We start from the raw sequence: 144,179 nt of genomic DNA on the forward strand, positions 1-144,179 counted from the left end.
GACTGGCTAAGTAGCGGGACCAAAACCGCCACCAGCTGCCGCCACCTGTCCTCAGACTGCACTGACTCCCCCTGTCGCTGTGCCGGCAGAGCTGTAGCCCTTGACACCGGCATGTTCAGGACACCACCCCCCTTTCTGCTCCTGGGCAATAGCCTGGACCTCCATGGCCACTGACGCCTAGCTGCCTGTAGGGGGGGGGGCGCACCCACACTAGCCATGGGGTATGGGGGGGGGGTCACCACCGCCCCCATAGCCCCTGTAACCCTTGGGGCCTCACTAGGCCTAATCCCATTCCCCATCAAACGACTGGCAAGACGAGGCAATTGTGAGGGGTGGCCAGCAGGTGGAGCAGCGATCTCTGCTGCAGATCTAAATCTAAACATCCTGCTAGCAAGCAGGGGGATGCCAGAGGGGCGCCCTGCCGAGAGCCTTGGGCCCCTTCGAGGTGTACTGACCCCCAGATGCAGCCCCCCCTCAGCCCTGGCTCCTGGGCATCATTGGTCCCAAACACTAAATGCGGGGCTGACTGCGCAGGCGCCGGAGCGGGCCTAACGCCCGTAGCGGCGCCTCTTCTATCCCTAGCTGATGACCTGCCCCACGCAGCACCGCTGCGAGCCCCCCTGCCGCCTCTTCCCCGCTGCCGTGACGCCGCCGCCGGGCGTCTGACTGCCGTATTCGCGTCAGAACGCCCGGCCGCGTCATCAGCCGGGGACGCTCGCCCTCGCCCGGCACCCGCGCCTCCACGCCGGGCACCCACCGGACCCCTCCACACACCTCGCCGGGAGCCCTGAGAGGCCCCGGCGGCAGTCACAGCTGGCGGTGAGTCCCGGCCCTCGGCCAGGCGGGCGGGCGGGCGCACTGAGCGGGGGACGGGGACATATTCTTCCCTACAAACTGTACAGGGGCCAGGTACTCGCTCAGCAGCTCAGGGACAGACAAAAGAGAGAGAGAGGGACAGAGTAGAAATAGATAGAGTAACAGAAAAAGATGAATACCAGAGAAACTAGCAGCAAATCTAAAAACGCAGGAGCCTCCAGAAATGTGTCCTACCAGTAGCAGAAAAAACTTCCAGAGGAAGCCACTTCCTAATCACAAGACCCTTCTCCCCTTCCCAACTCCTCCCCTTGCACCCATTGGCTGCCAGATGCAGCATACTGTCTAACTAAACAAAACTGTTAACTTGCTTCAGCCTGATCCCCCTTCGGTGATTTATGTCACCTCCGGCTTAATCATCCATCGGTGTTCCTTTATATTACAGTAATATGGAATGATAATAAAACAAGTATTTTGGTAAAATATGCAGCTGTTTAACAATAAAAATTTTGACTGTAAAATAATAATAATATTAACAAAAGATATATAATATAAATATATGGTATACAGTAATTGGAGCTGGTGATAGATGCCAGTCAGACCTGGATGCGAGGGTCATGCTGAGGGTTGTTTGATGTGACAATAGAAGTAGAATTTGTTCGCTGTGACAATATACAATGTATTTTTCAAACCATATTGAATTTGTTACAAACACAGAATTCTTTCAGCACGATATCAAAGGTGCCAGCGTATTATATACTGTAGCTGTTATTTTTTATTTCATACTTTAACTCTTTGATATTTTGCACATCTCTGTGAGAGACGTGCAAACTATCCACTAAAATTGCCAGCGTCGCTCACATTTGTTATATAAATTCAAACAAAAAATGTGTAGAAAAAGATTATGGGTGAAATTTAATAGGATGAGAGATTCAGAAAGTGAGAGATTTGGTAAGAAATCTCCAGTTTTTTTTAAAGCGGCAATCATTTACACGGCAACACCAGTTTGATTTTGAAGTGGAAATGATTGTCGCTTTAAAAAAACTGGAAATGTCTTACCAAATCTCTCGCTTTCTGAATCTCTCATCCTATTACCTTTCACTCTATGGGTGAGATTTAATAGGATGAGATATTCAGAAAGTGAGAGATTTTGGAAGAAACCTCCAGTTTTTTTAAAGCGGCAATCAACTACACTTCAAAATCAAACTGGTTTTGCAGTGTAAATGATTGCCGCTTTAAAAAAACTGGAGGTTTCTTCCAAAATCTCTCTTTCTGAATATCTCATCCTATTAAATCTCACCCTATATTTCCTATATAAGGTAACATTACAGGTCATTATGATGAAGAAAAATGTTTGCTTGCCAATTTTCACACCTATTTTAACAAATTCACTTGGCACGCAAAGGATTATAAAAATACAAGGGCCTCTTCCACAGTTGATCGCTGGTCGATTATTGAATGAGTGCGCTTGTGTACAGATCATTGCGCACATGGGATAGGCCGTATAGTGAAACAATTGCGTATCAATCTATTCCCAATACCCTCGTAATTGTGACTCACAGGAAGTCAGCATTTGGGGGTGGTAACAGGCCGTTTTCTACATGTCATGGAAAATGCAGACGTGCCCAGGCGGTTTAATGGAGGTTCTGAAATGTCAGCTCCAATCCCGATCAGCCGGTCTCTGACGCAGAGTTGTGGGAGGGTCAGAGTTACACTCATTTGCACAGACATGGGGAAACATGGGATGTGAGGAAATTGTCTATGGATTTGCAGCAAATTTTAAATAAGTGCAGATTGTGATTTCAAGTAAAAAAAATTGCTCTGCCCCAGCCCCATTCATGCCCTTAACCACTTGCTTGGTACTGCCCCAGATGTGACCACAGCAGTCTGTGCTTTCCTTGACACCGTCGCATCTGATGCAACCAGTCAGAAAGCTCACATTGGTGGCCAATCTAAGAGGCCCCTCTGCTTCCTGGCTTCCTACCCTATTGTCTGCCATGCAGCTCATCTCTGGTGATCGGGAAGCCAGTCACATCCCCTACCCAGCAGCTGCAGGGATTAGAAGCCACAAACAAATGTAATACAGTACATGCGGCCCCTCACTTCGTATGGTGCACACAGACCTTTGGGGTCCATGGCAACCCACACTGCCCACCCTGCAACCTTTTTTTCCCCATTGCTTACCTACCTGAGTCCTGTGTCTGCAGACGCAGTTCTGCAGAAATCACCAAGAAAATGGCACGTTGGGCATTCACCCCCCACCATTTTGTGCATGAGTTTTAAGAAAATCACTGGGAAAATGTCCGCCTTGACATTCTCCTGGACACCTGCACATGCACTGTAGACTCTGGAAACCAGTTTTGTTGTGTCAAAAAGACACTTATCCTTCTGGCGCTAAGGAAAATGAGTTGTATTTAATTATTTGTGTCAATGTGAATTTTTTTGTATGAGAGTTTCTAATTAGTTTATATAGAATCCTCTTAATAACCCGCTGGAAGTGCTTAGTGGGATTGGCCGTCCCAATATTGATACAAGAAAAAACAAACAGCAGAAGGGCACTGCGCCTAGGGATTAATTGATTCATTGTAATTAATTGCCAACAATTTATTAAACTAATATATAAGGACAATTGCTCGCTTTTATACACAAATCGAGCTCGTGTGATCCTTAAATAGGTTTTAATGAAAAGCCAGATACAGTATACATAAAATGCATGCATTTTAAAATAAATAGATAACACAATAATATATTAAAATGACACGTCCCACAACAGGGATAATAGATAAATTCCTATATTTTTTGTTACCGATATCTCAGCTGGTGGGAAATATAATACATCACTGGTATCCTAAATAGATACAGTTCTTCTCAATAGTCCAAATAGTTCCATAGTTTGTAACAAGGATAGTATCACTCACTGCACTGACAATTGATTAATTAATCAATTAATCCCTAGACGCAGTGCTCTTCTGCTGTTTGTAGACTCTATAAACCCCCCCCACCCCCATACATTTTTATAATTTTTTATTATCTTAATGCTCTTTGCAATGGGCTTCATGGTCATAGACAGAAGTAACATGCTCATTGCCAGGGGTTTCATGTTCGTTGCCAGGGGTTGCATGCTCATTACCTGGGGTTTCATGTTCATTGCCAGGGGTTGCATGCTCATTGCCAGGGGTTTCATGTTCGTTGCCAGGAGTTACATGCTCATTGCTAGGGGTTTCATGGGGGTTACATGCTTGTACCCATGGGGTTTCCTGCTCATTTACAAGGGTTTCTTATTCATTGCCAGTATTTTTTTGCTTGTTACCAGTGGGTTACATGCTCATTGTCAATACATATATATCGCTATCTGGAATCTGTAACTTTTGGGTAGTTTTATACGCTACCCAATAGAACCTCTAGCATCTATTCATCTGTCCAGGAGGACCTCTAGCATCTGTCTCCTCCAAGGTGGCACACATTTTTGGAGGGACATTTTCAGCAGATTCCATTGAAATCTGCAAGCACCATGTGTCCACACAACATCAGGTCCCCCAAACCACCACATGGGCTGCAATGCCAATGTTAAGCCACTGCTAGTAAGTATTCCTTGCTGCCATCTAGAGAGGAAGGGGCCCAGGCATTTCAAATATGAAAACTATGATCTGACACCGAGATAGGTTATAACAGCTGACACGTTTCAAAGGGCAAGGACATATTCTATGATAGCCGGGCTGCAATCTCTCCTGTGAACATAAATATGTTTGCAGCTCATGGAGATCTAGTGGACTAACTTTGCAGACCTGCCATATCTGTAATGTATTACTAAAAGAACTGTTTGGAACATCTATTCTTAAATTGGGCAACATTTTGCTGCGTAATTGGTTTAAAAAAATAAACTGTTAGAAATAAAATTGTAAGATAGATCATTACACGATAAACTCTTTGAGTGCCAAGTGAATTTGTCAAAATTGGTGTGAAAATTGGCAAGCAAACATTTGTATTCATCATAATGACCGGTAATGTTACCTGATAGAGGAAATATTACCTTTTTTTATTTGAACTTGTATAACAAATGTGAGCGACGCCGGCATCTTTAGCGGATATCTTGCACATCCCTCACAGAGATGTTGGCACTCAAAAGGTTAAATTATCCAGGAGTTATTACAGTGGCAATTTTTTATATTGAGTGGAATTTTTTTTTAAACTCTTTATCCCCTTTTGCGCCCTGAATATGATACTGATGAATCTTGATGGGTGCCTCATCCAATTATAAAGCTTTTTAGTTACGCTTGAAGTGGAGGAAGCCCTTGCTTCAGTAGAAAACCTAACTCCTGCCCTTGTTCCACTCCAACACTGTAACCAGAGGTGGAATAAGACCCCTGTCATCAGTTTTCTGCTGAGGAAACAGCCACCTTGCTCCTGCCTTCATCCAGTATCATGTTGGCATTGAAGCGAACCAATCAGATTTCACCCACTGCTGTTCAAATCTTGCTGCATCAACCTTTGTATAAAGCTGTCAGGAATGGAGTGACAACAGGTCCAGCAGTACAATTAGACTGCTTCAGGCAGCTGCATAGGGCGCTGGGATCTAGGGGGACGGGCGGTGTTTTATGCCACCTAGTCTATCTATCACAAAAATAAGTATGTCTAAGACACTCTTGTTTTACTTGAGGGCATGGAAAGTGTGTACTGGGCCAGAGTGGGATTCAGGGGCACGGGGTGGGGGTAGTAGGTTAAAGTTTTGCCTTATGTGTCAAGAGTCCTTACACTGGTCCTGAGTGGCAATCATACCACAGTCAACAGCGGAGAGTGTGGATGTCTTGAATCAAGCTCGAAAAAGTAAGAGATGCCCTGAGGCTAGAGAAGATCAATGGCTAGCAGAAGGGGTTGCAGAAGATTGCAGTTTTAAGAATGAAGACCCAAAGACAATTCCAGTTAAGCAGAGAATCCAGTACAAGGCATTGCAGAGGATTGTGATGTAGCAGTAGGAAACAGAAGATAGCTCCCTACTGCTACCTCTTCCGAACAATCCTTCCTTTCTCCCATGTCGCTGGGTCACTTACCGTTCCTGCCATGCTAAGGCGTGATCTGGTGGCTATCAGCATCCTATGCTCATGATAACTATACAAGTGTCAATACTTCCCAGACCTAATAGGCCACATTTCACTTCCAGCCAGAACCAGTGTACTGCCTTCCCGATCACCTGACCAGACTAGCCAATCGTTAGACAACCTGAGCATTCCTAACCACCTGACACTGCTTAGCCATTCCTTGCTAAGCGCTGGGTATTTATTCCATCAGCTGTGTGTAGAAATATTCATTGGCACTAGACCTCTTGCTCCAGTATGTAGGATTATGATGTTCTCATGCTGCATGTCGAGATGATGACCATGTTGGCAGGATGAGTGTGTAGACATCATACCACACTCATGACATACCTACCGCTCTCTTGATGTAAGAATATCCTCATTGGGTCTTATTATTGCTAATTTTTCTGAGTATTTGTTTCAAATATGAAATGATCAACTATTTGATGGTTTATCCATATGTTAGAGGGGTGTCACGCTAAGGGGGGCTTATTCAGATCTGATCGCTGTTGTCTGAATTTGCAATCCTATTGCTTATCGAACAACTGTGCATGCATGCAGATCATAGCGTTCTTGTGTAAGGTCAAACAGCGGCAAAAAATAGCGATGAATCTGTTGCAACCCCCTCGAAATTTGATGGCCGGGAAGCTGGTGTTTGTGGGTGGAAAGCGGAACGTTTTCTGTGAGCGTTAGAGAAATTGCGGACATGCCCGAGCTTTTACAGGGAAGGTCTGAGACATCAGCATCGGCCTGTCTCTGAGTTACGCACACTTGCACACCTGGGGCATAATTCAGACCTGCTCACAGGCGCCCACACAGAGGAAAAATTATTTGATGGTTACTCACTTTTGAACGATTTTTCCTCACTTTGCAGATAAAAGTAAGCATGGACTTACTTTTATGCTGCAAATTGGGGGTGGGTGCTGAGGTTATGTGATGTCATCCACCCACCCCGAGTTCGCAGGGGTCCGCTTAGTTATTCTATAGGCACTCGCCTATGAAACTCTGGGTGGACCCCACCATCCGCCCCCTGCCTGTCACTCAAAGGTGTTCCCTCCAGGGGTTTTCGCACGCACATGAGCGACTATGTACATGCGCACACCCCCATCATCAGAGTCGGGGCCAAATTTGGACCTGTACGAACAGGTATGAATCAGCCCCCTGGCCCGAAGCTTGCCGAGAATAAGAGTGCGATGTGAGGGGACACAGTATGCTAATTGAGGGGGGTCTACATTCTTAGGTCTCGTCATTGACACCAACAAAAATGTAAAAAACTCATGTCAACTTTTTGCTTGTTCCGGCCATTTTCCTGTGTCCTTTTTGACCATGTTGACCTTATTGGGTCGACGCAGAGATTGTTGAGTTTACTAGACATTGTTAACCTAATATAACGCATAGGGCAATATTACAGCGGAGGATCTGCGTGAGGTTACAGAGATGCCGAGGCCACCCAGCACAGGAGCTATGCGATGCATTGACAGATGACAGTCGGGCGAGCACGCTATGATCTCTGATCTCTGTCTCATGAAACAGATGCGTCCTGGAATTTGTGAGCTGAAGTAGAGCACAGATCTGTACCACGTGTGGACGGAGGAGAAGTGAGAACGGACCTCACCACAGCCAGATGGGTATTGTAAATTCATTTTTGAAACCATATCACAAGCTGCAACATATTCCCTGCTGTTGTGGTTTAGGATTTACAGTAGGAGGAAATACAATTTACTATACAGATAGAGCCATCCTCATCTAGCCCTTTAATAGGATTACTTGAGCCAGAGCTGTGGGACTTAAGGTGGCCATATACCTGCAGATTTATCTTCAGATCTGGCTGGTTGGAACAAAAACCTGGTAATATCAGAGTGACAGTTTGGCAATTTTCCTGCATTTCCAAGAAAATGGTCAACTGTCATTTGCTCTCATACATAACCATGTTTTTGTTCCAACCAGCCAGATCTGAAGATAAATATGTAGGTGTATGGCCAGCTTTAATCCTCTGCTAATCCCCTACTGTATTGTTGTATGTATTGTATTGCAGCATGGCTCTCCAGAGAAGGCAGGTTGATGAAGGCTCCATCTGTATGTGTAATAAAACTGTTCCTCTGTATTAGAAGATGTACTTTGTTCAAGGGTGTCACTGGCCTTGGTGACACCAAGGGCCGGGATGTAATGACAGCCGATTTTTATAGCTCCGAAATTAAGCCAATGTAATCCTGTCTTCCTTCTACGCTCATTGTGCAAATCGGATGTGACTTAGACCAGGAATGCGTCATTTAGTGTAACAGCTGCACAGTATGAGAGCAAGTCGCCCAATGGCATATATAAACAACAATGGGCCTTATTCAGACCAGTTTTACTAGGCTGCGGGTAATCGCAGCCCAACGAACAGGTAAACATGGCCAGACTGAACGCACCCCCCTCACATGTGGCCGAACAGGAGAGGAATCATGCCATGGTGTTATGTCTGTTTGCCTTTTCATGTGTACTACCACTAGGGGGCACCAGGCACCTGTTGGACTTGTCTCTCTTGACTCTGTGGGATCAGGTGCCTGGTGTTAGAGACAATTGCTCATGTGAGACACCTGTTATTGGCCTATATATTCTCTCTGAGACCAGTACTCAGGGCTGGTCATTCCCTATCTGCCTTGTCTGAGTATTGGAAGGAGTTTACAGCTGTTACCTCGTGTCCTGTGCTTTGTATCCTGTACCTCGTGTCTTGTGCCTCAGCCTTCTACAGCCGTTTCCTCGTGTCCTGTGCCTCAGTCTCCTTCAGCCATTGTCTCGTGTCCTGCGCCTCAGCCTCAGCCTCCTTCAGCCATTTCCTCGTGTCCTGTGCCTCGTGTATTGTGCCACAGCTTTCTACAGCCATTGCCTCGTGTCCTGTGCCTCGTGCCTCAGCCTAAGCCTCAGCCTACTGCCAGACCACCTGCACCTGCACCTGTACCCGGTACCTCTGTGTTTATTCTGCTATCCAGCCACTTCATATTTTGTTTCATAAAGTTTGTTCCTGTTTTCTGCATCAGTTCCTGTGTTATTTGGTTTTTCAATAAAACACCCCGCATTCCCCTGCATCAGTTTGTTCGTTGGTTTTGTTTTTCCTGGAGCACCAAGGGTTAACCTAACATAATGACCAGCCAAAACAGACAAGAGAATACTAAGGATCATGTCAGTCTGGATTCTCTAATTAAAACCTTGTGTGCAGAGCTCCCAGGTGTTTGCAGGGTTGCTGATGACTCCTGTGAAAAAACTGCAATTAACCCTTTGCACTCAGACATCATTTTATTGCGTATTCAATTGGCTCAAGTCTGTGTCTTTTTTCCTGACTTTCTGAAGAAAATATCTGCATTGCTACAAGTTTATTCTGCTTCTGGTATTCCTGGACATGTGACAGCTAAACAATCCTCCATACCGCAAGAGGGGCCTACCATTTATTCCTGTCCTCAAGATACTCATTTACCATCTGTCGATGTGGCTACTAATATAGTCCATACACTAACTGGTGGTCCTCGTGCTCCGCTATCGGTTACAGAACGTGCCTTTCGCAGGAATAACTTTTTGTGTTTATATTGTGCCAGCCCTGAACACTTCTTGAACTCCTGTCCCAATCGCAGGCCTAAAATTGGGGAACTTCGGGCCAAGTCCCAGCCGGAGTCTCTACCCAGAGCTGCCCAGCCGGAGTCTCTACCCAGAGCTGCCCAGCCGGAGTCTCTACCCAGAGCTGCCCAGCCGGAGTCTCTACCCAGAGCTGCCCAGCCGGAGTTTCTACCCAGAGCTGCCCAGCCGGAGTCTCTACCCAGAGCTGCCCAGCCGGAGTCTCTACCCAGAGCTGCCCAGCCGGAGTCTCTACCCAGAGCTGCCCAGCCAGAGTCTCTACCCAGAGCTGCCCAGCCAGAGTCTCTACCCAGAGCTGCCCAGCCAGAGTCTCTACCCAGAGCTGCCCAGCCAGAGTCTCTACCCAGAGCTGCCCAGCCAGAGTCTCTACCCAGAGCTGCCCAGCCAGAGTCTCTACCCAGAGCTGCCCAGCCAGAGTCTGTACCCAGAGCTGCCCAGCCAGAGTCTCTACCCAGAGCTGCCCAGCCAGAGTCTCTACCCAGAGCTGCCCAGCCAGAGTCTCTACCCAGAGCTGCCCAGCCAGAGTCTCTACCCAGAGCTGCCCAGCCAGAGTCTCTACCGTCTGAGGAATTTCTTGGGGGGAGGCCAACGTCCGATGTCCCGGTCTCCACCAGAGGGTCCGATGTCCCGGTCTCCGCCAGAGGGTCCGATGTCCCGGTCTCCGCCAGAGGGTCCGATGTCCCGGTCTCCGCCAGAGGGTCCGATGTCCCGGTCTCCGCCAGAGAGTCCGATGTCCCGGTCTCCGCCAGAGGGTCCGATGTCCCGGTCTCCGCCAGAGGGTCCGATGTCCCGGTCTCCGCCAGAGGGTCCGATGTCCCGGTCTCCGCCAGAGGGTCCGATGTCCCGGTCCCCGCCAAGGAGCCCGATGATCCGGTCCCCGCCAAGGAGCCCGATGATCCGGTCCCCGCCAAGGAGCCCGATGATCCGGTCCCCGCCAAGGAGCCCGATGATCCGGTCCCCGCCAAGGAGCCCGATGATCCGGTCCCCGCCAAGGAGCCCGATGATCCGGTCCCCGCCAAGGAGCCCGATGATCCGGTCCCAGAAGGGGGTTCCGTCTGTCTAGCCCCAGGAGGGGGTTCCGTCTGTCTAGCCCCAGGAGGGGGTTCTGTCTGTCTAGCCCCAGGAGGGGGTTCCGTCTGTCTAGCCCCAGGAGGGGGTTCCGTCTGTCTAGCCCCAGGAGGGGGTTCCGTCTGTCTAGCCCCAGGAGGGGGTTCCGTCTGTCTAGCCCCAGGAGGGGGTCCTATCCAGCCCCAGGAGGGGATTGCTATTGCCCTGGCCTCCGGGTCAGAGGACGCTATTGCCCTGGCCTCCGGGCCTGAGGACGCTATTGCCCTGGCCTCCGGGCCTGAGGACGCTATTGCCCTGGCCTCCGGGCCTGAGGACGCTATTGCCCTGGCCTCCGGGCCTGAGGACGCTATTGCCCTGGCCTCCGGGCCTGAGGACGCTATTGCCCTGGCCTCCGGGCCTGAGGACGCTATTGCCCTGGCCTCCGGGCCTGAGGACGCTATTGCCCTGGCCTCCGGGCCTGAGGACGCTTTTGCCCTGGCCTCCGGGCCTGAGGACGCTTTTGCCCTGGCCTCCGGGCCTGAGGACGCTTTTGCCCTGGCCTCCGGGCCTGAGGACGCTTTTGCCCTGGCCTCCGGGTCTGAGGACGCTTCTGCCCTGGTCTCCGGGTCTGAGGACGCTTCTGCCCTGGCCTCCGGGCCTGAGGACGCTTCTGCCCTGGCCTCCGGGCCTGAGGACGCTTCTGCCCTGGCCTCCGGGCCTGAGGACGCTTCTGCCCTGGCCTCCGGGCCTGAGGACGCTTCTGCCCTGGCCTCCGGGCCTGAGGACGCTTCTGCCCTGGCCTCCGGGCCTGAGGACGCTTCTGCCCTGGCCTCCGGGCCTGAGGACGCTTCTGACCTGGCCTCCGGGCCTGAGGACGCTTCTGACCTGGCCTCCGGGCCTGTTGCCTCTGTGACTCCTGCGCCCCCCTGTCTTGAGTCCGCTCCTGCTGATTCCATTGGGCATAAATTGAGGGCCGCCGTGTCGGCCGTCAGTTGCAATGTTTTTTCTTTCAGAGCATTTCCACCTGCCATGCCAGAAGTCCGTAAGGGTCCACCCGATGTGCCAGAGGTCCGTGAGGGTCCACCCGATGTGCCAGAGGTCCGTGAGGGTCCACCCGATGTGCCAGAGGTCCGAGAGGTTCCGCCTGACGTGCCAGAGGTCCGAGAGGTTCCGCCTGACGTGCCAGAGGTCCGAGAGGTTCCGCCTGACGTGCCAGAGGTCCGAGGGGTTCCGCCTGACGTGCCAGAGGTCCGAGGGGTTCCGCCTGACGTGCCAGAGGTCCGAGAGGTTCTGCCTGACGTGCCAGAGTTCCAAGAGGTTCCGCCTGACGTGCCAGGGGTCCGAGAAGGGGACACCAGTACCACAACCCCAGGCATAGTCTTCGATGACACGGGGTATATTCCCGGAACTATCTTTTTTGACGGGAATATTTCCACGCTTAATGCCTTTTTCTGCCAGCCTTGGGAAGGTACAAATATGGAGGAATTGATTTGCCATATGTTGATGAGGTTTAGAGGGGAGGCACTGGCATGGGCGAATTTTTTGGTGGACTCTAAAGATCCAGCATTGCACGATTTGGCTGCCTTCACGGAAGCAATTACCAAAAGGTTCGGTCCACCAGAGGTTTGGGATATTTTAAAGGACTCCCTCCAGGCCTCTGGGCTCTGTAAGGCTACCTCATCTGGTACTAAGAGAAACAAGAAGAACAGGAGGAGAAGATAACTCTTAAGGCGTCTGGAATCCGCCTTCTTCAGGGGGGCATAATGTTATGTCTGTTTGCCTTTTCATGTGTACTACCACTAGGGGGCACCAGGCACCTGTTGGACTTGTCTCTCTTGACTCTGTGGGATCAGGTGCCTGGTGTTAGAGACAATTGCTCATGTGAGACACCTGTTATTGGCCTATATATTCTCTCTGAGACCAGTACTCAGGGCTGGTCATTCCCTATCTGCCTTGTCTGAGTATTGGAAGGAGTTTACAGCTGTTACCTCGTGTCCTGTGCTTTGTATCCTGTACCTCGTGTCTTGTGCCTCAGCCTTCTACAGCCGTTTCCTCGTGTCCTGTGCCTCAGTCTCCTTCAGCCATTGTCTCGTGTCCTGTGCCTCAGCCTCAGCCTCCTTCAGCCATTTCCTCGTGTCCTGTGCCTCGTGTATTGTGCCACAGCTTTCTACAGCCATTGCCTCGTGTCCTGTGCCTCGTGCCTCAGCCTAAGCCTCAGCCTACTGCCAGACCACCTGCACCTGCACCTGTACCCGGTACCTCTGTGTTTATTCTGCTATCCAGCCACTTCATATTTTGTTTCATAAAGTTTGTTCCTGTTTTCTGCATCAGTTCCTGTGTTATTTGGTTTTTCAATAAAACACCCCGCATTCCCCTGCATCAGTTTGTTCGTTGGTTTTGTTTTTCCTGGAGCACCAAGGGTTAACCTAACACATGGTTGCTGACCATTGAATGACTTTTCCTCTTTTCCATCCACCTGCCCCGAGTTCCCTGAGTGTTTCTATGGAAACGGCAACCATTATTGTGGGAATGCCCATGAAATGCCAGGGGTCCACCCCAGAATGCACCCTGCCTGTCAATCCCCCAGCGAATTAACATTTTGGGAGAGAGAGCGATAGAGAGAGTTTGGTGGGTACATTGGAGAGGTGTAGGAGAGATTTGGAGCAGGCATGTCATCCAGGAGAGAGTAGGAGGCTGGTTTTTGAGGTGGAAGCCATGTCCTAGGAGCAGCCTGTGTCTGACACAGGGGCAGAGGAGGGTGAGGAGAAGGAGGTACATGAGAGTGGTGTGGATGGCACTGATGAGGAGGCTGCTGCATCTGCACCAGGCAAGACCAGGACAAGCCGCAATGTGCAATTTTCATTTGAAGAAAAATGCTCCCTTATCCATGCCAACAACATATACGTGTGCAAAAACAAAAGAATAAAACCACCTGTGGTTGTGCCGACTATGTAGTTACTTGCATCAAATATACATACTGTACAATTTCAGAATCCAAAACTGATGATCTTATAACGACGTTATGCAGTTTTCTCGTACAATTGTACATAAAAAGTTCTTAAAAGTAGAATCCCCTATGGACTATGGATCCGTGATGTGAAGCTTCTATGTTAGTGGTCGCCAACCTGTTGCGGTAGCTTTCCCGGTGGCTTGACCACTCGACAACTGTCTGCCCATCCGTCCACCCACCTGTCCACCCACCCACCTATCCCTCCCTCCCTCCCTCCATTGCCCGCCACCGCTTATCTTCTGAGGGGAGGAGAGTGCATTGCACGTCTCTCCTTCCCCTCACTGTATCCCTGTGACTGGGCCATCGGCCAATCAAAGCTCACAGGGCGGCAGTCAATCAGGAGCCGGCCCGCGAGCTTTGATTGGCTGAGGGTCCAGTCACAGGGAAGTGAGGGGAAGGAGAGACGCGCGATATGCTCTGCTCTCCTCCTCTCAGAAGGGAAGCGGCGGAGGAGGAGACAAACAGACAACTAGCAAGGGGACACCGGACTCTCCTCTCCCCAGCAGCAGCAGGAGCAACAACAACGGTGAGTTGTGTGGCTTCTGGGAAATTGGGGGCATATGTGTTTCTGTCACTGGGGGGGCATACCTGGCACAGTGGGGGCATACCTGGCACCACAGGGGCATACCTGGCACAGTGGGATCATATGTGTATCTGGCACTATTGAGGGCATATGTGAATCTGTCATTATTGGGGCATATGTATATCTGGCACTGCACTATTGGGGGCATATGTGTATCACACCCCCATTTTCATTGGCCGCACCCCATGTGGCTACAACCATTTTAGTAGTATCGCCATAGTATGTATTTAGAAAGGCACCACAATTGGGTGGGCATTGTTTATCTGGCATTGCTAGGGCGCATTGTGTAACTGTCATTACTGGGGGTATTGGGGGCATTGTGTAACTGGCACTGCTGGTGGCATGTGTATATATGGCACAGTGTCTATTCAGAGAGGCTAGGGGCATGGCCAGCAGCTCTCAGAGTGCTGGCCATGCCCCGACAGTGGAAAAAATGGGGGATGTGGCCTTGCAGGAGTACCATGATAATAGGTCATGCCCCCTAATTTTGGATGTCCCTTCTCCTCTGCCTCCAGTGTTGGGTGGTATGTATGCAGCATATTGGACATTACAGTGTGTGGCATATTGTGTCTGGTGCATTGTGATATGTGGCATAATGTGTCTGGGGCATTACAGTGTGTGGCATAATGTGTAAAGGGCATTTTCCAATTATTATTCCGATTTTTTTTTTTTTTTACTTCAGTAGCTCTTTATTTTGTCTCAACTAGCTCCCCCCCTAAAAAATGTTGGAGACCACTGTTCTATGGCTTTTAGCATGAAGCTTACTTTAAGAGAATGCTGGCTATACATATAATGGTATCTTTCAAATATATTTTAAGATACCTTTATATGTATATCTATTTATGTATCCCCATAAAAAGGGATTTCACTTTTAAGAACTTTTTATGTACAATTGGACCCTACGTTGAATATTAGACCTACTACACTATAAGGTCCTTTTGTTTATTTTTATCTTTTATGTATGAGAAAACTGCATTACGTCATTATAAGATCGTCCGTTTTGGATTCTGAAATTTGCTTGTATGTATATTTGATGGAAGTAACTATATAGTCGGTGCAACCACAGTTGGTTTTAATCTTTTGTTTTTTTGTATTCATCTGATGTGTTTAGCGACATATCTTGTATTTTCATTACAGTTGCTGCCCATGACGCAGTGTTTACTGTTCTATTTGTATTGACAGATACTTGTGCGTCTAGTTAGCATCATGATTTGCATTTAATGAAAAACAATTGGAAAATGCCATATACATTACATGTGCTACTTTGACAAATCAAACTGTTTTGCAATTTAAGGTTTGAAATAATTTTGAAAAGGTTTAATTATTACACATGTGCTCTAATTTTGTACTTGTAAGTTAATTAAAACATTGCTGATTCTAACTCACCTGAACGAACCAGCTTTAATTATGTCCGACTTTATTGACCTGTTTTGTGTCCAAGTTACCAAGTCGTCTCCCGTTACATAGGCCAAGTTTCTATCCGTCTTTTTAACAGCAGTTCGTATGTGGAGCTGAAACCTCCAAGTTTGAGTGAATTTTGATGCTATTTCATTGGCCGACTTTGGGAAATGTCAGTTTTATGAGTCTGTGTGTATAGATACACGGTACATATGAATTTGGAATTTGTTAGTCAACTGATCAGTGGCGTAGTAGGCTGTTGTTACAAGGCTGTTGGGACCTGCAGATACTTGTCTGCAGTCCCATCGCGCCTGTCCCCATTACAAATGTACCTCCCAAAATGGCTGCCACCTAACAGAAGCCACTTATCAATGGCCATTTTGAGAGGAACATTTTTAAATTTTGCGGAAGTGCCAAACTTGACATTTATGGTGGGGAATCCCCAGGCAATGAGCAGAACCCTTTTGGGCAGACCTAGGACAGTAAGACTGACATCAAGCATGGAACCTTGAGATGAGGGGGGGGGGGGGGCTGTCTAAACATTTCTGGTGGGGGCACTGTGTGTCTAGTTGGTCCACTGCAACTAATATATTACACACATATCAAGAGTATAAAGAACGGTTCTGCAAAACTGAACAAAGACCGGCTTCATCAGAGAGGGCACGATATGTTCACTTTAAAAGCAACACTGATGAGGGAAAGTAATTCCAAGTTATTTTGATAAGATCAAGATGTTCCTGAAGGATAATTGTTAGAGTAGGGGGTCTTCAGTGAAGAATGTCCCTGTGTGATGAAACATAAGGATTTGGTTGACTAAGACCGAGTTAAGGATCAGATGGGTTAGGTTACAACATGCTTAAAAGAGATCAGCTGATGCTTACAAACAGGTATATGAGATATAATAAAGTATCTTAGCCATAAAAAGACTCACTAAAGACACAAACCATGTATATAATAATACTGTACTGTATATTAAGTTATTATTGGCTTTACAGTTCCTGGAGTGCATGGGTTGGAAAATCAGCTTTGGCACTCAAGGAGAACGGTATTTATCAAAATGTGCCATCTTACTATCACTGTCTGAGAATACATATGGATAGCAGTTGTGATAATAATAATATTTTTATTTATATAATTATATATATGTATATAGCGCTCTTTCTTCAATTAGGGCCTGATTCTAATCCGTTTGCTCCCCTGCACAGGCGAGCATTGTTTTTCTAATGCGCATTTCTGCACATGTGCATACACTGAGTGCGAGCAGGTATGGCAAACTGCTAGTTCAATGTCCCGTTCGCACCCACAATGCGGGCATGGGGTGGTGGGGAGTGGACCCGCCCATGGGAACACCCATGGGAATGTCAATTGTCCGCCCTGTTTCCGTACAGGGTGCACGGAAAACTAAGGTACCTGAGAGTGTCCTAGTTTTTTGCGTGTACGCACCAAATCATTAGATGGTCAGCATTCCTCAAATGATTTGGTCCCCGCACCTAAGGCTGTGATTAGCATGTTGTGTGTGTGTGTGTGAGGGGGGGGGGGGGGAACAGCTGTATGAGGGGCGGGCAGCGTTAAAACCATAACAAAATTTGCAGCGATAATTATTTTTCGAATGTTTACATTTGTTTTCTAAGTTTTTTTTTTTTTAAACTGCAATAATGAAGGGTTAGCATCTTTGCAGGATCTGATGGTTTTAAGGATTCGTTTTTAATGTTTTAATGAACAATTTACTTTGGTTTGTGGTTTTTATTTTTTGTTTTATCTTTCTAAATACATTTTGTGCCTCTATTTCCAGAGCCTTGGACAGAAGCAGCAGGCAGTAATAGCGCTTTGTTTCCAGAAATGAGTTCTCCGAATCCAAGTTGCCTGATGAGTATCCCACGCCACAGGTTCAATACTTACAGAAATAAATAAAAGAAACCAACCAACCATTTGATGCGTTCTATAAACAGGGAAAATAAAAACATGTTCTGCTGATATCAAGGGATAAAATTATATCGACCCAGAGAAGAAGACTTTAAACAATTCTCCATGAATATAATCAACAGCCTCGTGCGCTCCCAGCAGCCGCTCAAACCGCACTCGTACTCTAAATCCACAAAGTATCTTAAAAATTGTATCTCTTTTTTTATATATTCAATAAAATAAACCATTGAAAATATAGCTAGTTAAATGTTTAGGGCAGTCCCAATTTGAACCAGACACAAGAGTCTACAAACAGATTGGAAAGGTCGACATACGTTTTCACGGTTCTTTGTGTCAATGTCGACACCTGAGCATATATCAACACTATATGGATTTGCATGACTTGATTTGATTGCCAGACTTCAGGCCACATTACTGTTTCCAGTCGGAGTCGACTTGCATGGTAAAGTCCAAAAATTAAAAAAAATCCCCAAACTAATGTCAAACGTTTCATGTGATGACCATTGTCATATCAACCCTTTTGTTTGTGTCAACCTTTTGTTTATGTCGACTTTGTACTTGTCTACCTTGTCTATATACACAGATTTGAACAATACAAGCATCAAGGTGCAAACATATAAATCCAAAAAAGGAGCATTGTACATCCCTTTGATTAAATTTTTTTCTTTTCAAATAGTGATATCTGACCAGACTTTCGGAGTACCGTCGTTCTTTTATGTAGACTCGTTCAGACCATGTGGAAAAATAAAACAGAAAGACAACAATATGACATTAAGACTACAAATATGTTGTTTGGTAAACAACAATGGCTGCTATAGCGTACCAAACTCACATACCGGGCCACGTCTGTCGGGAAGTCCTGACAGTTGTGGTCCTGGCCCGTTCTCGGCCCGCTCGCCTGTTATTATAACGATGAAAAGGGTAATTGGCCGTGGATCGTCTAGATACGGCCGTGATCTTGACAATCCATGGCCGTTCTCTGCAAAACGGGACTGACTGCTTTTATAGTTGGGTCCGTTCTGCCAAGATTCCTTTTCAATGCTGTTGGGAAAGACAACATGAATAAGCCCCTGCTGCTATTTCCCTCGTCGGAAATAGCGGAGAGAGATTGAATGCCCCCCAAAATGTGGAATAGAGATACCTATCACGGTTTCTTTTATACTCACCTAGTGGAGAGGGTATAACAATAAACTCAATAGCATACTGAACTTATGGTTTTGTGTGGTGAAAATAAACCCATAAAGGCTTCTTTAGCCCAACTGTTCATCATTGTCGACCCAGACACATACCATTTTGCCTGGCACAGACATACTATACATGTATACAGTGCTTTGCAGAGAGTTTCTGGGCCCAGGTAAAATTTGGGGAGGTGGCTAATACAGGGAGGCATGATCTCGTCTCCTTAAAAAAAAAGATAAAAAAGTGCAACAAGTGCAACATTGAGGTTCTCAGTCAGGGGCTAATCTAGGAAGGGGGGGGGGGGTGGTAGTGTCATGATCATTGTGACAACTCCACCCCTACCCACATAGGCAGATACATGCACCTACTCAGCTGCTGCAGCAGCATCTATGTCTTCTCTGAGCCCCACACACAGCATCTGGGCTGGTGGGAGAGAGGCTGCTTCTATCAGATAAGAGACAGTGGACCTGGGTAATTAGCATCTGTTCCTGGTACAATGGAGGGGGCATGGCCACCGGAGGGGCGTGGTCTCTGGTCTCCACCCGCTTGAAAATGAAAAAACGCGTAATTTGTGATGGATCCTCATCACAAAAACAGAGGGTGAGAGATGACAGGTGGTCATTGCAGCTGTCTCTCCAGCTCAGCACATGACACTGAGGAGCGTGTGCTGAGCTGGGAAGAGAGGCTGTGCAGCAGCATATGTCCTCTCTCTCCCCACTGCCCTGGTCCCTGCAACGGGGGAGGGGGGAGCACGACCCGGGACCTCCAGAAGACCTGGGCCCAGATAAAAAGTTCCCGTTCCCCCCCCCCTCTCCATGCCACTGGCCCTGGCACCTTTATGGGTTTATGGATTACACATGAAGGGAGAACAGCAAATGTGCCTTTTTAACATAGCCCTTAAGGTGGGCTGATTCTGAAATAGGGCATTTTAGGATGCTGACAATCCACGTAACTATCCTAACTTGTGTCAGTGCCATGGTTGTGCCATAGGCGGGTATCACTAGCTTCCTGCTATTGATACAAGATGTGCATACAGGGAAGGCACTCCTGTTTCTCTGCCACATAGCACAGTGCTGATGTAGTTTATGTGCAGAAACTATTGATGACAATTGCGATGTCCTGTGTAAAAAAAGATTCTACAGGGCAGACTTTCAACAAGAAAAAGAGCAGCACTATGTATCAGTGGTAGTTTGTCAGCACAAGGCTTTGTTAGTTTTATTTACATTTATTTATACACAGTATAGGGAATGGAACTCCAAGATTGTGCATCACTGGGATTGCCCTTGTTTTTTAAAGCGGCAATAATTGGTTGGTTTTTCCTTGAAAATTATTGCCACTTTAAAAAATGGTGGTTTGCTGTAGACCACAAGGTTAGTTGAGACAACCACAAGATTGACTTAAATGAACCATGTGGTCTTGCTTATATTGCCATTTGGGGATTCTAACGTGTGTCTCTTTCTCAATTTCCTTTTGATTTAAACCCATGAATGGCTACAGGGAATGAAGAGGACCGATCTACATTGGATTAGGTAAATATTTTAAGTTTTTTTTTGTATAGGTTAACTATGGATTTCTACTGAAGAAGATTATGTGAATGGCTATGGGGGATGTAGATACTGTAAGTATGTACAGTAGCTGAGTTTGAGTGGAATGTGTAATGAAGCTATACTGTATACAGTGTGTGTGTTCTGTCTTTATTATAATATTTGTTTTACTGGTGGGACTACAGGAACAAGTAGGCCGTTCAAAGCCCCGCATGCTGGTTTTTGTGGTTCTCCAAGTAGGTGGGATCTGTAGTTCCATCTGTAAAACACAATAATAATGCTATATTTCACACATGAATGCAATGAACTCACCACCCTCAGCCCAAGGGTGACGGGCATAACTCCGGGCGTCATCCTGGCCTTTTGTGTCCTGAAAAGGAGGACCCTTTTATTGAGGGGGTTCCCACTCCCCAGGGAACCCTGGTCAGTGCTGACTAGTGTGTGTGTGAATGTGTGTGGGGGGTGAAGGTGTGTAAGGGTTAATGCTATGGCCACAGGGACCAGTATAAATATGTCCTCTGGCTTTGGCATTCCTCCCTGGTTAGTGGACCCTGGCGCTGGTTTTGAAAATAGGGGGAACCCTATGTCCTTTTTCTCCCATATTTTTGGAACCAGGTCCAAGAGCACGGTTCTACTGTACTTCTATTAATCCCGGTATTTATAGACCCATGACCATGGTTCAAAGAGCCCAGGGCTAGCTATACTTAGGAGAGGGGACCACAGGAAGTTTTTTTAAAATGAAACCCTTTCATTAACTTTTACACAACATTGCATGGATATTAGTGTTCTACCATGGTTTCCAGGTCTATTTGTGCAAACTCTGTTGTGTTTTGAGTTTTGGATAGTAAAATTCCATTTTAATTTATCAGAAAATAGTACATTATGAATTATTTTTTCAATTTTATCAATGTAAGTCAATTCTCAGCACGGTGAAAAGGCAGGGAGGTAGCTCCCGGAGCTATTTATATCTGTGATCTTCTAAGTCATGGGTCCTCAAACTGCGGCCCTCCAGATGTTGTGAAACTACAAATCCCAGCATGCCTTGCCACAGTTTTGCTATAAGGGAGTGTTAAAACTGTGGCAAGGCATGCTGGGATTTGTAGTTTCACAACATCTGGAGGGCCGCAGTTTGAGGACCCATGTTCTAAGTCGTAGAATGACAGTTCTTGCGGGTGTTCCGTTATGAGAATCTGCATTTTCTGACCTAAATTCCCCCATCATGCTGTTTGCTGCATGCTAGGGCACAATACGGAATCTCTGCCCTAGTCTTGGGCTATGATCAGAAATCTACTAGTCAGACGTCAGACTGATTTAAATAGCTCAGAGAAATCTCTTCCATTGCTATTCACAGCACACTGTATTGAATAACCCCATTTAGCTACTTGTACTAAATAATAATAAAAAAATAATAATAATAATGTTAGGAGAATCTGAGTGCAGGGACCCGATTGCAGTGGATCGATGGTCCTGCTGGCTTCCTGCAAGCTAAGACTTCACCAATAACAAACACATTTGTGGGGTCGAATTAGGTCCGGCCCCAGACCAGTGTCGCCTGGTCTTGAGTTGGACAAGGTGGTTCGCATGAGATTGAATACATTGCAAGAATAGGTGAGATGACGTATACACACAGCCTCCCAGAACGTGAGGGTAAGAACTCCTTTTCCATTCATTTTTTTATTTCATCATTTTTCACAATACAAACAGTGAATTTATATATTACAATCATGCACCATCTTGGTGTATCTATCTTGTATCACACTGATTATCTTTGTACAAATTCACACAGGTCAACAATACCAAAACTTAAAAAGACATACAATTTACTTACATAAACACAAAAAAACACAAAAAAATACACCTGGATTGAATACCCACACATTCCCCACCCCTCTCCTATCTTTCTGTACAGCCCCTTGCTCTTATCTATAAGGCCTACTTGGTAACATGATCTTAATATTTTCCCATGTATTATCCCTCTTGATTATTTTGATATCATATGACTGCCCCCCTCAATGCCCGTATGTATACAGTGGAGGGAGGCCGTTATATTCTAGCCATGGGGCCCAAATTTTACTAAACATTGCAGGTTTATCTTCAACCACACTAGCTAAATATTCCAGGTGATATGTATCCCATATTGCTGCTGTTATCGCTTGCTTAGATGGTATCTTTGATGATTTCCAGTGAAAGGCAATCTTTATCTTTACTGCCCCACACATGAACCATATTAGTTTTTGCTGGTGGTTTAATATCCCTGGAATATTTTGAGGCAATAAATAGTAATTGGGTCCCACTGGTATTTGGATTCTTAAGACCTTTTTAATGAAATCTTGTAAAAATAACCATATCCCTCTAATTTTAGGACAGTCCCAAAAAATATGGGTCATAGTGCCCCTTCTCCCACAATCCCTCCAACAATTTCCGGACATATTTGGGTACATTTGTGCCAGTCTTGTAGGTGTCCTATACCACCGTGTGTACATCTTATATGCACTTTCCCTATATCTAATTGATGGGGATACTGATACTATATTTTGTTTAATTTTTTCCCAACAGTTGTCTTCTATCCGAATTCCCAACTCTTGTTCCCAGGCCAGTTCATGTGCTACTCTTCTCGGGTTATCATAATTAAGTAGTAGTTTATACACTATTGAGATAAGGCCTTTTGAAGTGGATCTTTTATAACAAAGGGTCTCTACCGCCGTTTTCTTCCCCTGGTTATATCCACCCACTATCAATCCATGGAAGCTCCGTAGTTGCAAGAATTGGTAAAAACAGTGTGAGGGTAGCCCGTATTTCTCTTGTAACTCTCGATGGGAACACATGTGATTCTACAATTTCATTAAAAAATAAGAAATCTTTCTCTGACCAGTCCTTAAAGTATAGTTTATCCTTTACTGCTGGGAATCCAGGATTATCCCTTATGGGTATTAATTTTGGGGGGTTGGTAATTAATTCATATCGTTTTGTAATTCTGTCCCAAATATTCAATGTAAATGCTACCGTAGGGAAGTTACTTATCATGACGGGTCTAAGTTTACGTGGTATCCATAACAATGTTGATATTGACTGCATTTGGAGTAATTCAGACTCCACCTGTACCCATCTTCGAGACGTTGGGCTAGAGTGCTACAATATTGCCTGTGCCAAATGCGTAGCTAAGTAGTACATTTGAATATTTGGGACCCCTAATCCACCATTTTTACCACCCTTTTGTAGGATTTTCAATCTTAACTTCGTTTTTTTCCCCGCCCACAAAAATCGAGTAAACATTTTGTGCAGGTTCTTTATCATGCTGATGGGGAGTATTACTGGAAGGGCCTGGATCAAGTATAATAATCTCGGAAGTACATTCATTTTCAGAGCGTTAGCCCTCCCCGACCACGATATATACATCTCTGACCATCTAGTTATATCCTTTTGTATATCATTAATCAATCTGGGATAATTTGATTGAGATAACTTGTTATAATGTTTTGTTAGAAATATTCCCAAATATTTCAAATGGTGTTTTTTCCAAACAAATTGGTACATCCCAGCTATCCTATTTTTAATTTCTTGAGAAAGATGTATATCTAATACTTCTGTCTTGGATCTATTTATTTTGAAATTCGAGATATCTCTAAATTCCTGCAGGATCTGGAACAGGGCAGGAAGAGAACCCATTGGATTTGTCAATGTCATCAAAATGGAGGGTAAGAACTCCCAGGTGCAACAATGCACAAATGGTAACTAGGTGAATGTCCATAAGTATACAATGGGTGCAACAATGCACAGATTTGCAGGTAACTGCAACAATGCAGAGATGGGAACAAAAAGAAAATGCAAAGATAAGAATGCAGGGGACCCCTGACTTATCTGAAATGAAGGGAAGGTTTGTGTCAGCGCCTGCTGTTTAAATAATTGTTTACACGGTTCTCTTAAAAAATGTAGAAATTTAATTAGAATAAAAAATATATAAATATAACAAAATACAATTCATACATATAATAAAAATAATAAACACTATATCTCGTAATGTGAATCAATTAGCAGCAAAAAGAAGAAAACTTTTCAGCAGCAATAAACTTTTTCCTTTTTTCTTAAAAGGAGGTATAATTGGCGACAGTCCTGAATTAGGGTAAAAGAATGCTGATAATATTATTTACCATCCCTTGGCGCAGATTGTTGTGTTGGCCAGTATTGGTAACTTGTGACGCTTTAGGTTCTGTTTGCCTTATAATTTCAAAGGCTCAAGAGTCCTGAACCGACAGTCCTGTTATCCTTCTCCTTGGAACAATTAGGGACAATTGGAAACCCAGATTAATTTGCAGTGTCCAGGAAAAATTATTTGAAGGTGGACGTCTCAGGAATGAATGGATGAACCAGGTCACTTGGATGATGCAGGATGGATCAGCAATAGATAGGTCGCTCAACGCGTTTCTCCGGAACCTCCGGCTTCCTCAGGAGCAAGTATAATGTATATTCATTATAATTATAATTCATTATACTTGCTCCTGAGGAAGCCGGAGGTTCCGGAGAAACGCGTTGAGCGACCTATCTATTGCTGATCCATCCTGCATCATCCAAGTGACCTGGTTCATCCATTCATTCCTGAGACGTCCACCTTCAAATAATTTTTCCTGGACACTGCAAATTAATCTGGGTTTCCAATTGTCCCTAATTGTTCCAAGGAGAAGGATAACAGGACTGTCGGTTCAGGACTCTTGAGCCTTTGAAATTATAAGGCAAACAGAACCTAAAGCGTCACAAGTTACCAATACTGGCCAACACAACAATCTGCGCCAAGGGATGGTAAATAATATTATCAGCATTCTTTTACCCTAATTCAGGACTGTCGCCAATTATACCTCCTTTTAAGAAAAAAGGAAAAAGTTTATTGCTGCTGAAAAGTTTTCTTCTTTTTGCTGCTAATTGATTCACATTACGAGATATAGTGTTTATTATTTTTATTATATGTATGAATTGTATTTCGTTATATTTATATATTTTTTATTCTAATTAAATTTCTACATTTTTTAAGAGAACCGTGTAAACAATTATTTAAACAGCAGGCGCTGACACAAACCTTCCCTTTTTTTTCTATATATAAATTTTTCTTGGGTTTGTGACTAAACCCTGTGTCAGCTGCCTTTAATTGCGCAGCACACACCACAAATTTTTCTTCCTTATCTGAAATGAAGACTGACAGCAGGCTCTGGCAAGGACACTGCAGGCAACCAGGGACCAGGAACACGCTGACTGAGGCACAAACAAAGCTGGCACACAGGACACTGGATACAAGGTGCTGGGACCGGGAACACTCTGGAGCAGGAACCCTGACAAACAGAACTGCACTAAAAACTATAACCGGCAGCGTCTGCATGCTGAGAACCTAACTATATAACTTTGCATGCAGCCACACCCAAGAAGCAGGGTATGCATGAAACCCAGGAAGATGGATCAGAAAAACCCAGAGTACTGATCCAGGGGAAAACATACAAACTGCAAACAGAATATATGATAGCAGCTAAACACAGATCCGCTGGAGGCCGATCGTAACAAATAATCAGCATTGCAATTGAGCAGATCTATGTAGTGTACAGCCACACATTCAGTCCTATGCAGCCACACACTACATAGATCTGCTCACCTAATTAAAACTGAGATTATTGACAAGTGCTGCCCCCTAGCCTGCAACACTGTGTGTAGTGGCACACTAAACACCACCCTGCTTACAGTCCTACAAAATTCCTTCCATTAATTTAGCTGGAGAGGGAAGTGCTGATTCTGCAGCTTCTCTGTTGTTCATCCAGCATACAATTACACAGAAAGGAAATCAAAGAGAATTAAGAAGACCTGACGGGGCACCAGCAGCCGGAGCAGGAAGCTCCCCACTCATATAAGCAGTATTGAGCCATCCCTGCTAATTACTGGAGATCACTAGCTGGAATTAGCTGCAAATCACCAGGGATTGCCGGATAATGGAAGGAACTCTAATCATTTGATGAGTGCTATTTTAATCTATATAACTGATATTGTTACACTATGTAACTGGTAATTGCACTACATATACAGGGGAATTTCTCTCAGCATTAAAGAGGTGTTAAGTGATGAAAGTACAATATATCCCCTGTATTACAGTATCTGTACCAGTCACATAGATATGAATATAAAACTGAAATGGGAGTACACAGGATTGGTGATATCTATGCTCTCTATGTAAACAAAAGCAAAATGTTAAAATGCAGATGTAATAGAAAGTGACAAAAAAAGTGTACTGTTCTAGATAGCTGCTCCTTGTTCTCTAAATTGTATATAATTAACAAATGAATGATTCATATTTGTATTACTGTATATCGGATGTATTCAGTGTCGGCTCTTACCTCTGCAGAGGAGGGGGCTGCCACAATGCGCCCCCCCCCTCCGCTGCTGCTGTGCTCCCCGCTGCTGCCGCCGCAAGTGAATCCCAGTCCCAGCCGCTGGTCCCCTCCATGGGGCAAGCACCTGCGCAGTAGCATCTTACATACGCATGCACTGGCCCCAGCCTCTCTGGGCTGCTTTTGGAGGCATATTCAGTGTCCAGCTCATGCGCAGTATCACCCGCGGTGCTGTGCATGTGCAGAACCCATTTTTGGGTTGCCCCGCAGCTGCGTGTAAAGAGGCATCCTGGAGGGAGGAACACCTCCCAATGGGACTGCCTTTAGTGACTGGCAGGTCAGACTTCCAATAGCAAGTCACTGGCTTCAGTTAGGCAGAGAACAGTGGCAGATTTTGCCTGGGGGGGCTTCAGCCCTAAAGCCCATAGGTAAAAACCGCCATTGGATGTATTGTTACCAGTGGTGGATACAGAGGAGCTGCTTCAGCACCGTTCACAACTCAAATAATGGAGTCACACCTATTAACAGTGAGCCAGTTTGGAATGGCAGTTGGTGGCAGTGGGTGTGGCTCCCCTATTTGAATTTTGAACTGTAGTGCAGCTCCACCTCTGGAGCCTCAACTGATTGTTATTGTGCATGGGCCTGATTCAGATGTGGTTGGAGGTACTATCACTGGGGCTTACTTGGAAACAGCAGCGACCACAGATATGGTGATGCAGCAGGTGGCATCTGATATAAGTAGATGCCTCCATCATGCATTTGTGGTATCGGCTGGATGCGTGATCCATGGGACCACAAAGCTTGAGGACATAAAATATCCACCTACAGACAGAGATCTTAGCCTCTGCACTTCTTCAAAACCTTCCTGCTCCCAAATGGTTGAAGACTTCCAATCTCTTCATGTCTGCAGCTGTAGTGCTTCTGAAGATGTAGGTTCTGCAGCTTTTGACACTGTTGACCACTCTCTTCTCATACACACTCTACAGGTTCTCATCCTACCTATCTGATAGCTCTTTCAGCATCAGCGTCTCTGAAACCACCTCCTCTTCACTATATCTATCAGCTGGAATACCCCTGGGCTCAGTCTTAGGTACTTTGCTTTTCTCAATCTATACCAAATCTCTTGGCAAAGTAATCATCTCTATCGGATTCCAGCATCATCTGTACGCGGATGATACTCAAATCTATCTTTCAACCTAGAGTTGTCACCAGTGTTTTTTGGCCGAGTCTCTGAATGCCTCTCTGCCATCTCATCCTGGATGTCTTCTCGCTATCTTAAACTTAACATTTCCAAAACAGAATTAATTATATTCCCACCAGCCAGGAGCAGTTACCATCCTGATATCTCTATCACTGTCGACAACTCGACAATCTACACTACCCATCAAAGCCTAGACTCTGAAATGTCCTTTGTTTCCCACATTCAGTCCGTCTCAAAATCATGTTACATGCATCTAAAAAACATATCCAAGATATGACCGTATCTTACACACAACACTGCTAAAACACTAATCCATGCACTCATTATCTCTCGCATTGATTATTGCAATAGACTCCTCGTTGTTCTACCCAAGAACAGACTCTCACCTTTGAAATCTATTTTGAACGCTGCTGCTAGGATGATCTTACTAACAAGACATTCTACTGATCCGCAAGTACCTCCATTGGTTGCCCATATTCTACCGTATTCAATATAACATACTTCTACTCACATATAAAGCTATAAATAAAACTACACCAGCCTATATCTCTTCACTTACAATATCTCAAAATATCTCCCAACTCTCTCTCTCCACTCTGCACTAGATCTGTGTCTCTCTTCTGCATGGATCACTGGCTCCCATTCACTTTTACAGGACTTTCATGCACCCACCCTATGGAATGCCCTTCCACGCACAATAATACTCTCCTCAAGCCTCCAAACTTTCAAGCGTTCCCTAAAAACTCACCTCTTCAGGCAAGCCTATATTATTTATATACCGCACACATAACCCTCTGAGGCACTTATGTATTATATAGCTTCCCTTCTGGATTTGCAACTTTGTGGGACTGCTATGCTCTTACTGGTGCCTGTCCTTGTGTTTCCCTCCTATGTCCCTATAGATTGTAATCTTGCAGCAGGGCCCTCCTACCTCCAAGTCTGTCTGTTGTTACCCAGTTTGTTTATCTCTGTCTACTATTGTAAAGCGCAACGGAATCTGCTGCGCTATATAAGAAACTGCAAATAAATAAAATAAATAAATAAAATGACAGCTGATACGGAGCCTGTGACACGGAGGCTGAGAGGGCCCATCCTAGTAAGGAGCCTGGAGGCAATGACAGATGAGAAGTATGTGTGTGCTGTGAGTTGATTGAAGAAGGGGGGGGGGGTGTTCTTTGAGGTCATAATTGAAAGGAGGGGGTGTCTGCTAGGGGATTACTGAAGAGGGGGGGGAGTGGTGTGACCTGTAGACATTTGGACCTTGTTGGATGTTGCTGGTTGTGAAGTGGCCCCCACAACAGTTCAAGATTCAGGGTCCTAAATATGTAGGTCCACCAGTGATGTTCTGTGACACACAAAAGTGTTCCCCTAATAGGGGGTACATATGCTCAGGTGTCAACATTGACACCCCAAAAAATGGAAAAACCCATATGAACTTTTTCATGTGTTGACTTGTGTTTCTACCATTGTCAACCTTGTGTATGTCGCCCTACATATTTTCGACCTACGGTACCACAACCTTTGCCTACTCTTGTTAATAAGCCTCATTGCCAATACCCTGCACCAAAAACATATACTGTAAATTCTAAATATAAAATGTACTGTATGTAAAAAGTAAAAAATGACAAAAAAAATCAAAATAAAATATACCAAAAAGATACTGTAGCAAGCAAAAAGCTGAACAATCTAGAAATATGTGATTAAAGTTATATACACTTCAAACCCAAGGATTTTTGGGGTTGACTAGAAAAATAATGTTTATGAAGATGTTCTAATTCTGTTAAGGCTTTGTCAATTTATAATATACAGTACATTAATATAAGTATTGCTCATATTGTGTGTATAGACAAATATTAGATTACAGTACGTGGGCTTATAGAAAGCATTTATAGTTATTGACTTCATTTAGGGCTTATGAAGATATTGGGGGAAATTTACTAAGATGAGAGTTCTATTTCACATAGGATGTTGCTATCGGAAACCAATTAGAAGCTACTTCTTATTTACTTAGCACCTTCTAGAAGATAATATAGAATTTGATTGGTTGCCCATACCAACATTCCATTTGAAATTGAACTCCCATTTTAGTAAATGGCCCCCATTGTCTTTCATTTAAAGATCCCCCTGGACTATTATTATTATTATTATTATCATTATCATTATATTATTATTAGGACTATTTATAATAAGAATCATCATCATCATCATCATCGTAAGAATATTAAAAATGTATACTAATACTAATAATATTAATAATAATAATAATAATAAATCGTAATATAAATAATCATAATGTTTTATTATTATTATTAATAATAATAATAATAATAATAATAATAAATCGTAATATAAATAATCATAATATTTTATTATTATTATTAATAATAATAATAATAATAATAATAATAATAATAATAATAATAACAGTAGTACAAAAGACTCAATAAAATAACATAAAAAATAAATTCCCTAAGGCAACAAGGCTAATAAAGTATTATCTTTCGCTAAACTAAATGAAAAGAAAGTACAAAACATAATTCTTATTTATTCTGTTAGTAAAGAACAATGTCTAGAATTATGGGCATTTTTATGTGGTGGAACTTTTCAACTACAAATTGTGCCAAGTTGCACAATTCAGTGTTGGCAGAGTGTAGTTATATTGAAGCATAACATTTTCTTTTCCTGAAGTTTGTTGTTGAACGACATTTTTTAGTGTTTCATGTCTTTTCTACTGCATAAGAATTACTTTAACAAAATTAAAAAGAAAACTTAAAATGTACTTATAAAGGAGCCTCTATTTTTTTTTTTTTTTAAAGAATTTATTGCTTAAGTAAAAGACGTCTGGCAAACATCACTGAGTGTATTAAAACTTGGCAGAATCCTAACATTAAATGGGGACATCAAAAGAAACATGTTTTTGGTGTTTTTCCCATGTGTCCCCCATCATAACAAAAATATTTTATGTATAAAGAACTAAACCATATGCAGCTGGACTAGAGACAAACAATGACTTACATTATCTACGGAGAAGCAAAGAGCAGAAATCAGTTAAATTGTTTTTGTCATTTGGTTAAATAGCTAAGTATAAAAAAAACAAAAAAAAAAACTCGGCAGTGTTTTCTGGAGCAATGGAATAAAAAAAAAACCAGGTAGGTGTTGCCACATGGAGTCAACGAGAGCACAAAATTGCACAGTTTTTCCATCCCATAAAAACTATTAGAAGTTTTTTCAGACAAGTTAAGTCTTTGTGGTTGAAAAGATTGTTTACAACATTAATTCTACTTTACATAAGCTAAAAAGTTAAGTATTTGCTTAATGGAAGTAACGCTGAACTTTGTTTTTAAGAGCTAGGTTTATTTGACTCATGTACCCCAGTGTTACAACAAGTGTACTCGGTGTGCTCTAGTTTTGTATTTTTGTTATTCTTTAAGGTTTCATTAAGTTAGATTTGTAAGGATATACTGTGTTTCAGCTTCCATTAACACGGCAATACTGTACGTAGAGATTTGCTACCTAGAACCAAGCGAAAATTGAGTAATGAAAGACTCACAGACTCAGTGGTGTCACTAGTGGCTATGCGGATGGAGGGGGGGTTGCGGATGGCTGAGGGGTTGGGTTTGCAACTGCTAATGGGTGACACCTAAATGTTACACACTGCAACATTACTTGCTCATATGGTTCTCATTATGGTCAGGTTTAGCCACACATTTACGCATTTCAGCTCACCACCCCTGGGGATAGCGAGCTGAAATTATGAAAAAACAATTGAATTAATCCCTATGTATCTGTTTTACGTTGTTTTCTCGCTACAAATCACGACTATGCGCAGCAACATTGTAGAGGAACACATCAGTATTACCCACAGATCAATACTTATTTCTTTGAAAAAAAAGGAAAAAAAGTCTCCTTAACCCAACAATATAGTCATCATGAATCGGTGTGGGAGAGAGCAACTGGACCCCATCCGTATGGAGAAAGTGAAAAATGCCATCTGTATAAGGCAAGGAAAGGTCCTACAAAATATATTATCATTGGTATTACACTGCTGACATAGAATGTTCTCTGGTGCCTCCCACTGTTGCTGGAAAGATTACAGTCACAGGAGTAAGTTCCTCCACATCTTGTGATAGAAACATAGAAACATAGAATTTGACGGCAGATAAGAACCACTTGGCCCATCTAGTCTGCCCCTTTTTTTAAACATCAAACCATATTTGATCCTTATTTTTTTGTAAGGATATCAATATGCTTATCCCAAGCATGTTTAAATTCTACTACTGTATTTGCGTCTACCACCTCTGATGGGAGGCTATTCCACTTATCTACTACTCTTTCTGTGAAAAAATTCTTCCTCGCATTTCCCCTGAATCTTCCTCCCTCTAGTTTCAGTGCATGTCCTCGTGTTCTGTTGCTCCTCTTCCTGTGAAGAATGTCTCCCACCTGTACCTTGTTAAAGCCCTTGATATATTTGAAAGTTTCTAACATGTCCCCCCTTTCCCTTCTCTGCTCTAAAGTATACATATTAAGATCTTTTAGTCTTTCCTGGTACGTTTTGTGATGTAGGCCATGCACCATTTTAGTTGCTCTTCTTTGTACAGTCTCTAATGTATTTATATCCTTCTGGAGATATGGCCTCTAGAACTGAACACAATACTCTAGGTGAGGTCGTACCAATGATCTATACAGTGGTATTATTACTTCTTTCTTTCTACTGCTGATACCTCTCCCTATGCAACCAAGCATCTGACTTGCCTTCTTCATTGCTTTGTTACATTGCCTACCTGCTTTTAAGTCCCCTGAAATAGTGACACCTAGATCCCTCTCTTCCTCAGTAGTTTCCATTATAGTGCCATTTATACTATATTGAGTTTTTGGATTTCTGAGACCCAAGTGCATGATTTTGCATTTTTTGGCATTAAACTGTAGTTGCCATTCTCTTGACCATTTCTCTAATCTGCCTAGATCCTCAATCATTTGTTTTACCCCTCCTGGTGTGTCTACCCTGTTGCATACCTTTGTGTCATCTGCAAAAAAGGCACATTTTACCCTCAATTCCATTTGCAATATCACCAATAAAGATATTAAAAAGCACCGGTCCAAGTACAGATCCCTGGGGTACTCCACTTGTAACCTTTCCCTCCTTTGACTGTACTCCGTTTACTACAACTCTCTGTTTTCTGTCCTGCAACCACGCTCTTATCCATTCAACTATCTTAGAATCCAATCCCAAGCTTTCAAGTTTATTTAACAGTCTGCGATGTGGGACAGTGTCAAAAGCTTTACTAAAGTCTAGATAAGCTACATCTACAGCCCCACCTTGATCTATTACTTTAGTCACCCAGTCAAAAAATTCAATAAGGTTTGTTTGACATGATCTTCCCCCAGTAAACCCATGCTGTTTTGGATCCTGTAAATTGCTGGTTTTGAGATATTCTACAACTCTTTGTTTTAAGAGTGTTTCCATCAATTTCCCTACTACTGATGTAAGGCTCACTGGTCGATAGTTGCTTACCTCTTCCTTGCTTCCACTTTTGTGCAGTGGGACTACATTCGCTGTTTTCCAGTCCTCTGGGATTACTCCAGTAGCTAGTGACTGGTTGAATAATTCTGTTATTGGTTTTACCAGCTCCCCTTTAAGCTCTTTTAGTATCCTTGGATGTATCCCATCTGGCCCCATTGATTTATCCACTTTCAGTTTTGAGAGTTCTGTGAGGACTTTCTCCTCTGTAAATGTACTTGTCTCTCCCTCAGTTTTCTGACTATACTTGCAACTTAACTGTGGCCCCTTCCCCTCTCTTTCAGCAGTGAATACTGAGCAGAAATAATTATTAATATTATCTGCTATTACATTGTCCCCCTCAAGAAAACTTCCACTCTCTGTCTTCAGTCTAATTATTCCACTTTTTGTTTTTCTCCTTTCACTTATATACCTAAAAAAAGTTTTCCCCCCTTTACCCACTGACTGGGCCATTTTCTCTTCAGCCTGTGCTTTTGCACATCTGATTACCTTCTTAGCCTCCTTCTGTCTAACAAGATACACCTCTTTGTCCTCATTCTTCTGCTTAAATTTCTTAAAGGCCAACTTTTTTGCTTTCACAATACTTGCTACTTCTTTTGCAAACCACAATGGCTTTCTTTTTCTTGTGTTTTTCCTAACTCTTTTGACACAAAGTTCTGTTGCTTTTAGAATTGAACTTTTTTAATTTTTCCCACTTATCCTGCACTCCTTCCAAGTTCTTCCACTCTGCCAAATAATCCCTTACAGAGTTTCCCATCTCTACAAAATCAGCCTTCCTAAAATCTAACACCTTTGTTTTTGTGTGCGATGAGTCAGTCTCTGTCTTTATTTTGAACCATACTGCTTGATGGTCACTGGATCCCAGATTTTCACCCACATTTATGTCAGATATTCTGTCCCCATTTGTAAGTATTAAGTCTAATATTGCGTCCTTACGAGTGGGCTCCCTCACCAATTGCTGGAGGGATGCTCCTTGCAAGGAATTTAGCATGTCCCCCAGCATGTGATCTTAGCTTTTGTATAGTGCTGAGACATTGACTTTTAAGAGACATGTAGAAGACCCCAATTTATATGATTCCAAGAGCTTCCTGCTATGCTACCACTCTAGCCTTAAGTAAACCTTCTAAGAAATTGATGCCTACATTCTTAGACTTCAATGCGTCTATGGAGGAAAGTACCCACTATCTTCATGACAAGAGCCACCTCTTTAACCTGGTTTGGGTCTGTGGTGTCTAAGGAAATTCCTTGCCACTCTTGGCTCCTTACTTAATATGCTGATATGACCCAAACCTTTATGGAGATTGTGCAATGTAATAATCATCTGGCACCTTTTATGGACCAAACCACTGCACAAACTTCACTTGTCTCTTTGCCACTTTACAGTTATGTTGACTTACAGTTCCTTCCCCTCACCCCTAGCTTCCTGCATACTGCGACTGCTGTAATGGACAGGTTACACTTTTTACTTCCTATGTCAGTTTTTACTTTGTTTATTGTGATATATTTACTGCATCACAGACAGTGTAAGGGTTAGCATTACTGCCTCACAGCGCTGAGGTCATGGGTTCGATCCCCACCATGGCAATAACTGTGCAGAGTTTGTATATTCCTCCCACAATCCAAAAATATACTGGTAGGTCAATTGGCTTCCAACAAAATTAACCCTAGAATGTCTGTGTATGCGTAGGGAATATAGATTGTAAGCTCTACTGGGGCAGGGACTGATGTGAATGTTCAACTATACTCTGTAAAGCGCTGCGGAATATGTATGCGCTATATAAGAAACTGTTAATAAATAAATATATTTATAAAGAATGTGATTGTTATTATAATATCCAAGGTCTATTGTGCTCTTTCTTTAAGTTGTTTTGTTTATTATACAAACCTGACGAAATCGAGATTTGAAAAAAAAAAAATATTTCAATTGATCTACAGCTACATCTTTCATCAGATCAGGCACCATGTTCCCATTACACACTGCTTGATCCGTTGTGACTGGTGTCACAACTGGGCAGACCCATTTAAATGCATTTAATCACTTTCTCTGTTGGACTGAAAACAAATCTGAAACATTATTATTATTGTTATTATTTTGGACTGTAAGACCTGTGAGCACCGCTAGCTGTTCCCTCCATGGAGCTAGCCACCCCAATTGTGCAGTCCACACCCACACATCACTGGTCATGCCCCACATCACTTGTCACACTATTGTGGTGGAACATTGTAGGCCCGTCATAGGTTTCAGCTTCAGGTACATGTGGACTTTAACCCCTTGAGAGGTGAATTTTCCTGGGGCCGGACAAACCTACCAGGGCAGGTTTGTCCTGACCCAGAAATACTCACCACTCAAGCTGCAGTTGCTGGTCTTTTGCAGCAGCCCGGCTCCCCTGAGGCTGCTGCTGCCAGCTTCAGCTGTTTCCGACCTTTGGTGCTCAGGGATGTTCAGAGTGGCTGAGGGGCCCGGGCACGCCCAGGCGTTCAAACATTCATTTGTTCAGGTGCCCAAACACGCTTATGCGTGAGGGCTCACAAGCGTGCCCGAACTTACCCGAGCGGGGCCTGGTGGCGGGGGGGTGGGGGGTGTTCGACGACAGGGGAGCCCCGTATGAGGCGAGTGATGGGGGGAGCCATCCTGGGAGGTGTGTGTGCTCTCAGATGGTGGTGCACCAGTGGTGCACAGCTGGAGGCACCACTGGTGCACACCTACCTATCAGTGGCATGCCTGGAAAATTTCCGGGCATGCCACTCCTGCAGTGCAGCTCAAAATGTCCGGGCATACCACCAGAGTGGTTAATCTGGCACTGACATTGACGTGTTGTGATTTTATTTAGGAAATTGCATAATCTTGTAGAAATCGGCTCTTCATGGTGTGGCCTATTGTTGGAAAGCACCCAGCAAGGTGGTCAGCAGCCTTTGTTCCCTAGGCGCTCTCCCCGAGGGGAACAATATTGACATGACAAATAAGAAGTAACTTCAGTTGAGATGAGCAGTTTCGTTTTGTTGGAAACACTGAACACACCCAAACTTTTGAGTTTACCGAGTCCACAGTTGGGTCTTCACTATAGTTCAGAACTTGGATTTAATATACTACTTTATATAGGAATCTGTGGTTTTGGATTGCATGTAGGTTCCTCCCTTGTGATTTCAGGTGCCATTTCACTATGGTGAGGTTGCCAAAATTTACCGGAAATTACTGGAAAATAATATTATTGATGTGAATATTAATCTATATACAAAATCAGGTCCAAAATTATTTAATAAATCTATACCAGTGACACACTATGCCATATCCATTCCTCATCAGTTTATTTTAATGCCACATCATTCTATAGTCATATAACATCAGTCCTTACCCATGCCATTTTAGTATATACTCATGGCAGATCATGCCATCGCCATGACACATCATAGAAGGTAAGGCTGAAAAAAGACTTGCGTCCATCTAGTTCAACCTGGTATAGATATCCATTGCTGATTTGGTAGGTTCTGGTATTTTACAGACAAATTATATTTCTTATTTGTATCCATGGATGTTTTTCTCCAGTAAATATTTGTCCAACTTTGCCTTGAATGCATTTAATGAGCCAGCCGTTACCACCTCTCTGGGACGAGAGTTCCAGAGTTTGACTGTTCTGATCGTAAAGAAATTCTTTCTACTAGCTGAATGAAATCTTTTTTCTTCTAATCTATACTCATGCCCTCGTGTCCTAGATTCCTTTGTAGTAGAAAAGAGGGTGTGTGACAGTTCCTTATATTGGCCCTTGATATACTTGTACATGTTGAGCATGTCCCCCCTTAAACGTCTCTTTTCTAATGTAAATAGTCCCAAATTGCTTAATCTCTCTCCGTAGCTTAAATTCTCCATTCCCCTAATAAGCTTTGTTGCTCGCCTTTGGACTTTTTCTAATTCTATGATGTCCTTTTTATAGTGTGGGGCCCAGAACTGCACTCCGTACTCGAGGTGAGGTCTCAACAAAGCTTTATACAGTGGCATAATTACCCTTGAGTCCCTAGTTTCCATTCCCCTCTTAATACATGCCAGAATTTTGTTGGCCTTTTTTGTAGCTACATTACAATGGGTACTACATCCCAGTTTGCTGTCTATTTGGACTCCTAGATCCTTTTCAAGTATGGAATTACCCAGTTCCTCTCCGCTAAGGTTGTAACTTGCACACTGGTTGTGTCTCCCAAGGTGCATAACCTTACATTTATCTACATTGAACCTCATCTTCCATTTTTTTGCCCACTCATCTAGAATTGCAAGATCATTTTGAAGCATCTTCTGATGATTTGATGACTTTGCTAAGTTTTGTATCGTCCGCAAAGATGGATACATTGCTGAGTAACCCTATCCCAATATCGTTAATAAAAATGTTAAACAAAATGGGCCCCAAAACTGAACCCTGGGGCACTCCACTAAGTACCGGTATCATATCTGATACGGCACCATTCACAACCACTCTTTGTTCTCTATTACATAGCCAATTCCCTACCAAACTGCAGTTATTTTCACCCAATCCTAGGTTCTCCATTTTATTAATCAATCTCTTGTGTGGGACAGTATCAAATGCTTTAGCGAAATCTAGGAAAATCACATCTACAGCATTTCCATTATCAAGGTTTTTGCTGACCTCTTCATAGAACCCTAGTAGATTAGTTTGGCATGAACGATTTTTCACAAACTCATGTTGGTTAATACTGAGTAGACGGTGATGATCTAAATATTCCTGGATACCATCCCTTAAAAATCCTTCAAATAGTTTACCCACAATTGATGTTAAACTAACGGGTCTGTAATTAGCGGGATCTTCCTTTTTTCCTTTTTTGAATATTGGCACTACCTCTGCTATTCTCCAATCTTTTGGTACTATACCTGATGATAGTGACTTGCTAAAGATATAATGTAGGGGGTTAGCTAGTTCATCCCTTAATTCCATTAATACCCTCGGATGAATCCCATCTGGCCCTGGTGATTTATTTGTTTTGAGTTTGCTTAGCCTCAGTATTATTTCCTTCGGCGTGAAATCCACAATGAGATCTGGCTTATTTGTCCCTTTTGTGGCAAATGTTCGTTCCATAGTCTGCTCTCCCTTAGTAAATACTGATGAGAAGAACTCATTTAACAGTTTTGCTTTTCCCTTGTCCTCAGTAACACTTTTTCCACTAGTATCAGTTAGTGGGCCTATGTTTTCCTTAATTAAATGTTTACTATTTATGTATTTAAAAAACTTCTTTGGGTTGGTTTTGCTTTCAGTGGCTATGCACTCTTCATATAATATTTTAGCTTCTTTGATTACCCCTTTACAAGTTTTGTAAACAGTCTATAAAATGTTGCATCAATGTCACCTCAATCTATACCCATTCCAAATGATTCCATATTCATGCGAGATCACTCTATACTAATGCAACCTCATTCCATAGTCATGCCACATTATGCCATACCCATGCCACATCATGCCATACCCATGCCACATCATTTCCTAGTCATGGAATATCATTCCATACCCATGCCACATACAGTGCATTCAGAAAGTATTCACCGCGCTTCTCTTTTTTCCACATTTTGTAATGTTACAGCCTTATTCCACAATGGAATAAATATTTTTTTCCATCAAAATTCCACACACAATGCTCCATAATGACATCATGAAAAATGTTTTTGGGAGATTTTTGCAAATTCATTAAAAATTAAAAAACAAAATCACATGAATATAAGCAGTGGCAGCTGGTACCTTTTTGCAGGAGGGAGGCTGCCACTGGTCACGATGCTGGAACTCCCTGCCCGACCCCTGCCACATTGCCGCTGCTCCTCCTGGCCCCTTCACATTCCTTTTGCCTGTACTAGGATCACAGGCGCTGGGACTGGCGCATGGGCAGTACCGACCTCTGTACTGCGCAAGCAGCCAGCATCTGTGGGCTGTTTCGGCAACATAGGGACGAATTCAGATCTGTTTGTTGGGCTGCATATGATCACAGCCTAGCAAAAAAGGTAAACACCGCCCGCCACCTGGGCCGACTGTACGCTTACATATCTCCTCGCATGTGGCCGCACAAGTTAAAAATCATTCGACGGTTGCCGACCATTGAATTCTTTTTTCCCCCTGTTTGTAAATCAAAATCAGTCTAGACTGACCTTTATTTCTGATGGAGATGGCCAAAAGGGCCATGCGCTGACAACATGTGACATCAGCCATCTGTCCCAAGTAAGCATGGCCCTGCCTGCGTTCCCAGGGGAACAAATGCACATGTGCAGATCCTTGCTTGCGCATACCCCCCACCATAGGTAAAGGACCCGGCCTCATCCGATCAAACCTGAATCAGACCATTCATACATTGGTCATTCTGATCATAACAGGCCACTATGCAGTAAGGCTCCCGTGTGAGTAATTAGGGACACCGCTATGATATGAGATTTGAGTTTATCCATTCTTCATATTGAGATACAACTGCAGTAGAACAACTCTTGGTTGACTTCGGATTATTGTGTTATCTGGTATTTCCGCCGTACAAATGTCGGGACACTATTGGTACTGTTGTGCAGATGTGCAATAGTGAACACACAGGCGTAATGTCCACTCTCTTCTGAGTTTTAGAACCACAGCAATTGTCTGCAAGTAACAGGTTGTATTTGTCACATCGTTCATTGACAGTAACAGAGAAGCCCCCTCATTGTAAACTGGAGGGGGTACAATTACCTTTTCTACGGAACGTAATACTAACCCTTGAAAATTATGAGTGGCAAAAATTGGTATTCAGTTAGACCCCGGTACGATAATTATGATTAATTCATGCAAATTTCAATTACTGTTTTTTTTTGCCCTCATTACTCCCTTTTTAGAATATGCTATACTGTAATTTGAAAGATGAGTTTTAAAAGAAGCAAGAAAGGACAAACGCTAATTATTAATAACTCCCTGCCGTAATCTCATTTTTATCTTGAATAAATACTGTAACTCAATTTGTCTTTTGAGCTTTGAAAGTGAAATGCAATATTAGTAAACATTAGTTAATGGCCTTGTTTAATGTCAGTACATAATTCTGTCTTTGTTAATAACCAAGCAAGATGATATTAATTGACAAGGTTAATAGAAAGTACACTGTGAAATAAGATGGAAATTTAGCATGACTGAGCTTCATCGTGTTCTGTGATCTTCTCGGAAATGGTTTAAGAAATTGTTTGATGTGCCTCTTGGGATCAACAATTCACAGTTAAGGGTGAGGTAGGTTAAAAGACTCCTCATTGACTTCCATTATAAATATTGCAGTAAAAGGCTTCTTAATACACAACTTTGTTTTCAACAGCTAAAGTTCTGCAGGCATGGGTGGCCATGATTTGGGCATTCTGGAAGCACAGTTGGCCAATGAGATGACTTAGGAACGTGCTTTTGGAACCATCCACAGGTTCTACAAATTCATGGGGGAAAATGTGTAAGGGTCCCTCATATTTTTAGGACCAGCACCAGGCTCCACCAGCCAGGGATGTAATGCCACAGCCAGGGGTCACACTTCAAGGATCCCATGGCCAAAGCATTTATCAAACCTGCTAGTCAACCCAGGACTAGGATTCTTGGGGAGATGGGACGCCCCAGGCATGGGCTGAAGCACCAAACCCATGGGCAATGGGCGGAGGTTGATAGCTCAAATAATATTATGCTTTACAGTGAGACTACAGGTCCTGGTAAGGCTGCCCCACTTGCTGGTACAGTACATGGAGTACCACAGGTAACATAGAAACATAGAATTTGACGGCAGATAAGAACCACTTGGCCCATCTAGTCTGCCCCTTTTTTTAAACATGTTACCTCAAACCATATTTGATCCTTATTTTTTTGTAAGGATATCAATATGCTTATCCCAAGCATGTTTAACTTGTACTGCTGTATTTGCGTCTACCACCTCTGTTGGGAGGCTATTCCACTTATCTACTACTCTTTCTGTGAAAAAATACTTCCTCACATTTCCCCTGAATCTTCCTCCCTCTAGTGTCAGTGCATGTCCTCGTGTTCTGTTGCTCCTCTTCCTGTGAAGAATGTCTCCCACCTGTACCTTGTTAAAGCCCTTGATATATTTAAAAATTTCTATCATGTCCCCCCTTTCCCTTCTCTGCTCTAAAGTATACATATTAAGATCTTTTAGTCTTTCCTGGTACGTTTTGTGATGTAGGCCATGCACCATTTTAGTTGCTCTTCTTTGTACAGTCTCTAATGTATTTATATCCTTCTGGAGATATGGCCTCCAGAACTGAACACAATACTCTAGGTGAGGTCGTACCAATGACCTATACAGTGGCATTATTACTTATTTCTTTCTACTGCTGATACCTCTCCCTATGCAACCAAGCATCTGACTTGCCAGCTTGTACCAGCATTAAAGGGCAGGTACCAGCTTGTGGGGCATTAAAGGGCGCTGGCACTTTTAGTTCTTCTGTATATAAATATTAAAATAAAAATACTGGCTTTTGAAATATTTTATTTATCTGCTTCTTCCTCCAATGGGGCCGACACCAACCTTGTGGCTTCCTCAGCATCTTTGCCATATTTAGTAAACTGTATAGAGCGCTTGTCAAGGCTTTTCACTCAAACTGAGCTGCTGCAGAGGGGATTAGTCAGATCCCTTTAGAAAATATAACAAGAAGGGGGTATGCAGCGCTCTTTCAATGATCACAATAGTATGTTGTACAATACATATTTATTTGTAATAATAAAAATAAAGATGAAAACGACAGTAAAAACACTTAATGACAATTAGTTTGAATATAAAAACAATATATAGACCTGCCAATAGAGAAATGGAATATGTAACCTGCTCTGGTCACTTGAGAGTCCCAGCACAAATGGAGAGAGATATAGTAGGAGTCCAAGGTAAGTTGCTTTGAGTGCTGCTGGAGGTGTCCCGGTCCTTTAAAATGATAGAATGGGCTTGTAGGGATCCTCTCTAAAGTGCGGCTGTGCTTGTTTAGGAATAGTTGCTCCAATCTGCAATCTCCATATAGTTATTTGGAGGTGTCCCGGTCCATCAGGATTTGTTTGTGAGGGGGATCCTCTCTAAAGTGCGTCTGTGCTTAGGATGGATGCTGATCCCAATTGGGAGAATAAAGTGCAAGTCCAGATGATAAAGCAGGATAAAATTGTCAGGTCTAGATGGGCTCCTGGAGAAACACCAACGCGTTTCACTGTACCAGGACAGCTTTTTCAAGGTGACTGCCATACATTCAGGCCCAGGTATATATACCCCCCTTGATTAATATTGGTTCACCTCATTGGTGGAGGGGAAATTCACTCAAATGAACAGTAAACAATAAAAAATTCTAAAAAAGAACTCGGAGACAGACACTTATATTAATAATTCAGAAAATATATAGATTTTAGTCATAAAATAATTGTGGGAAACAGTGTTTATGATATTGTGAAAAACGTAAACATGACCTCCAGACTCGGAAATAGTAATCACTTCCGGGTCACGGAGTTAATAGAATGAATACACATTATATACAGTCATGAAAAACAATATAAGACCCAGCAATAATTTTAGGGGTCAGCTTGGTGTTATATTTATAGTGTTATATTAAAGATTTGTTCTAAATTACATATATATGAGATGAAATGAACAATCCGGAATGAGGCACTGGAGCGCAAGTTATGAAGTGCGCCAATCAGAGAGTCCGAAATACGTCATTTCCGCCAGTTGACACGCATAATGCGGAAGTATATTACCTATACACAAAGGCCCAAGTGATCCGAGGCATCGGACAAAGAATGCATCTATGGGCGCTTCCAGGGGTGTAGCAGCCTCCCCCGCTGGACCGCGGATCGAGGCTGAGACTTTCCCCTATTGCGCCGGAGGCGTTACAATCATAGTTGCCGGGAGAAGGGGCGGATATGATGTCATTACACTGTGTATGAGCCGCATTACCAGCTTTCGGCTCATACTCTAGGTCCGTCCACTTTATTAGTCCCCAGGATGAGCTCCCATGGATTATGGTTCCCAGTTTACCGGGATGAGTGTATGTATTTAGCCCACATATTTAGTAAAGTCAATAGTGGAAAAAATACATAAAATATAATATAATATAATATAGATAGGGAATCTATAAATGTGAAAATAGATATGACCACAGGAAAGAAGATTATTTAATGATATTAAATATAAATACATAATATAACTATAAAAATTATTATTTATATAATTATAAATTAATATTAAGGGGAGGGGAATTCCAAATGGTACACCCACTATGGGAATTAGATGGATATATGACTTTCATTTAATAAGTAAATAAAAACGAAAGAAGAACAGAAGAAAAAGAAGATATATAATAATAACCATTTTGAACCAAAAAGCGAGAATAAATATAATACTGCATTCAATTCAAGAGATTCATTGAGACCTTTAGGAAAAAGGCAATCCAATTTAAAAATCCAATAAATCTCTTGTCGACATAGCATCCTGAATCTGTCACCTCCCCGTTTGGTGACCCCAATGTGTTCCAATCCTACTACTGTTAGGTCTCTGGGATTGCTAGCATGGCATTCCATATGGTGACGTGAGACACTGTGGAGGGGATTTTTCTTGATGATATTTCTTCTGTGTTCGAGAAAACGAACTCGTGGGGGTCTTGTGGTTCTCCCCACGTATTTTAGGCCGCACCCACAGACCAATAAATAGATTACATAATTAGTGTCGCAGTTAATAAAACCTTTTATTGGTTTAGAAGAAGCATCTATTGAGATTTCTAAGGTCCTATTTTTAATGTATCCACAGGTAATACAGGAGCCCCGGCCACACCTGAAACAACCTTGGGTTTTCTGGGGGAGCCAGGTCAGGGTGGTACTAGGTTCACTGTCACGTGTTACTTCTCTGAGGGCACTAGGTGCTAGTAATGTTTTAAGGCTGCTACACCCCTGGAAGCGCCCATAGATGCATTCTTTGTCCGATGCCTCGGATCACTTGGGCCTTTGTGTATAGGTAATATACTTCCGCATTATGCGTGTCAACTGGCGGAAATGACGTATTTCGGACTCTCTGATTGGCGCACTTCATAACTTGCGCTCCAGTGCCTCATTCCGGATTGTTCATTTCATCTCATATATATGTAATTTAGAACAAATCTTTAATATAACACTATAAATATAACACCAAGCTGACCCCTAAAATTATTGCTGGGTCTTATATTGTTTTTCATGACTGTATATAATGTGTATTCATTCTATTAACTCCGTGACCCGGAAGTGATTACTATTTCCGAGTCTGGAGGTCATGTTTACATTTTTCAAAATATCATAAACACTGTTCCCCACAATTATTTTATGACTAAAATCTATATATTTTATGAATTATTAATATAAGTGTCTGTCTCCGAGTTTTTTTTTAGAATTTTTTATTGTTTACTGTTCATTTGAGTGAATTTCCCCTCCACCAATGAGGTGAACCAATATTAATCAAGGGGGGTATATATACCTGGGCCTGAATGTATGGCAGTCACCTTGAAAAAGCTGTCCTGGTACAGTGAAACGCGTTGGTGTTTCTCCAGGAGCCCATCTAGACCTGCCAATTTTATCCTGCTTTATCATCTGGACTTGCACTTTATTCTCCCAATTGGGATCAACATCCATCCTAAGCACAGACGCACTTTAGATAGGATCCCCCTAACAAACAAATCCTGACGGATCGGGACACCTCCAAAAAACTTTATGGAGATTGCAGATTGGAGCAACTATTCCTAAACAAGCACAGCCGCACTTTAGAGAGGATCCCTACAAGCCCATTCTATCCTTTTAAAGGACCGGGACACCTCCAGCAGCACTCAAAGCAACTTACCTTGGACTCCTACTATATCTCTCTCCATTTGTGCTGGGACTCTCAAGTGACCAGAGCAGGTTATATATTCCATTTCTCTATTGGCAGGTCTATATATTGTTTTTATATTCAAACTCAATTGTCATTAAGTGTTTTTACTGTCGTTTTCATCTTTATTTTTATTATTACAAATAAATATGTATTGTACAACATACTATTGTGATCATTGAAAGAGCGCTGCATACCCCCTTCTTGTTATATCTTTGCCATATTTGTCTGGTGAGCGGTGGGCTTCTCTTTTGCATGGCCGCTGCCTCCCCTAGGGCTTCTATTGCATCTACACCCGGTACTCACAAGCCAAGGCCCCCAGCACAATCGCATTGTGATTGTGTGTGCCCTTCGCTATACAATGAAGCGCTCGCACCAAAAGGGTAACCCCCTTGCTGCACAGCCTAGCTGTACATCTTTTGGGTCACAGGGGCTGTGTGTGACATCACGCAGCCGTCGCGGCCTGCCCCTCAAATTAACTGGATATGATTGCATAGTCCAAACTATGCCCTGGCGATGCTCCTACCCCATCGTCCCTAAGACTGCTGATGCATTTTTCTCAAAGCAACCACAGTTTAACTGGACATGCACTAGCATTTTCCCATGCCCGCAATAGCAGTATTCAGCAAATCGGGTGCAGTATAGGAGCCTGACAGTCGGGTTCTCTACAGTAATTAGCCCGAAGTCAGGATCCCGACCGCCCAGACTCAAACAGCGTGGGGAGTGTAATGAAGCCCCTTGCGGGCACAGTGATGCTCGCCACCTATTCTATTCTACATCTATGGGGGTCGTGGATCCCTACGAGGGAGAATAGCCAGTGGCCGCCGGGACCCAGAGTGTCGGGATTTTAACAGTCAGAAACCCAACGTCGGGCTAATGACTGTCGGGATCCCAACTGTCGGGCACCCATCCGGCACCCATTGCATCTTGCAATATGTTGTTGGCTTTGCACCTAGTTGTCAGGAAAAAAACTGTAACAATGACTTTCTCTTCATCTTACTGTTGGGTGTAGTTGGGGTGAACCTGGGAGCACTTAAATTCAAATGTTGCCGGTGAAACACACGCTTGTGACTAGAATGATGGGTATTACTAAATTGTTCTCATCTCTATTTACGGTAGATTTTTTAATGTATGTTTTGGCAAAGTTTAATGTATATGCTAATGATTAACAGGAAATGAACATTGCTCACATATTAAATTATCATATCATTTTGCAATTTACTGTTAGATTTCGGTAAGAAAACCCAGACTGCACCGCGGGTGGCCCCTCCGCATAACACGCAGCGGTTTGCTGTCTCTCTAAGCCACATACTGTATTCCGTAGGGTTACCACCTAGTCCCTCTAATTCCGGACACATATTAATTACACAGGTTCTGTGGCTGGCTGACTTCAAGACTCCACTTCACCTGATTTTAAACTGCCACAGAACCTGTGTAATTAACATGTGTCCGGAATTAAAGGGACTAGGTGGTAACCCTAGTATTCCGTGATGAAACCACCGGCAGATTTTTTCCCCAATGTCTTATGAAACATATCGTTTATGAATTTCTGAACATATATTATTAATTGTTTTTCTCTAATACCTTTATTTTCTAGGGTGTTACTGAGTAGGAGCTTTGCCTTCATTCACACATCTGGACAGACGGAGAACACCACACCCAAGTATTTTAACATTTTTTCCCTGTGTTATTATTGTCTTAATTAGTTTGCAGAGATAATTTGCAGCCCAGCGCAGACCTAGGGCGTTTCTTGTTGCTGTGGGACAGATCCAATGAGTAAAAGTCACAAGCATATGGAATAAGACACTTTAATAAATCCTGTCTATATTAGGCTAGATTCAAAGACAGATTCTCTTCCAACCCTGCAATCACTGTCTAGCTACAGCACAATCTTCTCTAGTGGAACGTATCTATCCCAGTTGATCTTATGTACACATTTGTTAAAGCTCCATACACACTAGCAACACTAGACAGTTTTTTTTAAAGATATTGCTCAATTTGGCCCTTCTCAGTGATATCTTTTTTTTAAATTGCTTATACCCCTGTCACACCGGCACGCCGGCAATTACCCGGCATTTTTGAGTGCTGGGTTATTTTACCGGGTGCAGCCTGACCCCAATTCACACCACCCACAAATTACTGGGTTAAAGCTTTTCAACACGGGAATTTTCTGTGGTGTGAAAGGGTCAACACGGGTCATAAGGTGCCCATACATTATGTGATTTTGGGCCTATTTTACGTGATTTCTGCACTTGGGCCGATAAATCACGTGAAATCGCATTTGTGTGACATTTGATCCGATCCGATGAGCGGTCCCGTGAGCGTCGGACCGGATCAGGAGGTCGGACATCCAGCATGTACGATTACGTCCGACCTCCGGCAGCGGGTGGGCAATGGCGGCTATTGGAATATAATGTGAGTGGCCAACCTGGCGGGTGCAGCGAGGGGGTGCCGGTGAGGACAGAGCAGCGCAGCGCTGATTGGCTTAGAGTGCACTATCTCATACCCCTTTCACACTTGCAAAAATATCCTGGGTTTTCGCTCAGTGTGAAAGGGTCTTGAAAGAATATCCCGGGATGAACATCCCGGTATTTCTACCCAGGTCCCGAATGGTCCCGTACCCGGGATTGGGTACACGGGACTTTAAAAAAGCTGCTGATTGGAGCTTTCTTGGGCTCACAAATGCTTATGTCATCTTTCAAAACCCTGGAGTCCATTTCTAATGACATGCATATGTATTTGCAAGGATTTCCCAGGATCAGTGTGAATGGGGCTGTCCCGGGTCGATCCCAGGTCTGAGTGCAGTGTGAAAGGGTACATTCCCGGTTAGAGTCCCGGGAAGCATCCGGGAACACATTCCCGGGTATGACCCGGCTCTGCGAGTGTGAAAGGGGTAAGCTGGACAGTCATGGCACATTATTTTAAAATTCTAATAGCCGCCACTGCCAGCTGCCCACCTGCTGCCCTTCTTATAAAAGCTAACTTTGCAATGGAATGTATGACCTCTACTGAGCTGATACAACGTCCTTTGCCGCTTTATCTAAATGTACCATTTCCATCTCAAAATAGAGGAAATCTATTATTTTCAAGCCAAGTTGTTTTTTTGTTCACTTTTATTCTCTTTCTCTTTTCCGTCAGCATTAATTTAATACAGTGTATATATGTCTTTGTACTTAGTGTGTACAGATGTAGTGTTAATTTATTCTCAACATAAATTCCTTTTCTCATGTTATTTGCTCTACATACATTAAGCCCCGATATGTATTTCACACATTCAGTATTTATTCCAGTAAAGCATTAACACAAAGGAAAGACCTTGCTTTGTGCATAGCTACTTCTCGGTAATTGGTTCAAGGATTAGATTGTACAACATCTTTTCAAATGACTGTATAATGTGATTCCTTCATATACAATGGACTAGATGAGGAATTCAGCTGTTTGCATCATCTGACAGTTACAAAGAATCTATAAAAAATGGAAATTATTTGGAGAGATCGCACAGTTTGGGCAATGGAGCATTTTAAAAAGGAAATGTTGGATAAGGTAACAATATATTCTTTTAAATTGAATTGTTTGATTGTTTGGTTGAAATGTACATTTATATATATATATATATATATTTATAGAGAGCTGGCGGGATCTGCACTCCTTGAGACAGGTAATAGCTGCGCCGGTGCCTTTACAATATCAAGAATTTTATGTCCAACATGGGTGCGGCACTCATAGCTTCAAATAAAGAACACTTCACACTGTGATAGTGATCAACATTTCAAATTTATAAAAAATTTGTCATCAGGATCCTGATGACAAATTCTTTATAAATTTGAAACGTTGATCACTACCACAGTGTGAGGTGTTCTTTATTTGAAGCTATGAGTGCCGCACCCATGTTGGACATATATATATATAAATATATATATACAGTCAATATACCGGCACTCCTCCGTGGCTTTTTCAATATACTTGCTTAGGTGCCATTCTTCTGATCTGGTCCTGTGCAGGCCATCCCCCAATACAAGTATACATAAGGAGGCACTCTGAGTCGGTTTAAAAAGCGTGAAAAAAAATCTTTAGGTGTTTATTCGGTGGGCAACGTTTCGGGGCAGCACCCCTTTCTCAAGCCTAAACAAGTGAACATGTCTGTGTACAAAAACGTGTATAAATACATTTACTTACTGATTACGCCTCTTCCTCTCCCCCTCCATGGCGCGCTCGGCGTGCTGTCGGCGTCTCCCTGCTGCATCTCCGTCCGTGTTCCCGGCGCGTGTGACGTCACAGGTCTGCGCCGCACTGTCACGCCGTGCTCAGCCATGCCCGGCGGTCAGGGCGTCTGGTTGCCTTGACAACCAGTGCTCTGTAACAGAAGACGGCAACATACAAACAAGATCACTAACACTTCTATCATAAATACTTCTAATAAAAACATGCGCATATATGCCATTACAATAGGTGCTCGTACTGATACATTCTTATGACCCCGCTTATTCTTCAGGGATTGTGGTGAATCATGAATTGCTTCAAGTGGTGAATGAAAAACTGTGCCTATTGCTTATGCTGACTGTGTTTGATAAAAATCTTGTGGGTTAACCCTCTCCTGGCCAAAGTGCCTATTGTGCTGGGGTGAATACCATGTGTTATATATACATATATATATATATATACACACACCATTTATCCACTCAGTTCCTGGTTAGGTCCTTTGTAGAAACAAGAGGCGGCACTCGTCGGGCTTGTATTCAAAAAACAATTATATTGTATATAATAAGTACAGCTACATGTGACCTGTAGCTGTACTTATTATCTCACATGTAGCTGTACTTATGGTACTTGTTTCCTAGCACGGCGCCCATCGCATACCGTACTTAGTGGTGTGCGATGCGTGCGATGCAATGCTATGTGATATTCCCGTTAAATTAACAGGAGTGTTTGTACAATGAAATATCGCATAGCATTGCATGCAACCAAATGGCATGCAATGAGATTTTTAATTGTACAAGTACCCTGATGGGTGCTTACAATGTTAAATGCATCCCCATTGTCAACGCTACCCACACTATCAACGCCAACCCAAAGCATGGCGAGCGCAGCGAGCCCACGAGGTGAGACGGTATGCGTCCTCCGACCTTTTCATACCCCCACTATCCACGTCGGCGTGGAGTTGATTTTAGATAGTGTGGCGAGCGCAGCGAGCCACTGAGCCCGAAGCATGTTAAGCACAGCGAGCCCCGCGAGGGGGCGCGGAATACAAGCCCGAAGCGTGGTGAGCGCAGCGAGCCCCGCGTGGGGACGGGGAATATATGTAAAGTAATCTGTGTCCACTAGCTACGCTTCAGGCTCGGTGGCTCGCTGCGCTCGCCACACTATCTGAATTCAACTCCTTAAGGATGTGTATAGTGGGGGTATGAAAAATTTGGAGGACGCGTACCGCTGCCCCTCGGGGGCTCGCTGCGCTCGCCAAGCTTCGGGTTGGAGTTGATAGTGGGGGTGGCGTTGACAATAGGGGTGCATTTAACATTGTAAGCACCCATCAGGGTGCTTGTACAATTAAAAATCGCATTGCAGGCATCGCATGCCGCTATATTGCATGCGATTGTATATGATCAAAATTGGGGGCACCATGCTAGGAAACAAGTACTGTACTTATTATATACAATATAATTGTTTTTTGAATACTAGCCCGACGAGTGCCGCCTCTTTTTTCTACAAAGGACCTAACCAGGAACTGAGTGGATAAATGCTTTATATCTTCCATATGGAAGGCACCACGGCATAGTGAAGCTTTGCCAAACAAATCTGCAAATATATATATATATATATATACAGTATATGGAAAAGGACAGACTGTTGTTTGCGCTATGTGAATCAGCTGCACTCTATAAAGAATATTCAATTAGATATACATCAGACACGATAACTGCTGTTCAATCGCAGCGTTCAGACACTGGAGACTGACAAACTGTTCGGCCTACGGTGTGCTTTGCAAAAGTGGACTTCCCAAACATAGAGGCTTTTTCCCATTTTGCATTACCCTGTTTGACGTCATTTGAACGTCGATGTGCCAATAAGGTCTGCAGAAGGTTTCCATTTTTATGATTTTCAGGATTGTGTAGTATAGTGGGACGATTGGAAAGTCTGGAATCGGTGCTGACATCCATTCCTCACTATGAGGTCAGTCTCAATGGCTTCTTTAGGCAGATCTAGAAGTTGTTTTTTATACTGTGCTGTGGGATCTAATGGTAGCGGCAGGTAAACTTCTTTATCCAATAATTGTCTTTCCGCTTCTGCCCTGTAGTCTTGAACATTTTGCAAGACAATGCACCCGCCCTTGTCCGCGGGACAGATAACTAGACTCTTGTATTCTGAAAGTGATTTTAAAGCAGCTCTCTCCATTGGAGATACTGTACATTGTGGTTTAGTTGAATTGATTTTTGGGGTAGTTCATAAACCTCCTGATCCAGCATCCTCACATAAGTTTTGATGTTGGCATTGTTGGACAAAGGGTCGAAGGATGACTGTGGTGCATATTGCTTACATTTTTCAAGTAGTTTCTTATCTGAGAACCTAGAGGAGGGTTTGAGGTATTGCTGTCTTTTGGACGTGCATGAAAACATTCCTCCAATTTTAGCTTGCGGTGAAGAGAGTGTTTCTCAATATTCCATTGAAATTGGTCAAAGCTTAGTCGATGGAAAAAATGATAACCCCTTCGAAAGCAATATATATATAAATATTTGCAATGGTCCGGCACTCCAAACAACGCTTATATCAGCACCCGGTGCCCCTGCAAAATTAGAAGAGGTATTTATGCAGCAATACAGTGTGGCACTTGCAGTGATAAAAAACAACCGACTCAAATGATTGTCATCAACGTTTCATTCTTCTGAATGAAATTCTTACAAAGAATGAAACATTGATGACAATCATTTGAGTCCGCTGTTTTATATCACTGCAAGTGCCACGCTGTATTGCTGCATATATATATATATATATATATATATATATATATATATATATATATATATATATATACACATAGAGTTGGAGCAGCACTACCACATAAAGACAATATACTGTATGGGTGCTCCCGCCTGGTTCCAGATACTCCCGGTTCCCATATACTGTACATGCGTTTTCAGCGGCACTCCAAATAATTCAGCAGTAGTCAGGAATACAACAACGTTTCGAGGAGTTTATTTCCTCGTCATCAGGTCAAATACACACAGATAAAACAAGCATTTAAATACATACATACCAGTGCGTGTCCCGCCTCCCATCGGTCCGGACGCCGTTCTTTCACTTCCGCACACATCATCAACGTGCGCCATATGACGTATCCGCGCACGGACGTATGTGCGTCATGCCGTCCAAACGGCCTCCGTTGTCAGGGGGATGGGAATCTAAACATAGAAAAAACTTTATTACCACCAGAGAAAAACATGTGAACAAAACCGACATAACAGAAAAAAGAGAAAAGTTAAAATACTGTCATAATTCAGCAGACACAAATAATGAACTATAATGCAAGAATTTCATAATTAGCTATTAATAATTATATGTCAAATGAATATAAGGAAAAAAAATATAGAAAAAATATAGAAAAAATATATATAGAAAAAATATATATAGAGAAATTACTGCGGCACTGCTGAGGACGATTTGATGACAAAATATCAAAAAAGCATATATCAAAAAAGCATATATTATAAGAAGCGTTTATTATAAGAGGCATTTAAGACCCAAGTACTCGTTAAGGCCCTTAGGAGCTAAAGTTTGAAGGCGGTAAATCCATGAGGTTTCGCACTGTAAAAGTTTCAATGATCTATCACCTCTTCTAATTGAAAAAGGGATATGATCAATAAGGATGAATCTTATTGAAGGAATGTTGTGACCGGCCTACAAAAAATGGCGTGCCACCGGTTGATCGCTAGAGCCGGACTCTAAGGCTTTTTTAATAGAGGAGCGATGGAGAGCCATACGTTCCTTTATCATCCTGTCAGTCTTACCTACGTAGCTCTTGCCACATGGACAGGTAAGAAGATAAACAACAAACCTGGTGGTACATGTCAATTTATGTTTAATGTAATACTTTTTCCCAGTAAGGGGATGGCAAAAAAATGAAGAAGCGGTCATAGAGCTGCATGTCCGGCATCCCAGGCATCTGTAACAACCATTCTTCCTAGAAAGGAAGCCGTCACTACACACCTGGCTGCCCATCATGCCCGTGACATCAGTATGGACCACCCAATCAAAAATATTACGGCCTCGTTGGTAACAAGGCATAAGGCGGCTATCACTAAGTCCAATCTTAGGGTCTGAAGTAATTATGGGCCACCACTGTTTTGATGTCTTGTTAATGGCGGTACTAAAGGTGTTAAAGTGGTTGACCCATGGAAGTCTACCCACATTAGTTTTTTTGGGTTTAACACGCAGTAAATCACTGCGTTGCATTTTTAGAGCCCTTTCTCTGGCTTCCAGTAATAACTTAGTATCATAACCACGGTTAGAAAATTTAATCACCATCAAATCCATTTGTCTAGCAGCTGCCACATCAGAGCTGCATACCCTTCTGGCCCTAAGAAATTGTGAGTATGGCAGACCATACTTAAGGGGTTTGGGGTGGCAGCTATTAGCATGCAAAATGGTATTCCTGTCTGTGTCCTTGGAGAAAAGATCATTACTCACCATCCCCTCATTCAAAGACACAGACACATCAAGAAAGCTCACACAAGTGGGATGTATAACAGATGTAAATTTAACCGGACTCTCTGTCCCATTGTGTGCCACTAGGTAAGCCTCAAGTACCTCAACAGGTCCTGACCAAATGAAAAATAAATCGTCGATAAACCTAGCATACGATATAATATACTCTTTGATGCCCGGTTTATCCAAAAATATCTCACGTTCCACCTGCAGCATGTAGGCATTGGCGTACGATGGGGTTTTGTTCACATGTTTCTCTCTGGTGGTAATAAAGTTTTTTCTATGTTTAGATTCCCATCCCCCTGACAACGGAGGCCGTTTGGACGGCATGACGCACATACGTCCGTGCGCGGATACGTCATACGGCGCACGTTGATGACGTGTGCGGAAGTGAAAGAACGGCGTCCGGACCGATGGGAGGCGGGACACGCACTGGTATGTATGTATTTAAATGCTTGTTTTATCTGTGTGTATTTGACCTGATGACGAGGAAATAAACTCCTCGAAACGTTGTTGTATTCCTGACTACTGCTGAATTATTTGGAGTGCCGCCGAAAACGCATGTACAGTATATATATATATATATATATATATATATATATATATATACTTTATATATTTTCCTAAGAAGGTTTTAAAAAGGGATAATTCCTCCAACCATGTATATATGTTTTGATATCTTTGATATTGTAGTTAATGAAATGACATATTATATATACAGTAACAACTTTTTGTTATACTAAGTGTGTATGTAGTATGGAGTACAAAGTGCTTTTTAAAATGGCAGCCAGGACATGAGGGGGCTCTAGATAGGAGCTCTTGACCCAGGCAAAATGGCTCCAGCCGTATATATAGAAAATAAGGACTCCCAAAAGATTGCTGGCGCAAAACTGCATTTATTTTAACACAATATAAAATTAAAGTTAAATAGGATTACTCCTATGAGATGCACACTAGGGTATCCCGGTGTGTTTAAGAACATAGGGGCAGATGTATTAAGCTTTAACAAGAGATAAATGCAAGGGTGATAAGGAGAGATAAACGTCCAGCCAATCACCTGCTAACTGTCATGTTACAGGCTGTGTTTGAAAAAAGTCAGTAAGGAGCTGATTGGCTGGACATTTATCTCTCCTTATCACCCTTGCATTTATCTCTTGTTAAGGCTTAATACATCTGCCCCATTGGCCCTTATTCAGATCTGATCGCAGTCAGGGCCGGTGCTAGGTTTCCTGGCACCCTAGGCAAAACATCTGACTACTCCCCCCCCCCTTTTCTAGCAGTCACACAGTCCCATAAATACAATATCCACAATTGGTGGCACTCTGGACCAATTACTCTCAAAAAAAGCATCATTAAGTCAATGATTCAGTGCTTTATTGCACTTTTCTCAGCTGAACTTGAAAAAAAAGCACGATAAAATGCTGATACATTGAATTAATTACACTTTTTTTATTAGTCCAGAGTGTCGCTAGTTATGGACAATATGTATGTATGTATGTACCCTACCCTATATATATATATATATATATATATATATATATATATATATACACTGAACAAACATGTACTGTATAATTATATAAGCCAGAGTGGGTTACTTATCTTCCCAGGGGACATGGTGGGCCAGGCCTTTAGAGTGTCAGCAGCCTGCCCAGTGACATCTGCTGAGGGGGCACAGGGTCAGCAGAAAGCCTCCTCTGCTGCCCCGAATAAGGTACCCAAGGGCAAGGGGTTAAGTGCAAAGAGCAGCCTAGATCCCAGGATGACAGCCTCCTTCCAGCATGCCTTGCTCCCACACAGCTCTAAGTTTCTGCTTCCTGGATACTATGTGACCCAGAATGTAACCTTATATCCAAGAATGTAACCATATGCTCATTGTTACATAGAGATAAAGTGTTGTATGATTTTGTTGGCCATGTAATGTAATATGTAACGTGCTTATGGGCGAGATGATAGACATTGGAGCTAGTTGCACAGTATTAATGCACGAGTCAGGGATGATGCTGATACTGGCTGAGAGGATGCCGTTAAGGTCGCACGGGAAGATACTGGACACAGTGGAGAAGGGTTGGTGGTTGGTCAGACCTCACCGGGTTTTTGGAGCAGCGACAGCGGACAGCGGGGTAGCGGTGATAGCAGGAGTGACGAGAGGCAACGCAGCGGTGGCACGGAGAGAGTGACCTGCAGCAGCGGCAGCGGCGATAGCAGCCAGGTCTCTAGCGGAACTTCCCTATAGGCGAGGGACTGGGAGCCGCTTAGACCTGAGGCTGGTAGCTTACCCTCCCATCGTGGGGGAAGCGGAGTCCAGCTTCGCCGCCACCTCACGTGCCCCAGAGCCAGATAAAGACCCGACAGCGCACCCGTAAGCTAGAAGCCAGAGTGTGGTCCCAGAGCCCAAGCCGCCGAAAGTAACTCAGACGCTGCTCTGCCACTGTAAAGACCCGACAGCGCATCTGTAAGCTAGAAGCCAGAGTGTGGTCCCTGAGCCCAAGCCGCGAGAAAAGTAACTCAGACGCTGCTCTGCCACTGTGACTGCTACTAGCGGACATGAGTGTACCAATCACGAGGCAGCATTGAGGAAACCCTGCTGGATAGCATAGCTAACCGTTAACCCCTCACAGCCCGGATAGAGACAGCCCGGATAGAGACTGGACAACTAACCGGTGAGAGCTAATGTAGTGCATAACTTTACATCCTACTATTTTATACGCCCACACGGATAGACTCCTATACACCATTTACTGTAGAGGCGATCACTCTGGGACTATTCAAGCTATCTATATTGACAATTTAACTGGATCAGAGTAATCGCTCACTATAAATACTGGATACGGGCCCCAACGCGCGCCAACATATGAGCTCACACTTAAGACTGTGTATCAGAATGATATATGTATCAGAGTGTTATATATCTGGCCAGATATAAGGTATAGAGAATAAGATATTAGCTTACTTGAATAAGGCTATGTTATGGGGAATTGGGTATTATAGTTATAATGACTAGGAAGGGAAGGGGACTTTAGGTGTCTACAATAGGAAGGTGAATAGTTAGGGTATAATTAGAGTGTAAGAAGGTGATTGTATTGTATATGAAACTAATGTTATCAGAATCCTTGAAATGCTATTAATGTGTTTGTAGAATATATGATGTTGTGTATAGGAAATATAGAATATGTGTATATGAATTTAAATGATTAAACCTTGTTAGCATACTTACTTTCACACTGCATCCGTATCCGTGGAATCTAAGTCCTATAAAGCTGTAAAAGAAGAGAGAGGTAGGGTAGTCAGTCTGATTACTAAAATAAGTTAACAGTGATTTCCTAAGCTACACTATAAACAAGTTTAGGTGGAGGCACTTCGCTACTAGTATATAATTACCCATTACTGAGGGTTACAAGTGGAGGCACTGCCGAGATGGAGCATAGGGGTATTTTGTCGGAAAAGGATATATATGAATGGTGCATCAGGAAGGGGAGGAGCGTGAAGAGGTGTTTAGCTGTAGGGGGAAACTTCACAGAATTTTCAGATCGAGATGTCATCACGTGCATCGATAAGTTGTATGGGATAGTGCGACCTAAGATTATAGATAGATGGAGAGGAGACATGGGGAAGGTGGTCGCTTTCCTCATTGAGAATGAAAAAGACCTTGATAGCTGTTTGCTCCCGTCCATGGTGGTAGCTGATGAGGAGACAGGGAGACGATGGCAGGTCATATGGCCGATAAATGACGGAGAGACGGCAAGTTTCCCTGTATTTACAGAAGACAGTAATGATAAGGGAGATAGAGACGGTGATGCCGCTGAAGACGCTGAAGCTAGTACAAAGGGAGCTCAGTTCGAGACCATCATAGATAGAGTAGTTTCCCAGTTGGAGAGATGGCATTATGAGGGGAGTTATAGGAGACTGAGGTTATTCTCTGGTATAAGCCCTGTTCCTATTGGGGAAGAAACATACGAGGCTTGGAAGGAGGCCGCAGTACAGCAGGCAGAAGAATGGCAGTGCCCCGATAAGATTAAACGGCAGAGAATAGTCGAAAGTCTAAGGGGGCCAGCGATGGGGGTGGTACAAGCCGCTAGGAGAAGCAACCCACAAGCCACACTTGAGACATATTTAGAGGCTCTAGATTACGCATATGGGACACTAGAAGACGTGGGGGAACTACTGGCTAGGTTCCAACATACCTTTCAAGAAGTGGGGGAAAAACTCAGTACTTATGTAATACGGTTAGATAAGCTGTTATATAAGATAGTTGAAAAGAGTGGGATGGAGAGAGGAGACGTAGATAAGAGCAGAATAAGACAACTGCTTCGAGGGGCTCAGACAACTGACTTTGTAGCACAGAAATTAAGGTGTTCAGTATTGAGAGATACTCCACCCACGTTCAACGAATTGCTCAAAGAAATTAAACAGGAAGAAGTATTGATAGAAATGAGAGACAGGACGGTTAAGAAGGTGAAAGTGGTAAAGCCCATCATTGAGAAAGATGCTTTTGAGGATAAAGTATTGAAGTTAATAGAAGAGCAAAACAAAAAGATAGAACAAGTATTGACTGTACAAAATAACCATGCTAAGCGGGACTCTGAATTGACCGTCCGAGGCATGGGGAGAGGTTATAGAGGTGTGAATAGGAGATGTTTTGAATGTGGCAGACTAGGGCATCGGGCATTTGAGTGTATCAATGGTCAGTTTAACAGGAACAGGAATAATCTTCCAACTCCCACAGACTACGATAATGGCGGCCAGGCCAGCCCTGAATCTGATCAGGGAAACGAGTAGGGGAGAACTGTGAGCCCCTCTCAGTTCCCCCCAGGAATGAAGTAGAGGTAATGGGGAAAATTTGGTGGAATGGAAATGGTTCGATCCCGGAAGGACTTTTAGGACCCATACCATCGGTAACCGCAGAAATAAATGGAGTGAGATGTATGGTACTGTTGGATAGTGGATCGCAGGTATCCATTATATTTGAGCCATGGTATCAGAAGTACATACCCGAGGTTCCTATAAGACCCTTAAATGGATTAGTTATATGGGGACTAAGTGTAGAAAAATACCCATACTTAGGATATGTGGAGGTGGAGATAAGGCTGGGAGGAGACGGAGAGAGTGGTTTAACAGTCCCTGTTGTCGCCCTTATATGTCCCGAGATGGGAAGAGATGCCAACGAACTGCCTATTATTATAGGTACCAATACCAGATTGTATAGGGAATTGTCTAAGTGGTGTTTAGCAGAGGAGGGTAATGAGACACAGACACAGACTTGTAGAGACGATAGTTATGAATATGGTAGGTCACTCAATGTGACTGTAGGGCAAAGCCAATTCGAGTCGTGCTTCACCGGAAGTGACATTACTGGGGAAGAAAAGAAAGAACTCATAGAAGCATTAAAAGAAAAGGAGTCTGGTTTCTCAAAAGGGGAGTGGGACCTGGGGGTAGCCGTAGGGGTGGAGCATCAAATAAATCTCACCAACGATAGTCCATTTAGGGAACGCTCTCGCAGAATAGCCCCTGCCGATTTCGAAGACGTTAGGTTACACCTTAAAGGGTTATTAGAAAATCAAATGATTGTTGAGTCCAGAAGTCCGTACGCCTCTCCCATAGTGGTAGCCAGAAAAAAGACGGGAAAGATAAGGATGTGCGTAGATTATAGAACCTTAAATTCTCGCACCGTACCTGACCAATACACCGTGCCTCGGATTGATGAAGCCTTAGACTGTTTACAAGGGAGTGGTTGGTTTTCTGTTCTAGATTTAAGGAATGGGTTTTATCAGATCCCTATGAGGAAGGAGGATCAAGAAAAAACAGCGTTCATATGTCCTTTGGGTTTTTTCGAATTTTTGAAGATGCCTCAGGGGATTAAAGGGGCACCAGCCACGTTCCAAAGGACTATGGAGAAGGCTATAGGCGACATGAACTATCGGGAGGTACTAGTGTATCTTGACGATATAATTGTTTTTGGGAAAACATTAACAGAGCACAATGACCGTCTTTTGAAAGTGATTGACCGGCTTATTGAGGGGGGCCTGAAATTATCAATAGATAAATGTATTCTGTGTCAAGCATCGGTAAAATACCTAGGTCATGTGGTGAGTCGGGAAGGGATAGCTACCGATCCGGAAAAGGTGGAGGCTGTTAGAGCCTGGCCAAGACCCACTAAGCTCAAAGAGCTGAGGTCTTTTCTGGGGTTTTGCGGATACTACCGGCGATTCGTCCCAAATTATTCGCAAATAGCGAAGCCCCTTACTGAATTAACTAAGGGATATCCACCTCCTAACAAAAAAAAGAACCCTAATCGGAACAATAACAATAAAGAACAGAAGTTGTATAGGCCTGAGGAGTTATTTGGGGAAAGGTGGACCCCGCCGTGCGAGGTATCCTTTATTCGGCTGAAAGAGGAACTCACCCACACCCCTGTGCTCGCTTATGCGAACCCTAATGACCCATATATACTTCATGTTGATGCTTCTCAAGAAGGAATAGGGGGAGTATTATACCAGGCTTGCCCAACCAGTAAAAAGAATAGACCTGTTTCTTTCGCCAGTAGGGGGTTAACCAGCAGTGAAAAGAATTACCCAACCCACAAATTGGAATTTCTAGCTTTAAAATGGTGTGTGGTAGAGAAGTTCCATGAGTATTTATATGGGGTGCAATTTGAAATTCACACTGACAACAACCCCCTAACATATATCCTCACCACTGCAAAGTTAGATGCGACCGGACATAGGTGGCTGGCAGCCTTAGCACTGTACAACTTTTCTATTAAATACAGACCGGGAGTGAGTAATATTGATGCCGATGCACTGTCTAGAATACCAGGGCGTCCAGAGCCGACAAGTGAGGATGAAGACTGGGTGGAGATTCCAATGGGAGATATAAAAGGAATGTGTCGGCAAATAAGAAATCAAAAGGATACATTACTCGTGAGTGAGTATTTGAGTGGTACTGGTGCTATAGGCTCCCTAGGTGCCACCCCAAAGGCTTTACCCCTGTCTTATTGTTGGTTGGGACGGTTAGAGATGGAGGGGTTGCCCATGATTCGGCCAGTGCAAATGAAGAGGGCGCAACTGGCTGACCGTAACATTAGAGACGTATATTATCTAATACTAGAAAAAAAACGCTCACCTGGAAGAACAACCTCGCTATCACTCTCAGAAAAGGCCAAACTATTGAAGAGACAAGAGAAGTGGCTAGAGATAAGAGACGGGGTACTTTATAAAAAGATAGAGAGGACCAATGGAGAAACTAGCTACCAATTGGTCTTACCAGAAAGATTTAGACCCATAGCACTGCAGACTCTACATGACGATCATGGGCATCTGGGTGTCGAAAAGACTGTAGGACTGATGTCCCAGAGATTTTACTGGCCGAGAATGAGAAGGGATGTAGAAGATTACTGCCGCAACTGTGGAAGTTGTGTAGTAAGAAAAACAGTGGCTACCCAACATGCCCCCATGGTGTCTTTCAAAAGTAGTGGACCCATGGATATTGTGTGTATGGATTTCTTGACACTAGATGTAGGAGATGGGAAGAAATGTCACATATTAGTGGTGACTGACCACTTTACTCGTTACGCTCAGGCATACGTGACCCCTAATCAAAAAGCAATGACCGTAGCCAATACTTTATGGAATAAGTTTTTTGTCCATTATGGTCTACCCAATAGACTACATTCAGACCGAGGTAGGGAATTCGAAAGCCGACTGATTAGAGAAATCTGTTTATTGTGTGGGATTGTGAAATCCAAGACTACCCCATATCACCCTCAAGGGGACCCACAACCAGAACGGTTTAATAGGACTTTGTTGAATATGCTGGGGACACTCAACCCGCTAGATAAGAAACATTGGAAGAGACATGTAGAGCGATTAGTACATGCTTACAATTGCACTGTGAATAAATCGACTAGATATTCCCCCTACTTTCTCATGTTTGGAAGGGAAGCTAAGCTCCCTATAGATGTTAGCCTGAATGTAAAACCAGAAAGTAAGAATAGCTCAGCGTTACCACACAGCAAGTATATAGAGAGGTTAAGGGAAGAATTGCAGGAGGCGTACCAATTGGCCTCAGAAACTGCAAGAAAATTGGGGTTAAAAAATAAGAGGATGTATGATAGTAAAGTAAGGGAACAGGAGCTTAGCCCTGGAGACAGGGTGTTGCTGAGGAAATTTGGGACCCCCAGAGGTGTGAAAATCTCCAATAGATGGAGAGAAGATCCGTTTATAATAGTCGAAAAGTTATATGATCTGCCAGTATATAAGATAAAACCTGAGGAGGGGGGAGAAAAAATGTTAACTTACCATAGACAGCACCTGTTACCTATTGGTAAAGAAGTTAGAATGGAAGGGCTTCACCTGGGGAGGAATACCCAGGAAAAGCAAGACAGACATCTAACTGATTATAATAATTCGACTCATGCTGTTGATGGGGAAAGAGAGGAAGAAATGTTTGATGAATGTTGTCCTGGACATTATTATAAAGACGAGGTTAGTTCTGATGCTGACAGTAACGTCAACAAGTCCTGGGAGAATACCTCGGGATATGCAGATTTGGAAGAGGGTGGTAGCGATGTGGTCAGAGAACAACGATTTAGAGATGATATGGGTGAACAAGGTAGTCCTGCTAGTGCCACCATAAATATGAGACCACAGAGGATGCGCATGCCGCCCTCAATTCTAACATATGATAAATTGGGAGAACCTAGTGTGATACCCGCCGTAATATACCCTTTGGCCATTTATGCATGGCCTTATTTCCTATCTGCATAGAATAAATAAATGAAGATGGTGATTTGGAAGCAAGCTCTTTCCTAATCACCAGGGGAAGAGAATGTAACCTTATATCCAAGAATGTAACCATATGCTCATTGTTACATAGAGATAAAGTGTTGTATGATTTTGTTGGCCATGTAATGTAATATGTAACGTGCTTATGGGCGAGATGATAGACATTGGAGCTAGTTGCACAGTATTAATGCACGAGTCAGGGATGATGCTGATACTGGCTGAGAGGATGCCGTTAAGGTCGCACGGGAAGATACTGGACACAGTGGAGAAGGGTTGGTGGTTGGTCAGACCTCACCGGGTTTTTGGAGCAGCGACAGCGGACAGCGGGGTAGCGGTGATAGCAGGAGTGACGAGAGGCAACGCAGCGGTGGCACGGAGAGAGTGACCTGCAGCAGCGGCAGCGGCGATAGCAGCCAGGTCTCTAGCGGAACTTCCCTATAGGCGAGGGACTGGGAGCCGCTTAGACCTGAGGCTGGTAGCTTACCCTCCCATCGTGGGGGAAGCGGAGTCCAGCTTCGCCGCCACCTCACGTGCCCCAGAGCCAGATAAAGACCCGACAGCGCACCCGTAAGCTAGAAGCCAGAGTGTGGTCCCAGAGCCCAAGCCGCCGAAAGTAACTCAGACGCTGCTCTGCCACTGTAAAGACCCGACAGCGCATCTGTAAGCTAGAAGCCAGAGTGTGGTCCCTGAGCCCAAGCCGCGAGAAAAGTAACTCAGACGCTGCTCTGCCACTGTGACTGCTACTAGCGGACATGAGTGTACCAATCACGAGGCAGCATTGAGGAAACCCTGCTGGATAGCATAGCTAACCGTTAACCCCTCACAGCCCGGATAGAGACAGCCCGGATAGAGACTGGACAACTAACCGGTGAGAGCTAATGTAGTGCATAACTTTACATCCTACTATTTTATACGCCCACACGGATAGACTCCTATACACCATTTACTGTAGAGGCGATCACTCTGGGACTATTCAAGCTATCTATATTGACAATTTAACTGGATCAGAGTAATCGCTCACTATAAATACTGGATACGGGCCCCAACGCGCGCCAACATATGAGCTCACACTTAAGACTGTGTATCAGAATGATATATGTATCAGAGTGTTATATATCTGGCCAGATATAAGGTATAGAGAATAAGATATTAGCTTACTTGAATAAGGCTATGTTATGGGGAATTGGGTATTATAGTTATAATGACTAGGAAGGGAAGGGGACTTTAGGTGTCTACAATAGGAAGGTGAATAGTTAGGGTATAATTAGAGTGTAAGAAGGTGATTGTATTGTATATGAAACTAATGTTATCAGAATCCTTGAAATGCTATTAATGTGTTTGTAGAATATATGATGTTGTGTATAGGAAATATAGAATATGTGTATATGAATTTAAATGATTAAACCTTGTTAGCATACTTACTTTCACACTGCATCCGTATCCGTGGAATCTAAGTCCTATAAAGCTGTAAAAGAAGAGAGAGGTAGGGTAGTCAGTCTGATTACTAAAATAAGTTAACAGTGATTTCCTAAGCTACACTATAAACAAGTTTAGGTGGAGGCACTTCGCTACTAGTATATAATTACCCATTACTGAGGGTTACATGGAGACTACAACTCCCATAACCCCCCGCGCTGCGCCCCCTGGTGGCTGCAATTTTCACTGTGCCGACTGGACTGTGCTGACAGGACCCCGTTGGGGCTGATTGACAGGCATGGGGGCGGGTTGGAGTGGTGCGATCGGCGGGTGTCCCTGTAACGTCATCCGTACAGGGAAACCCTTGTCAGTGCTGAGCAGCTTCACTACAGAACGCGCCGGGCAGGCAAGACACAGTGTGCAGGAAGTGTGATGAGAGGGATGACAGCGTGTGAGTGTTTGGCGCTGTGTGGGTGCGCTCCTGGATAAGTGCTGGACATCACTTGTTCTCCTCACTATGGGGAGAGAGGGACAATTAGCATGCAAAGTGGGAGTGCTGTTTGTGGTGACGGGCACAGTGCGGGAGGAAACTGCACCATAAATTGGGACCCACACTGAAGGAAGAGCGCCCTCTAGCGGCCGGCGCCCTAGGCAGCTGCCTAAGGCTGCCTAATGGTAGCTCCGGCCCTGATCGCAGTACAAATTTGTTCTCAAAATGGGCAAAACCATGTGCACTGCAGGTGGGGCAGATGTAACCTGTGCAGAGAGAGTTAGATTTGTGTTAGTTATTTTGTTTCTGTGCAGAATAAATACTGGCTGCATTATTTTTACACTGCAATTTAGATTTCAGTTTCAACACACCCCACCCACATTTCTCTCTCTCTCTGCACATGTTACATATCCCCCACCTGCAGTGCACATGGTTTTGCCCATTTTGAGAACAAATTTGTACTGCGATCAGATCTGAATAAGGGCCATATTGTGAGAACAGCAATGCAAGGTGGGTGTGCAATAATGGCACTATAGTTGAAGCATTGACATACCTGATGCAGATCATCATTATCCATAGAAAAATACTGTAAACATACAGTATCGATAGTTTTTTGTTAGAGGGTTAAGTTTTGAATTTTTAGAATTGGTTGTGGTAACTGGAAGACATCAGTGAAATCATTTGAGAATAATCATCTGAAGATGGCTGGAAATCAGAAGCTGCTATCAACCTTGTATCGATTTTAGTGACTTTCTGTGAGTATTGGAAACTGAGTTTTGATGCAACTTAGTTTGCAAGCAATTCCTGACTGGAAGCTTCACACCTGACACTTATTTACCACTAGAGATGAGTGATGTTTTGTAAAATATTCACCTCATTTAGCACTTTCCTGCAGCATGTAGTATGTGTTCACGGAGGAATGCGGCCTTGAGTATTTCCATCTCACCTCCAGCAGAAAAGGTTGTTTACTCACAAAAAGAAAAATAAAAAAACTAACACAACCAAAGCACTAAGAAAAAAATATATAAATATAAGCAAGGAAGTAGCAGAAGCCAAAAAAGACTGTGTGGTCTTCTAAATACAAAGTTGGGCTTAGAAAAATATAGGAAAATCTGAGGATATGGAAGACACTCCTAAGAGATCTCCAAAAGACCCGCAGAACCCGGCGCTTTAAATAGTAGAAATATAAATTGAAAAAATTAATATTAAATATATATATCAGGTTATGGCTGCAGCAGGGGCAGGTGAGTCTACTTGTGACTCACTGGGAGGCTAGACAAAAGGAGATTTTTTGCACCTGCGCTGCCAGAAACTGATTTATAATTTACCTGCGATCCACACTGAACAGAAGGACACCAGGGCACAGAATGATGTAACAAAATTTTATATAAGAAAAAGACATAAATTACACAAATATACATATACTAAAATTAATTATAAAAATATATAATATATAAGCAGATACCATATATTCAAAAATCAAGGGTTACTCATATGCAAATGAGGTCTCAAGAGGCAAAAACGGGTTAAAAATAGCCAGCAACACCAATGGGGTAGTATAGTCCGCAAATAAGCAAAGCAGCACAGTTAGCATGTAGTAATATCAGCCAGATAGTAAGTAGCAGGGATGAATGGGTTAATGACAGAATGGAGCAGGATTTTAGTAAGCCAGAAATATTTGAAGCAGTTTTTAGGATGGAAGCTCGATGCGGTATGCCTGATTTAGCGCTTATAACGCCAGGTGGTATAAAGTCAGGGAGCGCAGAGACTTTCCTTAAGGTATGCTCACCCTCCTTGATGTTTTGGAGATGGAGGGGCGGGGAGCCCAGATGGCGGTGGGCTCTACCTGCTGTAGGTAGCGACTGGCGTCCTTTGCTCTCCAAAAGTATGTCTGTCGGGCCGTAAGCCGGTTTGTTGGCAGTAGTGGCTGAGTGTACCAAGCGGGAGTCTGTCGCTGGAAGCCGGAATATGCACAGCGAGACGAACAGTGAGACGCTGGATCAGTGATGCTGTAACGTGACCTCTCACGTAACTTGGTGTGCTGGCGGATGACGTCGACGCGTTTCGTTCCCTAGCAACGGGAACTTTTTCAAGACGAATTGTAGTGGAACCCAGTATACGGTATTTATAGGCATCTGTCAACTGTTTTTAATTAGCACTTAAATAACTAATTTATCTAATAAATTAACACTCACAAATGTGCCCGGTGTCATGGTCATACAATATACGCAAAATATATGCATTTAAATAAAGCAGTGTTACAAAAACTATATATATATATATTTCATTGGTAGTTAATTAAACGGCATTTTATATATATACAGAGAGTTTAAACAAATACATAGATAGATTATACTTAATGATACAATACTAGAACTATATATTTTTAGAGAGATAGAATGCAATCAAATTTACGAATATTTTCCATATGAGAGAGAGACTTATTTTTAACATTTATCTATAACAAGTTAGTATTCTGAAAATGTATTTACATTAATTAGCATACTTCAATCAACTTCAAATTATATCTGTGATTTTAACGTACTTTTTTATATATATATATATCAAAACAAATATATTAGTTGAAATATAATCACATATGTACGTGTACCCACAATCCATTTGTACATAGATAGAATTATATTTAAGAGACTCAATATCAATTTCAATTATATTGTTTATTTAATTGTTTATTTAATTGTTTATTTATTTATTTATTTATTGGGAGATATATTATCTAGACCCAAATGGAAAGATTCTTCCAATATATAAGAGTAAGAAAGGAGAGGGGGAAGGGAGGGGGGAGAGAGGGGGAAGACAGAAAACGAATAATTGGAGTCAGATGGATGTATAGAATAACCAATGTACATATTTTTCATATATTGATAGGCTTATATGTTTTACCAGTAATGATTTGTTCTCACTAATCTATATAAATCGAAATATAGCGATCAGTGTGTTGGGAATGCGGGGAGTATCGTCGTTAACCCAACATGAACTGACCACGGCCCAAAAATCTTTACTTTGCAAGGGTTTAAACTTTGCACCGCAACAAGACCCTAACATATTTGACCTTTTTGTTGATCTCAACAAATATACAAGAGATCTGTGCAGAAAGCGTTTTTTTGCTGCAAAACAACTTAAGAAAGCGTTTCCTGGCGATATTTGTGAACCTGTGGTTTTGGATGAAAGTGACCAATCATCATTACAGGATCTCGAATCCCTCTTAAATGAAAATATTGGCTCGGAGGTAGAACTATTTAATACGAACACTATTTCTGATTGTAAACCTAATCACCCTGTCTTTAAAAAGAAATCCAACTTTTTTCTGTTAGAACACAAAAGCCCAGCTATTAATATTTTCTATAATAAAACCTTAGAAGACTTCAAAAAGGTTTGTGCCAAACCGAATTCTAAATCTCATTATAAAAAAGATAACCTTAACAAAATGGAACGTCAAGCATTAAATGCTTTGAAAAAAGATCTGTCAGTAGTGGTCAAACAGGCTGACAAGGGGGGTGGGGTAGTTTTGATGGACAGGACGGCCTATCTTCATGAGGCGTTCAAACAATTGAACAACTCGTGTTATTATGGGCGCCTGCCATCCAACCCCACCTCCCTTTACCAATCCGAATTCAAAACTCTACTGGACAAAGCTGTGCATGAGAAGGCGATATCTAGGGAAGAATCACAGTTTTTATTTCCTTTTCACCCCATCACTCCCACTTTTTATTTTTTACCAAAAATTCACAAAGATCTCACTACACCCCCTGGGAGACCAATTATTTCTGGTGTAGGGTCCCTCACTTCTAATTTATCACATTTTGTTGATTTTCACCTCCAAAATCACGTCACTTCCCTTCCGTCTCACATCAAGGATACCTTGCATATTCTGAATAAAACTCATGAGTTGCCCTGGACGGACGGGTGGGCCTTCCTAACCCTGGACGTCCAGGCACTCTATTCAAATATACCACATGATCTTGGTATAAGAGCAACTAACCATTTTCTTGATCGTGATGAGACCATCACTCAAGTCAGAAAGCAATTTATCCTTGATTCTATTCATTTTATCCTCTCACAATTATTTTATTTTTGATGACACTTATTTTTTACAGCGCCTTGGAACGGCCATGGGGACCAGATTTGCGCCTAGTTTCGCCAACCTCTATATGGGCCGCCTCGAAGAACAACTTATATGGGGCGGTCCATATAGAGAGAATCTGGTCCTCTATGGCCGTTTCATTGACGATTTGTTTATTATTTGGAAGGGGGGGGGGCACGATTTGGCACTTGATTTTGTTAATTATTTAAATTCAAACACTTTTAATCTCACATTCACACACCAGTTCAGTTTCACAACTATGAATTTCCTAGATATCACCTTCTCTATCCATAACCAAATGATTATTTCTAACAATTATATTAAGTCGGTTGGCACAAACAACTATCTACATTACAACAGTAGTCATTATAAACCTTGGGTGACTAACATCCCCAAAAACCAACTGTTAAGGGCCCGCAGAAATTGCACATTAGACAGTGATTACAAACTCCAATCTGAGTCTATGCTTGGACATTTTAAAAGATGAAGATACCCCGAACCTCTACTTCAAGAGGCCTCCAGTTTAGCAGAATCCACTGCAAGAATTGATCTATTAAAATCAAAAGAATCCACCAGTGAAGTTGTAAATTCGAATCAAACTCCCCCTCTCTTTATATCTAAATTTAATAACAAATCAACGGAAATAAAGAAAATTATTTTGAGGAATTCAGAACTCCTTAAATATGACAAGATTCTCCCCACCACTTGCTCAAAACCTAGAATAATTTTCAAAAGAAACAAAAATATCAAAGATTACATTTTCCCTAGCCTCTTACCCCCCCCCTTCCAAAAATATCCCAGTCCTCCTGGCTACCCAATAGACCTTTGGGAAATTATAGATGCAATTAGAATGTATGTCTCACATGTAAACACATGTGCAATAAAACGAACAAAATAACATCTTTCCACAATAGAAAGGTGTTTGACATCAAACACTTTATTAATTGTGATACGGAGTACTGCATCTATCTACTTGAGTGTCCATGTCAGTTACAATATGTTGGGCAAACGACCCGTAGTATAAAAACTCGATTCAGGGAACATCGCAATAATATTCTGAAGAAAACAGTCAATCATAGCATTCCCCGTCATTTCTCCGAATTCCATAATGGAGACATTGATCATGTTGGGAACACTAAAAGAGGAGGTGACAGGTTTAGAAGGCTGTGTATCATCGAATCTTTCTGGATTTTTAAACTTGATACCTTGAGTCCCTCAGGTTTAAACGAAGCTCTAGACCTCACCTGTATGGATTGACCTCTCGGGTGATCCCGGGGTCAGTCCATGTTAGTCCCCCTCTTCTTCAGCTATCCCCTCCTTCCTCCCCCCCCTTTTCTCCTTTTCCCCTATTCCTCTCCTTTGTTTATATCCCAGTACTATAGGGTAAGATTCAAATAATTTTAATATCAAATAGAGACGCTGTGTTGCGACTGCGGAGACTTAAGTCTACCCAGGGCACTTGGGTTTCCATGATGCTCTGGGTCTGTAGACGATACTCCCCGCATTCCCAACACACTGATCGCTATATTTCGATTTATATAGATTAGTGAGAACAAATCATTACTGGTAAAACATATAAGCCTATCAATATATGAAAAATATGTACATTGGTTATTCTATACATCCATCTGACTCCAATTATTCGTTTTCTGTCTTCCCCCTCTCTCCCCCCTCCCTTCCCCCTCTCCTTTCTTACTCTTATATATTGGAAGAATCTTTCCATTTGGGTCTAGATAATATATCTCCCAAGAAATAAATAAATAAATAAATTAATAATTAAATAAACAATTAAATAAACAATTAAATAAACAATATAATTGAAATTGATATTGAGTCTCTTAAATATAATTCTATCTATGTACAAATGGATTGTGGGTACACGTACATATGTGATTATATTTCAACTAATATATTTGTTTTGATATATATATATATAAAAAAAGTACGTTAAAATCACAGATATAATTTGAAGTTGATTGAAGTATGCTAATTAATGTAAATAAATTTTCAGAATACTAACTTGTTATAGATTAATGTTGAAAATAAGTCTCTCTCTCATATGGAAAATATTCGTAAATTTGATTGCATTCTATCTCTCTAAAAATATATAGTTCTAGTATTGTATCATTAAGTATAATCTATCTATGTATTTGTTTAAACTCTCTGTATATATATAAAATGCCGTTTAATTAACTACCAATGAAATATATATATAGTTTTTGTAACACTGCTTTATTTAAATGCATATATTTTGCGTATATTGTATGACCATGACACCGGGCACATTTGTGAGTGTTAATTTATTAGATAAATTAGTTATTTAAGTGCTAATTAAAAACAGTTGACAGATGCCTATAAATACCGTATACTGGGTTCCACTACAATTCGTCTTGAAAAAGTTCCCGTTGCTAGGGAACGAAACGCGTCGACGTCATCCGCCAGCACACCAAGTTAAGTGAGAGGTCACGTTACAGCATCACTGATCCAGCGTCTCGCTGTGCATATTCCGGCTTCCAGCGACAGACTCCCGCTTGGTACACTCAGCCACTACTGCCAACAAACCGGCTTACGGCCCGACAGACATACTTTTGGAGAGCAAAGGACGCCAGTCACTACCTACAGCGGGTAGAGCCCACCGCCATCTGGGCTCCCCGCCCCTCCGTCTCCAAAACATCAAGGAGGGTGAGCATACCTTAAGGAAAGTCTCTGCGCTCCCTGACTTTATACCACCTAGCGTTATAAGCGCTAAATCAGGCATACCGCATCGAGCTTCCATCCTAACAAACTGCTTCAAATATTTCTGGCTTACTAAAATCCTGCTCCATTCTGTCATTAACCCATTCATCCCTGCTACTTACTATCTGGCTGATATTACTACATGCTAACTGTGCTGCTTTGCTTATTTGCGGACTATACTACCCCATTGGTGTTGCTGGCTATTTTTAACCCATTTTTGCCTCTTGAGACCTCATTTGCATATGAGTAACCCTTGATTTTTGAATATATGGTATCTGCTTATATATTATATATTTTTATAATTAATTTTAGTATATGTATATTTGTGTAATTTATGTCTTTTTCTTATATAAAATTTTGTTACATCATTCTGTGCCCTGGTGTCCTTCTGTTCAGTGTGGATCGCAGGTAAATTATAAATCAGTTTCTGGCAGCGCAGGTGCAAAAAATCTCCTTTTGCTTAGAAAAATATAATAAAAAAAAAAAAAAAAATGGCACATACTGTACTAACTTAAACTTATGATTAGTAAATTAAATGGTGTGTTGCAGAAAAGTATAATACGACAGTGTAAGCCCCAGGAAAGAAGGGGTTAATGGAAGCCCGGCAAGTACACTCCTGCGCATGCGGACTGTCCTGCGTGAGTGGCAGGGAAGGAGACTCACCGAATTGGAGGGGACGAGGAGGAAGAGGCAGGCTGGAGAAGAGGAGGGGTTCCTGGAGAAGGACAGGAGGAAGGAGCAGGGTGGGAGAAGCCGGCGTGGGAGACCGGCAGCACGAGCAGCGTGAAGACGCGAGCTGGAGGGGAGCCGCAGAGAGAGTGAGACAGGTGACGTCGCGGTGACCCCCACCGACCCCGGGAAGGAGACGAGACGCGGCGTGCTTAGAGTGCCGCAGGCAGCCGGGCTACACAGTGCTGCAAGGAGCTGTGACCCCCGCTGACCCCACAGTAATAGCCGCACACACCGCGCGGCCAGCCCCGTGACCCCCGCTGACCTCCCCCACAGTGAATAGCCGCACACACCGCGCGGCCAGCCCCGTGACCCCCGCTGACCTCCAGCAGCGTGAGGAGGAGATGCGGCGCCGGAGACTGCCGCAGCCAGGCAAAGGAGGGAGTGCGGAGAGGTCTGTGACCCCCGCTGACCTCCCCGACCATTAGCAGCGCCAGAGACACACCGGGAGCAGCCTGGAGGCGCCCGACCCCTGCACCCCAGACGTCCACCAGAGAACAGAACAGCACACAGGAGTGTGCTGCCCCAACAGCAGAGAGGCCGCACAGAAGGCGCTGACCCCACTGCCGCAGCCAGCCAGAGGAGTGGGAGAGCAGTGACCCCCGCTGACCCCATACCAGCCAGCGTGACCCCATACCAGCCGCAACGAGGGTGCCTCAGTCCGGTGAATCGTTTGGATGAACCTACCCACCAGCAGCGCCCAAAGGAGAGAGAGGGGGCTAACTGCCCCGAGTAACCCACGTCAGCTACAGCCGTGACCACTAATCGTGTCTGCCTTGAGGCTGTAACCGTGTGATCCATGTACCGAGAGGTTTCCCGCATAACCCTGTCCCTGTAACCTGTTAGACTGCCCAGCCCGTTAACTGATCTACGTGGGATCTGTCATGCCACTTTGGCTGGTCTTAACCCCCATTGAAGTATTCCCTATGCTTTTGTCCAGGCAAGGAATCAAGCCACTATAAGGGCCACGGAGGCCTCCTTGCCATATTGCTAACTAACTTTCTCAGCGAAGGAGAGGGACTTTGCTTATAATAATACTGCTGCACCCTCCTATAGAATATACAGGAACAGAAATTGATTACTTAAAGTCCTATGCATAGGCCCTTCATCTGGACTGACCGGTCTTGGTGGTAGAAAATGTACCCGGGTACTCAGGTTAGATGGTGTATTTATTTGATGGTGATTTGCCGATGTAATTTGTGAGTATACAGTGTGTCGTAAGGTTCACTCGCATTCGGCGCTATCACTGCAGTCAAATGTAAGTAGTGTACCCACTCGCAGTTCAGTGGAGGTTAGTACTGGCTCCCCGAGTCACAGTGATAGGCCGGGTATGGAGTGACTTAGAGTTACCGGTAGCTCCATAGGCCCTGTACGGTGTCGAATGCAATACTGTTGTTTATGCCTTATCTAATTTATATTGCATTTATTGTATGTTTATATCGTGAAACTACTGTTATCTTATTCCGCAAAAGAGGTTGATGCCTTAACTGACCGTTTTAGAATAAAAGGTCAAACCATTCTTGTTGTCAAGTGTTCTATGTCCATTCCTGCATCAAGAGAAGACTCCAGACTGAGATCCGTGAGTTCAGGAAGCACGACCCCCACCGCATCCATAAGGTAACCCCTCTTCAGGTGTTTACAACAGCAAATACGAATTGTTTAATATATAGGCATTTTTGGGGGTGCCGGACAGTTTCCCGAAGTCAGGATCCCGACAGTCAGGATCCCGACAGTCATTAACCCGACATCGGGATCCCGACAGTCAAAACCCCGACACTCGGGGTCCTGACGGCCAATGGCTATTCTCTCTCGTGGGGGTCCACGACCCCCAGAGAGGGAGAATAGAATAGGTGTTGAGCGTAGCGAACCAACGTGCCCGCTAAGGGCTTTGTTGTGCTCGTCCCACTGTCTGAGTCCGGCCAGTCAAGATCCTGACGTTGGGCTTATGACTGTCGGGATCCCGACTGTGGGGACCATATACCACACCCATTTTTGGAGGGAGAGAAAAAACTGTACCATCAAAGGATCATACAATATATATCACATCATTATTACTAAGCAAAGAGAATAGTCTAATTAAAAATACAGACTTTTTTTAAGTTCAAGGAGATTAAAGGAACTATCATTTTCATCTTATTTAAGTTCATCAACTATTATCATGCCACTGAGTTTATTTTACCAAAAAATTTGAAATTGTTAAAAAAATAAGATAAAATACTTGAAGGAAAAAAAATGACTCCAAATTCCAAAACATCGCACCAAATTCCAGAGAAAATATAAGATGGCTAAAAATAAAATGTAAATAAAAGGACATTTTGGTTTTTCTAGTGGATATAATAAATTTACAAAAAATTCATATATTGAAACCACAATCCTTTCTTATTAATTATTTTTTAACTTACTTAACATAACAACTATGACAGATGCGAGCAGCACTGTAAATCAATAATATTACAATATACATTGTATCATTGTATCAACGGAAAAATAAATTTCATGAAATGTTATAGAATTATTTATTCAAATTATATTTCAAAAAGTCAAATTTATAACATATAAAACAAATAGGAAAATGAAAGGTAGGGGGGGGGGGGCATGGGATGTCACGGTTGACCAGAAACCCTCCTCCTCTTGGCAAGTGGCTCAAATTATTACAATAGCAAAGGTATAAAATATGATTACTAGAGCTTCCGCCACATCATGCAGTCTAAGGAATAGAGTAGATCTGCTGCATATGGCCAGTGGTAGCAGCTCCTCTTACCAAGTTTACAGTGGATCTGAGTTCTCAATCAGTGCCCTGGACCAGAGAGCAGCTGCCAGGAAGAAGAGACAGGAGCCTCACCATGTGAGCTTAAAGTGCAGTACTGGTTTTATTATGTTTGTGTGTTTGTTACGGTCAGGGCCGTTACTAGACAATTTAGCTCCCAGGGTAAAGAAATAAAAATGCGCGCCCCCCCCCCCCCCCCCCAATACATAACATGGCACAGAAGAAATAGGGTCAGTGGTTTATTTCAAAAAGGGGCATGGTCTAGCAGAAAAAAAATTACCTTACATCTCACTTTTGCAACCTGCATGTCCAGACATTGGTTACGGCAGGAATTGTCATTGTACTCCCGCACTTTAGTTGGCGGGCTGAAGGCCACACAGTGACATAAAAATATAAAGGCCCACACAGTGACCTAGTACGCCTCACAGTTCAAGGCCAAACAATGACAGGCTACTTAAATCATTCTACACTATTTATCCGTGATGCCAATAACACATTACGCCACACACTGTGATGACAATTACACATTACGCCGCACACTGTGATGACAATTACATATTACGCCGCACACCATGATGACAATTACACATTATGTCGCATACCATGATGCCCATTAGACCCCACACTGTGATGCCTATTACACCCCACACTGCGATGGCAATTACACAATACTCCCCACACACATTATGCCCCACGTGCCGCTGCCGCACAACTCATGCCATTTACTAATATGCCCCCACAGTACCAGATATGCCCCCACAGTGCCACACATATATGCCCCCAGTGACAGCTATACCCCCACAGTGCCACACATATATGCCCCCAAAGTGCCACACATATGCCCCCAAAGTGCCAGAAGCAGCACAACTCACTGTCTCTGGCCCTGGGTCTCCCCCTCAGCTGCCATCGCTGATGGTTCCCGGTGCTACTGCTGCTCCCTGGGGAGGGGAGCGCATCGTGTGTCTCCTACAGTATCTAGTGTATAAAAAGAGAAAGGTTTACATTAATGTCCAGGGTCGTTACTAGGATCTTCTATCGCTCCCCAAGACTCCCGCACATGCTCCAATGTTCTGCAGAGTGGGAGACTGTGGACTGCATTTGTAGCCCCCCTCAAAAAAATCCTGCATTTGACACTCATTAAGAAATGTCACATGATAAATATTTAAATTTGGTGAAAATGTATCTCTGTATAGCAAAGTTTCAATCAGGCTTTCAAATCATTAGTGACTGTTCCATTTAACTGATTATAGATCATGCCAGTTAGTGTAGGTTATTTTAAGAGTCAACAGTCATTTATCATACTGTCCTGTAGTTCATGGTACCAGTAAATGTTCTAGTTCTCTCACACGGATATATAACTGCACATCTAACAATCTTCGTATCAGATGCCACCTTCTGTGTTCTTTGTAGGGAATTATCAGTGTTCATTAGCTCTAGCAGTTTGTTTATGATGGGTAATTGTCAATACCGGTATTTCCCAGCATGCAGTGATCTTGCTCTATCACATTGTATGCCCTAATTGCATGTTATAGCTGGCTATACCAGCGAATGCCAATGAAAAATGCCTGGTGGCAGTTCATTGTCAACAAACTATAATGCAAAGAGCACTTCAGCTAAAGAAGGTCAGATGAGCCAGTATTTGGAAATCTCACCTGTATGCAGCATTTTTAGTCATTTCCTCTTCCCGGCTGTAAATTAGTAACATTCCCAATTGCTTTTATTTATTGTTCAAATAGTTTTATTTGTTCATCAGTTTCACCTTTAACTCTCGCTATACAACAATCGCTTTTGGGTTAGTCTTTCATGATGCTGCCTTTGCCAACCCATTGACCATGCATGGTCCCTCCATACCCGTACACTTTTAACTAAGATAATTGGCTGGATGTGGTGCGTCTCTGATAGCTAAACTGGCCAAATCATTCTCTACTTTGAGCACCCAAAACCATGGCCGGATGCCACAACTTGCTAAGTCTGAAGGTTACAGGTTTCCCTGAATGCTAAATTACATTTCCTCTTAAATCATTGGTACAAAGATAATAAGCGTCCATGATATGTTTTGTAAATTAAATAATATAAAATATATATATATTATAAAATATAAAATATACTATTGGAAGATGTACTCTACTGTATGAAACCTTCAAGAAAGATAAAGTAGAGAAGTTGCCCAATCATCCAATCTTCTTCTAACTGCCATCTTATAGAATGTGCTAAATGATAGCTAGAATCTTAGGTACATCTGGTTAGGTACATCTCCCCAATTGATGAAGGTTTGGTACATCTATTATATAAATATATAACATATAACCTGGGCGGCTATTCCACCATCAGGAACATTGACCTTCTGCACTGGAAACTCTTATATCAGGAGAGCACAGGGGCTGCTAATTAGCCCGACCCTGATCACATAAAACCTGGACCGGATCCTCCACATTACCTTCATGTGGAAGTATACTGTTCCTGCCACAATACATCTATATAAATATAAAATGAGATTTAACAGTGCAGTTAGATGTTGAAGGGAAAATTCAGAAGACAGCAAGATTGAGAGTGCTACAATAGTTCGTATAAGAAAAGACAAAGGCGTGAATAATGGATTTAGTAGGCTGAAAGTGGTGAATTTTAGAGATATTGCGGAGTATGAAGACATGGAAAAGTGACAGATGGTGACAAGTAAGAGAGAGTATAAGGGGAGAGGTCAGGGGAGATACCGTATTTATCGGCGTATAACACGCACTTTTTTCCCCCTGAAAATAGGGGGAAAAGATGGGTGCGTGTTATACGCCGATATGCGTGCTATACTCCGATATACCGGTAATGCAGGAAGTACTGTGCGGTAATTTCAGCCGGCGGGGTACGGTACCTGTAATGCGCAGTCACCCGGCGCGTGTTGTACCTGTTATGCGCGCAGTCACCCGGCGCCTGTAATGCGCGCAGTCATCCAAGGCGGCGCCTACCAAGCGCGTGTTCTCTGCTGCTGCTGCTGGGGGGGAATGATGAGTGAATCTCTCTGGCTTCTGCTGTGCTTTATCTGTATACAGATATTTATTAACAGCTGTCAGCACCTGATATATATATATAGCACAGCAGATTCCAGTACAGTGTCTTATATAGTGCAGCAGGTTCCAACCCTTATTTTGCTTCAAAGTTTTTATTTAGAAATCCCCTCTTAAAATGAAGGTGCGTGTTATACGCCTGTGCGTGTTATACGCCGATAAATACGGATTTAAGTATCATCAGCAAAAAGGTGGTGTGGTAAACTAAAAGAACTGGGTCCATGCAAGGTGGAGCAACAAAGATTGACAAACAGTTGCAGCTAGAGGAAGAGAGGGGATGTGGTCAATTTCCCGGCGATCGGTATCCCGCCGGTCAAAATCCCGACGCCGGAATCCCGACCGCTGAAATCCTGAAACTTTCTCCCTCTGTGGGTGTCCACGACACCCATAGAGGGAGAATAAATTAGGGTGCCGAGCGTAGCCCGCTGTCATGGCACTTGTCGGGATTTCGGCAGTCGGGATTCCGGCGTCGGGATTTTGACCGCCAGGATTCCGACCACCGGGATTCTATACCGAATCCGAATAGAGATCTGAATGAAGATATGGAAATAGAGACAGAGAAGGAGTGGCTAGGAAGATATATATATATATATATATATATATATATATATATATATATATATATATATATATAAAAAACACTTACCCCCTTGGTTGTAGAAGGATAGGAACCGACACACGGGTGGATGGTGAAGAAAAGTTGATTTATTGTACAAACATGATTGCACACAACGACAGCTGTACACCTGACAGCTGTTTCAACCGAAATAAACGGTTTTCATCAGAGGTGAGGCACACAGTAAAAGAGCCTGCTTAAATAGCTGAAAATTGCGCCAAAATGCATATGTAAATTGGGCCAACCAGGCCTCCACTGATTTGCAGCTGACTTCAATTACAGTGAGTGACAAATGTAGTGGGGGGCGCAGCTCAGGCAGCATCATTGGGATTTCCCAGAGTGTAAGCACTAGGCTAGCTCCAGGAGTCCCATATCTGCCAGTGTGTGGCGGACGGCAGCTGTCTGTGTGCGTACAGACAATGCCGCTTGACACACCAAGAGATGTGGTGACGGGGCTGGTGGGGACAGTGGGTGTCAACCGTGCTGCTGGGCTATAACACCGCTGTACAGGACCACCTAGGTCTGGTCCTGGGGAGCGCGCAGGATTGGTTGTCCATTAAACATTGACAGTGTGTATAGAAATAAACATTGCGTGGGTGTGTAGACAGGTTAGCATGTCGACCACCCCCCGCCGCCGCCCCCGCCGCCACCCCGCCAAGCACCCACAATCCCCTGCCGCCCATGCAACCCCCCCCAATCCCCTGCAGCCTTACCTATAGCGCTGGTCCCGGCGGCTCCGTTCTTCTTCTGCTGAGGACCACCACAAAATGGCCGCCCCCATACAGCAGACAGTTTCAGAGAACTGTGTGCTATATGGGGGCGGCCATTTTGTGGTGGTCCTCAGCAGAAGAACGGAGCCGCCGGGACCAGCGAGATAGGTAAGTCTGCGGGGGATTGGGGGGGGGTGTAACTATAGCACCGCAGCCCCTGGCGCCCCCACATGCACAGCGAACCCCCGCGGTGGCAGGGGCTGCGGTACTATAGTTACGCCGCTGTTCTTAAGGTCACTTTGGGCAATGTTGGGGTCAGTACTTTTCTTGATGGAGGACCGATGTTGGTTAAGTCTCTCCTTTAACATGCGGGATGTCTTACCCACATATAGCATTTCACAGGGGCACTGAAGGGCATAGACGACAAACTTGCTGTTGCAATCCAGGTGGAACTTTATGTTGAACTCTTCGCCATTAGATGGATTTGTGAATTTACTGCCAGTCAGTAGGAACTGGCAGTTGACACATCCCCCACACTTGAAAGTACCTTTTCTTAATTTGAGCCAGTTATGTCTAAAACCCACGCTGGGGTTAGACTTAGTCTTGACCAGTAGATCCCTGAGGTTAGGGCCTCTTCGGTAGGCAAATCTGGGTGGTCCTGTGATCTCTTTCGAAAGGACCGGATCACTCGACACTATGTGCCAATGTTCATTAATTTTCTTTCGAATCTGCTTGGAGGCCACCGTATAGGTGCTCACGAAATTCATTCTGTCACTTTTCTCTTGTGTTGTGGTCTCCTTAGCCTTCAGGAGATCATCACGTTTAAGCTTCAGGACTTTGGTGTATGCTTCTTCCACTTCTATGGTGTCATATCCCCTCCCCTCTCCAGAAACCTCTTTTTCATCCACTCCATGGCTGTTTTGTCATTTTTTTGATTAGATGTAATTCTGGTCCCTCTCAATAATTGTGAGAATGGTAACCCACGTTTCAGTGGCTCAGGGTGGTAGCTTGATGCAAGAAGTAGGGTGTTTTTGTCGGAGTCCTTATGATAGATTTTGGTGGCTATCAGGCCTTTCTCAATCATAACGGTAACATCCAGGTAGTTGATGCATTTGTTGCTGAAGCTGTTGGTGAATTTAATGGTCCCTGGGACAGCATTAAGATAGTCAATAAATTCCAGAAGCTTCTCCTCTCCTCCCGTCCAGATCAGGAACAGATCATCTATATACCTTACGTACAGTGAGATGTCCTTGCTCACTGCACTGTTGCCGCTGATATGCTTGTCCTCATAAGCCGCCATCACAATATTGGCGTAAGATGGCGCCATGTTAGACCCCATGGCGGTCCCCTGGCGCTGTAGGAAAAAGCGGCCCTCAAATAAAAAGTAATTTTTAGTAAGAATTGTTTTTTAATGAGCAACAGTACAAATTCTGTCGGAGGACCAGTATATGCTTCGCTGGTGTGTAGAGCTTCTCTGCATGCTGCAAGACCTAGCTCATGGGGAATGTTAGTGTAAAGACTAGTTACATCAAGTGTAACTAGTATCACTCCCTCTGGTACCTGCTTGATTGCCTGTAATTTCCGCAAAAAGTCACTTGTGTCGGAGATGTAGCTCTTGATGCCCTTCACGACTGGCTGGAGGTAGAAATCTACCAACTGTGATAGAGGTTGGCACAGTGATCCCCTGGCCGAGATAATTGGCCTCCCTGGTGGTGTAGTGAGGAATTTGTGCACTTTAGGTAATGTGTAAAGAAAGGGTATACGTGGATGAGGTTGCGTCAGGAATTTCGCTGTATCCTCGCCGATATGTTGGTTAGTTGTGCCCATTTTGATGATCTGGTCGATTGACTGCTTGAACCTCCAGGTGTGATCTGAGTCCAGTTGCTGGTAGCAGATGGCGTCTGATAATTGTGTCATTGCCTCGGCAATGTAGTACGCTCTATTCAGTAGGACAATCCCACCCCCCTTATCCGCGGGTCTGATGACAAGATCCGCATCTTCTGATAGGGTTCTAATGGCAAGCTTTTCTTCCTTAGTGGTGTTATGGAAGAGATTTTTTGCTTTTCGATGAAGGCATTGGTGTCCCTCTTGAGGACCCTGTTGAATGTATTGATCGAGGGATTGATGGACGGGGGGGGTCAAAGGTGCATTTACATCTCAGGGCCGGCTTATTGGACAATGTGTTGTTGACTGTCGTGTTGACAACTGGGTTTCTGATGAAGTGGTCCCTCAGTCTCAATTGTCTGCCGACCTAGTTGGTCCTGTACAGCATTGTTATAGCCCAACACCACGGTTGACACCCACTGTCCCCACCAGCCCCGTCACCACCTCTCTTGGCGTGTCAAGCGGCATTGTCTGTACGCACACAAACAGCTGCCGTCCGCCACACACTGGCAGATATGGGACTCCTGGAGCTAGCCTAGTGCTTACACTCTGGGAAATCCCAATGATTCTGCCTGAGCCGCGCCCCCCACTACAGCTGTCACTCACTGTAATTGAAGTCAGCTGCAAATCAGTGGAGGCCTGGTTGGCCCAATTTACATATGCATTTTGGCGCAATTTTCAGCTATTTAAGCAGGCTCTTTTACTGTGTGCCTCACCTCTGATGAAAACCGTTTATTTCGGTTGAAACAGCTGTCAGGTGTACAATCATGTTTGTACAAAAAATCAACTTTTCTTCACCATCCACCCATGTGCCGGTTCCTATCCTTCTACAACAAGGGGGGTAAGTGCTTTTCATGTTCTAAAACTTTATGTTCCTGGCACCGGGATTTTTTTCTATTTAGAGTGCCATCCTGCAAACCAAAAGTCTATATATATATATATATATATATATATATATATATATATATATATATATATATATATATATATATATATATGTATATATATACACTTAACATCGGCACTCACCTTTCCTAGTTTTGGGGTGCCCTATGGCTTGTGACCACATTGTTTAAACAGACATTGTAGGGGCTCTGCACACACTAAATTAACTGATAATAAATAGTGGAGATTTGGTTCATGAATTGATCAATGCATTTAAGCCTGCAGCCCCCTTCACGGGACCCCACTGTTCTGCAGGTCCTAACACTATCGCTGAAAATGGCTACAATACACATAGCTATCACATCAATGTTTGATTCCAGGCATGCTATCTGGTCTGAAGCTCACAGCACACTTTGCTTTTATAGGTGAGCAGCTACCACCACACCTGTCACTAATCATCTAGGGAAATGGTTAACATAAGCTATGGAATCTTAGTTAAAACATGGTGCATGAGAGAATGTGACCACAATAAGACTAATTTAAAAAATGAATCTAATAAACAATATATACACTTAACATCGGCACTCACCTTTTCTAGTTTTGGGGTGCCCTGTGGCTTGTGACCACATTGTTTAAACAGACATTGTAGGGGCTCTGTTAAGTGTATATATTGTTTATTAGATTATTTTTTTAAATTAGTCTTATTGTGGTCACATTCTCTCATGCACCATGTTTTAACTAAGATTCCATAGCTTATGTTAACCATTTCCCTAGATGATTAGTGACAGGTGTGTTGGTAGCTGCTCACCTATAAAAGCATAGTCTGCTGTGAACTTCAGACCAGATAGCATGCCTGGAATCAAACATTGATGTGATAGCTATGTGTATTGTAGCCATTTTCAGCGATAGTGTTAGGACCTGCAGAACAGTGGGGTCCCGTGAAGGGGGCTGCAGGCTTAAATGCATTGATCAATTCATGAACCTAATCTCCACTATTTATTATCAGTTAATTTAGTGTGTACAGAGCCCCTACAATGTCTGTTTAAACAATGTGGTCACAAGCCATAGGGGACCCCAAAACTAGGAAAGGTGAGTGCCGATGTTAAGTGTATATATTGTTTAATAGATTAATTTTTTAAATTAGTCTTATTGTGGTCACATTCTCTCATGCACCATGTTTTAACTAAGATTCCATAGCTTATGTTAACCATTTCCCTAGATGATTAGTGACAGGTGTGTTGGTAGCTGATCACCTATAAAAGCAAAGAGTGCTGTGAGCTTCAGACCAGATAGCATGCCTGGAATCAAACATTGGTGTGATAGCTATGTGTATTGTAGCCATTTTCAGCGATAGTGTTAGGACCTGCAGAAAAGTGGGGTCCCTTGAAGGGGGCTACAGGCTTAAATGCATTGATCAATTCATGAACCAAATCTCCACTATTTATTATCAGTTAATTTAGTGTGTGCAGAGCCCCTACAATGTCTATATATATATATATATATATATATATATATATAAGGGGGCGTGGCTTAGACTCCTGACGTGACTGACGTCTCTGGCTATCCGCTTCCAGCAACGAGTGAGAGGTCCCAAAGTTTTGTGGTGTTACGTCCCTGGATACAAGCGTACAAGTGTGGCGGTGAGAGCGGTCTGCCTTGGATGCTGTCCTGATACCATCTGACGTCCTCCACCTGTTCCATCTTATCGGTTGATGTACCCCGTTTTGCTGGCAAGCTGATTGTCCTATATCTCGATGTATGTGAGCATATGTACTTGAGTAAATTTTATACCTTCATTATACTCACTAGTGCGCTTTTTTCCTTTTCTTCCACATATATATATATATATATACAGGTTGAGTATCCCGTATCCAAAATGCTCGGGACCAGGAGAATTTTGGATAGCGGATTATTCCGTATTTCGGAATATTTTAATATTTAAATGATGTATTTTGAAGTATCTTGCATTTATGCTGTATAAACACATAAAATACACACATATATTTTATTACCACATAAAATGCACACAAATATATTTTATTTGTTCAAAAAACAAGGTTTCATAACATGAAACAAAATTTGTGTACTATCTCAGATATTGAATTTGAGGGCCAAGCAATCATTTTCTTGTACATATATAGTGCCAGGTACATATCATGTCCTCAGTAGGGCTGTTACAAATGTCCCCAGTGAGTTTTTAGCAAAAAAACATTTTTTTTTTCACTTTCTGGAATGTATGGTTTTCGGAATAATTCGGATAACGGATATTCGGATACGGGATACTCAACCTGTATATATATATATATATATATATATATATATATATATATATATATATATATATATATATATATATAGATAGCAAAAGAGGTCCCGGCACTCATACAGCAGGGTACAGCAACTCCGGTGCCAATCATTCCCAAATAAATGGAAAAAAAGTAATGCAGACAGATAGATAGCACTCTGGAGATTTTCGAACTACTGCGCGGCGGCAGTCAGATGATTCAAAAAATGACAGTAACACTGGGGTGTGTCAACGTTTCGGGCTTCAGCCCTTTATCAAGACATGTCTTGATAAAGGGCTGAAGCCCGAAACGTTGACACACCCCAGTGTTACTGTCGTTTTTTGAATCATCTGAATGCCGCCGCGCAGTAGTTCGAAAATCTCCAGAGTGCTATCTACCTGTCTGCGATTACAATGGAAAAATGAGCCTAAGAATTCAGTGTGAGAAGGTCACAAATAAACCTGGCAGATTTGGTGTTCTAATTCTCTCTTATTAATGTTATATACCATATTTATTTTAATATATAAAATAACTCTTTTTTTTAAAATCTATGTCATTTTTCCAATGGCTAATTTCCTTCCCTCATTTATATCATTATGTTACCCACTGCCAACAACAGCATCAAACCGTTGGGTTTAGCTGCCCCACTGTTCATTTGAGTATTATGATATGTTTGTAAACCATGGCCATATTCTGCAATGTTCTGTACTGTAAGCACATTGTTTTCTTGTTTAATTAATATTGATTATGTTTATGCCCTCTGCAATATGCTGCAGAAATCTTGTGGTACCAAAAAATGATTATTACAATTATTATTATTTATTTACTTATTACAACTACTAATACTAGTACTAATAATAATAATAATCATAACAATAGTCATAATACTAATAATAATACTAATACTAATATATTAATAACCATGCGGGGGTATGTATTATGTAAACACATCCCCCTCGCATGTGCCCACATCAGGAGAAATCAGGATGGTCTTCGACCACTGAATCATTTCTCCTGGGTTCACAAATATAAGTTAATAGAGACTGACTTATGTTTGCGGGCTCTGGGATGAAGACAGGCACACTGCATCCCGCCCCCAGCACACTGCATTCCGCCCCCGGCACACTGCATTCCGCCCCCGGAACAGTGCACCCCGCCCCCCCGGCACACTGCATCCCAACCCCCATTTGCATAGGAACACCCAGCGTTTGCATGGGGACGTCCATGAAACACCCCCACCCCTGTACAAGCGCCACGCCAACTGTACAGGTTGACAAAGATTCCTGCACAGTAGCCCTGCATATGCGCATGTGCAGAGGCTTACCATTAGCCCCCCGGTGTGAACACGCAGGGGACCGATGGAACCAGAATGAACCCCAAGGTGCATAATATAAATTTGGAAATAAAAAAAGGTTAAGTTGCTAAATTATTGCTAGAAACTGTATTCATTACCGTAGTGCCAAATGCAAAATGTATTGACCAATTTAGGACTTAAAAAATGAAATATTCAAAACACTGTAACTAGATAAACAGCAAACACTGTATGAGAATGTAATGAGCAAGCAGCGAACAGAGAGTCAATGCCGCATAATACGATGATTTAAGGATTACTTGTGTGAACATTGATCTGTAAAGTAAAAAATAACTAGCCATCATTATTTGACTTTCAAATCTATTAACTGACCTCGTTTAAAGGTGCTTGACGATTGCTTCTTTTTCTCGTTTCATTATACGATGTGGAACAGACACTTAAATTCATAATCAAGATTTTATCTTGTTAATTAATTAAGTGATTTATATGCTGGGTCAGCATTTGAATTGCCTTCAATATCTAATTTTCCGATGATAAATCTGATTGAACTTTGAAGCTGAGACTTTTAAGTAGCAGAATCATTACTGCAAAAATGATGTGAATGTTAAGTGTTGTGTATGTGATAAACCAATAAATTCAGTGCTAATTGCAAGATCACAATATAGGTGGCATTCATTTCTTGTCATAATATTCTGCCATAGCACCTTATACTGTACATGGCAGCTGCAGTAATGTAACAATTACACATTACATTTCCAAATGTATACCGCTAGGATTACAATATTAAGAATCTATCTATGTACATCATTGGCAGGTCAATTCTCCATCATGTGAGGCAATCTGGGGTACTGTATGCAGTTTGGTAGAGGGCTTAGAGGTGCAGTGTTTGGGACCATACACAGATTTTCAGATTAGTTAAACAGATGTAGATTTGCTGGCAGCATAAATGAAGCACTTGTCTACAATGGGCAAATAGTCTTCTCTACAATGGACAGTTAGTCTTCTCTACAATGGTCGGTTAGTCTTCTCTACAATGGACAGTTAGTATTCTCTACAATGGTCGGTTAGTCTTAGGTAATCTTCTCTACGATGGGCATTTAGGGGGTTATTCTAGTTCATTCTTTCTGACAAAATCCTTCTTAGATGGACAAAACCATGTGCACTGCGGGTGGGGCAGATGTAACTTGTGCAGAGAGAATTAGATTTGGGTGGGGTTTTTCTTCAAAGTGAGATCTATATTGCAGTGTAAAATCATGCAGTCCGTATTTTCCCTGCACAGAAACAAAAAAACTCACCCAAATCTAATTCTCTCTGCACATGTTACATCTGTCCCCCTACAGTGCACATGGTTTTGTCCATCTAAGAAGGATTTTGTCAGAAAGAATGAACTAGAATAAACCCCTTAGTCTTCTCTACAATGGGCAGTTAATCTTCTCTACCATGGGTAGTTAGTCTTTTCTACAATGGGTGGTTAGTCTTTTCTAACATGGGTGGTTAGTCTTTTCTACAATGGGTGGTTAGTCTTCTCTACAATGGGTGGTTAGTCTTCTCTACAATGGATGGTTAGCCTACTCTACAATGGGCAGTTAGTCTTCTCTACAATGGCAGTTAATCTTCTCAATAATGCAAAGTTAGTCTTCTTTACAATCGGCGGTTAGTCTTCTCTAGAATAGGTGGTTAGTCTTCTCGACAATGGGTGGTTAGTCTTCTCGACAATGGGTGGTTAGTCTTCTCTACAATGGGCAGGTAATCTTCTCTACGATGGGTGTTTAGTCTTCTCTACAATGGGCAGTTAATCTTCTCTACAATGCACAGTTAGTCTTCTCTACAGTGGGCGTTTAGAGAAGACTAACGTATGAGTGGCCCATTGTAGAGAAGACTAACCACCCATTGTAGAGAAGACTAAACGCCCACTGTAGAGAAGACTAACTGTGCATTGTAGAGTCATACGTTAGTTTTCTCTACAATGGGTTGTTAGACTTCTCTACAATGGGTGATTAGTCTTCTGGACAATGGGCAGTTAGTCTTCTCTGCAATGGACGGTTAGTCTTGTGTACAATGGACGGTTAGTCTTCATGCAACATCTCACTTATATCAGCCCTGTCTCCCATAGGTACAACCCCTCCCTGCCTCTTCAAAGTCATCTGTGCATCATTCAGATTTGGACATCGGATTTGATTCAGGCCTGTTCATTCAGATCTGAATTCGTCCCCATTCCCGGTGGTGTGGGAATACATAGGCGGAAAATCTCATATACAGTTTTCAGACGGAAGGTGGAAAAATCATGTGATGGTGAGCAACCATCTAATGATTTTTCCTCAGTGCAGCCACATGCGAGTTGATATGTAAGTGTGTACATCCGCTCGCATGCTAGTGCAGGGATTCACTCAGTGACGGGGGGGCATTTGGCTCGGGGGCATTGCAGTGTTTACCTGATCACCAGGCATGGAATAATGCCTAATGAGCAGGTCTGAATCAGGCCCATGGTCTCCTGGGCTACTCACACTCAGGGCCCACCGGCCTGGCTTCTTTTCAGCAACATAAGCCCAGTTACAGAGGATGGTGGTCTTCTCTGCCTCCTGCAGGTTTGGATGTTGGCCTCCTGGTCCCCACTGGCATATTGGACTGTGAGTGCAGCCTGTCTGGCTTTCACAACCCCACCTGGGCTTGATACACACGTGTCTGTCCCCAGTCCAATCTACACTGGTTTCAATCGACCGCCAATACGTGTGGTCACACCTCCTTTGTCTTCCCTGTGTGACCGGATCTCTCCAGTACTACATAGAATCCATGGATCACTACTGTCATCTATACTCAATGTATACTGTGTGCATTTGTGCGTGCATGTATATACACACACACACACACACACACACAAATAGTATTTAAATAAACAGATCCCATGTGCTCTGTAGGCTCTGGGTAAATAAGATGTGCAATAGGCAAAATGGATGAGTATCGACTTTTGGGCCAAGGGTGGCAGTATTTCAGAAACAGAGAAGTTTGTGAACTGTCCATGTGCTGCTTTGGTGAAGGTGTACCGTGTACCGTGACTGGACAAATGGCACCATTGCGAATAACCAATGTGGAAATTGCGTAGCACCATGTGCCATTGATGTGAGAGGTGAACGTGAAGGTGCATGAAGGCCAACCTCTACACTACAACTGAGCAGCTCAAAATGAACCTTCGTGGTATCAGACATGTTTCTAAGAAGACTATTTTATAGTTTATTGAACCCTGCTGCATATGAGGCTCCAAAGCACACGGATGGTCACTGCACCTTTGATAACGAAGATGCATAAGCAGAAAAAGCTTCAAATGAAATCAGAGTACAAACACCATGACCATTGCGAAAGTACACAAGCTGGCGGCTGCTGCATTGTGGTCAGGGGAAGGTTTTTATGGCATTTTCTTGGCCCACTCATCCATGTAGAAGGCATTCTCAACTCATTTGTTTATGAATCCATCCTTGCAAATCACGTACACCTAGATTGTCTACCCTGGGACGGATGGATCTTCCAGCCAGACAATGTGACTTGACTAGAAATGTTCAACAGTGGTTGGATGAGCATGACCAAGCTGTCCAAGTACTTGCCTGGCTCCTGCACTGCTGTCTACATGGATTCAGAACCTGTACCAACCTCCCAGCACATTCTTGAGTCACTTCCAGCCAGGGGCATAATTAGATATCCACAGGCCCCATAGAAAAAGGTCATAAGGGCCCCCTATTTAGCAGCTGATGGTGATAAATGTATGTAAAACATATTGATTAGATACAGTAGTAAAGATGGCCCCCCTTCAGCTCTGGACCCCATAGCAGCGGCACCCTTTGCACCTATGGTAGTTACGCACTTGCTTCCAGTCCACCTAAGTCAATGTACGTGCTGCACATGGCAGTTACTCTGGTTATTACTGTAGCTGGTGGTCCAATAATGTGACTCATCTGTGTGTATATGTATATATATATATATATATATATATAGACACACACACACACTGTATCTTTGACCTTATATAACTTGATAAGATTGGAAATGAAGATTAGTAAATAGAGAATTTAACCTGAGCTTTTGTGTACTCAGGAAAGTTCGATGTTTGAACTATGTAATTGTACCATGTAGCTGGTGATTGCCGTCCTAAATTAAATAAGTGCTGACTAAATTGCAGACACGAGCAAATTGTTTCCCTCTGCAAGTGGTGATCTGGAAAGTCAGTAAGCCGCCCTAGTGCAACCAACATTATGCTGAATTACCATGCTCCTTGTATTTAAAAGCAATTTAGAAATCAATTAAAAGGAGAGTATAAAATCCCTGATGTACACACATAAGACTGCTCATTTCCTTAATGTTAGTGTAAAAGTTAAACAGGAAAATCACCGTCAAAGCAAAAAAATAGATTTTTGTTGCAACCTATCCTGGAAAAACTATAAAAGTATTACAATTTTTTTCTTCGTAGTATTTTAAATTGTATACTTTATCTGTAATTTGAAATAGATTTAAGAAATTATCATAAAGGTGTACACTTATTAAATCCCAAATTGTGGTTTAAAGATGTTAGTGTTTATAATTCCTTTTACAATATGCCAGTTACTGTACAATTTTATTTTACCTTCTCAGCAAGCACCGCAAAGATTGAGGAAGGGGGGGGGGGGGGGGGTCAGGTGGTTTGAATTCTAAGGGATGTTTATGTAGGACACATATTGGTTTGATGTTGCTAGGCAATGCTGAGAAATGTTTTTTCCTGCAGAAATATGTAAGATCAGAAGATATAAAGGTGACTCTGCTTCTTAAAATGAAAATGTAACCTGCTGTATTGTTATGTACAGTTACTCACCGTATTATTTAAGAAAAAATATGTACTAAACTGGTAATTATTAAAGCATACAGGCTTATTTATAGCTGAGCAAATATGCGGCTTTGTTGTACTAAGATTGCCACTTCCGTTATGTGCATAGCTCTTAACGGTCCCGATTTTTATAATACGTCCCACCAGCGTCCAGAACAGTGGCGTAACTAGAAATGTTGCTCCCCCTGCCAAAAAAATTCTGGCGCCCCCTCCCCCCCTCCCATTTTTGGGTCAAACAAATATAATATTATGATATTATTTGGGGTGATATTTCTCACATGGGGGAAGGGTATCGAACAAATAATACATATTGCACTAGGAGGCGCTATTTTCTCATTCTTTTTTACCAATATATATATATATATATATATATATATATATATATACATACAAATTGGGTGGGGATCCGGCTCTCCCTGTGTAGAAATCACCTGCGCTGGGTGCCCACTCCTGGTATGGATAATACAGGCAAAGGGGTATGGGAGTAGCACTCCACGCGACTTTGAAAAAACACTCTTTAGACAACTGCGTTCAGACAGGACCTGAGGAAATTGATCAGTAAAGATCAATGAAATGTTGTCTGAACGCAGTTGTCTAAAGGACCTGAGGAAATTGATCAGTAAAGATCAATGAAACGTTGTCTGAACGCAGTTGTCTAGAGTGTTTTTTCAAAGTCGCGTGGAGTGCTGCTCCCATCCCCCTTTGCCTATATATATATATATATATATATATATATATATATATATATATATATATATATATATATATAGATTGAAGAAAATAGGCAGCACTTGGGCGTCTTGGAGAAAGAAAAGACCACCCACTTTATATTGTTCTACTTCACTGATTGTAACGTTGTTTAATTATGTCTTTTTGGTGTCTTCCTGTCTAGCCCAACCAGTGCCTTCTCCGCGTCGGCATTGCCAGGCAACATGATGCTCCGTGCGGGGATCCCGGGAGCTGTAGAGTGACGTACCCCCGCGACATGGTCACCTGACCCGGAAGTAATGATGGACGCCGGCTCGCGGTGGGAGATACGGCACCGGAGGCGGACCCTGACAGGGTTTAAAGGTATGTTTTCTTGTATGTATGTTTGTTCATGCCTTGAAGACGGATTAAAGTTCCGAAACGTCGGCCACATCTGTGTGTCCCTGTGCACGTCATTTACCAAGCCCGTGGAGTGCCGCAGTTCCTGCTTGTCTATATATATATATATATATATATATATATATATAAATATAAAAGACAGAAAAGAGTACAATATGAGCCGAATAAAAACAGTAGACTGGGGGCACGCAGGTGGCATGTCCACCAAGCCAGTGTCTTACAAACCACTAACCTCACCACACTGGACTGGGTAACAGTCCTCCCAGGGCCATCTTAACAGCATTATGAGCCCCTGGGCAAAGAGGTGCAGTGGGGCCCCTACCTACACAACCCCAATAATGCCAATTGGCGCCCGCACGCAGCCACAGTAACAAAAACTTGGAGATGTGCAGAACTGCAGCCATGAAATACTTCATATAAATTTTAATGGCAACGTGCAACCTTTTAATAGAACCGTACGAAGATACAAATGTATTGAAAAAAACGTACTTTATAAAATTTTATATGAAGTATTTGCTGGACTGCTGCACTTCTCCAAGTTGCTATAGATATATGTATATGTATTACCCTATGCTGCACTACATCCCACTATACCCCGCACTACACCCCCCCTATACCTGCAAACTACATCACTACACTACATCCCACTATACATCACACTACATCACTACACTAAATCCCCCTATACCCCACACTACATCACTACACTACATCCCCTTTACCCCACACTACATCACTACACTAAATCCCCTATACCCCACACTACACCACTACACTACATCCCCCTATACCCCACACTACATCCCCCTATACCCCACACTACATCCCCCTATACCTCACACTACATCCCCCTATACCTGCAAACTACATCACTACACTACATCCCCCTATACCCCACACTACATCCCCCTATACCCTACATCCCCCTATACCATACACTACATCACTACACTACATCCCCCTATACCCCACACTACATCCGTACAATACATCCCCTGAACCCCATAAACACACTGTGACCCATATATATACACAGTGCCCCAATACACATAGTGACCCCATACACTTGAACTGTGCCCCAATTAACACACACTGTTACCCTATTCACATGCCCTGTGCCCCAATACACACATTGACCCCATACACATGCCCTGTGCCCCAATACACACATTGACCCCATACACATGCCCTGTGCCCCAATACACACATTGACCCCATACACATGCCCTGTGCCCCAATACACACATTGACCCCATACACATGCCCTGTGCCCCAATACACACATTGACCCCATACACATGCCCTGTGTTCCAATACACACACACACACACACACACACACACACACACACACACACACTATGACCCTATACACATGCCTTGTGCCCCAATACACACACTATGACCACATACACATACACTGTGCCCTCATTCATACTTTAAACACATTTTGCTCCCACACACACTGTCCCCCCAAATACATGAACTGTGCCCCCAATACATACATTTACTGTACACACACACACACACACACACACACACACACATTGTGTACATAGCTGGAGTCACCACTCACCCATGTCAGTAAACGCTGCTCCCCACCGCAGCACTGCTCTGTCTTTGCCTTCTATTATGTCTGCTGCTGCCTAGCCCTAGAGCTCCCTTGCGGCTGGGATCGTAAAGCATGGTCCCATCCACGGCTCCGGCCGGAGAAGCGTCTTGGAGTCAGGATGGTCTCGCTCTAGAGTCTTCTTCCCCTCAATAAATCGTGGCCACCCCGGCAGAAGCATGAAAAAATCCGGTAGTTCCGCCTCTGGTGCGGCGGCCGTATGACCTCGTCCCCTTCCCTCCCACTAATGCTCTGGGCGGGCGTCGGCAGCAGCCCCACAGTGTAGGTGGCTGCGCTTGGTCCCTTAATGACAGGGGCTGGTGAATGGGTACAGGCTGCGATGGGGGGGTTCCGAGTCCGCGCGGCACCCACACTGCGGCAGCAGCAACATGAAATTCATTATAGAGGATGATTGACAGACAGTGCACCGCAGCGGAGGCTGCCTTACACTAGCTACACCACTGGTCCGGAAGAGTGCCGGAGGGGGGGGGGGGAGTTTGAAGTCCACCTTATTCGTTGCACATGCCGTGCACATGCGCACAGTGTCTATTCAGAGAGACAGATGAGCTGGGGGCATTGCCAGAAGCCCACAGATTATTGAAAACAGGGACGAAAACAAGGGTATGGCCTCATGGGAGTGATGCGATTGTAGAACACTCCCCTTGCAAATGATGCTACACCCCCAAATTTCAGGTGTGTGCCATCAGCGCATACAGCCACCCCGCATTCCAGTTTCACAAAGTTGGGAGGTATGTATGTGTGTGTCACATGTCTTCCTGTGTATATGGTGGAGATTTATCAAATCTGGGAGAAAGATATAATGGAGAGAGAGGAGGTACCAACCCCAGCAGCTTCTAATTGTTATTGTACAGGCTGTGTTTGACAGATAGAAGCTGATTGGTTGGAAATTTTACTTTCGCCAAGATCCCCAAGCTTTGATTAATTCCTCCTATGTACAGTACTGTATGTCTGACAGATGCATATATTGTGCAAGAGTTAGACGTTATTGTTAGACCTCAATGCAGAATTGCATGACCTTATTTATGCCTGAACCCAAAAATATCGCTACTTCATCTTTTTCCAAATTCTATTTCAGCCAAATTCTTTCAACTACCAAATGACTTCTGGCACGCAATTGGCGCACCACCACAGTTCCTCACTGGACTGAAATTGTGAATGCAGTCCACTCCAATTACCAATTCGAAACATCAGACTGTCCCTTTAACTTACCCTCCACATCACCCACTATGAAGAAATGGGCTCCTTGGGCAAAAAATAAATGATCTCTAGGCGAGGCATAGGCCCGCCAGTGATGTCCAGGACTACTTCTGTGATCTCCCAGAGTAGATGGCTTTTCTGATTGTACAGAGTGGAGACTTGTATGAACAATGCTTCTGCCACACATCAGACACACAAGAGAGTACGATAGCTTATACAAGTGATAATTGCATTTAACAAAATACAATATGAAACCTGTCTATTGTTTGTTTAAAAATTAAATGGGATTAATCATTCCTGCAGAAGTTCATATGGCATTGACAATTAAGTAATGTGAATAGAACAACACTGCTTACATTAATAAATATAGTAAAAAAAGTTGGAAGTCAATTTGCATAATCATCATCGTCATCATCGTCATCGAATCATCACTAATCGCCATGAGTCCTATTGGAGACTGAGAGCTACTCCTCCTCCTTATCCTTTTTAAGTATTAAAATTATTATTTCTATTATTATTTTGTATTACTTTTATAATAATAATAATAATAATAATAATAATTATTATTATTATTATTATTATTATTATTATTATTATTCATTGTAACCAGCCTTCCTTGCCTAAATACCCTCCTTCACCACTTTGTTAATAAAAAATATTATCTATTTGTAATTAACAATATCTTTAAATTGACCTTCTTTATATGTAATCATATTCTATGAGAAATTGTATTAATTGGGAAATCCTTTTAAATGGTAAAATACAATATTTTGGCAACTCTATTTGTAATCCACAGTACCGTAAATTCTGCTTCACTGAACCTCTTCTTAAATTGGAACCCAATTAAGGTCTATGGCAGTGGTTCTGAAACTTTCATGAATCACTGTGCCCTATACTGTAGTTTCAGCATTTTTTCACCACACCCCTATAATAATATTTAGAAAAAAAGTTAATTGTGCCTTTCTGTCATCTTAGTGCCAGTTATGTGGCAGTTCACAGTTGTGATACTGATTGTCCACATGTTTCACAGTTTCACAGCAGTTCACAGTTGTGATACTGATTGCCCACATGTTTTATGATTGGTAGCCACTAGCACTGGTTTTGCCTATCACTTTGGCCATAAATAATTAAAAAATTGGTCTTGGACCTCCAAGTATGTAAACCACATGAAGTATTTATCTATATTTATGAACCATGAAATGTTTTCATCTGTATCAGTGACGGTGGGAATCACAGTAATGTCATCAGCCACTTAGCCAAGTTCTTTGTTAGTAGTTTCAGATGCCAACCTTTGTCTTTAATGGAATGGCAGTCCCACTGGATAGAGAATAAACTTTCTTTTTTCTTTTCTATGAATACTTCACATTGATATCTTACTCTGTTTAGATTCAGTTGGCAGAGTACCTATAAAACGAAGGCCATACAGTAGTATACTGTAAATGGTTTAGAATTTTTTAGATTTAGAGGAATTAGTGAAGTTAGAGGAGGAGTTCTTTGAGATAGCTTAATAAAACTTAGCAAATAGTATAATAGTTAATTGAATTCATAAATAAAGAAATCTAAAGTAAATCTTACAAGATAAGCAGACATGTACTGTAAAATTCTTAGAAAATAAAGTGTCAGTGATAGTGACATACTGTATATCTCAGAATTCAATATTACACCTCTAAATGTCAATATTAGTGTAATATAAATTAACATTTAAATGGCTTGTTAAATTAAAAATAGTAAAACAACTATATTGAAAATAAAAATGTACATCACAACTCATTAAAAAACAAACCCTGTGGTTAAAAAAAACACAATTTATAAATGTTATCTATATAGTCCAAGTAAAATATCTTGTTGTAGTAGGAGATTCACTATTATTTAAATTATTCAATTATTATTATTCACATTTGAAATAGGAGTTTACCAGGATACAGTAACCTACTGTATTAGTTTACAGAATGGGTAGAAGCTATATTGCACCTCAGGATATGCAGCCTACCAAACCTCATGCATCTCTATTATATAAAAATGGAGAATTCCCTCAGGCGCTTTCCACTAAAACGGTATATAACTGTCACACGTAGCCGCGACGGAGCGCGGCGGGTACAGTACTCACCCGTCCGCGCCCGCCGCCGGCTAGCGTGTGCAGGTCCCAGGCTGCGGCGTGCGAGTAGGGGCAGCTCCAGGTAGGGATGGCAGCAGGGGAGGCCGGCGTCGCCATCTTGGTTGAGGGCAGGAGACAGATTGGCCCAGAGTGGAGGTTCCCTCCTCTTCCTGCGCTGACAGCCAATGGCAGCCGCCCCCTGGGGATATAGGGGATCTGCCTAGGCTGTTCAGTGTCAGTGCAATGAGTCTTTGGAGTCATTCACAACTCCTAGCTGTTTCCTGGATCCTGGCTCTTTCTCTCCTGACTCTGGTGCCTTGCTCCCTGCATCTTTCTACAAGGAAGTTTTCTCCTGACACCAATGCTGCAAGTCCTACCTAGTGCTTGTTCCTGCTTGTGTCCCAGAATTACCCTGCTCAGCTTTCCGCTGTCCTTCTTCATTCAACTCATTCATTCCATCATCTTTCAGTCATCCGGATCCATTTCTTCTATCATCAAATCAACCTCTTTCCGGATCTTCCTCTATGTACTCTGGCTCATCAAGTATACGTTTCCAGATTTACCTGCCCGTTATTAGTATTGTGCTGGACTCTATTTAAGTTATCCAACTGTCACTTAAAGAAGTATTTGAGTGAAGTTTATCATTTATGAAATCCGTTATTAAACCGGCACGTTTCAATCCTACTCCTCCTGGTCCGTTTCCAGTTCCTGTGCACCACACGACTCCATCCAGCCCTTTAGCCGTGACAGTTTGCACTGACCCGATGGAATCGGGTGAAGCACAGGCCTCCATGACGGATGTTCTTCAAGGCATCATGGCTCGCTTGGAACAAGTAGAGGCTACCCAGCGTCAAGTGGCTCAATTCCTCCAGACCTTGACACCACCTCAGGTGGCTCCCTCAGTTTCGGCAGCACCTACCTCCGGAGCTTCGGCCTCTGCTGCTTCTCCGGGGCCAGCTGCTCCTCACCATCTGCAGCTGTCAACCCCCAGTAAATATGACGGGTCCCCAAGGGGGTGTCGAGGATTCCTGAATCAATGTGACGTCCATTTTACCCTCCAGCCTTCCAATTTCCCCTCTCCCAAGACTCGAGTGGCTTACATCGTGTCCCTACTGGCGGGCCCAGCCCTGGAGTGGGTGTCCCCCCTCTGGGAGCGTGCGGATCCCATCCTCAACAACTATGAAGAATTTGTGGCTTCCTTCCGTCGCATCTTCGACGAGCCTGGCAGAGTGTCCTCCGCAGCCACGGAGATCCTAAGAATTCGTCAGGGCAGTCGCCCAGTGGGACAATATGTTGTGCAATTTCAAACCCTGGCTTCCGAACTCAGATGGAACGAAGAGGCTCTCGTCTCTGCCTTCTGGAACGGCCTAGCCGGCCGCATCAAGGACGAGTTAGCAACTCGCGATTCTCCTTCCACCCTGGCTGAACTCATTTCATTATGTAACAAGGTCGATCTGCGACTCCAAGAACGCCAACTTGAGAGGAATCGCTCTGATCGCCTTCGCCCTCGATTCCCTTCCAATGTCGCACCCGCTTCCAGACCAACCCCGCCTCCTGCGGTGTCAACAGATGAGCCCATGCAAATCAACCGCTCTCGTCTTTCTCTCGAAGAGAAGTCCCGAAGACGGCGAGAGAATCTGTGCATGTACTGTGGCTCCTCAGCTTGGCTTCCTGCCCGCTGCGGCCGGGAAACGACCGCTCCTAATCTCCACGAGGGAGGTCCGATTAGGAGTCTTGCTTCCATCTCCCTCTTCTTCTGATTCCACCATTCCGGTTACCCTTGTGTGTCCCCAAGGGAGAAAAAGAGTTCAGGCCCTATTGGACTCTGGGGCAGCGGGAAATTTCCTTTCGTCTTCTTTTGTCACCCAACATGCCCTGCCGGTGCAACCCCTGGATCATTCGCTGGTCCTCACTGCAGTGGATGGGAGTCGAATTCGTAGTGGACAAATCACCCATCAGACCACCCCGGTGACACTGCTCATAGGAGCTCTACATCAAGAGACCCTCGAATTCTTCATTCTTCCACAGTCCTCACATCCAATGGTCCTGGGCCTTCCCTGGCTCTCTAAACATAACCCACACATCGATTGGACCAATATGGAGGTCAAGGCCTGGGGAACAGATTGCCAGTCTACCTGCATTCCTCAGATCCTTCCGGTCTACCAGACCCATCCACAACATGAGGATAACTGTCCTTCATCCTCTTCAGCTCCACCCTTGCCTATACCCGCACCATACCGTTCATTTACAGATGTCTTCAGTAAAGGAGGTGCCGACACCCTGCCTCCTCACCGTCCTTGGGACTGCCCGATAGAACTGGTGGCCGGGAAATTCCCTCCTCGTGGCCGCATCTATCCTCTGTCGCTACCCGAGACTGAGGCCATGTCCTCGTACATTCAAGAGAACTTAAACAAAGGTTTCATTCGACCATCTACTTCTCCGGCCGGGGCCGGGTTTTTCTTTGTGAAAAAGAAGGATGGCGGTCTTCGGCCATGTATCGACTATAGGGGCCTGAACGACATCACCATTAAAAACCGCTATCCCTTACCCCTTATCGCAGAACTATTCGACAAGATCAGAGGGGCGGCAATCTTTACTAAATTGGACCTGCGAGGGGCCTACAATTTGATCTGGATCCGTCCAGGTGACGAGTGGAAGACGGCTTTTAATACGCGCGACGGTCACTATGAATACCTAGTGATGCCCTTCGGCCTTTGTAACGCCCCCGCCGTCTTCCAACAGTTTGTAAATGATATCTTTCGGGACTTGCTGTACCACTCCATCGTAGTCTATCTAGACGATATACTCATCTTCTCTCCAAATCTTCAACTTCACAGACAGACAGTGTCCGAAGTCCTACGACGTCTTCGCCAAAATCAACTGTTCTGTAAGTTGGAGAAGTGCGTTTTTGAGGTCACGTCCATTCCATTCTTGGGTCACATTCTCTCCGCCACTGGGATAGAGATGGACCCAGAGAAGGTGAGAGCCATCCAAGACTGGGCAGCCCCCACAACGCTCAAAGGAATTCAGAGATTCCTAGGGTTCTCAAACTATTACCGGCGATTTATCCGGAACTTCTCTACTATCGCTGCTCCCCTCACTGCTCTCACTTGCAAAGGAGCTGATCCAAGCCGATGGTCGCCCGAAGCATCCTCTGCCTTCCAGCAGTTAAAAAGAGCATTCGTGACGGCACCAATCCTCCTCCAACCAGACCTCGACAGGCCCTTCATTCTCGAGGTGGACGCATCCTCGGAAGGGATCGGGGCCATCTTGTCACAAAAAGGTGAGGATCAAGAATTACACCCTTGTGCCTTCCTCTCCAAAAAATTCCTTCCGGCAGAGAGGAATTACCCCATCGGGGAACAGGAGTTGCTTGCAGTCAAGGCTGCGTTAGAGGAGTGGCGATACCTTCTGGAGGGGGCACGGCATAAGATCACCGTGTATTCAGACCACAAAAATCTGTCCTTTCTTAAACAGGCTCAGTGCCTTACTGCCCGCCAAGCCCGTTGGGCGATGTTTTTTGAACGCTTTGATTTCCAAATTAAATTCCGACCTGGAACCACGAATACTAAGGCGGACGCTCTATCCCGCTCCTTTGAGACGACTTCTGACCTAGAGACACCTCCTCGTCCAATCCTCGATCCGGTGGTCTTCGCCCAAGTAACCATACAGCCATCTCCTCCTCCAGGTAAAACGTTTGTTCCCCCCGAACTCCGCAAGAAAATATTGACATGGGCACATTCTTCCCGCTTCGCAGGGCACGCAGGAGCACAAAAGACCTTGATGTTCCTGTCACGTTCTTATTGGTGGCCAACCATCCGCCACGACGTAACCAACTTCGTCGCCTCTTGTGTGAGATGTGCTCAGCATAAGGTGCCCAGAACAACTCCCGCTGGTCCTCTCCGCCCTCTAACCGTTCCCACAGAACCATGGACCCATCTGTCAATGGACTTCATTTGTGAACTACCTCCCTCAAAAGGTCATACTGCAATCTGGGTAGTGGTTGACCGATTCTCTAAAATGGTCCATTTTTTCCCACTAAAAGGTCTCCCCTCTGCTCCAGTACTGGCCCAGCTGTTTATCTCAACCATTTTTAAACTCCACGGACTGCCCAAAGAGATTGTATCCGACCGCGGAGTACAGTTCGTTGCAAAGTTCTGGAGAGCTCTCTGTGCCGCGGTACAGGTCAAACTCAAGTTTTCCACTGCCTTTCACCCCCAGACCAACGGCCAGACAGAACGGGTGAATCAAGACTTGGAGGCCTTTATCCGACTGTTTGTCTCGTCTTCCCAAGATGACTGGGTGGATCTTCTCCCGTGGGCAGAATATATGCATAACAACTCCTATCACTCTTCCTCCGGAACCACTCCCTTCTTTACAGTATTCGGCAAACATCCACGGTCTCCGGATTTCTCAGAATTATCCTCTTCCGAAGTTCCTGCAGCAACCACTTCATTACAACGCTTTGCTAAAATCTGGTCAGAAGTCCACACCGCTCTTCTTAAATCTTCCGCCCGATACAAGAGGATGGCAGACAGAAAAAGAAGGGCAGCGCCCCGATTGAAAGTCGGAGACCGGGTATGGCTGTCTACCCGCCATATACGCCTCCGTCTGCCCTCTATGAAGCTGGCTCCTCGGTTCATTGGGCCATACCCTATCATCCAAGTCATTAATCCGGTCGCTTATAGACTTCAACTTCCTCCTTCCCTAAGGATTTCGAATTCCTTCCATGTGTCCCTCCTCAAGCCTTTAAGGTTGAACTCTTATCAAAATAGGATTCCCAAACCGCCCAAGATTAACTCCGAGAGTGGGGCTGAATTCGAGGTAAGACGCATTATAGACTCTCGCTGCCGCAAATCTCGTACCCAGTATCTGGTGGAATGGGTTGGGTTTGGTCCCGAAGAGAACTCTTGGGTGGATTCCATTGATCTTCACGCTCCGAAGCTGATAAAGCAATTTCTTCAGAGAAATCCTCACAAGGCCCATAGGCGCCCTGGGGTCACCCTGAAAAGGGGGGGTACTGTCACACGTAGCCGCGACGGAGCGCGGCGGGTACAGTACTCACCCGTCCGCGCCCGCCGCCGGCTAGCGTGTGCAGGTCCCAGGCTGCGGCGTGCGAGTAGGGGCAGCTCCAGGTAGGGATGGCAGCAGGGGAGGCCGGCGTCGCCATCTTGGTTGAGGGCAGGAGACAGATTGGCCCAGAGTGGAGGTTCCCTCCTCTTCCTGCGCTGACAGCCAATGGCAGCCGCCCCCTGGGGATATAGGGGATCTGCCTAGGCTGTTCAGTGTCAGTGCAATGAGTCTTTGGAGTCATTCACAACTCCTAGCTGTTTCCTGGATCCTGGCTCTTTCTCTCCTGACTCTGGTGCCTTGCTCCCTGCATCTTTCTACAAGGAAGTTTTCTCCTGACACCAATGCTGCAAGTCCTACCTAGTGCTTGTTCCTGCTTGTGTCCCAGAATTACCCTGCTCAGCTTTCCGCTGTCCTTCTTCATTCAACTCATTCATTCCATCATCTTTCAGTCATCCGGATCCATTTCTTCTATCATCAAATCAACCTCTTTCCGGATCTTCCTCTATGTACTCTGGCTCATCAAGTATACGTTTCCAGATTTACCTGCCCGTTATTAGTATTGTGCTGGACTCTATTTAAGTTATCCAACTGTCACTTAAAGAAGTATTTGAGTGAAGTTTATCATTATTAAACCGGCACGTTTCAATCCTACTCCTCCTGGTCCGTCTCCAGTTCCTGTGCACCACACGACTCCATCCAGCCCTTTAGCCGTGACAATAACACTGTTCAATAAAGAAACCAGTCCTATAATCAATTCTGTGACATTCGGATATGTGTCACTCTGATCATCTTCAACTGTGTCTGCCTGACTCTCCCAGTCACCAGACTGACCTTGTGCACAGTCCCTATATTCACATCAAAGGTATCTTTAGTCGGTATACACTGCTTCTATTTTCACCAATATCTAGAACCAATACCTCCCGTCTAGATGGATACTGACCTCCAATATGGGCCCTATGTATACATAAGGGTTTCTTTTCCTCTAGGGGTTAAACAATACTTCCCTCTGCCTTTTAACCACATGCATCTGATGGGGCAATATTGAGGGATGTTTTAGTTATACATTTGAATATGTATTAGATAGGAATATATGTATGTTGATACTATCATGATCTGGAGTACAGACCGGGCTTTCCTATAGGTACAGGTATAATTTCCTGTCCTAGGAAAGCTTTCCTCCACACCTTAAAAAGGGCTTTAGAGCCCGAAACATGTTGGTGGTCTGTGGAGGGGCATCTTAGGCAGCTTGGAACCTACCTGTGTTAACTGTACCACTTCTTTCCTGATCTAGATTGGGTATAGAGGTGGAGGATCCGTGGCTTCCTTGGTTGCATATTTTTAAACATTTTTTTATTGATTGTTTTTTACCTGCTATATCATCTTTTTTATCGCTTGGATTAAAACCCATTATTCTTATGGATGGTGATCACTCTTGAATTGATGAGCCTGACCGGGATATCCGCAAGGAAACCTGCTGTATTAGGACTATTCGAAGAATAAATAAACTTGGGGATGGTACCAATGGACTGGCGCATAGCTAACGTAGTACCAATATGGAAGAAAGGTAGCAAAACTAACCCTGAACAAGTGATAAGTACAGTAATACTCAGCATGGGTTCGTCAAAAATAGATCATGTCAGACTAATTTAATTAGCTTCTATGAGAAAGTCAGTAGGGGGCTGGAAATCTGTTGATGTAATACTGATGTTTTGCTAAAGCTTTTGACACGGTGCCTCATAAAAGGTTATTAATGAAAGTAGGTAATTTAGGGTTAGGAGATAAAATTTGTAATTGGATTAAAAACTTGTTGCACAAAAGGGATCAGAGAGTGGTGTTAAATGGCATACATTCCAGGTGGGGTAAGGTCCAAAGTGGAGTCCCGCAAGGTTCAATATTGGGACCCACCTTGTTTAATATATCACACTGCTCAAATGCAGCAGCAAAAGCAAACCGGACAAACCGGACACTGGCATGCATTAAAAGGGGTATGGATTCAAGGGATGCCATTGTGATAGTGCCTCTTTACAAGGCATTGGTGAGACCACACTTGGAATATTGTGTTCAGTTCTGGGCACCGCACCTTGAACAGGTACAGAGAAGGGCGACTAAGCTAGTAAAAGGTCTTGAGTCACTAGAACACAAAGATAGATTAACCAGGCTGAATATGTTTTCACTGGAGAAACGGAGGTTGAGAGGTGATATGATTAGTATGTTCAAATACAGGTTTGGGAATCATATGCAATCATTACTAGATTGTAAGCTCCTCCGAGCAGGGCCCTCTTCCCTCCTGTTGTCAAAGCCCTCTTCTCATCACATTTCACTCACAGCTCTCCTATACTCAAACAGTCAGTGACCATCCTCATACGCATACTCATCTCCATCATTGGCCTCAAGCCTCTTATAGTATGTTGATTGTGTCCGCACTACTTACTGTATATTTAAGCTGTAATGTGTATTGAACTGTGGCGCTCTTTATTTGTGCTGTATTTTTGTTACTTATTCTATGCTATGCCAAGTTTTGTCTCCCTGTACTGTTCCTTTGTATGGCGCTGTGAAACACTTGTCACGCCTTATAAATAAAATTATAATAATAATCTGCAACTGGGAGATGATTTGTTCACTAACAGGCCTATACTTATGACACATGGGCATGTACCGAGGCTCGAGGAATTCCGTACTGAATTAAGAAAAGGATTCTTCACCATTAGAGCAGTAACATTCTGGAACTCATTGCCGGTGGGGGTGGTTACAGCAACTACTGTTAATGAAATTAAAACTGGATGCATTTTTGGCCACTAGGGGAATCCTACAGATATGACTTACTCAAGTCAGTAGTTACACGTTAGATAGACTCGATGGACTAATGTCTTTTTTCAGCCATAATTACTATGTTACTATGTATGTTATGTTACTACATTAGTTATATTTATGGCATATTTTTGAACAACAGCATTTTTATTGTGCTATCGATTTATTTTTCTTCTTAATATTAAACGTTGTACTATTTTTGATTACACATGACATTTACATTTCTATTATACTAATATTGACATTTATATTGGTAGTAATGAATTCTTAGATATTTGTCAATACCAAACCTGCACAGCCAATTGGTTTTCTACTCTTATATTTGGAAATGACACCACCCATCTGAGCAGCTGCTTAATTAGACAGTTCACGTCTGGTCATTTTCTTTATATATCTTGGCTTTAGGTTGCCCAAACTGGTCAACATAACGAGCTGCATTCTGCCATTTGTTATGAAATTATTCTATGGAATTATTATTATTATTGTTATTATTATTATTATTAGTCCTGCTGAAGAGCGGTCTTTCATGAACAGTGGTAACCAGTTGAATGATTGACAGTAATCAGATTTACGTTCACAAGGTTGAAACCACAATGTCACCTTTGAATGCTTTATGGTTCCAACTGTTGACAGATATTAGGTTGACATTCCCGAACTGACAACAGGTCAACATCTCAAATGTCAGCAATTTCTGGAAGCCAGTGGTTAGGGTTTCTCTGTAGACAGAAAGGTTAGGAATAAACTGCATGGGGGGTTATGCTTTAGGGGGAGGATTAGGGATTAGAGGTAGAGTTTGGGTAAATTTACCCCTTGAGAAGTGGGGGACCACAGTTCTCTCCTGAAAATGACTGTCACAGAACCACAGGGCCCCAAAAAAGATATAGGAGCCACCACTTACTCCAGCAGCAGGTAAGAAGCCACTCATTCCCACAGGAAGTTTATCATGATGACATATCATCCGGGGAGTCAAGATGGGCGTCAACATGGTCATTGTCGACATGCTGCAGTTTGAAAGTTCAAACCAGTTGACATTCTCTGATGGATGTTGCAATTGTACAGTATGCAATTATCATTATTACCTTCGATAAAGTTTGCATCTATAGATCCGGCATGTCTTCCTTGCACTTTCAATTTTAAGAATGGATGCATTTAGTGCACAAGTCCGTTGATCATGAGCAATCTACTCAAACCGGCCAAAATGTTTGTTCTTTAACAAATGTTTAGTCTAAATAGACTAAATCCATTTTGGGAATAGACAGAAATTATATTGGCCTAAAATGACAAATGTGTCCAGCTCCTGATCTTTATCTTATGTTTCATGGTCTCATCCTTGTTATTTGTTTTTGTTTTTGATGAATTCATTGCAGTGTTCATTTTTCTTCAGGGAGACTCACTGGAGTTTCTTATATACAAGTTTTCATTTGTAAGAATAAAACATAGAAAAAATCTTGACGGGAATATTTTTTTAATTAATAGTACCAGATAAACCAGTCATATACCTCCTCAATAACGTGCCTAGATAAATTGTTATGTTTGGATATGATGTTAGTCTTAGCTGCTATGACTTCTGTTCATACCACCAGACCAACTTCAAACATAAAGTGATTTATATTCTGTTGTGATATAACTCCAAAAAGACCTTACCAAGACTGAATATGGCTCCAGTTTCCAACACCCCGACCTCCAAGCATCAATTGAAACTAACTGATGAGAGGAGAAACAATAAACAATGACTATTCATTAGAAAGTTACCGAAAGAAGCTCTCTACTCAATTGAAATCAAAAACATCCAAAATATGTGTCACAAAGCAAACACACACAGACACAGGCAGAAATGCGGACATATATGAATACATTGAACAGTTTAACAAAAATATTGTTTTTTTATTTTTGCATAGCTTGATCTTGCTTAAAAATTCAAATTAGGGGCAATGTTTAAGACAACGGTTAAGGTTAAGTGGTGCAAAACTAAAGGTATGTAAAAACTAATAGGAAAAAAACAAAAGTACAACTAAAAGGAAAAAAAAAGAAAAAACAAAAGTAAAATAAAAAAAATAAAAACATATTTTTCCATTTCTTGCCTTTGTTATTCCCTTGTTTTCTTGTAATGAAATACCATTTTCAGAAATGATCCAGGAATATATAGATAAAATGGAGGCAAATAAAAGTTTTGGAAATAGCATGTGGTCCACTTGTTCCAGAGTAATTCTTATCCTATCGATATATAGGTTGCTGGAAGAATGTTGTAAGGCAATAGTTACAGTATTGTCATTTTTATTTTTCTAAAGAAAAATCAAACAGTAATTATATGCTTTTTTTTTACAAATAAATTTATTTTTAATGGACTGAGAAAGAAAACACAATGTACAGTACATGAAATGTACAAAATGTTCTACAATAATAACATTGCATAACAGCTACGTAAATAACACCACTTTCACAAAGAAATGTCTCTAAATCCCAAGCAAATAACCGGGTCAAGTATTTCTACCCAGTAGTTTGCTGATAAACCTGGGTATGTCTTCTGTGTGAAAGGGTTAACCCAGGTAAAAATTGCCGGGTCATCGACCCTGGCAAAAACCAGGGTCAAAGACCTGGGAATTTTTACCCGTGTTGACCCTTTCACACAAGAATAGGACCCGTGTTGAATGGCAACTTAGTGGGTAGAAATGCTTGACATGGTAATTTGCTTTTCTGTTTCAAAGGGGTAATAGAGTTCTTAACCTAATGTGACTAGTCAATTTGACTGATCGACATACAGTATAAATGGTTAAAGTACATGTATGTATTATACTTCCGATAAGTGGTGGTACAAACATTATTCCTTGATGAAATCCCACAAAAGAAATTGCATGGAGTGAGAGCTGGAGAATTTGGTGACCAACACTTCCCCAGTTGATGGACACTCAAATTTACGCTTGTAAATGCAGCCTGTGTCTTGACATTGTGAATGCTACTTCTGAGCTAACTTACTGCTGGATGGGTCTCTCCCAAATTTGGTCTAAAAATACTGTTGGGTGGTAATGACAGACTTTTTTTTATAAATATCAAGAACACAGGATGTTCTATGCTCAGCTGGTTCCTGGCAGATGCTAGCGGAATCAACCCAAAACCGGCAGTGGGTAATTTGTACTATGAGAGATTCCCTTTCGAAGCACACATCTCGCAAAAAGAAACTCTCATTAAATTTTGCATAGCAATTCATAGAATCTAAAAACATTATTTTGACATACCCTGTGTATACAATATTTTAAGCAGGGGTGTCGCTTGCCCCTATGACACCCAGGGCCTGATTCAGAACTTTTAGCAAGGCTTTAATTTTTGCAGATGGACTAAACAATACTGCACTGCAGGTGGGGGAGATGCATGGTTTAATTTTTAGTCCGCACCTCCCTAATGATGCAACTGACCGTAGGTGATAATAAATTATTACAATACTTTTGGCCAATCTAGTTAGAAACATACCACTTACCCCAGTAATTGGCCACATATCTTATGAGCCTATATAAATGCATTTCCCTGTGGGATCTTCCTGTACTAGCCCGCCACTGGAAACTGAGACAGTTTGGGAACTTGCAAGTCACAGCATTGCAGGCAATATACAGGCTGCACAATGTGGGTTCAACACTTCAGGGTCCCTAGCATAATCCATACACCCCGAAGCCTATTGCTCAGCCACTAACTGGCATGGGATCCCTGACCCTTTACTCTGAACAGACTTTCAATAGGAAACCACAGGTGATGTTAATTAGCCAAACCATGATTCTAGCAGATCTTTGAGGAAAACCTCGACTGGACCTAACCAGTCCTGCTGCTGCTGTTTTATGTCCTGATACTGTTGTTCCACATTCACTTCATGTGGACTCTGCTGTCCTTGCCAATATATATATATATACACACACACACACACACACACACACACACACACACACACACACACACACACACACACACACACACATATATATATATATATATATATATATATATATAATATATACACTTAACATCGGCACTCACCTTTCCTAGTTTTGGGGTGCCCTATGGCTTGTGACCACATTGTTTAAACAGACATTGGAGGGGCTCTGCACACACTAAATTAACTGATAATAAATAATGGAGATTTGGTTCATGAATTGATCAATGCATTTAAGCCTGCAGCCCCCTTCAAGGGACCCCACTTTTCTGCAGGTCCTAACACTATCGCTGAAAATGGCTACAATACACACAGCTATCACATCAATGTTTGATTCCAGGCATGCTATCTGGTCTGAGGCTCACAGCAGACTTTGCTTTTATAGGTGAGCAGCTACCAACACACCTGTCACTAATCATCTAGGGAAATGGTTAACATAAGCAATGGAATCTTAGTTAAAAACAGGGTGCATGAGAGAATGTGACCACAATAAGACTAATTAAAAATAAATAAATAAATAAATAAATATATATATATATATATATATATATATATATATATATATATATATATATATACATATACATATACCAGAGGTTAATTAACAAGCAAAACCTGTGAAAAATGTTAATTTGACACTTGTGTTATTACTATACTCTGTGTCAGTAATTGACAATTTTCACTCTGTTGAGGTAAAAATAAAATACACATTTTCATGAATTGCAAACCGGCACCTGTCTGGGTTATTGCCGGGTTAATTATCACACAAAGAGCACATATGGTTTTATTTCAATAAATAAGACATCTTAGTTACAGCAACATATGCAGTAGCACATTTATTAATTTGATGTACATGTTGTTTACCTGTTTATTTCATGAATACACAAGTAGAATTATAATGTGAAACTTTACACCGGTGTTTTATATCACGTGACAATTAAACAGAAGACATTGCAATGCTACCAAATAGCCGATTACTTATTATCTTATATAATAAAAATCTAACACTGGTCCTTGCCTCTATGGGGGAATTCAAGTGTTGTGCACTTCCTTGTCTAATAGATGGTGCACAGCCACCTGCACTGACATTACTGTTATCAGGGCTGCCTCCCCCCCCCCTCCTCACTTGACTTACCATAACCCATACCTCCCAACTTCTGTCCGGAGGAAATAGGGACACGCCCGAAAAGGGGGCAGGGCGTATGCAAATGAGGGAGCGGCTTATGCTAATTAGCCGCAACCTCATTTTCATACGAGAATAGACGCTGTGCGCATGCGCACAGCGTCTATTCTACTAGATTGGGGGGTCTCCCAACTGCCACCCCCCCGCAGCGGGACAATGCCTGTCACGGGTGAGACAGCGGGACAGGACCCGAAAATCGGGACTGTCCCGCTGTAATCGTGACAGTTGGGAGGTATGCATAACCTGGCTCCTGCTCCCCCATCTCCTCTTCCACTGAGCTGCAGCCTGGAGGTCCTGGAGCGTAGGCTTCTTCAACTGAGGATGCTTGCGGGCAATTAAAATGCAGCATCGGCTGGTGAGCCAATCAGAGCTCTGCCGCTCTGATTGGCTCAAAAGCCAGTGCAGCATTGCAATTGGCCGCCGGTGTCCTGGGTTGAATAAGCCTGCGCTCCCGGACCTGCTTGTTCAGCACACTGAGCACAGTGCAGCGAAGACATCTGGGGGACTGGGGGTGGGAAGTTGCAGTGGGCAAAATGAGCTGCCCGGGCCCTTCCAGAGGCTCGGGACCAGGACAGCTGTACCCACAGCACCCCCCTATTGGCGGCCCTGACTTATGCTGTTCCATCATTTTGTCGATCGTTAAATAGTCATTAATAACCATATATCTCTCACAAGGCAGATACATGATCATCGTTGAATGATCATAACATTGTTACAAATATGTCACCCAATTTTAGGCCACCAACAATATAATTGAGAGTTCGGTACAATAATAAACCTATATGTAGATACATTGGGAACTTTAAAGAACAAAAAAGTAAATGCACTAAGGCAAAGTCACCGGTGAATATGCTTATCTCCATATGATTTATTGTTTTATAAATAAATGTTTTAGAATCTAAAATAAAAACCGTGACTGAAAAATATCAAAGATTGACGATGACATATTTGAAAATTCTTGCTGTCAAGGGAAGATTTGGAAAGGCTTTTAGGAAAGACACATCCGATGGCTTCCATAGAGTTATTTTGAAAGGGATGACAAGCCGACTGCCATTCTTATATACAGAAATAAAATCAAAAAGATTAGACACATAATAATGATTATCAAAAACAAATCCAATACTATTCATAATACCAAATTTGTTTTCAATTTAAATAATTTCATATCAACTCATTTAAAATCTCACCCAACAGTTTTTTTTAGTGACAAGCAAGCTTTCTCAGCTCACAGAATATCAAAGCTCAAATTGAAACAGATTTCAGAAAATTTCAAAATGAAATAATTTCTGTATAATTACTGTATTAAATCTTTTAGAAAACACCTTGGCTCTGAGCCTGATGGTTTTATGACAATATTTTATATAAAATGTAATATGTTTAATCAATTAACTTAATTTTTTTTTCAAATTTAATTACATTTAGAACATCTATTAAAAATGCATTTACATTTTTGTAAAAAGTTAGTATGATCCCACAATGTAGTGTACTTTAGTATGTAGGACAATCATAATAGGCAATATTTTGGGTTTAAACTAGCTTGGTGGTGCTCCCAAGAATTTTAGGGATACATTTACTAGATGGGAGTTCTACTGAATATTTTTATAAGGTTTACATTTACTAAGATGGAAGTTCTAATGAATATGGAAAGTGGTCCAACCAATCGGATTCTACTTCTTATTTACTTTGCACCTCCAAAAAGATAATAAATACAATCTGATAGGTTTCTATGGGCAATATTCCATTTCAATATAACCCTCATAATTTAGGTAGAAAAAATAAATAAAGAAAAGAAGACTCTCTTTGTTGGGGCAACTTTATTTTTTACTCATATACTGTACATTAAACTGTTTTAATAAAAATAAGATCTTAAAGAGTGCCCTAATAAAGAGATTCTTATTTTTTATTATTTTGCTTCTAAAAGTAAGCCACACAGACTTCCCAACTTTATTCAGCTCCCCTCCTAATCTCCCATCTCATCAATTTTCTGATTTGAGGACCTAAAATCATAACCTTCTTTAATTTTGGCATTACTGATTTGGGGAGACTTATTTCTCACTAGTAAGCCTGCTTGAAGCAAATGCTTCGAAAGCTAGTCTACTACCTTGTGATTGCCTCTGTGTTTGTGCATGTGTGAGAGAGTTGTAGTTTCACTCGCTGCTAACAGATGGCAGTGTTTCAGAGACACACAAATGGACACTATACACACACACACACATATATATATATATTCCCTGAACTGACGACGGGGCCCCCGAGCTCCGAAACGTTTTCACTTCTGCACAAGGAATAAAGTTCCTGTTGTTTCACCACTTACATCAGCCTCCGAGTGCCGCATATTACCGCTGCATATATATATATATATATATATATATATAATTTACTGTATGTTAATACTGTTTGTTTCATCCATCAATAATTATCAAAGGATGAAGGTACAATTCAGGGGGGCCAGCAAGTGACCTGCTCCCAACATTTTTCCAGCTGGGGAGAAGTGAGGTACCTTTTGTCCAGTTTTATGTTTCTGGGGGGTAGATTTATTAAGCTTGGTGAAGTGATAAAGTGTCTGTTTTTTATCATCGGCCAATCAGCTCCTAATTGTGAGGTTACAGGCTTGGTTTGAAAAATGACAGATAGGAGCTGATTGGCCGGTGATAAAAACCAGACACTTTATCACTTCACCAAGCTTAATAAATCTACCCCTTAGTTCCTTTTGACCCAGGGTGAGATATATCAAACCTTTTGAGAAAGATAAAAACCCAACCAACTTGCTTCTAACTGCCATGTTTCAAAAACATAGAGAGGGTGCAAATGCACTATGCAATTATTACATACTATATAATATATAATAAGAGGTTGTTAGTACAGTATATCATTGGCCAGTGATATTGGCCTGCCCACCAATCGTCCAGGTCATCTCTTGTCTAGCAGCTCCCTAACACTATGGGGTCACCACCTGGGACGCCCTACTATGTTTCAAAAACAGCCTGTAACAGGGCATTTACTGTAGAAGCTGATTGGTTAGTACTTTATCTTTCACACTTTATCACTGCCCAAGGTTTGGTACATCTCCCCCACAATCACATGAATAACAATAGTAAGTGGTGTAAAGTAGCTAAAAGCAACTTTATGTAACCATTCCACTCCCTCACGTTTGCAGTAATTTGTACAAGAGGGAATGTATCCTCCTTTATAAAGAAGTTGACAATTGAGAAGTCAATGAACAACTGGCATTTGTCCACATTCATGTTTAGGACCATAAGCCCCCAGGACTGAATTAACAGGTTTTCCTGCTAGCATTATCAAATATCTGTAATATACAAGGTGAGTCACAAAAATGATCAGCACTCTGGCTGTAGAACTTATTTTAATCAACTTTCAAAATGGCAGATACATGGGGGGAAATGTACTAAGAATACAAATACGACTTAGCTGGTCCTGGTTTAAAAAAAATCAGTAAACAAACGAAATAGGGGTTCCCCCTATTTTTTAAAACCAGCACCAGGCCCAAGGGCCGGTCCTGGTTCTCAAAATACAGGGGACAAAAGGAGTAGAGGTCCTCCGTATGTCAAGAACCAGCACCAGGCCCAACCAGCCAGCCACAATGCCACAGCCGGGGGGAGACTTTGTAAACACTTTCTCCATAGTGTGCACAAAGTCTTAGATAAATATCAGCCCAAGACACACCCTTAAACCACAAAAACAAATCGCTGCACCCTTCTTTCATGCAAATCACAAATAGAGGTCCATTTTTTATTAACCTGCGGTTATACTAAATGAGAAACATAATCAAATCACCACAATAAAACTATGCCTGAGAGAAAAAATGTAACATATGTAGACTCCTGTGTTTTGGCTTTGGTTCTAAATCATTTTGGTTTCGGCAAAAATCGATCTAATGTAATATATTTTGGATTTGGATTTCATCATGTAATTTGGACCTGTTTTTGTTCCTACAGTATTATTAACATCAATGAAAAAAACAAAATCTTGACCCTAACTCCTTCTCAATTTACTGTCCCACTTCTCTGGTCCCATGCCACTGCCAAGCTACTTAAGATACTTGCCTATACTCAAACTAAAAAAACATGTGTACCAAGTAGGGATTGCCAGGGATTGTGCAGTTGCTATCGATGGTTTCCATCGATGGCAATACTGCAACCAGCCATCGAGAGTGACGAACAATGTGATGGATAACCATCAATAGTTTTTGCTATTGGTGGCCATCCATTTGCTTTGACTGACTGGCCCATGGGCCGATCAGAATGTGGGGGTGGGGCTTCAGGGTTATCACTGGGTGGAGCTATACTCCCGGCACCTTGTAAAAAAAAACAAAAAACATTTGTTCTGCTGTGTTATCAATGGAGAGAAACCATATATTTCTCCCCCATTGATGGTAAAAGTATTCGACATTGGCCAAAAACCATCAATGATTTCAAATCATCGATGGTCGATGACCATTCCTAGTACCAAGATTAATATTTCCAACTCTGTCCATGGCATCAACATAGGAAACGGTGTTGAGGCATTGCAAACTGCAGGTAGAGATTTCAGGGAGGAGCAAAGGGGTAAAGGAAGTACAGTATTACGGGCAGATACCAAAATGAAAGAGGGGGAAAGAGAACAGTACAGGAAAATGAATAAAAGTGACAGGCCGGGAGAATTGCAATAGAATGGGAGGAAGAATAAAAAACAATGATACATAACTGACAGCAAAAAAAGTACAATTGTCAGATAGAGTTCACTGCACCGGATCAGAAGGCCAAGAATCCATACAATTATTGATAATGCTATTTCTCAAATAGCCCTGAAATCCCAACATTGCCTCCATCCTTTAGGCTAACCCTAACCCTCCCCAGTCCCATAACACGACCTTATTACAGAATATTAACCCTTTCCTGCCCAGAGTTAGGCATGCCCTTGCATATAAAATGCTCTCTGTCCTAATGTCCAACATGCTGGATTTCCCCATTTCCCCTGGCACCGGCAGAGCAGGGAATCGGGTCAAACCACCTGTATGGATGTATGGACCCCATCAGTCTTATTGTTATTTACAAAGCAGTGAGATAATTAATAGCTGGGAAATCTCTGCATTGATTCCTAAAACCATTAGTTTATCTGTGACCGAGCCAGGTTCTTTCACCCTCAGAGCCATCTATCTCTCGTACGTGATTAATAATGTTACTGATTGTTAATATAAGTTGCAGAGGTTGCCTAATTAGTTGAATATATATATATATATATATATATATATATATATATATATATTCGTGAAATAAAGCGGCACTAGGAGTCTGGTCTAATAATCTATTGAAGCATATAATACAAAGTCCGACGTTTTGGGGACAGCAGCCCCCTTTATCAAGGTGTGTGAACCTTATATACAGTATATATATAAAATCAGATAAATTTGATCATATTGAGTATACACTGTATATTAGGCATTTATAATACAGATGCACCATAAGAGAAATATTATTTGTATCTTTACAATAAATATATATATATATATATATATATATATATATATATATATATATATATATATATATATATATATATATATATATATCTATATACCATAACCGTCAGACCTCAAAAAGGACCTCAAAAAGGAGGGAAGCTTAAAAGTGAAAGTAATTAAAACTGATAAATGCCTCCAACAGTGCCCCTCCCCATCCTGCAGGGTATCCGGTCGACGGATCTACGGTGTCTAGATCAGTGGTTCTCAACCTCGGTCCTCAAGGACCCCTAACAGTGAACATTTTCCAGGTCACCGGCCAGGTTCACAGGTGCACTCATTAGTCACTGACACATTTTAAAAGATCACAGGTGGAGCTAATTATTTCACCTATGACTGTGTGTGTGGAGACCTGGAAAACGTGCACTGTTGGGGGTCCTTAGGACTGAGGTTGAGAACCACTGGTCTAGATCAACCATGTTATGGTCCACCAGGCTTAGTCAAACCCTTCTAGTGGTTGACAGTCACATGGTCATCTTGAGTTTTTCACCTTTTTTTGTGCCGATTGTCACAGGTTGACTTGGTTCATACTTTACTATCCAAGGGGACAAAGAGAAACATTATAATAGTATGCCCAGTGCAGCGAGCCATGGGAGGGGACACTGTGCACATCTACAGTGTCCACCCTGTGACATTTGGCACCAAAAAAACATGAAAAACTCATGTTGACAATGTGTACCGTGGACCATGGTCCCGCCGCTCTAACGCTGGAGTCTAACTTTCGTTACTGCCGATCTAGACATGGTCGGCAATGATTAGGCATCTAACTTGACGGGTTCGACCAAGGGTGATCATTCTAGACATTGTCTATCCGGTATACCATAACCACCCTGCAGTGCTGTGTGCAGCAGCACAGTCCGCACTTCCCTAGTTACAGCCCTGTCAGAGGACTTGGTCAACACGGAGGCAAATCTTTGTTTCTAAAAGTAAAAGACAGTGCCAATTATATCATTTATTATTCTCAACCATAAAGTTTTGTGAAAAGATATAAAAATCGGTACTTATGTAGTATCTGGGCTGCCGATTTTTTGATTGTATGCCTTAAGTTAAGGCATACAATCAGATGCGATTCGATATCGCATCGCATCGCATGCGACCATCGGATGCGATGACCCGATTTTCCCATAGGAATCAATGTTAACATTTTAACATGGAATTCAATGGGAAAAAGGGGTCCTTTTCATACCCCTACTATCCAAGTGGGCATGGAGTTGGATATAAACCTGTGGCGAGCGTAGCGAGCCACCGAGCCCGAAGCGTGGCGAGCGAAGCGAGCCCCGCGAGGGGACGGTATTCTGTGTCCCCTCGCGGGGCTCGCTACGCTCGCCACGCTTCGGGCTCGGTGGCTCGCTACGCTCGCCACAGGTTTATATCCAACTCCATGCCCACTTGGATAGTAGGGGTATGAAAAGGACCCCTTTTTCCCATTGAATTCCATGTTAAAATGGACTCAGTCCATTTTAACATTGATTCCTATGGAAAAATCGGGTCATCGCATCGCATCGCATCGCATCCGATGGTCGCATGCGATGCGATGCGATGTGCCCGATCCGACCCGATTTAGAAATCGGCAGCCCAGATACTACATAAGTACCTAAAAATCACTTTTATATACAATATGGTATCTGCAAACATCGAATGATTTTGATGTTGCCATACCATTGTACGGTGAATTAAATCATGCAGAAGTTACTAATAAATTATAAACTCACTATTGTGTGTTATCATTTAGGCGGTAATACCTGCTGGTATGTGTGCAATTGTAGAGTGTGCAAGGCACCCAGTGGTGGAACTTGTGAGTGGTTAGCCCAGGTGCAAAAATATAATTTAGGCCTCCCATCTCCAGTCCAACATAAGTTCACAATATGCCACACAGCAGTGGTTGGCAGCAGTGGGCCCCTTAGTCCTTATGGGCCCCGGTGCAATGCACCTGCTGCACCAATGGTAATTCCGCCTCTGAAGGCACCGGCCAGAACACCCCACCTTCTCCCACCGTAACCGTAACCTCGAGAACCAGGCCTGACTTCCAGAAGTCAGATGAACAGTGCAGATTACCCAAATCCACGCTGACAAAAGTACAAAGCATAGTTCCACCCTAAGCTCAGAAGGGATAGGGAGATCTTTGCCCAAAACACCCATCCAGTTGTTTTTTTTGGAACCGATAAACACCGCCTTGCCTCCCCATCAAGCCCCCCCCTGTACACAGCTGCATGCTCCCCCCTGTACACAGCTGCATGCCCCCCCTGTACACAGCTGCTTGCTCCCCCACCCACCCCTGTACACAGACGCTTGCTCCCACCCTCACCCCTATACACAGCTGCTTGCTCCCTCCCCCACCCCTGTACACAACTGCCCCCTCCCTCCCCCCCTGTGCACAGCTGCGAGTGTGCACAGGGGGAAAAACACTCACCATCAAATGATTTTCCCCCTGATCGCAGCGCTGTGTAAGTCTAGACTCACTCAACACTGTGAAGGCCATGAGGATAAGTAGGTCACTGCTGACTTCAGCGACCCTTCCTTCCAAGGACCGGGGAACACCATCATTTTCTGGGGCATTCCCTGAAAATGCTGGCATTTCGCCCCAAAGGCCCGGCGCCTGTCCATCATCTTGCGAGCGGCCAGCGAAGGCTAGCCTTCACATGGGACCTTGTGCATGCGCCCAGCGCACCGTACATGTACGCAGTCTTTTTATAGTTGGCATGGCTGCAAATTTGTCCACAGCATCTTCCATAAATCGAAATGAAAAAACAAAAAATGTCTGCTGAAACGTGAAAAGATTTCTTGCTTCGAAGGAAACCACCTCCATAAATCACATTTATTTACAGCTATTCTTCCTCTTCCCCAGTGCCCAGCGCTCCTATAGGTCGTGCCGCCGTATCGCCGAGCTAATTCCTATAAATGGATTTATATTGCGCGTTGTGACTATTGTGCCTCTGTTTCTGCATTGGTATGAGCAGGTCAATGTATGCGGAAAACATAGTGGAACAAGGTTTTCTGGTTCTTTCCTGCTGATGACAATTATCCTGGGCTTGGCAGAGATCCCAGAAACTACACCCCCCCCCTTCTCCACCTCTCTGGGCCCGCCGCACAAAACCAGCATCCTGAGAGGATCACTTGGTGCCGTGCCCAGGAAATGACAAACAGAAAAGGTCACACGTACTCCGAAAAGATATAGTGCTTGGCAAGTTTAATTGACATTGTGCAGCTTTTTAGCCATCCCTGCAGGCGTGCCGGCATTTAACAGATGCGAGCGACAAGAAGCTTAGAGAACCAGGGGGTGGCGTGGTAAGGAGACGCGAGCGCAGCTTTCAGTACTAAAATGTGCACTTGTTTATTCTAGGTACGGTCCCTCTGTGCCTCATCCACCCCCCCCCCCCCCCCCCAGCCTGTGCAGCTCATATTGTTGCTGCTCTATTCTGCAATTCTGGGGCTATTATTAAGGGGACGATTTAGACCCGGGTCCGAGTTCGGGCCCTTTTCCGATGGCGGAGGTTTGCGCAATGTGCATGTGTAAATTGGCGCATGCGCAAAACCCCTCGGCGAGTTTGACAGTATTTAGGTCAACATGTACAAAAGATCAACAAAAGCAAAAAGTTGACACTTGAAAATGTCGACACGAGTTGCTCACATTTTTTGTGTTCCAATATCAACAACTGCTGACCTTGGATCGCAAAGCATAAAAAAGCCAAACAAAAGAAAAAAAAAAAAGAGCGTAAAATGAATGTTGATCTTTTTCATAGGTCAACCATTAATATATTGACATTTGCTTGTGTCAACATTTTGTCAAACCTAGTGCATGTTGGCCTTTTTTCAAAGTCGACCTAGGTCATATCGACCGTATGGGGCCAACCTATTGACGTCGATCGAGACACTGCCAACCTATCATCCAGATACCATTATTAAGGCCCAAACAATGGGCCTGATTCGGCATTGATCACAAAAATCAAAGCTTTATTAAATGGACAAAACCATGCTGCACTGCGGGGGGGGGGGGGGGGGGCAGATGGAACATGTGCAGAGAGATTTAGATACGGGTGAGGTGTGTTCAAACTGAAACCTAAATTGCAGCGTGATGCCGATAATAAGGCATTTTCTAAGCGACTTGGCAGAGTTTGGCTAATAAATTGCCCCCCACATCGATGTGTGTGTAGGGGCTATAGTGACAACAATGGACGTCCCCGCCCATAGCAATCGCTGGATTTGATTTGTGGTCAGTGAGCAGAAATCTCGCTGACCATCAGTGTTCTCCACTCTGGCGCTGTCAGCTCCCTCAGCACACAGTACTGACAGCTTGCGCTGTGTGTGGGCTGTCAGTGCTGTGTGCTGAGCGACCTAGCGTAGCTAGAAAGCCCCACACACATCATCACGTGCATAGGGCCTATTAGAATAAAGCAGCCAGAATTTATCCTGCACAGAAACAAAATAACTCACCCAAATCTAACATGTTACATCTACCCCACCTGCAGCGTGGCATGGTTTGATACATTTAAGAAAGAAATAACTTTTGCGATCAATGGGCCCCGTGTGTGTGCAAGAAAACTATCAATATCAATGTAACTATCAATATCAATGTAAGGGCCCAATTCGGACCTAATCACTGCTGTGCGAATTAGCTGTGCAATCAGCCTGATCCTATGGCATAGTTCTGCAATGGTCAGAGTTACACACACAGACTGGGAAATCATTCGATGGTTAATGAATTGTGTATAGATTTGTGGGAAATAGCAAATATCCATCCATTCGCAATTCATTTGCAGACTTGCAAGTGGTGGGATTCTCTCTGACTGGGCGCAGCCAGTGGCGCTATGGGGGGGAAGGTGGGGGGTCCTTTACAAGGACAGTGATTTTCTGTAATCACTGTGATATACCGTAGCTGCTCAGATCAGAAGTCCCTGCTACTTATACCCCTTTTAGACCAAAACGCCGGGTCGCACCCGGCTTTTTGGACCCTGGTTGAAGCCGGGTGCGACCCGGCGTTTAGGGGTATTTACACCGGACCGGCTTCAACGCCCGCACCCCCCTCCCGCCCCTTCCAGCGCGATGTCATCTTCAAGCGCCGATCGACGCCGCCGTACCCGGAACGCTGCTGGGGGCAGCCCAGCACTAAGGTAAGCTGCTAGGCTGCCCCCAGTCCCCGCGCGCACCCCCGGCATTGGACAGGAGGTGAATGGATGCCGCACACAGGCATCCATTCACCTCCCTCCCCCGCCGCCGCTGCTGTCTGCAGAGTATAGCAGACAACAGCGCCGGCTGTCAGTGTCAGACTGACAATCCGTCCAACCTGCGGACGCTGCGGTCCGCAGGTTGGACGTTCCCCATTCATGTAAATGGGAGCCGGCGTTCCCATTTACACCGCCCTCTACCCAGGTCCTAGCCGTGTTCTACCCAGGTCAGGACCTGGGTAGAAGTCCCGTGTAAAGGGACACGGCGTTAGGGATTTACACCGCCGAAGATCCGGGTCTGACCCGCCGCTGACCTGGATTTTTCGGCGGTGTAAAAGGGGTATTACTCTTATTATCCCCCTTGTTGGAACCCCTGACAGGAGACAGAGACAACTGAACAAAGATCATACAGGGTCTTTCTTATCTGTGCTGGTGTGCACTGATCCATAGTGCGCTGCTGCTGTTAGCTGTTAGGATAAGATCTTTCTTCAGCTAAACACATTTGTTTAATTACAGTACGTGGTGTCCATAGTGATATGCTAAAGCTTTAATGGTGTAAAAAACAACACACCTGGTAAATATAGGTAGTACCTACAAGCTTCAGACAGTCCAGGATTCACAATAAAATAACAATTAATACATTAAAAACATACTTCTATTCTTAGTGGTGAATTAACCAAAGGGGAAATTGCATTGGAATTTACTGCATAGACATCACATTATTGTATATTTAACAAAAGTTTAAACATACCATAATAAATAAATACACAAACAGAATAGAACCAATACTACACTTTTTAAGCACACATTCTCCCACTTCATGCTATGGCTCCTGTTTCTTCTTCCTAGAAGCTGCTCTCTGGTCCAGTGCACTGATTGATGACTGCTCCGCTCTGTCCCTTACACTGCAGGATGTGGCGACAGCTCTAGTAATAGTATTATATAACATTGCTATAATTTCAGCCATGAGTAGGGGGGTTTCAGGCTGTCTGCATTTGTCTGTGATATAATATTTAGGCATAAATGTGCTTATGTGAAGAAATCAGGTTTAAGCACTAACAGAATATTTTCCCGGTGCGGGAATGCATTACATGCCCCCCAATTGGTCAAATAAATAATGATAATAATAATATAGGGATGTTTATATAAAAAAAAAATTATGTTTTAGAACAACAGAAAGAAAATTACTGGAAATGAATGGAAAATATTAGCAAAATGTTAAAACTGTTACTTTAAAAAAAATAATATTGATGATAGTAACAGGTTCCAGTTTTAGATTAAAACCACAACAATAAATGAAATTTTAACGACACTAAAGAGGGCTCTCGGCTACAATACAACGGGTGCAGGATGATAAGGATATACATGAAGGGATTATTCATACAATGACTACACTGAAGAATCAATTGAATTATTGTCTCTCTTTTCCATTTTCTTAATAGAAAATACATTTCATTGCAGGATTAATTAACAAAGTGGTCAAGGATCAATATTAATCTCTTCTACTGAGTATTGCAAGATATATGATTTCATCTATCACAATAGTCCTTTATTGGAAATGTTGTATCAGGCATATGCCAGTAAGGAAGTCCGACGTCACAGCCATTTGCAAATGAAAATAACCGATGAACAAAATGGGTAAGCGTGCGATGATCATTATAACTGAACATGACCATTCGGCATTCGTACGCAGCTCCTTCAGTAGGCTTGCTTACACCGTGCGCAATGGAGTCAAGGGGGGGGGGGGGAAGGGGGAGAGTACTTTTTGCCCGGGTCTCCCACTCCCTCATTGCAGATAGCCGGGCAGTTAGTGAGAGAGGACAGGCAGCAGCACAGCCTCTCTCCCCAGCTCAGCACATGCTGCAAATTGCTGTGTGTTGAGCTGTGGAGAGAGGCAGCGGCAGCCTGTCCTCTCTCTCTCTCTGTGCAATCCCACCCACCTGCACCTCGCACTCTGCACCCCGCATTCTGCACCCCGCTGCCTGTCCGAAAAATACACACCCCCTCCAATAAAACCTGACTGTGCCCCTAGGAATTTCGGTGTAGTAGCATGCCTGTAACTGCTGAGACTGTGAGGCGGATGTTTTAAGCCTTGTAAAGTGATAAAGTGTTTATAAAGTGGTGATAAAGGGGAAGGTGATAATGCACAAGCCAATCAGCTTTGTTTTAAAAATGGCAGGATTTGATTGGCTGCTGTGTTATCATCTACGCTCAATGCGTTTCTATGAGCCGGTTTGCTTTAATAAATTAAACAGATTGGCGACTCCGAGCTGCGGGTGCAAATTAAGCGAGACAAACGGGGATGGCTGAGCTCGTCTGCGTCTGTATCATTCAATCATTCTAAGGGTGTCGTGGACACCCACGGAGGGAGAAAGTGTCGGGATTTTGGCGGTCGGGATTCCGGCGTTGGGATTTTGAATGCCGGGATTCCGACCGCCGGGATTCGAACTGCATCCCGAGGGCACTGAGGATATATCTCCCAACCCAAATGGAAAAAAGGAGGGGAGGTGACCTAAACACTAGGCGTAAAATGTATCCATAGACAAAGTACAAAAGTATAACCGTGCATATAACAAAATGTAACAGTGCATGTAACAAAATGATAAATCCGAAAAATAAACATTTTTACATCTTGATTGGTTGTGTTTAAATGGAAGAAAGAAATCCAGAGTAACGTAAATGTTCAAAGAGTGAAAATAAATGTATTTGTGTTGGACAAAAAGTAAACAGATACCGGAGAGGATGAAGGCAGATACAAGCGTGGTGACAGGCGCACAGTTTATGGAGGCAGGACCAAATGTGTAGCAGTTTCTTTTTATCAGTTAGTCAAAATCCTACTGAAAAGGCGCAAAGAGTTGTTTTTTTATCATAAAAAGGCCAAAAACTGTATAACAAGCAGCAGGATACCAAGAATGCAAAACATGGTGTATCCTAGATGTACTGTAAAAGGAGTAAGAGTAACAAGACAGAACTCACAGTGCAAATAAGTTCATCAAAACTAAAAAAGTACATACATGTGATAAAAGTGGCGGTTGACACTCCGAAACAGTCAACGTGTTTCGGTCATCAGACCGTTTTCAAGGCATGCTTTGGGAGAATAAAAAGTCTATATTTGAGAAGAGCAGCCAATGGAAAGTGACACGAAGTGGTTACTTAATTAATGAAAGTCCGTTGTCGAAAGGAGATCATCGAGAGAAGTGAATGATCCCAGCGTTTACCCGCATATGAAACGCACTGCACATCAGTGTGCAGAGACGGAACTGCCATTGGTGCAGCAGATGCACTGCTGTGTGGCATATTGGGAACTTGGGTTGAAGTGAAGGAGGGGGGCCTAAATTGTAGTCTGTAGTCTGAGTCAGCCACTCATAAGTTCTGCAACTGTAAGGGCCCATGCGCCTAAGTCCGGTGTCGGGGAAGTGATGTAGTTTTTTAAAACTGCAAGTGGAGTGCACCCATTCAAAAGTCTGCATGCGGGCTTGAGGGATGCTGAATTCTTCTGCGCTGCAACCCATTTAAATGGGAGTGCGGTTAAAGATGACCCAGAAAAACATAAAGCAGTTGCCATCGGCATCCGGGTGCCCTGTAATACACGTGGAAAAAAAATCATGAAAAACTATTCAACAATCATTAAAAATTCCTAAGAATACATAATAGATACATAAAAACAAGTGTGGTCAAAGAGAACAAAAAACAAAAAAAAAAACAATAATATATAGCTACAGAACAGAAGTACAGAAAGTATATGGAAAACAAAACTAAACTAAAGAAGCCTCTTAAGTTCAAAGTCATTATTTAGGCTTTTCGGTAACCATTCAAGCTTGAAAATCAAGAGATGTAAAAACATTTTTTTGGGATATATGTTATTATATGCACTGTTATACTTTTGTATCTTGTATATAGATACACTTTGCGCCTAGTGTTTAGGACACCTCCACTCCTTTCTTCATTTTGCGTTCGTACTATAGGGTAAGGTTACACCCCGAGGAGGTTGACCCACCCCGGCACCACAAAATCTATTCCAACCCCCCCCCCCCTTCATTCACTATTATGTTCAATATCTCCCAGCCCGACCTGAAAGCCAGGGTGGAAGCACACAGTACGCGTGCGTGGTAATGACATCACTGTGCGGTGTTTGCGTCAGTCCCTTCCATCCTTCTTGCTTGAAAATCTCTTTTTCGTTGGAGAAATTCTCTATTACAATATAATCAGATCTTAGTCTACAGGATCAGTTTCACAAACTGAAATGCAGATAAGTATGTACAACGGAAATACACTGTCAAGATCATTTCATCTGGTTTGTAAATGATACCCAATGACTACAAAAAATACTCTGCTATAGAACAAGACATATGGCAGATCATTCCAGTCAATGGTTTGTCTGAAATTCATTATTCCAGATGTGCCATATGTACAGTACAGTACATACATATCAACTATAAGCCTATATGTAAAAAAAAAAAAAAAAGTGCAAATCCTTTGTACATATTTGTATTTTTTTGCACCCCCCCATTCAGTAATTATATTTTTCTCCGTGCATGTTGTCATGAGTTTCTTGCTCATTGCCAAGGGTTACATATTCGTTGCCAGGGGTTTCTTGCTTGTTGCCAAGAATTTCATGCTCATTGCCAGAGAGTTACATGCTTGTTGCCAGGTGGTTACAGTACATACTCATTGCCATGTGTTATATGCTCATTGCAAGGGAGTTATATGCTCACTACGGTACTTGTGTACTAGCACGGCGCCCACGATAATTAGTAGCCCGATTTTTTAATTTTTTATAAAGTGTGGCGAGCGCAGCGAGCCACCCAGCCCGAAGCGTGGCGAGCACAGCGAGGCCCGCAAGGGGACACGGATACCTGTGAAGCACGCGAGGGGACGCGGATACCTGTGAAGTTATCCGCGTCCTCTCGCGGGGCTCGCTGTGCTTCGGGCTCGGTGGCTCGCTGCGCTCGCCACACTTTATAAAATACACAACATGCCGACGTGGATAGTGGGGGTATGAAAAGGTCGTAGGACGCGTACCGCCGCCCCTTGCGGGCTCGCTTCGGGTTCACGTTTATGCTTGGGGGGTGTCGTGGGGGTGCATTTAACATTGTAAGCAATCATTAGGGTGCTTATACAAGTTATAATCGCATCCCATCACATTGTATGGCATTGTATGCCATATACAATGCCATACAATTTAAAAATTGTATGACATTGTGGAACATCGGCCGATATCGTATCGCATCGCATCGCATGCGATATGGTCTGCGATGCGATGGGCGCCGTGATAGTACAGAAGTACCCTCATTACCAGGGGTTTCTATGCTTATTGCAAGGGGTTTCTTGTTCATTGCCAAGGATTACATGCTTTTTGCCACGGGGCTACATGCTCGTTGCCAGGGAGATACAAGCATGTTGCCAGGGGTTATATGCTCATTGCCAGGGGTTATATGCTCATTGCCAAGGTGTTATATGCTCATTTCCAGGGATTACATGCTTGTTGCAGGGGGTTACATGCTTGTTGCCAGGGAAATACAAGCTTGTTGCCAAGGGGTTATATACTCATTGCCAGGGGGTTATATGCTCATTGCTTGGGAGTTATATGCTCATTGCTAGGGAGTTATATGCTCATTGCCAGGGGTTTCTATACCTGTTACCAGGAATTTCTTGCTCATTGTCAGGGATTACATGCTTGTTGCTATGGGTTACATGCTTATTGCCATGGAGATACAAGCTTGTTGCAAGGGGGGTTACATACTCATTGCCAGGTATTTATAAGTTCATTTCTTGGGAGTTATATGCTTATTGCCAGGAGTTTCTATGCTTGTTGCCAGGGATTTCTTGCTCATTGCCAGTGATAACATGCTCGTTTCATGGGTTTCTATGCTTGTTGATAGGGGTTACATGCTCAGTGCCAGGGAGTTACAAGCTCATTCAGGGGTTATAGGCTCACCTCCGCAGACAGACGATAGAGGTGCAGAAGGACCTCTAGAATCAGTCTCCAACAAGGCAGCTGGCATTTTTGCAGTGCCAAATCTATGTGGACGGATAGACCACATGGATTCTGGCATCATCCTGCACCCCCACTGTACCAGCTCTCCCACACTAGGGCTACGGTGCTCATTTACATGGGTTTCTTGCTTGTTGCAAAGGGTTTTTTTGCTTCTTGCCAGGAATTTCATGCTTCTTGCAAGGGAGTTACAAGCTTGTTGCCAGAAGGTTACATACTGCCAACGAGGTTATATGCTCATTGCTAGGGAGTTATATGCTGATTGCCAGAGGATTATATGCTCGTTGCCTGGGATTTCTTACGCATTGCCATTGCATGGTCCTTGCCAGGGGTTAACATGCTCATTGCCAGGTGCTTCTATTCTTGTTGCCAGGGGATTACATGCTCATTGCCAGGAAATAACATGCCCATTGCCAGGGGTTACAGGCTCAACTCCACCTTCTGAATCTATCTCCAACAAGGCGGCGGCCATTTTTGCAGTGCTGTGTTAGCTGATCCTATGTGGACGGCCAGACCACATGGATTCTGCATGATTCTACACCCCCCGCGGCACCGGCTCCCCCATGCTAGTGCCCCAGCGATGCCACTAAATGTATAGTACAGTATTTCCAAACACAACAACGTTTTTTATATAATAATGTAATAACTATGTGTAATGTGTGTGTGACTGTAATACCGAGTGTCCCGCATTAATTCCATGAACTGATGGCAGTTTCTGCATAAAACTCTGATGCATAATGATCACGGGTCAGAGTTGCAGGATCAAAAGTTAGTAAAAGAGCAGTTAATGCATCAGTCATTTTGCTCATTACGGAGCAGAAGTAGAACAGATCTCACGCTGAGCCACGGTGATAAGACCCAGAGAGGAATTGATTAAAGTGTAGAATTTGCACAGATGTTGCATCTGAATACAAGCGTTTAATGAGCCCAGACTTGTTTACTCCTTTGTTTTCAGAAGTAAATTCCAGAAGGAGAGCACCCTGCCTCCAGGAGCAGCAAATTGTGCAAACTTTACTAATCTCACGGTTGATCAGGGGCTGATACATCAATTAGTTATAATGCTGCATTCTGTATAGTCACGGCTGGATACCATACGCAGGATACAGAATTTTGGGCACAATTCAGATCTGTGCGATAGGCTGCGTGCAATCAGCGCCTAGGGAACAGGTAAATGCCGCCGCTGTGTCATCCATGCCGCGCGAATCCCCTCACCAGCTTGCGAGGGGATATGTAAGCTACAGTCACACATCTCTTAGCATGTGGCCGCACCACCGAAAAAATCATTCGACGGTCGCTCCTCGAGCGAGTGGCCCGGAGAGTGTGAAATTAAGTGTTTTTGAAGGGCTTTATTGAACCCAAGTGAATTTGTCAAAATAGGTATAAAAATTGGCAAGCAAACATTTGTATCCATCATAATGACCGGTGATGTTACCGTATATAGGAAATATCATCTATTTTTTTAAACAACATTTTCTATTTGAATTTATATAACAAATGTGAGCGACGCCGGCATTCTTAGCGGATACTTTGCAGAGACGTTGACACTCATAAGGTTAAAAACGCACATCGACCTTTTGACAGTTGACCTTCTGGTTGTCGACATAATGCTTGTGTCGACCTTCTGACGCCGTCGACCTTAGCCATGTCAACCTATGTCAGGTGTTAACTTAAAGCCTGTCGAACTTCAGCGGTCGACACAATGCATGTTGACCTTAATAGGGTGACAGTATCCCTGTGATATATGCAGGGCCGGTGCAAGGTTTTTGGGCGCCCTAGGCAAAATTTCTGCCTTCTGCCCCCCCCCCCCCCCCCCCACACACACACACACATCACCAATTACCCACTTTCCTAACAAAGCACATTGTCAGTTTTGTGTCCCATAATAGGAGCACTGCAGCCAGGAACTGAGAGCTGCACCACCACCAGGAACAACAACCAGCAGTTCCTGCTTCCAGCTGCTGTCACTGCTGCCGTCACCTTAAGGTTGCCGCCGGCCAGGTCACTGGCTGCTATTACTGTGGGGAGGCTCTGATTCCTTCTGCTGGCGCTAAAAGTGCTGCTGCCGCTCACCAGTGGGGGGTGGGTGTGAGAGGTGATTCGGCAGCCACCGCCGAGTGTGGGGGGGTAAACTTGATGCGGCCGACACCGTTGCCGAGTCCGGGGGGGGGGGGGGTCAGTGGGCGGAGCCTGATGCCGCTGAGTAAGGGGGAAGGGGGGTGATGCGGAAGCCGCCGAGTCCAGGGGTGGGAGGGGGGCCTGATGCCACTGAGTACGGGGGAAGGTGGGAGATGCAAACGCAGCCGACTCAAACCTCGGTTGGAGGGAGGGGGTTTTGGTGCGCTCACCTGGCTCCGGCTGCTCCCAAATGCTGCCCTCCAGTGGCCGGCACCCTAGGCAAATGCCTAAAGCTGCCTAGTGGTGGGGCCGGCCCTGGATATATGTGCGCAATTAAGCAGAAATGTTTTACATTGGTGTCTCTTTAATGCATGCTTTCCTCTGTATTAAAATGAATACACTTGATTGTCGCTCTCACAGCCAGCGGACAACATAAAAAAACAGCAAGTTCCCAAGGTAACAATTTGCAGCTATTTTTGAATATTGCAAAAATAGTTCCTTGTTATCCAAAGACCCAGCGTGTAAACCCAGTGTGCGCTTATAACTATACATGCAGTACATCACTGTGTGTGTGTGTGTGTAACAGCTGGCAGAATGCCCAGGAAATACCGTAAGAGTTCCGAGAAAGGTCGCACATATATTTCTCCACAGAATACAATTTCTAAGGTTAATTGACTGTGAGGTGAACATCAATGAGGCATTGTCCTTTAGAAAAACCTCGCACGTCCTCAAGCAAATTCTTCCAAACATCCCGGGGGCTTGCGCAATAAAATATTGATTGTCTGAATGGGGACGAAGCACTAACAGAAAAATATGCCATTCGCTAATTGAATGGATTTCAGAAGAAAGACGAGTTACAGGAGCTCATCGGTTTCCCAGTAACACGGTAACCCCCACACAGAACCCTCCAAGTGCCCATTATGTCATTTACTCGCATAGCGCCGGGCGGCCACTGGGTGAGAATTGCGGCACAGAAATTCTCACTCGCTATACAGAACGGAATGTAAGGGCCCCATTCAGAGACCTGTTTGTTAAGCTGTGTATACTGGCAGCCTAGAGAACAGGTCAGCGCCGCCCGCCAACCCGAATGCCCCCCCTTTCCGTGAGCAATAATCAATAGATGGTGAGCGTACACATCCGCTCGCATTGAGTCGCAGGGATACGGTCAGGGCAGGGTGGGTGTGTGTTCGCCGGGTCGGCGTTTTTACCTCCTCGCTGGCCAGCAAATATAGGCAGCCTAGCGAGCAGGCCTGAATTACCCCTTATACCTGTATACTGACATGATGTAAACAAAAGTAAATTAGAGAAATAGAAGTCACATCTATGGCGGTATTTATTGGAGGGCAAATGAGCCATACCGTTTATAAGACAATTTTCTGGGGCACTTGTTATAAACTATACCGCAATAATTGGAACCACATTTCCTGCTGTATTTATTTGCATGCACAAAGATGTTTAGAAGTCTGGTTACGCTGACAGATCAACCACCAGCATTGCGCGTCTTTTCCTACCATTAATACATATCTGTCTGCTGTCATCATCACTGGTTCACCACAAACCCATATACAGATTCCAGCTGTATGTATATGGGGATGTAGCATTGTCTCCTTTGTAAAGCGCAACGGAATATGCTGCGCTATATAAGAAACTATTAATAAATAAATGTCAGAAGCCTGAAGCTCATTTCTTTATTCGTCCTCATTTATGTAACGTAGCTGAAGGTTGCCTCCAACTGGAAAATCTATATAATAAGTTGAAGAGTTTGTGTGCGTGTGTGTGTGCGTGTCCGTCGCATTGCGGACACACCGTGGCACTCAGAGACACCAAATTTGGCAAAAAGATACCTCTGGACCCGGTGGTGTGCAACTTGAAGCCGTTTTTGGGAAATTTCATTTAGAATTTTAAAAAACACCAAGTTTTAATTTTCCTTCATTGATGATCTGGGGAAAAGATCGACGATCTGGGAAACCGTGGCCGAAGGAACAACTCCACACCTGATTTCATTGCTGTCATTGAGTATGACAGACACATTCTAACATTATGGTGAAGGCTTTACACAATCAGTAAATACTTGAGGATATACATAGACCACACATAACACACACACACGTAGACATTGTACACGCACACACACACACACAGTACACCACATACGCACACATAGCACACAACACACACATTTATACGTAGAGCACCTCACACACTTAAGCTGTGTACACACGGGGGAGATAGGGGCTGAAATCGCTGGAAACACACCGCATGCAGTACAATACAAATCCATACACACTACAACACACACCCAAAAACAGTACAACAAACACACAACTCCTGGCTTCAATCAATTCTATGGAGACAGACCACGATAAAATGGCCGCCCCATAAAGCAGACAGTTCTCTGAAACTGTTTGCGGTATGGGGGCGGCCATTTTATCGTGGTCCGTCTGCATAGAATTATTAATTGGAGCCGCGACGCGCAGACAGGTAAGCCTGCGGTGATGGGGGGGGGGGGGTGTGGCATACCTCTAACAGCACAACACACACCCACATTCACCACACACACCCAAAAAACAGTACAACACACACAAAACACACATTTAAACATTGCACAGATACACAAAGACACAACACACACATACTGTATATACATAGCACACCTCACACACTTACGCATTGGACAGATACATACAATATAACACACATAACCACATACATTACAACACACACACAAAAACAGTACAACACACACAAACACACAGAACACAGAAAAAAATAATTTTCCGTTTATTTAACAGTCTGTACCGGCAAATAAAAACTGTACCTAATGTACCATTTCTACTTTGTTCCCCATATCCGTCTCTCCAGTCCTCCAGTTGCACTGAGAAATCTTTGTCCTGGCCAATGCACCCATTGATCAATACAAAGTGGGTACACTCACCCTGTTAGTCAGTTGGATATTAGGCACTGCTCTGCCTTAAGGGTTTCCCAGACTCTTTTGGTTCATAGATAATGTTTGGTCGATGGGCATGAGCGCTGCATGCATTTGTTTGAATGTTATGAGTGTAAGAAGTTGAAGAATAAGACTGAGATGAAGATTTGTCATGGTATAGTGTACAATTTACTCAATAAATCGTGAAAAAAATATGTGTACATAGAAGTACAATCAAGAAATGAAAGTAGGATTAAAAAATAAATTATGATTCAAACTGATAATTGTTTGGATGGCGGTGGGTTGCGAAACAAATCTATAGGTGGAGGGGGTATGGATATTGTGGGCATAATTGGTGTTTGGTACACCTACAGGGGGTACCTAGATGATGAGAAATTTTCACTACAGTATCACCGTAGGGGGATTTCCAATTGGGGTTCAGGTGGTCTTTTAGAGACCCCTTTACAATTCCGTTGGTCTCTTCTCCTGGAGCCTATGGTCTCCCTCAGTGATTGACTATCATTAAGGGAGACCGTAAGCTCAAGGAGAAGAGACCTACAGGATTGTAAAGGGTCCCTAAAAGACCACCTGGACCCCAATTGGGAATCCCCCTATGGTGACAATGTGACCGTGACACTGTAGTGAAAATCCCATCAATTGAGGGCCCCATGTAGGTGTAACAAACACCAATTATGCCCACAATATCCATACCCCCACCTATAGATTTGTTTCACAACCTACCCCATCCAAACAATTATCAGTTTGAATCAGAACTTATTTTTTAATCCTACTTTAATTTCTTGATTGTACTTCTATGTACACTTACATTTTTTTCACGATTTATTGAGTAAATTGTACACTTTGTAACATGGCAATTATTTTTCTCAGTCTTATTCTTCAACTTCTTACACTCAAACCTTATCAATGCACCCATTGATGATTGTGATGGCTGGATCAGTGGATTGGCTCGGCGGGTGTAGGAAAGAATTTGGCCCATTGCACCCATTCCCAGTGGGGCATTACAGTGGTGCGGGTAGCGTGCGTCGCGTCATGACATCATGTGGCCAGGCCCGTGGACCTGCTCCCACACTCAGGGGCTGCCCCACTGTTTGGTAGAGATGCCCGGTGCATGTGCTTTACAGATCCCCAGACCTCAGAGACTGCTGCAGGTTCGGTGAGGGTAGTGGCAGTGGCAGGGAGCAGTGAATTTTTGATTAATTATGGCGGGGTAGAAATGGAGGTGTGGCCACGTCCCTTTCTGATTTTGTAGCGATTTATGACCCTCAGATGTTGGAGGATATGTCATACAGTAGGTGCTAAATCTCAGGAGTTGATGTGGAATTCATCAACACATACAAGTTATCAACTCATGAGCGTTGTGTTTCAAACAACAACACCACACCTGATTTCATTGCCGTCATTGAGTATCAATGCAAACACATTCTAACATTATGGTGGAATCTATAACAAATTACAATCTTAGGTCTTTGGCACAGCATATTGTAAGATGACGTTTTTCAGCAATTTTGGAAATAAAGAAACCCCAAGGGTTTCCCGGGCAACGCCGGGCGGGTCATCTAGTTATTAATATTTCTAATGCCACAAACATCCCCGTTACCAGAATCGTTGTTTCTAGACAACTTGGCTCCCAGTGTGAACAGTTAAAAATGCCCGTTGTCCATGGGGGATAACATGCTTGTTACCATGGGGGGGGGGGTTATGCTTGTTGCCATGTGGTGATTACATGCTCATTACCCAGGGGGTAATTACAAGTGCACTGCTCGCCCACCGCTTAAATTTGAAAAACCCCACAGAGTAGTCGGAGATCGCGGGCCAGCAGATGGGAGCTCCTGGCAGCAGGGGATAGCCAGCAGAAGTGAGCTTCTTCCGCCCCTGTGCTAACCACACTTACCAGGTTCCATGGTGGGTCACAGCGGATCTGGCGGCTGGTGGCGATGACATCGGTGAATGTCTGTTCAGCGTGGTGACAGGCACCTTGCGGCTGCGCAGCTTATCTGCCTCTAGAAGCGGCCCTGGGCCCCAGACACATCTAGCGTGACAGTGTGGAGGGCAGAGCGCACATAAGAGGGCATGGCTGATGGGAGCCCTGCTGCTGGGCCCCAGCAAAGGGATAAGGTGTGGCCCATCATCATCATCAGTCAGCCATTAAAACTTGCACTGGCCCAGTGGCAAGATCAGTACTCCTTCAGTGTGTGGCCCCTATGTGAGTGATGTTCTGTGTATAGAACCACTGTCAGAGTCTTGCACATGCTGTCCCCATAACACAAACCATGTCCAAGTATGCAATAAGCCTCCTCCAAGTCATTGCCGAGGAATGCCTAATATATTGTTATTAGACTTAAGTGTGCCTAAAAAAATACTCCTGTCAGGAATCACAGTGAGCGCGCTGCCCAAACCGGGGTACTTCCTCATCTTTGCGGCCACCGCTATGCCAGTTATGTGAGCTGCTATTTATTCAATACGTAAGGATTTTCATCGAGGAAGAACCCGCCCTCCTGTGTCCACGCCACCCTCTTGTGTCCACACCACCATCTATTACCTTTAGTAAAGTTGAGCCCGAAGTGTGGCGAGAGAAACGAGCCTGCGAGGGGACAATGGTGCTACGTAAGTTCCTTAGCATAAGCAGTGACAGCAAAGATGAGGAAGTACCCAAACCTGTTACTTACTGGTGTGCTGGTGTATCCTGCACTACAGGAATGCTGCTGGGGCTGCTTGTGGTTACTCTCCTTGGAATGGTGTCCCTGTTTCACTTCCCCAGCTGGCCAGATGCCGCCATGGGCGCTGTCATGAGACCCTGGGTCAGCTGACCTCTGGACTCCTGTCCACTGTCTCCAACAGAGGTCACATGAGCAGCCGCTCAGCTGTGAAATCATGGTCTGGTATCTCTGCAGTAATCTGATTGGCCCACGTTTCTATTATAAGGCTGCAAGTCATATATTTCATTGAGAGCAATAGCTTCTGTCTGAAACTTTATCATTTGATCACTGTTCATGCTTTCAGCTATAGTCCATGCAACTACAGGTAAGTGCCTGCATCTTTGATCCATGTCTTGCCTGAAACCAATATTCCTTATTATTGTTACTTCATTAGCATTGCTGTTTGTAATGGTGATCATTTCCCTTGTTGTGGATACTACCTGTGCCTTGCATAAAACAATATAAAATATTAGTTGCTGAGATGGATTTTGTTTATTTCCCTGGCTGTGGTGGAAACAACCTGTGGATTGCATTAACTTTTGCAAACAATCATTACAATTAAATTTAGAATCTGCTGTAAATATCATCTGAGACTGCACTGCATAGCTTATGCTTTGCCTTATGTTATCTACTTGCGCATTCTACTCCCAGGAAATATTCCAATTACAATTTGTGTTAATGTCTCTCAGAGAATCCTGTTATTACTAAAAATATTATTTCTGTGCCATATTGGAATTATACTGCATTACTATATCCTGTGATCTCCTGTCAAATATATAAGTTTTTGCTGATTGGAAGTTAAAGACCTGGTGGCATCCTAAGTAACAGTGTATGATCTCCTGTCAATTATATAAGTTTTTCTTGATTGGAAGTTAAAGACCTGGTGGCATCCTAAGTAACAGTGTATGTATTAAACATTAAGGGAACAACTGGCAGTTGTGATAAGCAGAAGACTATGCCTAGTGGCTCTAGGGAGGTTTATGTAATGTTCTAGTTGTTACATACAGTAACACAGGTTGAGGCACAAAAAAATCTTTTTTATAGATAAATAAACAACTTGCACCTGCAGACTCAGCATGACCTATGGTGACTCAGATATATTATGGTATTGAGGCTGATCAGTCATGTAAAATAACACTGAAGTAATGTAATTATGGCTGATGAGTCATGCACAATAACATTCAGTTAAGAGTTAGGCCAGAGGGAGGGGGGAATCCCCTGACAATGACAATAGGGTCCTCAATGTTTTTACGGGGGGGGGGGGGGGTAAGTTTTCATAGTTATGAAACATAACTGCCATATCATGGGCAGGCATGGTGCGTTCCACGGAAATTTAGTCATTTGTCTAAAATGACTGGACTCTCTGGTGGCTGGTACTTATTACAAGAAGTCTTCATAGAATAAATAAATGGTTGTTGACCCTCTGCAGAGATCAGAAGGGCAGACAGAACTACGATTATATGTCCTATCACCCCGTCTTACACTTGGCTATCCGTTTCTTCAGGGCATGCCAAATTCTGGAAAATAACTTATCCAGGAAACTGAAATTTTCAAACATTTTCAATAAACTCTGGCAGAGTTTTATGTATTTTATATCGCATGTGGATTTAAGGGAAGCCAATTTTTATATGCACTCTTCAAGTCATTATTGTTAACCAAAAAATGCTGCTTTCGATTTTTTTTGGGTTCATTAATCATAATATTATCCAAGTGTTTAAGGGCTCTCAGCCACTAGTTTTTTTTTAATACAATCCCCCGAGTGCAAGTTACCGGCAGATCTTTCCAAGCACGACATTAAATAGTCAGTCTGAAGCTACGTTTAAATGACATCTTTAAATCTAATTTTGCAGTACAGTGAAGAACAGAAAGTACAGGTGCTTTTTTAATGACTGCCTTAAAAGTTCTCCGAGTGCGCTGTTAGGCTGCAAACATTTAATCGTACACTTCATGTTGAATCGTATCTTGCTGATGATTTCCTCATATCTTTATGGTGGCAGTAAGTTTAGGGCCCCGGGGAGCAATGTAAATTGATTTGTCTAGATCATATATAGTGTCTACAATGGTACATTACTTCCGCGTTTGTAGTATATTACAGTCCTTGGCAAACATCAAAGGCCCCATGAGGTGCGTTGGCAGAACAAAGCCTATGTAAAAGAGGACTCAAGCTATATAGTGCATTGTAAGACAAAGTCTATTATTATAAGTGGTAAAATATTACCGAATAGGCATCCAACGGCATCGAGCTACATATATAGAGTTTTCCGCTTTTTTTGGCAGCATGCGAGGTCGGGGAAGAAAATGCTTTATAGCTACAAAGTTAGCTGGCTCTGAGACGTGATTAATGTGACAGCTTGCAATGAAATAAATGCTTGTGGTTTTAATCTTAACCATTAAGCCGATAAAAAATTGACCATATCATAAAATTTCCATTCAGGATTGCCTTGCAAATTGTGAATAAACAACGGTAATGTAATAAATTTGGCTAAATCAGCACTTCTGGCAGCCCCTTTAGAAACTGAAGCTCTGCTGTTTGGCTTTAATTTCAAGAGGCTTTTCAGCCGAAAAATTCACAGATGGGTATAGCAACCAATTCTTCGTCTGGTCCCATAGGAAGGGGGATGCAATGCAGACGTTAGGCTTGACCGCGGCATTGAGTGCACAAGGCTTAAGTTGAAGCCGTTCGATCGACATAACAGTCTATATGGTTTCTTATGAAAGTACTCAAGATAAGTCAAGTTTTAAAATGAAGCTGTGATGTAATTAGCTGGTGATGTATTTGGCCATGACGTTCCACACTTTGAGCCTCAAGTGGTCCCAGGCCTACAGCATCCACACCCTGAAGCAGAAGAAAAATGACCTACTGTACATCTCTATTTCCAGAATTTAAAAGCCATCAATGTGAATTAACAGTTAAATGTGGACTGACCAATCAAAAGCTGAACTGGAAGACCGTTTAGTCGGCACTTTGCTCCTCTGAGAACCCTAATGGGATTAGTGTAGTCTGAAAATTCACCCTAAATCACTCATCTAAAGTTAGTATGGCCTGCTTATAACTGGTAATGATTGCAGGGTGAATGGAACCAGGAGGACCTTCAACTTACACAATACCATCCAATTCAGCTATCTTGTCATGCAGCAATCCATTGCACTGGCACAATAGTTCTGAAATTATCACCAGGAATAAATAGCCCCCTTATTCTACAGTTTGTTCATCCATATTTACTCGATAACAAAATTGTTCCACTTTGTAGGATACATTATATGGGATATGCACTAACCCTGTGTTTGTTAAATACAAATAAAATCATTTGAGCCTATTTTTGTTCCTACAGGTTCATTAACCTCAATAACATTCATTTCCAGTGATTACAAGTCATTTGACCACCTCAGAGCTCACAATATTGTCCACTAAAGTTGGCCAAAAACCTGGCTGGTTACTAAGCACAAACACGGCAGTTTAAAAGAGTATAGTACATCTATGAAACAGCAATGGCAGACAAGGTGGCAGTTTATTAAAACTATACAATTCCATAGGAAGAATGTTTTTGAAAAAAACAGGCCCCAAATCAGTAGAGGAGGAGTATGTATATAGCAGCAGGCAGGTAAAGGTTGGAAGGATTGATTAATTAGTTTGAAGGAGGAGAGGGTTATTGTGACCAGCAGGTCATCCTCCTAATATTTGTGTTCTTATTCTTTAACCTTTGCCAGGAATCACTGGCTATTGAATTTACATTGTACTTTTTTATACAGTAGTTTGTGTTGCAAATTAATAATGTGTTATATTACAACAGTTGAACAAACACAGCACTTCAGTAACATGGACTAACACTTTTGTGGCTAAAGTACTTGGTTTGTTTGGACCCACGGAAAACTATATTTTGGAAGAACTACCCCTGATTATTAATAAGGAGCTGATAATGAGGGTGTTGGGGGTGGAGATTGTGTATGCTGGTCCAAATGGCTGGTAGCCAATACTGGACTGTTTGTTAGTATTTTTTCTAATTATTGTAAATTTTAGAAAATAAAATTCATGTAAATGACATAAGAGGGAGGTGGTGTCTAGATGTTTAATATCTGACATTACTAACTTTGGCCTCACAAATGGTACTGATGCCTTCACAAATGTTGTCAGGATTTGGGTAAAAATTATTTAGCTCCCAAGAGGTGGCTTTTTTGGTTTCATGCTAGGCATGACAGTGGCTTTATTTTTTATCATAAGCAAGAACTGCTGCACAGGTAGCTGACTTATACAAACATCATCCTCATCATTAACATCCAGATTAGTGTCAGAAAGTACATAAATACTGCCCTCATCCTGTTTCCCTTCTTGCACATTACATTATTCTATTATGTCATCATCTATTATGTCATCATCCCCATATGTACATGTAATGCTTATCCACACATTGGCAGTAAGTGAAGAAATGGTGAAAGGAGGTTTTTCTACAAGTACAAGTTCAGAAATGTCAGACACACATATCTGGGGACTGGTTTTTAAGACATTCGGTAAGTGGAGCCGCTCTAGTGGCAAAATCTCGAATGAACCTGAGATAATGGCCCTTATTCAGATCTGATCGCAGTACAAATTTGTTCTCAAAATGTGCAAAACCATGTGCACTGCAGGTGGGGCAGACATAACATGTATCATGCCCCTCATGAGATCAGATCTGAATAAGGGCCTATATCCTACCAGACTGACAAACGTCCAAAAGTGTGACTTACATTTAGGTTTAGAACAGGTGAGGACTGCTTCTACCTTACTAGGTTGAGGTTTAACCCATCCTCTGTCCACAATGTAGCCCAAATACTTGGCTTCTACCATTCCAGTCAGAATTGAAAATAACAATGCCGTCTAGTTATGCAGCTACATATTCCCTGTGGGGCCGCAGCAACTTATTCATAGCTCTCTGGAAAGTTGCTGGGGCACCATGTAAACCAAAGGGAAGTACTTTACATTGGAATAAGCCCTCTGGGGTAGAGAAAGCTGTTTTACCTTAGCAGCTTTAGTTAACAGAATCTGCCAATAACCTTTTGTCAAATCAAGTGTAGTGAGATACTGGGCATAGGGCAAGAATCAAACCGGGACACTTGATTAAGTTTACAGAAGTCATTTCAGAACCTTAAAGCACCTGAAGGCTTTTGTACTAAGACAATTTAATTATTCCACTCACTGGTAGATTCCTCTATGATCCCCAAGCGTAACATATCTTCCACCTCCTGCTTTACCGCTGCCCACTTTGCTTCAGGTATGCGATATGGCCTTTGTTTAAAGACCACCCAGGGTGGAGTCACAACTCCAGAGTGGCAGAAAACACATCTTGGTAGGGCTTCACCAAGTTCCCATATTCCCTCTTCTGTCCAGTAGTAAGCGTGACTTCAATATGTACCTGGCATTCTGGAACCTTTTTTAGTTACCAAATAGGGCTGGCTGTTTCCTTCCAGGTTTTTGACAGAATTAAATGTCTCATTAAGGGCCCCTCCGTTGTGCATACAGTACATCTTGCTTTTTGTGGTTGGTACCAGCACTAACACTTGCATCCCAGGTTAAAGGACCGGTTGACCTAGGTGACATCATACCTTTGCCTCTGACGTTGTTAAGCCCTTTCCATGTGTTCATTCAGGAGTGGCACAATCTGCCTTAAAAGGCTGTATAACTGGGCCCCAAACTAAACATCGTTGGGGTCCTGGCATGGTTGGTCTTGCTACCCATCTTTTAAGAGGTCCAGAATACCTCTGGGCTGTTTCCCATAGAAGAGAGCTCAAAGAGAATAAACATCAAACATCAAGAAAAGTAGGAGCAGATCCAAATCTCATTTTTCTTGAGGCACTGCCCTCTTTATCATTTGCGGGTTTGATTAAACCTTTCTACCATGGCCATCTGTTTGCGGGTGGTAGTAGTAGTAGTAGTACGTTTATTTATAAGGCGCCGCAAAGTGTCCGCAGCGCCGTACATAGCAAACAAAAAACAAATTACAAGGTAACGTACAGGGTGTGTTGAAAAATACAGTATAAATAGGGGTATAGCTGGTAGAACTAAAATCAGCATCAGTTCTGAAGTAGGTGTCAAAATTGTCGAGGAGACTGAAGATGAAGTAGAGGAAGGGAAGAACAGGACAGGAGCACAGGTGAGGTAGGGTGAGTATGTGAGGCAGGAGGACCCTACTCATAAGAGTTAACTTACTAAAAATAGGTAAGTGGACGAACGAAATACAATAGGATAAGTAGGAACGGAGGGGAACGGAGGCAGGATAGGAGGATCAAAAGAGGTTAGGAGGAGGGATAGGCTAGTCGAAAAAAGTGGGTTTTGAGGGAGCGCTTGAAGGAGGTAAGGAAATCAGAAAGCCTGATGGGTGGCGGGAGGTTGTTCCAGTGCAGGGGGGCAGCGCGAGAGAAGTTTTGGACACGGGAGTGGGAGGAGGTGATTAGGTGAGAGGTCAGTCGGCGGTCAGCGATGGAGCGAAGAGGACGGGAGGGAGTGTGGATAGAGATCAGTGAAGAGAGGTAAGGAGCGGTGGAGGAGGAGAGAGCCTTGTAGGTGGTGGTGAGGAGTTTAAAGAGAACTCGAAAAGGAATGGGGAGCCAGTGAAGAGATAGACAGAGGGGGGAGGCAGAGGTAGAGCGGCGGGAGAGGAAGATGAGCCTAACAGCAGCGTTAAGAATGGTTTGGAGAGGTGCGAGGCGGGTGAGAGGTAGCCCAGAGAGAAGGATGTTGCAGTAGTCAAGGCGGGAGATGACAAGAGAGTGAATGAGAATTTTGGTCGCGTCAGTGGAGAGGAATGGTCTGATGCGTGAGATGTTGCGTAGGTGAAAGCGGCAAGACTGTGAGAGAGCACGAATGTGGGGGGTGAAAGAGAGGGAGGAGTCAATGATGACACCGAGGCAGCGCGTTTGGTCGGTGGAGGTGATCTCGGTTTCACCAATGCTGATGGAGATAGTGGGAGAAGAGGGGATGTTCGGGGGATGGAAGATTAGAAGTTCAGTTTTAGCCATGTTTAGTTTCAGGAAGCGTTGGGTCATCCAGGCTGAGATGGCCGTGAGGCATTCGGAGACCTTGGACAGGAGTGATGGGGATAGGTCGGGGGAGGAGAGATAGATTAGGGTATCATCAGCATAAAGGTGGTAATGAAAACCATAGGAGCTGATGAGGGTGCCCAGAGAGGTGGTGTAGAGGGAGAAGAGGAGAGGGCCAAGGACTGACCCTTGGGGAACACCGACTGGCTGCGGGGTAGTAGGAGAGGAGGAGCTCGGAGTGGAGACGGAGAAGGAGCGATCGGAGAGGTATGAGGTGAACCAGGAGAAGACCGTGCCAGTGATGCCAAAGGAGCAGAGGGTGTTGAGCAGGAGAGGGTGGTCAACAGTGTCAAAGGTTGCCGACAGATCAAGCTGGATGAGGATAGAGAAGAGGCCTTTGAATTTAGCCGATAGTAAATCGTTAGTGACTTTGGTCAGGGCAGTTTCAGTGGAATGTAAAGGGCGGAACCCGGATTGGAGGGGGTCTAGAATGGAGTTAGCAGTAAGGTGGCTTAGGAGACGATTATAGGTCAGACGTTCTAGGAGCTTGGAGGCAAAAGGGAGGAGGGAGATGGGCCTGTAGTTGGATGGAGAGTTGGGGTCCAGATTTGTTTTTTGAGAATTGGGGAGACAAGAGCGTGTTTGAAGGAGGAAGGGAAGATCCCAGAGGATAGGGAAAGATTAAAGAGGTGAGCCAGGTGAGAGCAGACTGACAGACTGAGACGACGGATATTATTGGAGGGGATAGGATCGAGCGGGCAGGTGGAGGGAGAAGCGGATTGAAGGATAGAGTGGACTTCAGCAGCAGTGGTGGGGTAAAATGAGGACAGGGGTTGGAAGGAGGGGAGTGGAGATGTAGGAGGGGAGGAGGGAGAGGGTGAGGTCATGGCAGCAGTGATGGCAGTCCTGAGAAAGGAGATTTTGGTTGAAAAGTAGGTAGCAAAATCAGCGGCTACGATGGAGGACGAAGATCTGGAGGAGGTGGGGAGAGCAAGGAATTGAAGGTGGCGAAGAGCCTGCGGGGATTGGATGATTGGGAAAGGATGAGGGACTTAAAGTAGGATTCCTTGGCCAGAGCAAGGGCAGAGCTGAAGGAGGAAAGAATGAATTTGAATTGGAGATAATCCGCAAGGGAGCGTGATTTCTTCCAGAAGCGCTCAGCAGTGCGAGAGCACTTTTTAAGGAATCGGGTGATAGGCGAGTGCCACGGTTGGGGGTTGGAGCATCGAAGGGGGATAGAGGAGGGAGGGCAGGCAGAGTCCAATGCCGAAGATAGGATGTCATTATAGAGGGAGGTGGCGAGGTTCGGGCAGGCCATGAGGGCGATTGGGGCGAGAAGAGGACACAGCGTGTTTGAGAAGGCAGCAAGATCAAGTGTGTTGACGTTATGCCGTGAGACAATGCGCTTGGGAGGGGGGTGGGAGAGGGGGAAGCAGTGAGGGAGAAGGAGATGGTCAGAAAGAGGAAAAGCCGAGATAGTGTAGTCAGTAAGGGAACAAGAGCGAGAGAAGACGAGATCGAGGGAGTGTCCTTGGATGTGGGTGGGAGAGGTAGTCCACTGAGATAGGCCAAGAGAGGAGCAGAGAGAGAGGAGTTTGGAGGTGCCAGGATCAGCGGGGTTATCCAAGGGGATGTTAAAGTCACCAAGAATGACAGATAGCAGGTCAGAGGAAAGGAAGTGTGGAAGCCAGGCGGCGAAGTTGTCAAGAAATTGGGTGATAGGGCCAGGGGGGCGGTAGATTGCAGCGACACGAAGGTGGTAGGGGTAGTATAGACAAATATAGTGAGACTCAAAGGAGGAGAAAAGGAGAGAGGGTTCAGGGTGAATGACACTGTAGGTGCATGAGGCTGAGAGGAGAAAACCCACGCCGCCACCATGGCGACCGTAAGGCCTGGGAGTGTGAGAGAAAGAGAGGCCACCGTGGGAGAGAGCAGCTGGAGAGACAAAATCAGAGGTAGACGGAGGTGGTAATCGTGTCTATTTTTAGCAACCGGAAAAAATCATGAGTCTAAAACAAAAGGTTTACCTTGGATTCATTAAGACCTCTTTTGGTATTCCTAAGCGAGTATACATGGTGAGTAGCTGGCTGGCAATGGTGCCAGATTTCATATTGCACAGGGGTATAGCCTCTGTGTACCTGGTGGCATAATCAACTACCATCAATATGTATTGGTGCCCTCAAGCAGATTTTTCCACTGGCCCTATCAGATCCATACCAATCCGCTCAAAAGGCATGGAAATGATAGCAAGGGGTACCAGTGGAGCCCTAAACTATGGCGACGGGGCTGTCCTCTTAATAGAAGCATAGATGCTGGGCCAAAAGAATCTTAATTGGATGCGTTGGAGTGTTTTCTCCTCCCCCAGTTGGCCACCCCACAAATGCGTTTGTGCAGCTTCTAATACCAACAGCTCCAGTTTTCGGGGAACTAAGAGCTTATCTACCTTACATTATATAGCAAATCATTTTTCAAAGCAAAATATGGTACACTCCCTGATGGTAAAGAATCAATTACCCTGCCATTAACCATTCTAACAGTCTCAGAGGCGTGCACCAAATTGCTGTCATCTCATTAATCTCTCCCAAAGTCCTGCAGTGATATATTCACCTAAAAAGGTTCCATTGGGCATCAGACTCAATCTCTTGGCGTGGTTCAGGACCGCCAGCATCTCTCCTGGATGCTAAAGTTTGGAAGTCTCTGATCTCTGGCTCCTGAGTTGCTTCAGTGGCTGACAGTTAGTTGGTATCATGCCAGGTAACCAGCTCCTGCATGTAATGCAGAAAGTCACGGCCAGGATCAGTGGATAAGGTGGTCTGGAGGTGACAGCTGCTACCACCTTTAATGATCGACCTTGAACAGTCAGGTGTAAGTAGACACGTGGGCACTCCTCCGCATTGCCATGGATGCACAACACCCTGACAGGAGGCTGGACCTTGTCAACTCCTGGAGGAACCACATTGGCAGATACAGTGGTGAGCTCACTGACGGAATCCACCAGGGCCCAGATTGCCTGGCTTTCAACCTGTATCAGCACCTGGAACAGGGAGAACTCTGTTTGGAATACCCCTGCAGTCGCCATACTGAGCAATGTCCGAGCCATTTTGTTCCTGCACTGCAATCCATCAACTCACCTTGTTTTGGGAAGTCCCGCCGCACATGACCAGGCTTGCCGCACTCAATGCACACCAAGGGAGGCAGAACATTTGGTTTAACCACTGGGACCTGAGATCTGGGCTTAGGTATTAGAACATATCCTGACCTGGCTTTTTTCAGCTTTCCCAGTGTCAGGTGTCGCTCAATCTCCACTGCC

Source organism: Crinia signifera, chromosome 1 (assembly GCF_055691185.1).
Source record: "Crinia signifera chromosome 1, ASM5569118v1, whole genome shotgun sequence".
Classification (NCBI taxonomy): domain Eukaryota; kingdom Metazoa; phylum Chordata; class Amphibia; order Anura; family Myobatrachidae; genus Crinia; species Crinia signifera.